This window comes from Perca flavescens, chromosome 15 (assembly GCF_004354835.1).
Source record: "Perca flavescens isolate YP-PL-M2 chromosome 15, PFLA_1.0, whole genome shotgun sequence".
In the NCBI taxonomy this organism is placed as follows: Eukaryota; Metazoa; Chordata; class Actinopteri; order Perciformes; family Percidae; genus Perca; species Perca flavescens.
In genome coordinates this window covers 9,633,334-9,746,404 of record NC_041345.1, presented here as the reverse complement: position 1 = coordinate 9,746,404, position 113,071 = coordinate 9,633,334, and the positions used below count along the sequence as shown (strand labels likewise).

The following is a 113,071-nucleotide window of genomic DNA, read 5'->3' as shown; positions in this document are numbered from 1 at the left end:
ATTATCACATCACATCACATCACTGCACACACACACACACACACACACACACACACACACACACACACACACACTGAGCGCACCGGCGAGGTATTTGGCTCAGTTGCCCTGTGTTTAGATTGAAGAAGACAGTGGCTGCCATCAGGGGAGAATCCCTGGGGGAAAGACCAAGTTTAGTCTTCACCTAAATGGCTCCATGAGTCAACAAACACACAGGAAACACGCAATGTCCACAGCAGACAAAAAGCTCAGGGTTTTTTTAAGCATATGATATGAAATGCCTGCTAATTTTAGCAGGTTTCCCCGATACTGTAAGTTACAGTTTATTCTTTTAGCCAGAAAAGTCAAATTGCCCAATGTATAATCCACAAAGAATGGCGTCTAAGCTTTTGAACTGTCTGTTTTGTAGCCTTATTTGGCAAAGGTGTGGAAAAAGCACAAACACACACTCTGCCACATGGTTTTGATCTGGTTTAATTGCTACTGACACAGTGGTACACTCCCTGCTGTGCCTCTCCTCCCACTCTAGTGTATTCAGTTTTACAGAGAGTCACCCAAATATCAAATGGGCATAGGGGAGAGAAACCTGTGTGTGTAAAATGCCACTTTCATGTCACAGTCCAAAGTTTCACAGTTGCTGTGACAGTACTACATTCCTGTTATATATCAGGCTTGCAGCACTGCGTGCAATTTTCTTAAAGCTAAATTGTGTAAGAATTTCTCAAATCTAGCGGTGAAATTGTATATGACAACCAACTGAATATTACTTTCTAGCCCCTCCCATTCCGAGCATGTTTGAACTCCTACGGTGGCCGTATTATTCCAAGAAGTACGACTTCGTCTGTGAGTGTTCCTTCCAGTGTAATAATAGTAGACGATCCTTTTTCATCATTGACGCGAGGAAAAGTATCCTAGACGGAGTTCTAGCGTTATGTACAACCATGCTATAGTTAGCCAAGCAACTATAAAACTTTTACACATAGGCAGAATTAGAAGAAGAAGAAAAAAGCAGGCAACTTCGGCGTCCCTTTTAAAATCCCTGCTCCTTATGAGCTCTTTCCATCTTGGAAAAGCCACTTCAATATTAACTTTGGTCTTGTTGCTTTGTCTGTCGCATTGTCGTTTTAATTCTCTTTTTAACTTCCTTGGCGACTCGAGAATAGGCGTGATCCTCCATCTTCAACAGGCTTTCAAATCTGCCGGCAGTGAGTCGCGAGTAATCTTCTCTCCGTCCCTGGCATTTGTCACGGTGCCACTGAGTGTAAAAGCTCGGAAGGCGGAGGTATGTCCCTCTTTGGCTAATGTATTTTAAAGATGGAGGTGCAACATGGCGGCCAGCATTCGAGCGACTCGCTTGTATGTATTCTGAATGATTCAAAATGGCAGATTCTACACTTATGAGAATACTTTGATTAGCTGGTGGTAGTAATTACACATGAATGAGCACATATTTGTGAAAGAACAAAGGTTTTTTTTGCTAAGAATAAACTCAAAAAATTACACAATAGAGCTGGTCAAGTGATAATGAATGACAAAGAAAGCATGGGTATCTTGGTTTCAGTATGTTGTGAATATACTGACATACTGCATGAATGTTTAATTTACTGGAACAACTATCTCTTATACATTATTGAAATGGACAGAGTCATCCTGCCTCTCCCCCTGGAAGAGGGAAGAAAAGACACTGTGGGGTGGAGAAGGGCACAGCTCTCAGCTATAATTAACCACACAGGATAACCCACTCCTCCTTCTCTTCTTTGATCCCCTCAATGCTCCTTTCACTAGGAGTTTTATGTGAATAAAGGCTCAACAAACGAGATCTTTTACATTTTATTGTAGCACTTGCAAGCTGGCAACAGTCAACCTTTGGTCAAGTCTCGGGCTGACTGCGCAAAGAACTTATAGTCATACAAGCAGTTTATATTCAGAATATCAAAACACCTCCCTGAATAGTAGACTGTACCTTATTGTTTCTTAATGAGATAACCTGCAGCACTTCCTTTGCTATGATACACAGAGACATACAAGATCTGTCCTTGGAGTTAATAGTCTATGCTTGCCAAAGGATAGTTATATATTTCAATACTGCTTTTCCGTTCATGTACAAACATTGTATTTTCCCACAAATAAAGCCCTCCGAGGCCTGCTGTGGTGTTCCTTAATGGGACTCAGGACGAAACACAATAATTACCAACACATGGCATGGTCATATTCATAGTCATGCAAGTAGAACTTCCAATGTTTACTCTTTCACAAGCAATGGTATACATGTAATGTTATATCGTGAGAAACCCAAACACTGTCTTGTACATAGTGCGCTTGCCAGGATTCCTAATTTATCCCAGCAAGTCTGATTTGCTCCTCTGCATACACAGAAGGGCAATTGTCAAGTTCAGAGAGATTACACAGGAATGTGCACACCATTCGATTGAAGTGTTTTAAAGCTATTTAATTAATTGGCTTGTTTTCCATTACAACGGTTTTACACACCATTTTGTTGACCTTTACATGCTCTTTACCACGGGCTTGGATCTCTGGTCTCAGACTCTGGATGAATCTGTCTCTGAGCCTCACATGGACTCATAGGGATGAGGCCTTGACATACTCATCTCCCCAAACCTCCTTAAAGTTGGACAGACTCTGTGCCACTTCTTTCATGTCATTCACTGTCCATGCCCTGAATACGTGTTGGGTCCTGCCATAGCTATTAGCCACCTTGTGGCTTGGGGATGTATAGCCAGTTGCAGCAGCTGTAGATATGGCAGTTGATGGTGTCAGGTGTGTGCTAGTCTTGCTTTGCCAGACCTTCCTCTACAGCGCTGCGGAGGAGGGTCTGGCAATGTGATATCTGGCTGTTAGAATAATTACATTATCAAGAATAGACAGAAACACTGAAGTTATATCAAAGTTCATTTTTACTTGCGAACACAACAAGGAGCCATTTCAAGCACTACTCATAGTACAGAAATGTCTAACCTAAGCCTCAAACAGTAGCTTATTTATGAGTGAAATACAGTCATAATACAGAGTCGATGTCGTGCATGTTCTGCCCTCATGCTCCACACAAGATAGCCAATGGCTCCATATTATCTTGTGAGCGTGCAATCATTTATAATATGGCATTCTATGCATACCGTTTAAATATTAACAAAAACAGTAGAATGTAAATCATAATTTTTCTAACACCGGTGGAATTTCGGGCGGCATCTGCGTAATCCCGGAAGTAGAACGTCGTAGACATAGACTAGGTGTGTGCTGACTATCTTATCAACGTTGTCAATTTTCTGAGGGAAATTCTGCTCCATCTAACACCATGGCGCATCCAGCTGCCACAGGTCTGCTGCCTATAGGGATAAGGTGACAGAGGTGAATAGCTTGGTGATGGAGGAAATGGTGCTGTTGCTGCTGGAGTAGCAGCTGGTGGTGGTGCCAGGGTTCCTTTTGGTGGAACTGAGTCCAAGTCAGGGTCACCTGTTTATTTGAGACACTGATGGGCACATGTTAAGCTTTTCTGTCCCTGCCTGTTTGTCTGTCTTTTCTTATTACTGGCTTCTTCAAACCAGTTTCTATAGCAGTCTGCTTAAAAGGACACATATTGCTTGTCAGAATAATAAAAAAAAGTAATTTGTAGTAATTTGTCACCTTTAATGAGCCAATGGTTGTCTATATTCCCCCTTTGACACAATTTTTTCACAATGTGTCAATTTTGCATAAAAAAAGACATTTGGGCAGGCAGTCAAGACTGTCCTTAGACTGTCGTCAGGCTGTCCTCAGACTGCCACACATTATTTATATATGTACATCCAGCCCTCTTCCAGGCAACTGTCTCCATGTTATCAGCATGTCTCTGTGCTTCTGCCAAATCAGTGAGAGATGAGAGGAGTATCAGTAAGTAACAATTGCAGCATACTGGTATGAAGCAAGTTTTAATGCTGTACAGCATTTGATCTTGTTGTATCTTTGTCAATGTACTGGAGACACATGAGACAGTATGAGGTGGCATTGTGTGAAATTACAATTAAAATACGGGAGCAGTCAAGACCCTACACTGCTGGCCAACATTCTTCACCATGTTCTCATAGCAATATGCCATTGCTACAAAAACACGCTAAAATGTCTTTTTAATCTACACTCTGTCAATTATCTATTTGGATCTGGTGGTCTGTTTTAGCTGAATAAATGCTGTGTCAGCGTCTTCTGTCCATGTCACATTGATTACTTTTAGAAATTGCGTGACCTAGAAAACTTGCATTTTCCAGGACAAACTGTAGCTTAACCAGGCTATAATCTAAATAATATATATATATATATATATATATATATATATATATATATATAAAATATGTTACCGTGTTGACTTTACAGGCCTCTTTTGTTGATGAACAAATCTCCATTTGTATGTCCTCAATGAATATCGATCTTTACATTGTCTGTATTCTGTTCTAGATGCAATTTAATTTGGTTGCAAGTGCTTAATCAGACCATCATCATATTTGCCTTTAGCGTTGTCAGCTCTGGTGAATCAACTGAACATGGTTGCTGTTTTTCTGTGGAGGCCTTCCGGTTGTTGGTGTAACAACACATCAAATGTTAAATTGCATGGTGTTCTGTATGTTTGCAAAATTTGATTAATATACACCAAAGCGACTTTTCAAGTGATTCCACTGTCACCAACAAATTTACAATATCGGAATGACATCATGAGTCTTGCTTTTTGGGGTGGGTTCCTGTCATCTCAATCGTTTGGTGGGCTGTGGAAAGCCAGTTCAAGTAGATGAGTTTTCAGAGCCTTTAAAGACGGGCAGGGCCAGCAAAACATGCAGAGCCATATCATGCATTGTAAAATAGTACTTCTCAACAGATTCCTGGCAGTTGTGGATGTCTATTGCACAACTGTCTTTTCTCAAACCCTCTATCTGGCTCCTGAAGATGTGTGTGAGTGGTGCAGTATGAATGTGTGTGCACACTGGAGCAGATTTTGATCTATTGCTCTCCTTATCTGCGATCTGCAAATCATACACATAAATTAAAGAAATTGGGTCATATTTAACCATTTTGCACAGGCAACATAATCTCCCATGAAACAGTGACACCCCTGTCTACTTCAATTTTCCTGTCTAATTTCAAAATAACATTTTTCCCTAATTGATGTATGTCAACATGTGTTTGTGTGTTTGTGTCAGTGTTCTTACAGTCCCCCAGGGCTGTTGTCCCTCTCCAGATCCCACCTCCCCGCATAACGCTTCCCTCCCAGTCCCTGGCCGGCTGGGGGGTGGTGCTTTGGCAGAGTTGAGATCCAGATTCGGGAACCTTTGGAGTTTAGAGTACTGGACAGTATTAACATTAGTGGACCCTGCCTTCCATTTACTTTAGCTTTCTTATTCCAACTCCCTTAAAATGGGGAGCAATGCTCTCTTCTTCTATTTTAACTCACTTAATGCTTCTATCTGATTGAGGCTGGGGCTGCTATTTGCTGGAAACCCACATTTCTCCCCTGAACTAGTTCAACATTGAGTGGCACGGTGGCGACAGTCAGTTTCACTTTTTACTTCTGCTTTCATGGTTGTACTCCCTGCTATTAATCATATCATTCCATATCACTTTACCTCGCAAATGTCATTTTAACTTATCACTTACCTCGTAACTTTTTTTAATTGCTCTTGTATAGTTCATTTACTTTTACTGGTTGTATATCTTATTTATTCTTTACCAGTTGTATATACCTCTTATTTTATTTTGTTTATTCTTATTTTTTATTTTGTACTCATCTCTTTTTTACTCATATATCTGTACTCATTTCTGTCTTGTGCTGCTGCAACACCTGACGCTGACCTGCCCTACCAACCCCTCGGCTATACAGAATCCCTTTAATTCCTACCCTGGTCCTTTCCTAGAATCTACCTAATTATTGACTCTAACATTTACAGCAGATTATTTTTTTTTTTATTCCTGTCCTGGTTTTCCACACAATCCAATTCTGAGAATCACAGCAGACTTTTTCCTACCCAAAAGAAACCTCTGAATGGAGTTCCCCAGTTCAGATTCTTCCCAGGAATGGATTCAGTGGGGTTGACAATGCCCCCAGCCCTCAGGTTCTTGATTCTCTACCCTTTTTGTAGGGGGAGGCTTCAGGAGCAGAAGAGATGGTGCATAGCTTTTTCCTTTGAGCCCACTGCCAACCCACGTTGACCGTACCGCCAATGTCACATTGCACTGGGAGTTTTATGTGAATAAAAGGCTCAACAAAAAGGATTGTGTCTTTTAAGTTTTATTGTGACACTTGCAAGCGGACAACAGTCAACCTTCGATCAATTATCAGGCAGTGTGCAAAGAACTTAGTCATACAGGCAGTTTATATTCAGAATATCAAAATGCCTCCCTGAAGGGGAAACTGTACCTTATTGTTTCTTAATGAGACAACCTGCAGCTACTATCTTTGCTATGAGACTCACGAGATCTGTCCTTGGAGTTAATGGTCTGTGCAACCATAACACACCAACAATCAGTTCATATAAGGATATTTGCATTCCACTATTGCTTTTCCGTCACAGACAGTAAACATTGTATTTTCCCACTACAGTCCTTACTCCTCTAACGTGTCGACATTTGCAGGCTGGCAGTAAACACACCGCAAACTGCAAGAGAAAGCTTTCTTGGCTTTTTAATATGAATTTTGAAAACTAGACAAATACAATTTCAGATTGGACTGTGATTGGCTTGTTGTTTTGCTGCAGTGCAACACAGGTGAAAAATAAAGGACATCCTATAATATGTATGTGTTTACACTATAGGTATCCTATTTAAAAATGAAATAGAGAAGAATAACGATTGATTAACACACTGCAGGCTTCTCTTTGCATTAGAGCGTACCAACTTTTAAAGGACAGTGTGGTGCGCTTCTTCACTGTTGACCCTCTTCTACCAAAAACTAGTGATGCCTTTCTCTGTCTTTGTGACCGTCACCTGGCAGGTCGTGGCGGTCTGTCAAGTGTCCACCACAGAGCAGCACCACAAATGTGACTAGAAATAACTCACTCCTTTTGGATTATGTGATTATATGCCCACTGTGTTGTCTCTACATGGCAGACCTTCAAAACCAAAGTCAAAAACTGCCCAGAGCATTAGCAGGCATTTACAGATTTGTGCTGCAGTGTAACTGCTTATTGTTTTCGCAATACAAGCTAATGGGAGGCACAAATCCATGCCATTTCAGCCCAGGTATAATTAGACCATTTTCTTACACAATTCCCAATGGGAGTCAACGAGGGAAATGTATAACAAGTGGGTGTATGTGTGTACTACATTCATTATTTCATTCAGTAACAAAACATGAATGTGTATATTTTCCTTTGATCCAAGTACATGGCAGATTTTTCTCAGAATGACCCGAGAGACAAAACAAATTAGTGTCAGCGTAACGTGCTCTTTTTCTCTGCCTGATAATAATACTGGTTCTTTCACTTGACATTGAGGTCGATGGAACAAAAGCAACATGACCGGAAACACCAAGGTAACCAAGCTGCAGAAGGCCAAGAGAGTGTTTCTACCCCCACAGCCAGCCACAAAAACAGGTTGTCAGTAAACAGACAGAATAAGGGCTAAGAGAGTATGGCATATGTTATAGAAGTACATAGAGGAATGAGGAAGGACAAAGGCGAGTTTAAGGAGCAGCGGCAAAGAGATAGCAGAAGAACAGCAAAGTGTTCATGGGGAGAAGATGATAGATGTTACTAAAGACACATGTGGTACAAAGATGATAGTTAGTTTAATTCCATAGACTGTATTATGAGCTTTATTGAATCAAATCCTGTCAATTATATACTTTATGGTGTAATTTAGTTTATGATAACACATGAGATGTTATGTTATGATGTTAATGTGCATGTTTGAAATCAGTGATCACTGTTAAACACATTTTCCATAACAACTTAAAAGGTGATCATATGTTAATGTTGTGTTCACAACATTCCCCCGAAGTGGCCAAAAAAATCAGGTATTGCAGGTTTAAGAGGTTACAGGGTTAACTTCTTTTCTTTTGTTGAATTGTAAGTGTATTTGTTGTTCTGCACATAAAAAAAATAATACTTTCAACTTATAGCCTACAGTATTATACAAACATCAAATATATCTGGCTGCCTTACAAGAATGTTTTATTAACCGTTTTCTCCTCTTTGTCTTATTACTAGTTATCAGCTGGATGTTTTTCGCACTTTGTGTGCTGTTTATTTTTGGAATCTGAATGCCCAGCAAGTTTAAAGGTTGGCACTTAAAATAAGGTAAGCTTTACAAAACTTTTACAAAACAGCTGATTTGTATCATGCATTTTTTGGACTTGAGAATGCACAGAATGAGGACTGTGGATTTTGTCCCCCATCCTTTACAGTGCAGTTTCATCAGCAAAGGATCACTTCACAACCATGGAGATGGATAGAGATTACAGTGACAAATAACTCTTTCAACATGCTCATGGTGATCTGAAGAGAGACTTCAAAAATCCAAATGTATCCTTTAAACAATTTGTACTCGACACTGTGTTTTTATATGGTGGTCTTTATTAAAGAAAGAATGAAAGGGTTGCTATATCATTAATCTGGGGGAAAAACAAACAAAACCCCACCACTATTAACAAATGTATTGTTTTGGCAAGCCATTGTTCTATAGCCGTATCACATAATACATCAAAATTTGTTCCAGTGACCTAGAAAAAAAATATACTTCTTCTTCTTGTTTAATGCTTTTGCATTATTGAAACTACTTTAACGTCATTTACAAAAAAAAAATGAAACTGAAGTGGTTTATGTTTAGAGACATTAACATTCAAGCGTAAAGCTGCCACCGCTCTGTTTCAACTGAAAATAACGATAAAGTGCTTCAGTCTGAAACATAAACCTGCCATAATATTGATAAATGACAGTGACAATAAACATCAACTGTCTGTTCATGGAATAGATGTACATGTTTGTTTCGTGCAGGTGCATGTCACCAGCCCTACATTGTACTGTGTCTAATTCAGGGTGAACGTGCAAAACAGACTTGTTTGTTAATATTCATGATGGCTTCTTTAACAGAACAACTAAGTTACCATTTTTGTTACGTGTAAAGATGTCATGGAACACAAGACTTCGTATTTAAAATGACCTATTCTTTTTTTTTTTAATTCACAGTGTTTTTAATACACACACAAAAAAAGTCCTGTAAGGTGTCCATGTTTCCACAGGTCCATCTTACTGAGTTGTTATTCAAACGAGCTCAAACTCACCATAAACATTGGTAATGTGGTCTTGCTTGGCTCAAGTCACAACTATGGAGATGCTACAGTGTTGTCCAACAACTTCCAAATAATGCTTGCATCAAATGTCAAAGCTCAAAGTCCAGCAGATAAACAGTGATGTTACTTCCCCATGGCATCCACTCCAGCACATTTTGTTTTAGAAATGTGAGACAGAAGAGCTAAATCCACAATACTTGGCTGAGCTACTTTAAGGCATTTTCAATTTTGTAACATTAAAGTCAAAATGTCACAAAAAGCCCAAACGAACAAGCCCAAAGAAATAATATAATTGCCTTGACTATCAACACTATTTCAACCACCTTTACAAAAAAAACAACATGCTTACTCTAGTTAAAGCAGCGTAAATTAAATACTGGAAATCTTCAAATTAAAGAGAGAACAATGGCTGAGTTTCAAATAAGAGCCTGATACCCAATAAAGGCCTGGTGGGAATATAACATTGAGCAGGGTGAAATTACCTGTATTATCATGGCTCACATGATAAATTCAGCAAAATGTACAAGCACCAATTTTAGAGTTTGTCTTCTTAAAGGAGCAGTTCCACTTTTTGGGAAAAATACTAATTTGCTTTCTGGCTGAGAGTAAGATGAGAAGGTTGACCGTTAAAGTCATCAGTTGTCTTTTAAAGTCACAATGAAAGTTAAAATGTTTTAGTTTCAGTAATGTGATGTTTGCTCTGCTAGTGTGATTTTATATGACAGGCAGGGTTTGCTAGTCGCTCCAAATTCGACATTCAACTGGATACGTTGATTTGAGTCAAAAATATTGTTGCATTTTACATGAAAGAAAAGCAAAGCAAAGCGATTTTGATTGCTTTTGAAACAAATAATACATTTAGAAAATATTTGAAAAAAATTTATTATTTTTATTGTTCAATGCGTTAACTCAAGACTTCCTGCACGTTTGTCTTAGTGTTGTGAACATCATATACTGAATTTATCAAGACAACAGGTAAACACAGATTAATAGCATAAAGCATCAGCAGCAAATATAACAAAAACACATCAGAAAACAAGGTTTCTTACCAGAATATGATCAAAAACTGAAATTAGAGAAAATGACAATGTCCAATATAAGCTTATTGAAAATAAAAGTCTGTTTTTGTAAGGTAAAAAAATGTATTTGAGAATTTAAAGCAGTTTAAGGTTGCATGACTGTATTTGGTATTGTACTGAGATTTTTATATCTTTACAATGCAGCCAACCTAGTTATAGTACAAAGACATGAAGAACAAACAAAAATGTGGGGATCCGTGATGAATGGTTTTCTCTCCTAATTTTGCTCCTCTCAACAAAATTTCCCAGTCAGAGAAGGAGGATCATCAATAAAGACAGGAAATACCAATCAATAAAAGGTCCTTGAGTAAATCGTCCAAGTCCCACGCACTAGTAACGCACTAGCACATGGTGGGTCAGCTTGAAAACTCATAGCGCTGACTGGCCATTCACCTCTGCTTTTGAAGTTAGAGGATCGCTGTCAAGGTCCCCTACCACCTCCATCATGACAGGCTGCTGAAACCACAGACACAGGGATTAGGGATACAATTAAGACAGAATGACAAACTTTGACATAAGCTGTTGCTCTTGTTGTCAGTGAAGGAATCCCCAAAAATGTGAGTGTTGACAGTTATAACCTGGGGTTTAGTTATTTCCCGTCTGTTACATAAAGTGGGCTTCCTCTCTGGATGTGACATTTTCACACAGAGGATAGAAGACATTAAGGAGACTGAGCACTTTGACAGTTGGGGCTGCTGATAGCTGATGGCAAATTTACAACGCAGCTTTGGTTTAGGTTTGGTCCCAAAGTATAAACATAACTATGAAACATGTTAGGAAGTAAGACTTTCAAGAATAAAATGACTATGATACATGTATTTAAAGCACAATTATCATGTCTCCCTCTGTTTTCACCCTTCTTTTCAATATACCTGATGTAAAATGTGATATATGTGCTTTACAATTCAGAGATATATACTGTTTGCACAATACCTGAATGCACTGCATTTTCCCATTCTGTGTGGGATTTCTGGGTAAAACAGGATTGTGGTTTTCCTGGGATGCACTCCGTCCCCCTCCGACCCGGCCTGTGGTGCCATAATCATTTGGTTTGTGGAAGCAGAGCACCTTCTGGAAGCTCTGCTTGAAGTTGTCAGAGAGGAAGCCATAGAGGATTGGGTTGGCGCAAGAGTTGACGTAGGTGAGGATGACCAGGAAGAAGTAGACAGCAGCGGTGGTGTTGTTCTCAGGGATGATATGAATCAGGTTGACAATGTTGGTAATGAAGAAGGGCAGCCAACAAAGTACAAAGACCAACACGATGATCACCACCATGCGTGTCACCTTGCGCTCCGACTTACGCCGCTTAGTCAGGCCTACACGCACACTTGCTGACCTCACCTAAAAGTGAGATGGTTAATTAAAAAGGATTTATGAGATTATGAGAGCAGAACCTTACAGTAAAATACAAGAATGTATTTAGACACCAATAAAAGCCGGAGGCCAATTGTATAATGTATTTAGACACCAATAAAAGCCGGAGGCTAATTGTATCTGGCCAATTACCTTAATGACAATGAGCAGGTAGCAGAGGCAGATGACAACCAGAGGACCAAAGAAGCCCAGGATGGATGTGTAGAGTATGAAGACAATGGACCACAAGTTACGTGGGTCAGGCCAGGTTATGTTGCAGGTATTGAAGTCCTCCTGTACATGTGAGTAGATCGTTACCGGCAGCACAATCAGTAAGGACACAACCCACACCATGCCATTGAAAACCTTGGCCGCCTGTGGCCGCCGCCATTTGGCACTGCGAACAGGATGAACCACAGCCAGGTAGCGATCGATGCTCATCACCGTCAGGCAAAAGGTGGAGGAGAACTGGCTCATGGCATCAGCAGTCATGCAAACCTTGCAAAAGAAATCTCCATACGGCCAGTAGGAAAGCACACTATTGGTGCCAAGGAAGGGAATTCCCAGGATGTAGAGTTCATCTGCCAAGGCTAAATTGAGGATGTACATGTTGGTTACAGTCTTCATCTTGGTGTAGCGAACCACTACATAGATGACCAGTGTGTTGCCCAGAAGACCCACAATGAAGACGATGGTGTAAACGACTGCGGTGACCACACTGAACGGCATTGGTGCGGGCACCTCTGACATATTGTTGTAGGTGTTGTTGGGGTAGGACTGGGAGGAAGACATGTTGACATTCTCAGATATCGGTGTCCAATTGTCATAGCCATCCATGTTGAAGAAAGGAGTGCTGGTGTCTGCTTGGATTACAGTAAGAAAAAAATCATTAGAGAAAAGACTGAGACACAAATTTAAAAGCATTATATGGGATACTTAACAATAACTCACGTGCTAAAAAAAGTTTAGTATTGTGGGTTCTGTGAATATCTGCTTCAGAGAATTATTGTCATGTCTTTTGCACTTCACAACAACACATGGGCAGGAGGTACTCTAGGCAAGATGCCCATATTTACCAGGAGACAAGAGAAACTTTCCATTGAATTGTCTGGGCCAGTGACCAACATGCCATTTCTCTTAATAGGAAGTATCACTTAGGAAGAAGAGGATATTAGGGTTGCACTTTATTTTACAGTACATTAAAAAGACCGTAATCCGTATTTATATATCAAATTAGACCAAATTTAGATATAACATGGTCTTTATTAGACAGAAAATTAACAGTTATATTAATATAAACCTTACTTAGTACCAAATTATACCAAAACTAGAAATAATGTGGACTTTATTAGAGAGTGAAGAAACACAGTTATGCCCAGACACATTTCTGCTAAATTGAAACTGCATGGAATGCTGTATAAGACCCAAAATATAATATACTTTGACCCTATTAAATACAAACTACTGCTAAACCTTCACGTAGTACGATAGCTAAATAATCTGTATTTCGCAAAGTTGCAATGTTTAGTCGATGTTAAGTGTACTCATTGTGCCGTGGCAATGCTGGTAAAGACTCATTTCAGTTACATTAAAAATGCTGCAATGCAAACTAGCCTACTAGCTACCTAGTTAGCCTAGCTAGCTTGCTCTCTATTTACAGTACGTTATTGCTGTGTGAACTGTAAACATTTCATCCAGGGAGAATGCAGATCCCATTTACAGTCATTAAATGATTTGAATAGTGCTGTGACAACTCAATGACTATTCATGTATTTGTATTATTCTGTTTAACCGCTTGTTACACTTACAATCTGCAAGTAAATGGCTTAAATCAATCTGCGTTGCTCTGTGCTCTCTATCCACAGGCAATATTGTTAGACGACACGGAAAGGGTCCCACTGTGAAAGACAAGACACAGCGAATTGCGATTCACAAATGAATAAGTAAATACATTTGTTAAAATACCACCTGTGTGTTTTACCTTTGCCTGTGTACTTATGTGCAAATATGTGCATCAATTAGCCATTTTCGTTGTAATTTGTTACAAATTACCTTGTATAACAGTGGGAAACAAGACGGATCTCACTACAATTTACGGTACAGTTCTATTCTTATGTGTCCCTAATTACCCATTAATAAGTTGCAGCTTCCATAGCCTATATGTGATCGGGTAGTAACAAGGCATTACATGTTCTGATATCTTATGGACCTTTTTCACAGCAGACATTTTGACTTGTCATAGTAGGAAAAGCACAACTTAAATTGATAACCTTAACGATGGCTCAATTCCATCAAGTGTCCCGGTAAGCTATTTCAGTGAGTCAGCACGCACAATACCAGGTCCTCTCCTAAGTGGAATGCAGCCATCATTAATGGTTTTGAATACACCTGCGCTTTCCCTACTATGACATGTCAACATGTCTGCCATGAAAAAGGTCCATTAACTGGTATGGGAGTATAGTGTCAATGAAGCATGTATTAATAGTTTATAATGTGTGTATGTATGTATGTATGTATGTATGTATGTACCACCTACAAACTCCATGGGACTATTTATGATGTCTAAAACTTTGTTTTCTGTCTAATAAAGACAACATAATTGTGAGATTACTTCCTTCACACTCCATTGCAATGTGTCCCAAATTACATTCTAATAAATTCTAATAAGAGTCTAACAGTGGGAAATGATGGTGGCTTTCACTTTACTTACGGTATAGTTCTGTAATTAGTCACAAATGAACCTCTAATAATGTATTATATTAGACCAAAACTAGAAAATAAAGTCTTTATTACGCAGTAAACGATCACAGTTATGACCTTTAATTTTGAAATTGTGAGATTATTTCCTTCGCACTCCAATGCAATGTGTTCCAATTTACATTCTAATAAGAGTCTAACAGTGGGAAATAAAGTTGCAATATCCTGGCAGCTTCTGTCGCATAGTGACATGGCATTAAATGGTCTCTAATGTCTTAACTGTAATTGGAATAGAGCATCGTTGAAGCATGCTAGTCTGATGTGTGTTATATAAATGTGTATACAAACTTCACAGAACTCCGGAGAACATCCAGGCTATGGGGAACAGTGACCCAACATTAGGTGACATTAGGGCGGTACAGTTTTCTTTTAATGAGCAACAAATGGCACTGTAAAAAAAATTTTACTATGCCAATTTGGCATAGTTGAGTTAGTTATAGTAGTTAGTTATTTGGCACACATGAATATATATATATATATAACTCCGCCCCAGGCTGCTAAAACACGCTCTATCTGATTGGGGGGCTTGACCACGATTTACTGTTAAGTGCTATCACCCCAAGTGAATTAGATGTCCATAATATGGGGACAGAAAAAAAAAAAAAAAAAAAACTTGAGCCAAGTGGCAGGTAGCCCACATCCTTGATGAGCTAGAGTGCCACAGTGATAAATAACAGGGTTGAAGTAGGTTTTTGGGCCAAACCTATTCAGCAAAAGTTATTGATTTTGTCAAATAGGTCACTATTTTGTGAAATGCCTACCATGTATAAATATGTATTATTCTTGGTGTTTAATGACATATCGATACCGCAATATCCTTTGTGCGATACAACAATCCATATGCTGGCGCCAGATATTAATATTTTAATTAATAAAATAAGGCTTCTAAATAGAGTCCCCTGCTGCCAGCATCACTAATGGCTCCTTGAGCTGGCGCTCAACACATGAATGAGGGAACTTGAACATAAGTTAACTAGCCGAAGAGGAAGAGGTTTTCAACAAGATGGCGGACAGCAGTTTGAGAAAAATAGCCGATGCCCCAGCCACGTTTAAGTCCAAAGTCAGGGTCCATAGTTGCTCTATAGTTCTGTAATCTTAATTCACAGACTGAAAAACTTGTGCTGCAGAATTGTGCAGAATTCCAAGTTTGGACTTGCAATATATACGGAGAGAAAACATTTTCACGGGCATTTTGTATTCATAGTTCGACGGTTATCATGATGTATCATTATAGGATTGTCTAGCAAATATATTGATTATCACAGAATTGCTGTATCGTGATATTATCACTATTGTGAGCCATGTATCGTATCATATCGTGAGGTACACTGTGATTCCCACCCGTGCTATATTCTAGCATACAAATGGTAACAGGAGATGAGGTACACAAAGCATGACTTTACTGATTGAAAGGATAGATGTTTGCTGATGGATCTTTTACGTAAGTAAAAGTAACAATACCACAGGGCAAAAATACTGGATAATAATAATAATAATAATAATAATAATAATATATAACTGGATTATAATTATTGATGCATTGAAGTATGCTGTACATCACTTTAATGCTGCAGCTGGTTATGGTGGAGCTCATTTTAATTACTTTATATACTGCAGTGCATCTTACATCTACAACAATACATCATAATTCATTAGTTGATGTATATATTGTAAAAAAAAATAATTGAATCCGCACAAAGAACTAGTAACTCTGGCTGTCAAATAAATATAGTGGAGTAGAAGTATAAAGTAACATAAAATGAAAATGATATAGTAGGCTTACAAGTAGGCTACCTTACAATTGAGGTACTATTTTTTTACTTCAGTATAATACATAAGTAAATGTACACATTTACTTTTCACCACTCATTATTATGCAACTGAATGTTGAATGTTGGTAAATGTAAGACACTTATCTGAATGAGGACATCTGAACATTTGTATTTCACGTAAACTTTAAAACAATGAATTGTCTATTAATTAAAGTTATTATTTACATTCTGCACTTCAATCTATGATACACATGTCGTGCGAGCGCACCACACTGTGAACCCTGCATGTTTTATATGGGGTCTTAAGGTTGTGACGGATATCCCTAATAGCCATAAACGTGTAAGCCTGAAATTAGAGCAATGGCCAGTTGGCACCCTAATGATTCAATGCATTCTGCTCCTGCAAGACTGCATATATGCCCTCGCCTGGTGCCTTAGTGGGTGACCTAAAAATAATAATAACCTTATAATAGTTGTCAGACGTTGCAACCCGAGGCTGTGAAAACGTGTTGCACAAATAAATTGGGTGACGCGAAGATTCACTGAACCGCGCTTCAAAACACGGGACTGACGCGCAGCCTGCAGCATGTTGTTTAGAACCAAACACTTGAAGCCCCTGTCCCCTTCCTGAATGCATGGGGCTTGACATTATTGCCCACCAAATTACAATAGCCCTATAGCCCGCAGCCATGAGATGCCTCATTAAATCGGAGTTTGACAATATGAACCTTTAGGCTCATAACAGTTTTCCAAACACAGTGTGCCGTTTCACGTCCTTTGTTGGGCAATCAAGGACTAAAATAAATGATGAGGGTTACACTTAATTCAATTTCATAAACACATTGCTTTCTTTTAAATGCCGTCGACATCCGATGGGATTCAACCTACCTGTGCGCTCCTGTGTGCCACTATCTGGTGGCATCTCCCGAAGTATTCATGCAGCTTTCTTCGAGGTCATCTCTCTCGCTCTTTTGACTCGTCGCTTGAAAGAGAAACCTCCTCACACTTGACTTTTCTTGTTGAGTCATTTTCTTGATGTCAGCACGCTCAGATTTTCATTTACAGAGGCGCAAAATGCAACAATATCTTACAGGACTTATCCTCACAGGTTAGGTCTAGGCTATAGGAACATTCTGTGCAAGGGGAAATACATCCCTAAGCTGGTAAGGAGTCTCTCACTGGATCATTTAGCGCCTCAACTCACTGCGAGTATTTATGTGGAAAACATCACCCCGCCTTTAGATGTGAAAGTCCCACCCATGGGTGGCTGTCACCTCACAGCACAAGACCAGTTGCTGGTGTAGTTGTAGCTCTCTTTTTCTTTTCTTCGCCTGTAGAGCTTCCAGTCAATCATAAAGTGATACTAACTTTTTAACTGTGTGTGAAAGACAACGAGAGAAATGGAGCAATGCCCAGGTGCAGCCTGGGGAATAAATCACTTTGATTTTGGCCTGCGGGCGCCTGAGACGGAGCGCGAGAAATTATGCTGAAATGGAAAAATGGTGGGGGAGGATGAGATTGCGCGTTGAGGGAGAGATTACCTAACTACTTTTAAGACATTAGTTTTGTGTTGCTATCATCCAGGTTAGGATACAGGAGTGCAGCTGTGTGTGTGTGTGTGTGCAATGTGTGTCTGTATGTGCTTGTTTACAATGTGTACACCATTCCTGCATGTTCCATCAGTCTGAAGCATCAAAGTGGGTTCTGAAGAAACATGGGGAAGTAGATGACATCCTATTGTTTATGGGTCCTGTTTAACCGGTCCTAACCAGACCATTGGGGAGATGTATGAGACTTGTGAGTGTATAAACACTGTCAGAGGCTTGTCCTGTGGGGACAGTGTAGCACGATGATGATGATGATATGGCTAATTTACACTGTATTTTCTCCATTGCAGGCAATGCAGCTCTTATTTTTCAGGTTACGACTACATAAACAAGACTTTTGCCAGAAAAGGGTTTATTTCCAAGTAAGTAACACTTAAAGGGAATTTGCCTTGGTGGTTGGTGCAAACACAAACAAACTATTGAATATTAGGCAAATATAAACCTGTTTGTCCAGATACAGTTTCTTTTTGTAGCTGAAGAGGTCAATAAAAACTGTTGACCAAACGTAAAGGTGTTAAACTGGACTAAAGGGTACAGTAAATACAGTAAGCACAAGAGAGCAAGTGAATTATACTCCCAATTTCCGTCTTAATTGTACATATTCCTGCTTATTCTGCCTCTCCGTCCCTTTCTTTAGCAATTTCCTCTTTCACAGGCCCCTTCAGCGTTAATCTTTACCTGTCCACCAAATGCCTTCAGACTTTTCTCCTTTCATTCCAGATCCCGCCACTCCCATCTGCCCTAGAATCAATGTATTCCCTCACCAGCCACTTACTATACCGACCCAGATCCATTGTTCCAATGCCAGGTTGTCTTATCTGTCTGCCTGTTTGGGGCCCTATTGCCTGACCTCTGGATTTTGGATTTCCTTGCCTGCTCCTCGTTGGATTTGTTTACCTTTCTGGTTTTGACCCTTGCCTGCCTAATGGACCTGTACGCATTTGCATCTTATTTTTTCGTTAATAAATCATTAAACTGCACTAGCTCTGCCTCCGCCATCAGCATTTGGGTCCTACTCCTGTTGCCCCGCTCACTTCAGCCGTGACAACCAGTTTATTTAAGGAGAGCTCAAAGTTTACACATTAAAGTCTGTTTACAGGTCTTGGGGAGTTTTACTGCATATGTGGCTCCAGAGAGACAAAAGAACGTTTTGTCCATATATTAGTATGAGGGGCCATTAAGGCCGTATATATAAAATACATGCACACCCCTTTACCACACACACACACACACACACACACACACACACACACACACACACACACACACACATACACACCACTTTCCACTCGCACACACTACTTTTTCTCACAAAAACTTGTCTGTGTGCAAGGTCAAAAGTTGTTTGTGTGCAAGCTAAAATGTCTGTGTGTGAGCAAAAAAGCAATGTGTGCAAGCTGATACATAAGTGGTGGCCCAGATTTAGCTCAGTTGGTAGAGCAGCTGTCTACCAATTGGAAGGTTGGCAGTTCGATCCCTTTTTACCTTGCACACAGACAACGTTTTGTGAGAGAAGAGTGTGCGAGGTGAAAGCAGTGTGTGTGCATGCTTTTTGTGTGTGTAAGGTAAAAGTGGAGAATGTGAATGCATTTTTGATATATGGCCTAAACGGCTCCTCATAGCCTACTCCTCATCTCTGCATAAAGCTAGCAGCTCAAGGCTACATAAGTCTATAGCCTACCCTCGACGTTACACTTCCGGAATTGCCCCGGTGCTGCAGGAAATTCTGCTGGGTGCATGTATTTTCACCGACCGTCCGTTTCCTAACTCTGGTGGATTTATAAGGACTATGGTTAACTGCTCCTCAGATCTCAGCATGGTAAATTGAGACAGCTAGCTAGACTATCTGTCCAATCTGAGTTTTCTCTCGCACGACTAAAACAACTTTTGAACATACACGTTCCACCAAAACAAGTTCCTTCTTGAGGCTATTTTGCAGCAGCTCCGTGCGGAGCTTAGCACCTCCCATGATGATTGTGATTGGTTTAAAGAAATGCCAATAAATGAGAGCACGTTTTTCTCCCATCCCGGAATGTTGTGTGGACTAGCCAGACCCTCCTCTGCAGAGTGTGGAGGATGGTCTGGCAAAGTGAGACTAATGGCGCTGACACACTTAGCCGATTATCGGCCGTGAGACAGTCTGGCGAGGTCAGTGACGCGAATCTGTTCGGTGTGTCCCGTGCCGTCGTCAGTCTGGGGGGCTGTTGGCGTATTTTAGTACAATATGAGATTGTATTCTGAACGTCCGCCATGACAGTTTGGCTTTGAATTTCCGGAGAAAACAAACCCATGTGACACGTTCGTCCAATCAGCTGCCGGTTTTCATTTCCTGGACAACAATACAGATTAGCGCCGCCTGCTGTTATAGAGATGTATTACGTCTCTTCTCGTCTTTTTGATGTGTTCTGTGGCACTTTTTGGACACGGAGAGACTGATCATTTCGACTGGCTTTTCTGTCAACGGTCGGCCGTCGGCTATGTGTGTAAGCGCCTTAAGGCTACATACATACTCTGACTGAACTGGCGGTAGAGTTGCATTGTGGGTAATGTAAGGTTGAAGAAGAATGCGTGGAATGAAAAAGACAACATGTCAATACAGTCTAATACAATAGCTCTGCAATAAAACTTGTTTTAGTCTACTCCCATTGATATAAATGGGGTGGACACAATATGAAGTTCTTTGTCTTGTATTGCTTGTTTCATATTCCGTTAGTGTGTTTAAATTCTTATTAGACTGAATTTTCTGCAGTGATCTAATTTATTTAAAGTTGAAACACCAAATCTTGCCATATATGGGATTGCTCCACTAGCTGAGTGCAAAAATACTGAGCACACATGGAAATACTACAATGCGGAACCAAAAGTATTGCTGGAGATTTGTGTTTGTTTTAAAAGATCTGCAGTTTTAGCTGTAAGTCAGAAAAAAGTATATGTGTACGGCTTTCGTCAATGAGGTCAAAATTTTCTATCATATTCTATTGACAGTTAAATCCAAGGGGAATTCTGATAAACTGAGCAGTAACATGCGTCCCTATAAACTACTGTGCTGTATTGCTTACTACTATTCTACCTGTGAGACCTGTGAGAGAAAAAGTGATCACCAGTAGTTATACATGAAGAATATACAGTATACCGAATGCAGTACTTGTTTTAAACTTTGTTATTGTAAAATTTGGAAAAGAAATGTTGTATTTTGACTTGATTTGACACCATTTTATTGTTATAATGTTACTTCTGGTCTGTGTCTGCTAGTTGTTAAAATATGAGACAGAAAGAATCAGATGGCTGTTGGATTACGTTGAAAATATGAGATGATTCTCCAAACAGTCCTGTTCTTTCTCCTAGCGCTCTGTCACTCTGGCTTTAAGCCCATGCTCTTCCTGCCTTCCTATATCAAGCTACGGGAATGTGCATCGAGATCATATCAGAGTGGTGTCAGTCACCGACTTTGTCCGGCTGATGACAAAAAGCTGGTGGGGATCGACGAGAGAACTCTCAAGCTTACAGGAGTGCAACTTATGTGTGTGGTGTTTATGGCAACCGAGTTCAATCAATTTCAATTCACTTAAATTTTATTTATAGTATCAAATCATAACAACAGCTATCTCGAGACACTTTACAGATAGAGTAGGTCTAGACCACACTCTATAATTTCCAAAGCCCCAACAATTCCAGTAATTCCCTCAAGAGCAAGCATTAGCAGTGGCTATTGCGACAGTGGCGAGGAAAAACTCCCTTTTAATCAATACTCCATCTCTGATCACCAAGATGAGACAGAACGGTGTGTGCGTATTTGTGTGGAGGGCAGGGTTGATTGGAGGACAAAGAAAGAAAGAAATGAATAAGATGATGTCCAGAGTGGCGACTCTGTGGTTGACGCTGTGTGTTGAGGTCAGAAGATGAAATAGAATATGCAAACAATACATCGGTCTCTGTTCGTGTATGTTGTATGTTCAATCTATTTGAGATGTAGATTTGGAAAACCTTGCTGACACACAGAACCCATGGGCGAGTGAGTTCTTAAGGCCTTCATGAGTTTTTCGTCTCCCTGTGATCTGTTTGTACATCTATCTAATATCCTTTTAATGCAGTTTTAATTACATTTTGTAATTTAGGCACTGGGCTGTCGTGGAAGGGAGCTGTCTTCACGGAGCTAACCAACTTATTTGCCTAATGTTGTTTACTTTCTACTTCAGTTGTCAATTAAGAAATAAATTATTAGGTGACATCAGGAAAGTCGTGCAGGTTTGCTTTTGTAGTCAGCAGCCTTTTCCCCCCTGTTCAGTCAGGCCACTAGGATCCTAAGAGAGGACAATGCCCAAGACTGCCACACCCCCAAGCCCAGACCCCCACATTCTGCTTTATGATAAATCATGCATAAGAAGGAGCTGTTGGGATTACATTTTACTGGAATTGTACCTCGTATGATTTATTGTGACAAATAAAAATGATTCATGTAGCTGTTTATCTGCACACAGACTCCAGATGGAGCTGTTGACTGTGGTGGACTCAACATGCGTCCATGTGCTGCTAGTGCCAATTTATCATTTATTTACAGTGCTATCTTGCGCTACATCGTCAAAGTAAAGACAGAAACACTTGTTTGGTCTGTAGCAATAGCTGTCAATCCAGGTAGGCTACAAGGAGGTTTATGTGGATGTGATCGCGTTGAAGTGTAGAGGTTTATTCCTCGACGCAGAAGGTCCAGTGTTCGAGTCCGACCTCTGGCGGTTTCCTGCATGTCTCTCCTTCCTCTTTCATATCTCAGCTGTCCTATCCATTAAAGGCGGAATAAATCTTAAAAAAAAAAAAAAAAATATATATATATATATATATATATATATATATACACATATGTATATATATATATATATATATATATATATATACACACACACACACTACTGGTCAAAAGTTTGGGGTCACTTGAAATTTCCATTCCACTCCATTATAGACAGAATACCAGCTGATCTGAGTGGGTGGCTGATCTTTAATGCAATATCTACATTGCCCATTATCGGCAACCATTAATCCAATGTTCCAAAGGCACATTCTGTTTACTTATCTGATATCATTTTAAAAGGCTAACTGAGAAAACATTGGAGAACCCTTTTGCAATTATGTAAGCACATAATGTAATCTGAAAACTGCTGCCCTGGTTAAAAAAAACAATGCAACTGATCTCAGCTGGTATTCTGTCTACAATGGAGTGGAATGGAAATTTCTAAGTGACCCCAAACTTTTGACCGGTAGTGGAATATATATATCTGGGTCTGTTGAAAGAGAAAGCTCAAATGTCCAAAAGAGAGCAATAGAGCAATTTTTTCCCCACACCAAGCTCTTTTAGTGTTCATCAGTTTCATTTTCACAAAATCCACAACTAAAATTCAAAATAAATTATTAAAACTGAAGGAAACATTTTCCCTAATTTAGAGACTATTAAAAGAAATCCAAACTGAATATCACTCAAACATCAAAGCCATTCTTTTAGGGGCTAAAAATCAACATTTTAAAGGCATTTGAGTGTATATCCATGATTCCTTTTTTATTATGCGAATACATTGCAGTACTTAATATTTCTTCTAACAAAGCCCCTTTGTACTTTCCCCTCAGGGGCAAATCAGAGTAGTTAATTAGGAAGGACCGAAAGGCTATATTTAATTACTTAAGTAAAACAATTTGACAATTTTAATTATAACTTGCAAGGACTGGGTGGATGAGGAAATGATTTTCCAAAAACAGACATATCATTAAGCATTTAGGCAACATTAGGCTTTTACAGAAGTGACAGTGTCAGCCTGTATTTAACACCCATGTCTGCAGAAAGGGAGGATCTGCACAAAGTGGAAGCTCAAAATAACCACTCCAGATGTCAAGTGTGTACATGTTAGAGAAAAAAATAAAATAATTGGCAGCTTAGCCAGAAAATAGAGTAGCTAAGTGATACTGTTGTATCAATTAACACAAACCCTTATCCCCAAAGGTGAGTTAACATTTTGCAAAGCAGGAGGAAAAAATACTGACTGTCCTCAAATCTTTCAGAGAAAGGAATGACCCCACGGTGGGTGTCATGTACTAGCTGGTGGGATGGGAAACAGCAGAAGGGTTCTGACATTGGCCAGGTTCTAGTTTTCAAAGTGCAGAAATTAAAATATGTCAGAATATCATACATATAATCAAACCTAGATTACAAGATTTTGTAAATGTGTTTTTGAGTACAGGACAAGTTTCAACATTCTAAAAGGATGTTTGTGTTGATGAAAGACATAGTTGGCCCTTAGCATTAACACTTTATAAAGCATTGAGTGAGTTTTTGAGGCTTTATTTGAAATAACTTGTTCTTAAATTAAATCTGAGACATCTAATTGGTTGTCATCATTAAAAACAATTGCTGAGACTATCGAAATTATCTGAAATAACTTGTCATATTGGAAAGAAACACATAATAAATCTTGTTAAAAGGTACAACATGTTGACATAAACTAATTCTTGTGTTATTGTGCAGAAGTACAGGGGGGGCAGAGGCGACAGCCACGCAGCAGTAATAGATCTGAACATAACCCTCTGACAATTTGACAAGGAATATGTCACGCAGGAGCTCACATGCATGACATACATGCTTTCCACACGCATAAATTATTAGTATTATTAGATCCACCAGCTGGGCCATGGCCTTTGTAAGTGGATAACTGGGTTAGCTTGATTTGATTGTTGATGGTTTGACATGGGCCTGGATTTTTCGGTTCTTCGAAGCTGGCATGAGATTTACGTGGTGCTACTGTCAGAGCCCCTGAACTACTTTTTACATATATAATATACTGTAAAACAGTTTTTCTCCTGAAGAGAAAGTTATGAAGATGTTTTAAATAATGATGGCAAATAAATGTTCACCTAAAAGAGAAGATACAGTGGCCGAAGGCAAACGCGCTACAACCAGGTCCCAAAAACACTTCCATTGGGAGAAACGTGCTGCAAATAAAGAAAGGATGCATAGTAAAAAACACACAAACCTCAAAAACACATATAACAGAAAAATGCTGCTCATCCAGTCAACACAACAGAAGTTCTTCAGGCCATCCACATTTACAACATGACATGGCAGAAGACGTTGCTGAGAGCTTACATTTATTAAAGACTTGATTTTTCTTTCTGTCCTTTGTAAAACAGAAAATAATCCAGCAAATATACATGGAAAGTACATGTCAAACACATAGAAAGGAAATGCAAAAAAGTCATAAATCAATTACAAAATGTGGCCCGATGCGACTCGGGGGCAGACAAACAACATTAATTGACACTTATAGAGGGCCATATGAGATCAACAATATATTATGGTTGTATAATACCGTATATCCAGCTGCTGCTGAAGCAAAGACATTACTGCAAAAAGTGGATCAAATACAGTATAGAGCATTACGTTTATGTATAACAGCGATTAAGTCAACCCACATTGATGCAGTAGAAGAATAGAAGCTAATAGAAGCAGGAGAGACACAGCTTAAGTTAAGAAGAGACAAACTTGCACTTGCATACCGTTTGTTTTTTTCAATGTTTTTTTTATTTTATATATAAAATACCTATATATAATAAAAAGGGAAAAAAATTCAGCTTCTAGGTCTCTGAAACGTAGTAATCCACTGTTAACAACATTAGCATTACAGCTAAGACCCTTGTTTTTCGATGCTGTCCTCCCTAGAAAACTGCCACCATGAATCGTTTGTATATGCAGCAATTATAAGCCCTATTTACATTTATAGTGGTGGCGCCTTCTAGTGGCCGTAGTAATCATGACGGGAGAAAAGCAGGAAGTATGGTGACGAAGTATAAGCGCAACAAATTCCATGTAAGGAGGAAGGTTAGGGTGGTGGATGGGTCAAACAAACATAGGATCTTACCCAAGAGACCGGGATTCATGTCCTGTTTGAAAATAAAGGAAAGCGTTTTTTTTCCCGTTATGGAACAAACCGAACAAACGTGACAAACAGAGCAACGTCACATTCTGCGCCACGTGCGTAACCGGAAGTGAAGTAACATCACAAATGTACTGATTTGAACCCAAACCAAAATCCTTTTCTAAATTTAACTGAGTAGTTGTAGTGGTTTAGATATGAGGACAGAAAACGTGCCTGTGGGTCTTATTTCCTGCCACCGCTAGGGGCACTAATTTATGAAATGCTCCTGTGGATCGTATCAGAGTGTAGCAATAACCAACCTTTATCTTCACATTGTTAGGAGGACTTGTGTTCTGTACACAGTGTACAGTGCAATCATGCAGGCAGATTCACACACACGCACACACGCGCACACACACACACACACACACACACACACACACACACACACACACACACACACACACACACACACACACAAGCATGCACACATGCACACAAACGCAGGCCCACACATTTTTCAGATGTATTGATTTTTTCCAGTGACACTCTTGAAGTAGTGCCAACTAATTAGTGGTGATTACTTTTCATTGTGTCCTCCTCTGATTACTGCACAGTTGAATCAAATGTCACTAATGAGAGGGGAAGTTTAATACAAGATAATGACCAAAGAAAAGGAACAGAGTAGGTGTGAGTCTCAGTGACACACGCTCTATGGTTATCTCAGTGGATCACAGCATGCGGCTAGACAAGAATGTTGAAACACCGCTTGGATTTCAGGGCCACGTGTCAATAAACTGTGAATTGCCAACATACACATTACATGCAGTATACATGTAGTATACAATGATTTCAGCATAATTAAAAATATGTTGAGAAAAAGCATAGCTCTTGTTTCAGGCGGGTTTCAGCTTGCATGCTCAGTAAGAAATCATTTGGAAAACTGTGAAGACCTTATTACCACACTCTCCATTTAATGCATAATGAATGATAATGCTCACTTTCAGCTACTTTTGCAATCTCTTTTATATCATCCTGATGGGGGTGCTATAATTGAAGGTCAAGGTAATTTTAACTACAAAAGACCATTACTGCACCACAAGCCCAATTTTGCTAGAACATCAGGGGTGATGCATCTTGTCAGTGATTGTCCCAAAGGGCATCCAAATTATTTTCAGAGCATGAGGATGAAATGTTTTTGCTAACAGAAACCTGAGGCAGTAGGCAACTGGAGGTGGAATGCCATCTCCCTTGTTAGCAAATACCCCCCCCCCCCCATTAGCAGAGAGATTGGGCTTGTTTAGGTGAACATGTAAGTCTAGTCGGCCTGACTTTATCCTTTGTCTGACTGAGGATTGTGGGCACAGGATCAAAAGAGTTGTCCCCCCTTCGTAGAAATGATCAAATCAAGGGGACTTTATTAAAACTTAGAATGAGTAACAGGCTGTTATTAATAAGCAGTATCATGTTGCCTACCTGATCTAAAGCGATGTATTATGTTTGTTGCTATAAGTTAAGTAATTTATTCAGTTTTCTTCTTTACATAAAATCAGCCATGTAAATTAACTTTTGGTTGGTATAAATGAACTGAGGAACAATGTTACTTATTGTCCCAGTGGGAGAAATGTAAAACAATGTACAATTTTGACAATCAGAACAAGTTACAGGTAAAACTATATATAGCGTTTATTTAAATACATTGAACTTGGTTTGGATTCAAATATAAAAAAATATACGGCAAAACTTTACTTTAACTTTAAGTCCCCCGAATTTAGCATATAAATAAACATTTTGTAAATTGTTTATAACATACTACAATGTTGTTGTAAGCAGATATAAGTGTTTTTTATTAATTCTTTGTCAATAACGTCTCACGTGGAGGCTGGTATATAAACAGATAAAGAACGACTATATAGTAAAATATGTTTTCAAGGGAGAAATTATTATTGCTGACAAATACTGTACATTAAAAAAACACTTGTCCTTTTAACTGCGTACAACTACATTATTGTGTGTTATAATTGTTTTGTTTTTTTAAATGTTTATATACTATTTATGAATGCTAAATAGGGGGACTTACAGTAAAATGCTACCAAGAAGTTCTTGCACTTCGTGCCAACCAAATCAAAGCAGACTCTGTGTCTGACAGATACAGACGATTGACTTAAACATGCTCTGTCTTTCTGACAGACATGAGAAGAAAAGCTAAATTTCCACGCTTCAATTGCTCCATTTGACTCAAGTTCACTCACACAGATTGGTCTGCCAGGTAGCACAATAGCTACAGGATTACACGTGAGATTTAGGTGATGTCCTTTTAAGTTTCCAATTGGTTAAAAAAAAAGAAGAATGAATTGACGTCATACTTTTTCTAACTTTCTGGCCCTTCCTGCCACATCCCTGAAGAAGAAAAGAAGCTAAATAAGAAAAGAAGCAAAATAACACCTTGCAGCAAGTCCAACTCCATATGCTGCAGCTGCCTTTAGCAGCTGCAGCTGCCAGTTGATTAAAGGATTTTCTTTTTCACTTTTCCCACACATCCTTCCAAAGTCTGGAAATGTCTCACTGTCTCTACGCTCTGTTTGTCAGTGTCCTGCATTCAGTTTACATTGATCTGTTGTTATCTATAGGCAATTACTCATAGGCAGATTTGTTCATGCCACAAGGATTAAAGGAATAGTTTGACATTTTTCTTATTTGCTTTCTTGCTGAGGTTGAGAGAAGACCAATACCACTCCTCTGTCTGAGAGTGGTATCAATCTTCTATCTGCCCACGGTTCACTCTGCAAGAAATCAAAGAAGTATATTACCCAAAATGTCAACCCATTCCTTTGATCAGCAACTTGCTGCACCTATGACAAATGACAAGATGACAAGCATGAAAGTGAAAACAAAAATTGACATGCGGCATCATTTGACTATATGACACAGTGTAATATAGGAAAGTGTAAGCTCAGAATGATTAACTGCACTCTTTGATACCTCTTTGTGTATCAGGATCCAAAGTTCTATCAGATTATTTGCTTTTTTATTTATTTTTATGACAGTGTTACTATAGTTGTAATCATTAACTAACTCTACTCCTTCCCCCCCCCCAACATTTCATTAATGTAATCACTTATTTCTGTCAACACTTAATGAACGATATATTGCATTCAGCATTTGCATTATGTCTAACACAACAACATCTTAATTCAAACCCTGTGCAATTTGTTCTCAGTTCATGTTAGTTAATAAGTTAATGAGCAGCAGCTTCACTGGTTACTGACACAGAACACAAGGCGTATAGAGTAGGCAGTGTCCAAGGTGTAAACAATAACGTTGAAGATTGTCATGAAGGTGACCACCACCAGTTTATCCCAGGCACAGGGGTGGCCACAGATACTGGGTCTCTCATTGTTGCGGAAACTATACAGTGGCCAGATCACCATTGCTGTCAAATACATCACCGCTGCCAAAATGTTGTAGACAATCACAAGCTTGTCAAAAGAAAATGGAAAAAAAGAGGTCAGTTGTGTAATAGTGAGCAGGATTATGAGGATGGCGAAGATGAAGCACAACGAGTACACGGCCACGCACCATTGCAGTCCTGGAGAGTTAAATTGGCTTTTTTCCAGGGATGTGAAGATGAGACAGGCGAGGAACGTCTCCAGCATCTTCATAATGCCGGGCAATGTGGAGAGGAAGCCGCTCACCTGCCCACTCGGACGAAGGCGAGTTAAAGCCACCTCACCTACGTACACCCCGAAACAGAACCAGGACACCACAGAGGCGCCGATCTGGCGGTGGCAGGTCTTACAGGTGAAAAAGGTGGGGTAGATGATGGAGACAGCAAGGCACATGAGGCTCGCCAGCATTGCAAAGGCAGTGGTGAAATCATCCCAGGCGAAAGGTAATTTGGCATTGACGGTTGTGAACTCCAGGATGAGAATAAGAAGGGTGAAGAAGCAGCAGAAGCACCAGGTAAACATGCACCACGCCCAGTAGGGAGATGGGACGTGTCCCACTGTCGCCACCAGGCTAAAACACATACAGGCGAGGATGGTCGCCATTATTCGCATGATGCCCACAGGCTGGGTGAGTGCCCGCAAGTCAACACCGACCATGGCTGGATAGGATGAGTGTGTTTGACCTCAAAATAATGTTGTTTTCAAAGTCAGTTGATTCTACTCAGTGCATCCCTCAGTGCTGCAAGGCCTTGTTTTCCAAACCAGATCCTGTTGAAGAAATCCATGTATAGCCAAGAGCCCCGAGCAGGTGTGTTCTTTGAAACTGAAACTCAAAATGTGATGGTGTATATTCAAATAGATCATTCTGGGCTTATCTGTGCAGTTTATTGCCCCTGTCTCACTCCACGGATTGGATACTAGTTGGGTGTTGTCATCCTCATCTCACGCCACACACACCGGACTCTTGACCTCAGTGCAAGCCTTGTTCAGAAGATAATCTCAAACACAATGGAATGGGTGGTACTGTAGGTCACATCCTACGGAAAACTGCCATTATCCCGTCCTTGAGATCACTTGATTTATTGTTCGGGAGAGTTTGAAGGAGGCATTTTTATGGATAATGATTGTACGTACATACAGGTGCCTTTTCTTTTTTTAAATCTGAAACTATAGCATGATGTTTCAGTGTATTTACTCTACTGTTGTGATTCATTACATCAGTGTTTACATTTCCCGTATCCAAAAGCTAAATGTATGTACTATGACAACTCCCTTTTTTTACATTGAACCAAAGAGGAAAAACTCTTTTAAAAAACCACATATGTTTACAAGATCAACCCAACAGAAGCACTTCAATTCTAAAATAGATTTTATTTTACCGTCTTCTTTTCTTTCCTTCCTCCTCTTGATCATTCTCTCTCTCTCTCTCTCTCTCTCTCTCTCTCTCTCTCTCTCTCTCTCTCTCTCTCTCTCTCTCTCTGTCTTATTTTGTGTTTACAAAATCATTAAAATCTGCCTTCTCCTTTGTCTCCATTTTGACTTTGCAGAGAGCAGCAATGCCTTCGACTGGTCAAGGGTTATACAACTAATCTCCCAAGATATCATAAAGATAAGCAGATTGAGGTGTAGTCCAGACCAGTTACTCACTTGCTTAGGTTATGTTGTTGGAAAAAAAGGCTAAACATACAATTATGTGAACCACCTCTACTCTCTATTTCTTTCCTTTTATCATTTAATGTAGCAGCAAAGTAGAGTGGAGTTGTGAGAATGAAACCAATAGCTGCTGTGTGTTTCAGGATATGCACACATTGACACGCCTTTGCAAACATCATTTGAGAAGGACACGAGTTCCCACTATACCTGTTAACCATTGAACAAAGTATATAACTATTAAGCAGATTACTAATTGTATGAGTTTCATTCAGTCATGATTGTATTTTGTTACTGAGGTGCTGAAATAACCAAATAACAGTTACACCCATTGTGATGTAAGCATGCACAATTAACGCCACACTTTCATGACATTTTATTCATATTTCACACAGTGCGATCAACAAGAGAATGCACTAAATGAATTTGCAACCGAGACTGACATGGTTATAGCTACGCTGTATAAAAATAACATGATTAAGATGATCAAATAAAATTCATGGAAGAAAACAAAGGAAAAGAGAAGAGATTGGGATTACTGAAGTTAAAAAATTGTCCTCAGAGAATGCATCATCATGACAGATAAAAGTCATTCAGACCAAATCCACAACAGTGTGTTGGGTATATTATGAAAACAACAGTGAAATAAAATATGTTTCACAAAAGTTCTACAAGAGATGCTTTACATGCCATTATCCTGCTCAATCTTTGAGTTCTAGTGGACCTCCCACAGCTGAAACATGAGGCCTATTTACAACCTACGTTCTTCTGATGAAGAACACCAGCCTAAAAGAATAAACAGTATCCGCAATGTAAGCAGCAAGGTTGAAACAAGTCATGAAAGAGATGACCAGTAAATTATCCCAATAACATAAACCCACTGGGCAGTAACTGTAGCTCGGCCTGTTGCTATTATTCTTGAAGCTGTACACTGGCCAGACCACTGCAGCTGTGATGTACATCAACACGGCCAACACGTTACAGCCTGTCAGGACTTTGTCAAATGGTGCGGGAAAAAGAGACAGAAGGCGGCAGATGGTAAAAATTATGACAAGGACGGCAAAAATGAAGCAAATGCAGTAGACAGCAACACACCACTGGAGCCCTGGATACTTGGAGAACTGGTTGTAATCCAAGCAGATGAAGATGATGCAGGCCACGAAGGCCTCCAGAACCTTAAGGATGCCCGGGACCGTAGACAGAAATCCACTGATCTCACCAGGTTTAGCCCGGGTCAGCCCGACTTCAACGGCGTACAGGATGAAGGTCAGACAGGAAAGGACAGTGGCTGCAATCTGTTTGCCACAGCTGGAGCAAAACTTAATGAAGAAGATGGGATAGATGATGGATGCTGCCAGCACCTGCATGAGAGAAAGGTAAAAAATAAGGTGTGGAATGATTTCTTCTTTAGGATACTCTCTAGATGTTTATTTGACTCTGTGTAATTATACTGTATAGGAGTATGATTGAGAACTGTACTGTATAAATTTTTTAGCATCAGGAAATAGTACACATGTATATCTACAATAGCCTAATGTCAAAGTCAGTCAAATATGTGATTATCATTATCTGTTTTAGGGAGTTGTGGCTATATAGAAAGATGCTGTTGAAGTGTTTAAACAGGGCTTCTCCTGCTCTGTTATTTCATTGAATTGTAAGGGTGCAAAAAACAACATGAGCCTAATGAAATCTTGCGACTAGCAAACCGTCCCATGAACAACTCTTTTGGTTTATCCTGAACATACAGTATCTGCAGACAAAGACAAATAGCAAGATGGTAAAAAAAAATGGCACACACCATTAAAGTAGCCAACATGGCAAAAGCAGTAGTGAAGTCATCCCAGGAGATGGGCAACTTAGCGCTGAGGCTGGTGAATTCCAGAACGATGATGAGGAAGGTGACGCAGAAGCAGAAGCACCAGGTGAACATGCACCACGTCCAGAAGGAGTTAGTACTGTGTCCCACTGATGCCACCAGGCTGAAGGTTATACAGGTGAAGATCACCTCCAGTATCCGCACAATGCCCACCGGCACCGTTAATGTCCTGAAGTCCAGCGTAACCATGGTGATTGTATGATGATGTATGCTCCTGTGGTCGGTTTACAGTGGATTTGGATAGATAGTTAATGAAATAATCTCTTTTCACCAGCTTGTCTCCTCTATCCTTGTTGATTTAATGTTTTTCTTTGAATAGCTCTTTGGTTATTGTAAGTCCTCGCCCCTTGTTCTGTTAGTGCTGCGTGAATGACGGACACAGAAAGTAAGGTGAATGTGAAACCTTTGCCTTCTAACTTGTCACCGCCCTTGCACACCTTGAAATGGCTTCAAGTTATATGGAGTGTTTGTCTAGCGGGGAAGTATCTGTTGTTCACTTCCATTTTCCTTATCAGTTGTGTTCATAGGCAATAAAATGTTATAATGATAGATGATTTAACATGAACTACACCCTATGACAGCCTCACATTCACATTCGTGTTTGCTCACTTAGCAGCTTCCACACCCATCAATAGTTCAAATCTGTAAATGTGTTACGGTAAGCTTAAGAGGAACTGGGCTGTAGTGCTACAGAAAAATTTGAGATAGACAGTATCGGATGGAAGGATATTAGGAGATATTAGCGATTAGGAGATTTATTGGTCTTTCTTTGGATATGAAGTGTAGGTGTGAGATACTGCAAAAGACACAAGATCCAAGATTTAGTTTCAAAATGTTGCTTTTTTAAGACATGGACTGATTTACAAGGACTATAAATAACTGTTCCAAATTTAAAGCACTTTCTTGCAAACTGTTACACTCTGCTAACTGCTAACACACACACACTTTGATCATGCTATTTAACGTCTAAAGGCGAGTTCTGAATCAGCCTCTTATCGCAGACAGAATACTTATTCTGGGCCAAGGTAAACAATGGAAGACATGCAAATTGAAGTCCCCATTATCGATTTACATTTACCTGCTGACAAAAATATTGACAGTATAGGAGCCGTTTATCCATTTGTTTACCTTTGTGTTTATTTGGATGTAATATGTTTTTTTTTTACACTGGGTGGCAGTCACCTGTAATGGGAAGGCTAATGTGGCCAGGTGTGTTGCAAGTCAGGGAAAGCATACTGTTTTTTGACCGTGATCATGGTGTCTGCAGGTAGCGGTAACTAAATATGGTTAAACTATAAAAACTGTGTGATTAATGATGTACCTGGATTCAAGAAAATATATTTTTAAGCAATAAACAAAACGACAAAAAGCAAAATAAGTAAACATCTTGATATTGTTTGTATGTTAAACAGCTGATGCTTACGGCACAGAGAGTTGTAGTCCGCCGGCATTGCAACACCTAGAGTTACTTAGAGTATTGAAATAGCTTACACTGTAGAAAAGCTTAAGTGTTCTAAAAAAGAAAGAGAATTACATACCTTTTAAACAGTTTGTAATTTCTGATACATTATTGTTTGATTACATGTATGCCATTCATGACTGAATATGGCTGTTTAATGCTTTCTCCATTTAGGAAAAACTTTTGCCAACTTTAATTGTTGAGATGACTCGGCTATGATGTGCTTAACGTTCATGCCAACACTTAAAATGGGGAGTGGATGTGATATTTGTATATAAAGATAATCTCAGTTTGGACGGATCTTCTTTAGATCAGGGCAGGGTGCAATTGTTAACTAACAGGGACTCCCTCCCAATCCCCAGCCCACCAACACTGAGCACCCAAACAAAAGTGAAACTACTTTTCCAATGCCATAGTCACAACCACCAGAGATTTGAGTGTTGGGGAGACATTAGGTGTTTCTCCTCTTTCAGTACAATACTCACTCTTTCTGTAAGTCATCTCGTGCAGTATGTGCAGTGTGTTGCTTTTATGAACAAACACAGCTTATAAAGCTAGCCCATTGTTATACATGTTTGTTAAAACTAGAATAATAGCAAACCCTTTATTTAAGATATTGTTTGATCATTCTGATAATAAAGACTTTCTATAGGCATGGCACTACAGCCACAAAGGGATAAGTTGCTTCCATTGTGATAACACATACCGTAGCAATGGCATGTGACAAGACACTGAGAGCTGAACTTGAAATATGTGAATTTGTGGCATTACAGTTTCGATCAGGTGGAGATGCTCCTACAAAATGAAACTACATTATGTAACTAAAAGTTCTGCCAACTTTTACCTCATCTTTGCAAGCTTGTTATCACTACGGGAGGGCCAGGTCAACAGAGACTCACTCTGAGGTTTCTTCACAACGAGATAGCAGCTCCTACACCTCTTCCCTTCCTCAACTTTTCTGATTCTCTCAGATAATGCATATTTTCTTATGATTTAAAAACACTTGTAGGTTATGCACTGATTGTGTAAAATCCCCAATATCTTTTACCATTAGAGCAGCCTTACCTATGTGGCTAAGTTGTCGTTGGCAATGAAGATCTTAGGCCTCAGGCACCTCCAACAATGCTCATTAAATAACTCAAAATACACGAGTAAAAGCAAAATCTAAATCTAGAAACAAGACAAAAGACAAAAGAAAAACTAAATTGACATTGAATGAACAGGTGTTTTTCAGTTTTTTTTCTTAGCACATAGTCAGTGTTCTCACTGAACAAGTATGCAGTTTTAATCAAAGCTTATGGGAGGCTGCCTTGAAGCTTTTGAAGCTTATCAGTAAAGGCAGTTATGCAACAGTTATGATTTTACATTTAATTGGTCTTGTACTAATACACTCAAGTGTCTAAATACCCTCCCCCTTCACACACATACACATACACACATCTTAATATTTCTGTAAAAAAACGAACTATGGCTTAAGAGTAAAGGTTGGAAAGTTAAAAGTTCCGACAAGCATCTTGGGGTGATCTGGCACTATTACCTCTGCTCTCCTGCTTTGATTGATGGTCCTGCTATTTACATATATACTCAGAAGAACATTTTGTATTTATTCAACCTGTATATGGAATGTACACTGTGAAAAGAAACTGGAATAAAAGATTGAAGAACACAAAGAAACAAATGACAAAGTGGAGAGAGGCAGATCGGCCATCAGGTTTGTGTTGAGAACAGAAGAGGAGAGAAGCTTACAATGGCGATGCTGTAAAAAGATTATTTGTCTGGTTTCCAGAAGAAAGTTCACCGAAAAGCCAGAGAGAAGAGAGCTACAAAAATCTCTGGTTTTGGGTGTGCCTGTCCTTGAAGACATATAGCTGTTGGTCATTGGGCCTGTCTCCTCCAGGGTCAAAATGCTGTGTGAAGTATATATCCTGACCATGCATGTGCCTCGCATCCCATCAAGGATCCATCTATGACGACTGCCACAATGTCCCTCTGGCATGCTCTCTGACCCTAAAACCTTAGTTTATGCCACACTGTACTGCAGCACATCTTGATTTTCTTACTATTGACTTACTGCTTAGATCAATAGTGAAAATTGGAGTACAGTAAGTCTGGGGCCTGTAATTGAATGACCTCTGCAAAGTCATAATTGCACATTGCTAATGGAATTATACTTGACCTTTCCAAAGTATTTTTAAAGTTATCCATCAACACTAGTATTATAAAAAGCAAAACCAGTAGTAGAGAGTATGCATTGGTCGATTACCGGTTTCAAGGTATACTGCAGTTTGAAAAAGTCCCGGTTTCAAAACCACTAACATTTCTGTCATACCATTCTTAAGGTATGAGCTGTTTTTTTTATGAGTCTACAAGGACAGAAAGTGCAGTTTAGAAATCTCTCTCCCTGCCAGTGTGCAGTGTGTTAAAATAATAAAATATGTTGTGTTCAATGGAGAAAACAAAAATTCTTGTTGCAAAGACATTTAAAAAATAATAAAGTTTTAGCTGCCTATGTATACAGTTCACTATTGATGATCCTGTTTCCTGTGATTATTGTTTGTTGTTTCATTGCATCCAATCATAAACCATGAGTCTTGTCAATGAGATAGTGTTGTACGAGTATGAAATAGCAATGTGACTTTAACCAAATCACTATTTTATACTGTTTTATATTCATGCAGACAAAAAACAACAAGAGAAGAAACAGAAAAATTTAGCAATGTGCACTGAAACACAGCTTTCGCCAAGAGTTAAAAAAAGAAGCAAAACATCTGCCTTCAATAACCACGCAAATACCTAGGGCATTCAGAAAAAAATAATAGTAAATGATCCAAAAGTACATATGATTAATCAAAACTTGTCAGCATGTCACATGTTCTCTGTGTGTTCTAGTATTCTTCCCAGCTGCTGAGGTGACCTTAAACTGACCGTACATTCTGCTCTCTCTGTGCAGGAGGGAAGGAAAACAAGTATCAAACATTATAATGTTGCATTCCACTGACCTCTAGTGGCCATATATATACTGTTAATATATATATATATATATATATATATATAAGTGACCCCAAACTTTTGAAAATCATCTTTTGGAAATTGATCTTAATTAAAAAAATGAGGAAAATCCGACCTTTTGAGGACACCAATTTTCTTTGTGAATGAATAATGTATCGTAAATAAATCAATGCTCTTCCTTAAAATACAGGGGGCATAAGTATACATACCCCTATGTTAAATTCCCATAGAGGCAGGCAGATTTTTTATTTTTAAAAGCCAGTTATTTCATGGATCCAGGATACTATGCATCCTGATGAAGTTCCCTTGGCCTTTGGAATTAAAATAACCCCACATCATCACATACCCTTCACCATACCTAGAGATTGGCATGGGCTACTTTCCATAAGATCATCTCTCAATGCAAATCAAACCAGCTATTAGGCTAACTGAAATAAAACTATGCCAATCTCTAGGTATGGTGAAGGGTATGTGATGATTTATTTATTTATTTACGATACATTATTCATTCACAAAGAAATTTGGTGTCCTTAAAAGATCGAATGTTTCCTCATTTTTTTAATTAAGGCATTAAGATCAATTTCCAAAAGATGATTCTTATATTCCTGTTTTTAGTCAAGTTTAGCATGGGTATGTAAACTTATGAGCAGAACTGTATATATATCTACAGTATATTTATATATAACAAATACAGTGTTATTTTCTCTGGATTTCCTTCCCATGACTACTGTAATTATCAGCATGGCTGTAGCACATCACATTCCAGATGTGATGAGTAATGTCCTTGTGATAGTCATGTGACCTCTCAGTATTGTTAGCCCTGTCCTGACAGTCATCTGGCCTTCATGCTTCAAAGTCATGTGTTTAAAGGGTGGATCCTTCACACTCACCTCGTGTGGAAAAGCATTGTACAGGCGCTGTGGAATATAGATATAGTTTTGCGAAAGTAAGTTCCAGAGAAATCCTGCTTGGGTAAAACACTCCCATTTTATATTATACATTCCACTACATCTGCTTGAGGCCCGTCCTTCATGATTCATCCCGTTTTTCAAGACCATGAACATGCGACGTGATGTCAGTGAGTCAATACTAGAGGAAACACTACAACACCATTTTCTGGTGAAACCTATTGTACCTTTACAGAATTTAGCATTTTGTATAACAAGTAATTCAACTAATGCAACTTCCCACTGACCCAACAAGTGTTAAGGTCACCTTTGAAGGCCCTGCATACCTTTTCTTTATTATATTAATATAATAATATTATTACTTATTTTGATTTTGGACCTAGATTTGTTTAATTTATTTATATCCTCCTCACTGTCCTGTTCGCTTTGTTACACCTGTTAGGGTGGCTGTGTGTGAGTCACAGTGGTTTGTACTTTGGTGATGCATGTGTTCTTAACCACAATCTTACCAGGATTGCTGACTGAAACGGTGACTGACCATAAGTGATATGACGCATTATATTAGACCAACAAAGAACGCTTTGTTCTTAGCAAACATCCGTCTCTCTCTCTCTCTCTTTTTGCGAAAGTACCTTTTTCTCTTTTTTAATTCCTGTTTTCATAGCTCTTATTGTCATACTGGTCATTATTTGAACAACATTGAACAAACACTGTAATACTATTTGGTTCATTTTCTGTGGATCCACCCAGTCACATGGAATAGAAGGGAGGGATAGGGAGGGGGAGGAATCAGAGAGTTGTAGGACTAAACAGTCGCTCCATTACAATGTAGCCTAAGAAATACAGGAAATACCTGAAGCATCTGTCTCCGGTCAAAGCTCTCGTTTTGAAAAAAATCTCTCAGTTTTACTGTGTTTCTAATTGCCTCACTCGGTACCAGGCAGCTCCAGGAGAAAGGGTGAGTAACTCTTTTATTTTGATGGAAAGTAACAGGCAGGGAAATAAATTTTTTTGTAGCTATATAATGATCAGCTGCTGTTGCCATTGTGTTGAAGTTATCCGCTTTGTGTTTGTACTGTATATGAATTTGGGTGTTATCTAAACTTAGTTGTTGACCTCACTGCATTTCAGAAGCAGATATTGTACATTTTACTCTACAATGCATTTGGTTAATAGTTATTTTACAGGTTACATGCAACTTACAACTAACTTACAATTAGCTAAAGATACAACAAGTGAAAGCTGCTTCCTCATTAATACATCAGCAACACTAATATCATATTACTGCCTAGTATATAATATAGCACTCACAGGAAAAAAAAAATAAATTGAATAGAATCATTGAATACTTTACTTTGATACTTAACACACACTTTGCCAGTAATACTTTGGTACTTTAATCATGTTCAAAAAAGTATTCTTGTGGTATTGTTACTTTTACTTAAGGCCATAAAAACTATATATTTTTATAAAAAAATGTATCAAGTGACAATGTGAAAGTGGTTGCTCATTGTGATCAGCACCAAACAGCAGACAGATACAGTTAGCAGCTTGTAAACATGATGAGCATTTAGCAGCAAAAGACCCAAATCTTTCTCTCAGCAGTTGGTAGTGCAAATATTGGATTTCCATTTGTCATTGTAGATGTTCACAGTGGTGTGGGTTGTATTGAGGATGTGGAACTTTTGGTTAGAGAGTATATATATATATATATATATACATATCTTCAGGAAATAACAGAACACGAAAGTGTACAGTGCTATACTTCCTCCTGCTGATGTTCAATCAATAAATCTAGTCTCAAGTCTAACCTGATAATTTCTTTAAAACATATTAGAGCTATTAATGGAAATGTTTGTGAGATGTAACTATTTGCTTTTTTTTCTTCTAAAGTTGATGAAATCTTTTTTTCTTTGGCTGCATTTCTAACCAAATCTGCTCCAGTTTGTATTTTTTTTAAAGCATACACTTTCACTATCATTTCCTCATATATTATTATGTAATAAAAACTGTTCAAATGCCATTTGTACTTTTTGTGGCAGTGCTGATTAAGCCCGAAAGCCAGTTGAAAAAATGAATAATACACATTTCTAATATGTAGATAAGATTTCTGAAGATGGAAAAAGGATACCCAGCAGAGGATTCGGCTCCACCATACCCTGGGCCACCTATGAACTACGGGGGTGTCGTGCAGCAGCCAGGGATGTACCCTCAGCCGGGCTTCTCCCCTGCAGCGCCTCCACCTGTTTACCAGGGAGGTCTGTGTCTGCCTGGGCTAAAATATGATACTGTTCAAACAAACAGGACTTTTAGGAATCCAGGGTTTGTGTCTCTTGTGAAACTAAAAGTCAACTATCACTTTTTGAATTTAACCAAGTTTTAAGGACTTTAGTCTGTGACGCATCAACGCCTGTGACATCATGTTACGTCCTCATTTTAGTATTTTTACGTGACTCAATTTAAGCCAATCACTGATGTTTTACTTATCCTATTTAAGTATTTTTGTTCCCCAAACTTAATTAGTTCCATTTCACAACGTTTACTATGTGTTTAAATCATAGATTGTATATGAAGATGGACGACGCATCTCCACTTCCTCTCACTGTACAAAAGTGAAGCCAAAGTATCTCAGATTTGGCTGCCATCTTGTAAGTTTGGAGCAAGAGTCTGCGCAGTAGTGACCGGGATTGGAGCAGCAATATCGAAGTCCCGCCCATACAACCGCCCGACCAATCGCGAGTTAATAACAGCTGTCAATCATAACGTTTCTTCACTTTTTTTTTTATAGCATTAAGTAACTAATTAAAACCAAAAATTACACTTAAAGAATTATTTGACATGTACTTACATTTTTTAGGCTGCCCTTACCATAGACAGTACTGGACCAACGGATCCCGTTGCTCTGGACGGAGACCAGTGAAGGATATTAGAAGCACTTTTCCGGTGAGGGCTGAGCGTTACTGTGCAGCCTCCAACTGAGAGAGACAACGTAAATGTGATGTGAGCAACCTGTCTGAAAGTTGTAAGTCTTCTGGCAGCTGTGTCAAGAGAAATCTCAATCATTCCCAATCTTGCAGAGACAGAGAGCGTAGGTATATGTAAGGAGATAACATGGGCACAGGCTAATTATTGCTAACTAAAATGCTAGTTAACATTAGTAATTGAACTTAAACAGCTAATGTAAGTCAAAACTGCCTGCGAGCTTCTCCTGTACTATACGGTAATTCCTCTACTATGCGACAGTAAGTTGCGTGGTTATGACACAATCGTTATGCTACGGAGCCATAACGTGAGATACAAGGTAATGGAGCCTTTTATACATTGTCGTGTTTCTTTATAAATAAACAATGGACAAAAAAGTATTCAAACGCTTCAGATGTAAAGTTATTCGCTGTCAAAATGACATAAAAATGAATGGCAGTCAATGGAATGCTAACGTCGGGTAATCGTTTGGTAGCATCAAAATGGCGCCACATGAAGTTCGAGTTCTGAAGCGACGCTTACCCCCTTGGCCCTTACCCATTTCCCATTTAACATGGAGGAGGGGGGGGATTTATGACCTATATTACAGTCAGCCCCCAGGGGGCAATCCAGATGTTTCGGCTTCACTCATACAGTCTGTGCATCAACAACTGGTTAAAAGCTGCTGCCATTACGTTAAATTGAACGGTCACATGATTAAAGTTTCCACCGCATTCATTTAAAATGGCAACTGCGTGGCAGTACATACAATGGTCATATATGTTGTTTGGGGAGCCATTGACAATCCACCTATTCTGTCCTTTAGGTATGAGAATGTCTTGTTTGTATCACCTGTGAGAAACATATCCATAAATTATGTCTATATAACCACACTTGCGTGTATTTCATGCAAAGGCAGTAATGTTATGGTAAGTGAGGACCCCCTCGAAAACGAGATGCTTCATCTCAAGGGGTTATCCTCTTAACAATTTCAATAAACAATAAGTGATTCATGGAGATCTTTTCTGAATTGTCCTTTCCTGCTTTGGTAAACTGTGTTTTATCTGGCAGGTGCTCCTTATGCTCCGCCCCCGGCTGCACCTGTCGCAACAGGTGAGATGGCTGAGCCAATACTTTCTCATGTAAAAGACAATACATATGCACCATTTCTCACAACATGTAAACAAACACACATTTACACCCTGCACATGAAAACACATCTGTGAAGACACACCTGTGAGCACACAATTGTGAACACACATCTGTGAACAGATCGTCAATGGGTTTCAGTTCTGTTTGTAAAGTGATAACTGCCTCTGCATGCTGTCAAAAAGGTCAGAGGGGGAAGTCCTCGGTTTCCTACCGAAGGGATCTGAAGAATAGCCCATTTGTAGCTTCTGTCCATAACAAAACGCTATTGTTCCCTTTTTCTTCTTCTGGTGAGCAGTCACATTTCGAGTATTGCTTGTAACAGACGAGTAAGGATTCCTATCCTGAGTAGATTATATTCTTCACATGGTCTCCACATGTGAAAAACACTAAAACACATCATCTGAACTGTGGGCTTCTCACATGGACACTAATTGGTATGTTGTATGTTACACTGTTTGTCTGTCAATGACAGTTTCCCACTATACAATGAGAAAATTCTGAGCCGTCCTTTACTGTGGAACCCTCTATGTTGGGATGCCTTAATAACTTAAATTATAGGATAGGGACCGTAGACAGACAGAAGCAAAACAGAAACTCCTTATTAAATTACAGTTGTTGTACTATTGGCAGCCTCTGCTGGTCTTGTTGAGTCAGTGCAGTCAGTATATTTTTATCCTCAAATCTGGTGGTAAACTACAGAAACAACCAAAATGTCCAACTAGCTGGCCACAACAGTTTTATTAAATAATAATAAAAATAAATTTCTTTATACAATTGGGCCCTTCTTTATAACATGTTTTCCCCTGCAAGAGGTTAGGGATGGGAGTGCTTTAAAGGAACATGCCAACTTATTGGGACTTTAGCTTATACACCATATCCCCCAGAGTTAGATAAGTCCATACATACCCTTCTCATCTCCATGTGTGTTGTAACTCTGTCTGACGCACCCACCGCTAGCCTAGCTTAGCACAGATCCTGGAGGTAACCGGCTCCAACTAGCCTACTGCTCCCAATAAGTGACAAAATAACACCCAACATTTTCCTATTTACATGTTGTGATTTGTATAGTCACAGCGTAAGGTCACATTAGACACTAAGCGTATACATACTGGGAACTAATTCTCAGAAGGCGAAGCACTGCTACTTCTGCTACTTGGGAGGAGTGATTGGCTCACAGCACCTGAGAAGCCCCGTGGTGAGGAGCAGAGAGTTCGTTATTTTGTCACTTATTGGGAGCAGTAGGCTAGATGGAGCCGGTTACCTCTAGGATCTGGGATAAGCTAGGCTAGCGGTGGGTGCATCAGACAGAGTTACAACACGAACAGAGATGAGAAGGGTGTGTATGGACTTGTCTAACTCTAAGTTAGCTAAAGTCCCAATAAGTCGGCGTGTTCCTTTAACACTATCCAAACTATGCACACACTAGCTTATGTCACCTTCTTTAATGTGTCTAGACTAGGATGTTTTCAATTGCAGTGGTTACAAGCAAATACTGACAAAGATTCAAAAATTAATACAGAGACAAAAGAATAAGGAGACAAATCCTTTACTTTTTGTGTTGTGCATTTCTCATCTTCAGTGACTCACATGATAGTAACGCCGGCACTTAATGATGTCCCGGGACAAACTGTGTGTCCCCACTGCCAGCAGACGGTCATCACCAAGACAGAGCACACAGCAGGCCTGATGACCTGGGCCATCTGTGGTGGCCTCGCCCTCTTTGGGTAAAACCAACCCTTTGGATAGAAACTTACTACATGTCTAGTTAATGGTGGCTTCTGTCTTGGATGAAATATGTAATAATAATAATAATAATAATAATAATACATTTTATTTATGGGTGCTTTTCTGGACACTCAAGGTCAACTTACAAGACAATAAAATAGTAATAATAATAGCAAAAACAAACATTAAGTACAGATGAGTGGTGATCATGTTGGATATGCCTATGTGACATTTTTTTTGTAAAAGGGAAAGCAAGTTAATGTTGCGAATGTCTGAAGTGATACAGGACATGGTACACTCTGTCACAAACTATTATAACTTTAGGAACACAACTGGAAAGTTACAATTCTTTGTTTCCTCCCACAGGTGTTTTCTTTGCTGTTGTATCCCGTTCTGTGTTGACTCCTGCCAAGATGTGGAGCATCGCTGTCCTAACTGCAACAATGTCATCTACATATACAAGCGAATGTGAAATTGACTGTGAATGAAGGAGAAGACTTCAATGCTTATCTGTAGCCTTAACTTGCTCTACAACATTTTTTTTATACTGATTAAAATTATATTAAATGCAGCTATACTGACATTGTTGTAATTTTACGTCTCTTTTACGTTATAATTTCAATGCTTATCAAATATATGATGAGGCATCATACTGTGGGTATTACTGTATATTCAGCAAGCATTTGTAGTAAATTAAACATATACATGCCAATAAAAAAAAAAAAGCTGTTTCAGCTGTCTGCAGTATTATTATTACATTACATGTCATTTAGCTGACGCTTTTATCCAAAGCGACTTACAATTGCTACATATGTCAGAGGTCGCACGCCTCTGGAGCAACTATGGGTTAAGTGTCTTGCTCAGGGACACATTGTTTGATGTATCGCAGTGGGAAATGTCCAGTGGTGAATCCAGTTGGTTGCTGGGTGTTTTACATTTTCTGCCGCATAATTTCATGTTTTCTCAGTGCCAAGTATTTTCTTCTGTCTTTTCTCATTGTGCTTCATAGTTTGTAATTCATTGTTTGACCAATTATTCCTGTTTTTCTTTTAAAAGAAAGGCATTTGTTGAATGTTCTGTTGGATCCTCTCTCACAACGAGACAGATTACAGTCATGCTAGCTCCTCTGTGAGGCTGCAAACAGCGGTGCTTGGAGCTAAATGCTCATGTTAGCACATGTGTTCTGTGCATCTGGAATGCATTTATTGACAGCTTACACAACCCACTAAGGATTTGAGGAAAAAAATCATTTTTCACATTTTTCTGATAAAATTTACAGGATGCATACACTAAAATGGCCACAATTTCTTTTCGCGATATTTCTGGTAGAGCACACCCTCCAATTATTGGTTCTTAGGGTCAAAGTTAACAGAAAAAACACAAATAAAAAGTATGGCAGACCATGTCAGGTTCAACCCATTTTTGAGACTTTGGCTCCCCGACTATGTGAACATACAGTGAAAATGCTAACATGTAGGAGATCGGCTATAATAAGGTTTACCATGTTCAACTTTTGAGTTTAGCGTGTTAGCATGCTAACATTAAAGGTGCAGCAGTTAAAACTTATAAAACTAACTTTCTGTCATATTTCATTCATTCTCCCTTGTGGGGAGAGGGGCTTAGGAGACCGTTTGGGCTTTAGCAGAAAGGGGGCTGAGACTGAGAAGAGAAGTTGTTCACACAATCCTACCTAACACTAACACTAAACACAAAATATGGTTACGGAGATGTTTTTGTTTTGAGGTGTTTGGTCATAAACCAAAGTATTGGACAAAAATAACTTTTGACCTGATGGTGCTAAATGAAAGGTTAGGGCACCAAAGTTATCATGATTTATCATCTGGGGATGCTGACCTTCAGGTAATGTCACCAATTATCTGCATGTACACAGTGTATTTTTATTGTAATTTTAAAATAAATTGGACCACAACATGAACATCATGTTGCATTGAAGAAAACTCATTATGAAAATGTTTACTGAAGTAGTCTAATAAATCAAGTGAGAAGTAGGGTCATTTTCTTATAGACTTCTATACAAGCCGGCTCCTTTTGGCAAGCAATGGAGGTGCCCCCTGCTGGAAATTAGATAGAATGCAGGTTTAAGGCACTTCTGCATAGACCTTTTTCACGGCAGACATGTTTACATGTCATAGTAGGAAAAGCAAAGGTGTATTCAAAACCATGAATGATGGCTGCATTCCACTTAGGAGAGGACCTGGTATTGTGCATGCTGACTCACTGAAATAGCTTACTGGGACACTTGATGGAATTGAGCCATCGTTAAGGTTATCAATTTCAGCTGTGCTTTTCCTACTATGACAAGTCAAAATGTCTGCAGTGAAAAAGGTCCATTGGCTTCACTTTTCAGACAATGAAGCTCCGCCCAATATGTTTTTACTGTCTATGGCTGTGTGTTCTCTGTGAATGTGCCTGCACATCCACCAGAGGTCAGCATGTATCCTTCCTTTAATGGAATTAAGTGGTTCAACAATACATTCAATTGATTGCAATGTTTTTTAATAAATTTTTCCTTGGTACAAAATAAAGTGACCATCACCATCAGCCTTCTTCAGTTTGTTTAATCTATAAAATGGATATTATAATGCATTGAATTCTGTAAAGATTTAGATGTAGGCTATATAAGTCCTGCAGAAAAGTCATACATACAGAACAAGGGAAAATGAAACTATTCTGATTGTGGGAGGGAACCTTATTATAGTATGTGTTGCTCTACATCATTCCTTTGATTCGTAAAATATGTTGAGCAGTAATTGCAGCTTTTCACTCTTTCAGTCGTGGCTTACTATACTGTCATTTGGTAGCCCTTTCAGAAATCATTGCAGTAATGCTTTTTTAATCCTTAAATTTCTCACGATTTGAACATTTCAAATAGCTTAAAGTGCCCATATTATGAAAAAAAAATCACTTTTTCTGGGATTTTGGGTGTTATTTTGTGTCTCTGGTGCTTCCACACGCATACAAACTTTGATTGGTTTCTGAATGTGTCCTGCCTCCAGGCTCCGGTTGAGCTGTTCAAAATCTGCACGGCTTTTTACGTCACTAGCCAAAACGAGCTGGCTAACCGCAACTGTTAGCATGCTAGCGTTAGCATGCTAGCGTTAGCATGCTAGCGTTAACGTGCTACAACACACACAAGTTCACCATAATCTACAAAAGAACTACTTACATCTGTGCCCTCGTTTCGAAGTCTCCCAGCTAATCCTGCCTTGTAACTGACCGAAGTTGGAGAAACAACCTTTCTTTTACTGTCTATCGAACTAGCTGACATGATCTTCATCTGAGCTACTGAGCATGTGCGAGTGCAATCAAAGATAGTACAGAAGAAGAAGAAAAGAGGTCTCACTCTGTAGCTAAAACAGAGACAAGGTGAAAAGAGGAGCTGCAGCAGTGAGAGAGAGCTGTGCAGTACAACAAAAATATGGTGTTTTTTGAAATTTAAACTACGTAAACCTATTCTGGTACAACCTTAAAATACAATTATGAACCTGAAAATGAGCATAATATGGGTGCTTTAAAATTTAAAATGGACATGCTTAAAAAAGTGGAAATTTCAGTTTAAGTGTGCACGTGTCAGTCGAAGTGTAAACATTAAAAGAAGTTGAGATGTAAATTGGAGTGTAATCACTAAAACAGACAGACTCTCTGTTAAACAACACAAAATAAAAGCAGGGAAACTGGCATTTGAAGAATGAGATATGAAAAAAAGAATGAGCTGAAGAAAAAAAGGCGTTTGGTGATATAGTGTCATGTGACATATTGACATGTAAGGGATAAAACTGTTTCATTGTCATGGGAAGTGTTAAAAGCATTTTTTTAAACAAAGTAATGAGACAGTTGAATCTCCTGTGAGTGTGACACCCACCTACTCGAGGTTTGAACATTCTGTTCAATTTACGTACTGTATATCATAGAGGGTCTCATAACAACTCCAAAGATGTTGGATTAAGTTATGGGGCCTGAAGAAGTCTGAATGGTGTTTGTACTTCAGCTGTGACTTGCAAACTTCTTTTAGGGGGTTCTGTGTCCTCCCCATCTGACTCGTTCTTCTACTTACTTAGTTCACTACACCTACAGTAAAAAGTAGCACAAGACACTCCAAAACTAAAATGTCTAAGTGAAGCATTGAGCAGGCAAACTCCACAGAAACATGGACATCTGTCTGACACTGCTTTGAGATGGGCTGTTTTATACTGCAGACATTAGGAAGAAGACAGTGGTGTAGTCAAATGTATTGTAGTGGGTATACTCAACTGTATATATATATATATATATATATATATATATATATATATATATATATATATATATATATATATATATGTATAAATATTGGCATATCATAGTGGGGGGGCTGGGTGTCCTCCCCAGGGAAGTTTTGAGCATTAACGACTTCATTTCCTGTATTCAGATACACTTTTATGAACCAATTTATGGTGAAAATACCTTTATTTTGTGTAGAAGAAAACCACAGATGACAATTCAAAAGATACCAAAAATACAATGGAAAATTTGTTGTTGCATGTCATTGGGCATTTTTAAGTGGGTATACTGTGTATACCTGCGTATCACGTAGACTACACCAAGAAGACTGGGGCAGGGTAGAGGTGAAAAACTGGTTCAACATGTTGTCACTTTATGCTCACCTGTGGAATGTTTCCCAAACTCAGTCACTGGGTGGGGCTAGAATACAGTACCTCATTTTCTGTTGTTTTGGAAACTACTGCTCTTTCTTAAGAATAATTGCGCACACCATAATTATATCATGTTGCCACTATAAAAGTAAAACAATCTTTTAGGACACGGTAGATAAAGGTTTCTTAGGATGGAACAATTGAACACAAAACAAAAAAGTACTAGAGTGCACATGAACTAGATTAGTTGTATTTTATGTAATTTATAAACTGTACGTATTTCTAATGTATTTGTTTTCTAGCCCTCTTTCCCTTTCCCTATGTGGCTTTGCAGTTATTTCACCTTTATTTTTACAGGCAAAGCCTTTGCCTGTAAAAATAAAGGTGAAATAAAAAATTTCATAAAATGTGTGTGATGCTTACCTGATACTCTCAAATATTCTGTTAAAATTTGCAATTTAGTGTAAGTTGTCAGCCTCACTAACATGATGGTTATGGGTGTCTGTAACAACAGCAACCACAAAATAGGTGCACCATATGCAAAATTGATTTAAAGAAGTATAAATCTAAAATCTTATAACCTTTTCTTAATTGAACAGAAAAGACTACAAAGAAAAAGACCTACAGTTTGTGAAGGATTATCATCTTAACGATGATGAACAGCTCAGAGTTCTGCTTTATGGACCCAGTGGTTCTGGCAAGTCCAGCTTCTTCAACTTTGTCGACAGTGCTTTACAAGGCAGAATCACTGGTCGAGTTTCGCCAGATGCAATCTCTCGTGAAAGCTTCACCACAAAAGTATTAATTCATTTTAAGTGTGGATTAACTGAGGTCTTGTGTATTTTGGACAATAAAACTTCATGCAATATTGTTTGTGCACCTGCAATGATAACTGCAGTATACAGATCAGTCGAGCAGCAGTGTTGAGCAACTAGTTGTGATGAAACTAACAAGCAAGAGACAAACTGCTGCACGTCGATCAGTCATTAGGTGGCACTATTGTTGTTATAACAGCTCTTTTGTGTTTTACAGTACAGAACTTTTAAATTCCAAAACAGAGGACCAAGAACATTTTACCCCTTTGTCTTCACTGACATCATGGGCATTGAGCAAGGAACCAATAAAGGAGTTGGTGTGGAAGACATCAAACAAGCTTTGAGGGGACACATTACAGATGGTTACAATGTACAACTAAATTCAATAAACTTTGTTGGATTTCAGAAATACAATACAATACAATTTTGCATTAAACATTAAATGTACATACATATACATAAGATTAAGAAACTATTTACAGTACATGCAAAATTAATTATTTGATTTCATTTTACATTGTTTTCCAGTTCAATCCTGTCTGTAAAATATCGGTGGATGATAACAACTACAACAAAACCCCCACTCTAAATGACCGAGTTCATGTTCTGGTTTGTGTAATCGCTGCCGACACAGTAAATATACTGAATGCTGAATCTGTTAGAAAGATGAGGGAAGTCAGACTTGCAGCTAGAGACATGGGTAAGAGTAAGTGTTAGCATTGGGGTTTCAATTGAATTATAAATAATCTGACAAAAAACATTTTGATTGAATCTGCTTTGTATCATCAGGGATTCCCCAACTGGCTATTCTCACCAAAATTGATGAAGCCTACCCAGAGGTCAAAAGAGATATAAAGAATGTCTATAAGAGCAAGTAACTGAAGCAACAGGTAAGTCTTTATTGGTGATTTTATGTAGAGAGTTGCTATCCAAGTTGGAATACAATTTCACTTTGCATTTCAATAATCTAACACAGAAGTCTCCTTTGATCAGCATTTTCATTTTTTAAATGTCAAACTTTTTTAATTTAGATGGAATATTTAAGCGTGGGGCTGGGTATTCCAGTGTACTGCATCTTTGGTGTGAAGAACTACCACTCAGAGCTCGCCACAAATGATGACACTGACACACTGATACTGAGTGCACTGAGACAGATGATCAACCTCGGAAAAAGACTTTCTGGAAAGCATGTAGACCTACATTCTGCTGAGGCAAATCTTGCTTTAGCAGCGTGAAAAGAGCAAGTCTGCAAACAGGAATGACATAAAGTGGGCTTCTGGGTTTTCATTTGCATGCATGTAATGCGTATCTGCTATAAGTCTTACACCTACCTTGCTGAATAAAGTATGAACAGGCTGCATGTGCATCAGCCTGATGCAATTAAAACCTACTCTCACTATGTATTTTGAGTTTTTGTATCTTTAGATATGTATTGATTCAGTTGGTAATTTTGGGTGTTAGTTAATCATGAATCTGGTGATTAGCAGGTCTGAACTCATCTTCATGTCTCAGTCGAAACTGAAATAAATTTGGTGGAACAGTGATTTCTTTTCAAACGACTTGTTACATATCTACAGTTCAAACAGCATTTTCTATTTCAATGTTTGGACCTTATATTTACTGAAACGTTGTGCTCCAGAACTGCTGTACTATAAAAAATAACAAAAATAATTAAAGTTGTCATTATTTTCCTTTTATTTAATTTCTTTTATTCCATACACCTGTCTGTGTATAATGCAAACAGTTAGAAGTGATTCAGGCAGTATTATACAATAGTATACCCTAAAACTAAACAGTGCTTCCTTATGGTGACAAATAAAATAATTGTAGGATCATTTCCATGTCTGTCCCTGGAGAGCGTGGGTCTATAATAAAGCAATATAGTATGTAAGCTTCAGGTAAAGGTGTCCCTTGAGGTTTAAAATAATGACTTATAAAAATGCAAACGAAATGTGAAAATCTTTTTCTGCTCTCTGGAGTTTGCCATTCCTTGACATTCACTCTATTATGTTACGATTCAGTATTTTTTTCTGGTCGAAAATAATTCAGCGCAAATACGTCGTTAGTATGACGTGACGTCATCACGTGATCGGGTCAACAACTCAGCTGTTGTGATGGTAGCTTCAAGGACCGTCGGAAATGCTGCTTTTACAAGACCACTTGGACGAAAACACCAATACGACTGGAAAGCTCGTGATTCTTTTACAACCTGCCAGGTGATGTCATATGCATTCATACTTTGTGTGTAAAAGCATTATTGCGTTCCTAAATATATGAAATACATAAATTAATTCTGTATTTTCGGTGTAGTTACTTCTTCATTATGTCCGTGTAGCACCAAAAAAAGCTATGGACATCACCCTGCTATATAAGATGACTATTCAATGTGTAGATAATATTCTCACAAGATAAAAAATAAATATATATTTCAGGACTTCACGGTCTTTGGACAATTCTGTGTGATATCGGTCTTCTGTGTGATGTCGAAACTGGGAAGATGAAAGCTTTGGAGAAGCATTTGAAGGCAGCACGGGACAAGTGAGGGAAAGAGGAAGGAATCCACGTACCCAATCTTCCATCGCAATAGTCCAGCCGTGTAATGTCCTCAATGTTTAACGCTACGGCTATTTGATTAAACGCTGCTTTCAGTTAAGCGGATAACGGTCTTCATAGTGGCGGGGTGACGCGGAATAACCCACATTGGTCCAGTTTGCTGAACGGGAGAGGACTAAAATGGAGCTGGAAGACGGAGTTGTGTACCAGGACGACCCGGGGACATCAGCGATGATGTCTGAGCGGGTGTCGGGCCTGGCCAACTCCATCTACCGCGAGTTCGAGAAGCTTATTGGGAAATACGACGAGGACGTGGTGAAGGAGCTGATGCCGCTGGTCGTGGCCGTGCTGGAGAACCTGGACTCGGTGTTCGCCGAGAACCAGGAGCACGAAGTGGAGCTGGAGCTACTGAAGGAGGACAACGAGCAGCTCATCACCCAGTACGAGCGGGAGAAAGCGCTGAGGAAACATGCAGAGGAGGTGAGTTGAACGGGACAGGACGCACATACTGACTGGGATGCTCGCATCCTTGTGGGGAGAAATCGATGCTGCCTCAGGTGTTTGGTCCTCCCAGCATCCCTGTGCGATGAATTAACCTGGCTATACACGTGGCGGGGCAGCATCCTGCTCATTAGGGATGTAAACAAGGCATGTCACTGATCATGGCTAACGTCAGGCTGAATGGCCCTCTCTTTGTATTGACTGTTATGTTATAGCAGGATGGTCAGAGTCATAACGCTGCGTGGTCTTTATTACACATCCATGCATGCGCTGTATCTCTAATCCAACAATGGGAGTTCTTATACCCACCACTGCCACCAAATGCATCTTTTTAAACAAGCAAAACATAACCTCTATCAAACCCATCAGCTCGCCTATTGCATCAGATAGTGAAGTCACGTCTGAGTCCTGTGAGACCCTGAGGAAACAGCTGACGTGACTCAGCATTTTGGGCCATAATAATTATATATAACGTTTTAAAAAAAAAACACAGGGAGAAGAAGGTAGGGCATGCGCACAGTAGTAGCCTTCAAAATAGTCATATAGTCACCCACATCATCACTTAATAAGATATGGTAGGCAAAAAACTGCACAGTGTATTCAGGATACTGTCACATATACATGCAAAGCCAGTCACTGTGCATTGAGGATCTTGGTTGGCCTTGGCCCTGGAGACAGAACTTACCAAAACTGCCATATAATCGCTGAAAGCTGTCAAGTCTAAACTTTTTTAAATCCTTTTTTTACCGAATGACATGTTGAATTGGTTGACAGAGCAAATAGATTTCATGCTGTTTATCCAGTGATCACAAACTATGATTTTAAAGTCAGTATCTCTCCCTTGAAGGAGTACTCCAGTAGTGTACTTCCATAAGGTTGTGGGACTTGTTAGAGACAGTTTTTTTTTTAAATGGCCCTAATTGATGCAGCAGATTGTCGATCTTAACTATTAGCCCTTTGTCCAAACTGCAAAACAATGGATCCCATCATGTCCCATAATGCTACATGATAGCGTTTCACATTACAGTCTAATACATTAGACTGGATGCCTAGTAACTGCCCTTTTAAAGTGACTATATGTAACTTTTACATGTTTCTGAAACCGTGTAATGTTCCATCTGATAATCATAAATGACCTGTAACAGCAAACGAGACTAACAGTGAAAAGAACGCTAGTTTTATATAGTTTTTATTAATGCCTCTGCCCGGGTCCGATTTTTGCCGCAAAGTCACAGAATGATTTTCGGCAGGTAGACGGTGCTACAGAGCACACATTCTGATGGGTCACAGATTTAGGCTGAACATCGGAAAAGCCTGTGTTATTTTTTCCAGCCAGGTAAAAGGTAGCAGAAGATTTCTTTATATAGGCCTAATTGTATTTTAATGTTATTTTAGAAGTTATCTGCTGTACTTGTGGTTGATACTGGGGCAGGGCCGTATCACAGAAAAGAAGGAAATTAAAGGAAGAATTACTAAAAGCTATCAGGGAAAGTGAAAGACAACAGGCGAATCCGAGTCACATGATCAGGCTTTAATAGATGGAGATAATTACAGGATTAAATTATGTCCCCTTTCCATTTAGCACAGACTTTTTATTCCTTTTAGTTTGTGTTGGTCTACTATTTTCTTTTCCCGTGTCTGCCCCCCATACTTGTGTAAAGTGTCCGTGGGTTTCATGAAATGCGCTGTGTAAATATAAGTTATTATTACGGTGGTTGCTACAACAAACTCGTAATGCTTTGGAAAGTTATGAACTCAAGTTAGCATTTTGTAGCAAAAGCTGTCACTCTTTACTTCAGACATTAACTAAACAAAGATTGCCAACACCCATGTGTGTGTGTGTGTGTGTGTGTGTGTGTGTGTGTGTGTGTGTGTGTGTGTGTGTGTGTGTGTGTGTGTGTGTGTGTGTGTGTGTGTGTGTGTGTGTGTGTGTGTGTGTGTGTGTGTGTGTGTGTGTGTGTTAGAGATTTTTTGTGTTTGGCTGGGATAATGCCTAAGATGTGTGTGTGATTTAGATGTATAAATTTGTCTCCAGGCCCTGAGCTTTTATTTTGAAGGACAACGTAATGTGACTCAGACCTTCTGTCCCAGCTTGCTTCTTTTGACTCGGGGCATCGGGACAGCAGGGACACTGGCCCAGTAGCATTGGACATGTAGACCCCCTCCGCACAAAGTGACACTGAAGCAGTGTGACAGCCAGGCACACAAACACTCATACACACCGACAGTGCTACTATATCCTTCATTGTTATAGTTGCATATCATGTCAAATATAAATGCGCAGTGTTTATGGGATTGTCCTGGGAAATACTCTTTGTCCACTCTTGGAGTGAGCAGGGGTACGCTGAGCCTGTTGGAGTTATTACTTCCAGGTCGTGTGATCCTTTATCAGAAACACAGAGAAAATGTCCCCCAGCTTGCATTTTGCTCCCCTTCCCTTTCCCTTTTTTTTTTTTTTTTGCCTTCTTGGGTTTAAGTGTCAAATTATGTTGTCACAGAATGACCCACGCCACATTTTCAGAGTAGTAAAGGGTGTCACATTTCTTTTTAGGAGGCTGTCTTCAGATAAGATTAATTGATTTTTCTTTGAGACCTTTTGCTCGCTTGGTTGCTTTTTAACCCATTAACGTAGATTTGACACAGACGAAAAATAGATAGAATAGATTGTAACCCTGTTTTTTTGGGATGGCATTGCTGCTGTTGAGATTTCTTACATATATTCAGCTCTACGTTATTTAATATTTAATTTGAAGTTTAATCCTGAATGAAAACCCTGTAGTGGCTACTTCAGATCTGCAGTAAACAAAATGCTACATATGCATAAGATTCATTTAATCTTGAGATCATTTGTCACTGTTTTTATTTTTCAGTCATTTAGTGCAAAATAACAGACTGCCGAGCTGGCTTCAACATGTCTTTGTACGTCAAACTACAGTAGGACTCTTGCGTCTAGAGGAGGAAGGGCAGCCACATTAGGGCCTTGGCTTGCTCCGCTGGACAGGATGTGGACGCTGACACATGCACACTCTCCAGCTCAGAGGTCCGCCTTGAAGGAAACTGGGAGGAACTGGAATTTCCGTATGAACCATTAAATCAAGATCCTGTCCCTCTAATGCCGATTCAGACATATTTCTTACATCCACCATCATGGTACATGTTGTGAAAAGTTACGCTGTCACCGTGGTACATGTTGTCTGTGCTATTATGTAATACACTGTGTGTGTATAGGGCTGCAACTATTGTTTGAAAAAAATACTCGTCCCAGACTCCAAGGCAACACCTTCAAATGTCTTATTAAGTCCGACCAACAGCCCATCCTCTCGTTCGAGAAGCTGTAACCAAATGTTTGGCATATTTTTAACAATTTTGCCTGAAAAATAACGGAAACAATTAAGTGCCAGTGAGTCTGACCAAGACCTTTGTGTGTGTTTGTGTGTTTGTGTGTCTGCGATCCTGAGTAGAAGTTCATTGAGTTTGAGGACACTCATGAACAGGATAAGAAGGACCTGCAGAACCATGTGGACAGAATGGAGTCCCACTCGCGGCAGCTGGAACTTAAGATCAAGAACTACGCAGACCAGAGTAAGCACAAATACACACACACACACACACACACACACACACACACACACACACACACACACACACACACACACACACACACACACACACACACTCACACTCACACTCACACTCACACACTCTTCCATTCACATGCACACATTATTATATACCATATCAGTCTTCTCATCACTGTTCTCCATTGTGTCATGGAGAAACATCCCATTCATTAATATGAAAATTCAGTTATACCTCAAGTATAATTATTTTTTTTTAAATGAAGTTATGTCTGTTCCAATGTACAAGGCTTTCCCGTTCTCCCCTGTGCTTTTTCATATAAGCTTCCTTACTTGTTTGATGTCTCTCTCATGGCTTGCACACGCACACGCACACACACACACACACACACACACACACACACACACACACACACACACACACACACACACACACACACACTGACTCTTTCTCCCTCTTTGCGGGGGTAACAGTAATGGGATTATAGGATTTCTGTTATTCATGTCCTCCTAATGCGGCAGTGCATTACCGCCCATCTTATTGGTGGATTAAGGAATGAAGGGAAAGTGGTTAGCTCTTACATTCTGTCTGGTTGGAAATAGATTCACACAATGACCGGTATTTAGTAGCAAAGCAACACATTTGGTTAAAAGTGAGCCATTCATTCACCCGAAGCTTCGAGGGGGAAGGAAATGCCAACATGAATTTCTTCCATATCTGACGTTTAGCAAGCATCAACAAAGCAAACATAAGTATCTTAGTGTTTGGTTGATTTTGGAAAATTAAATGTAAATCATTTTTTAATTTACATCATGAACTATTTCCCTTATTTAGGAATACATTCCTTGAGTGTACATGCAACTAGTCAGTGGGTTGAATCAACCCTCTGCTACTCCCAGCCAATAGTAAATCATTCATTCATTACTGTATGTTGCATCACCTGAGCGGATTGCGTCCTGAGACATTTATGACAAAGTCCACAGCTGATGAAGGGCAATGACAGTATAGCTAAGATTTTTGAAGCCATTCTCCTGCTTTGGTCTTGGCTTTATTTTCACTTGACTAACAATGAAGAGCGCTATAATTTATTAGTTTTAGTTTTTCTCTCATTTCTATTCATTCATCTGTGTGTCAGATCAGAGATCCAGGCTGATATGGAGATACCGTATGGGACGCTCCCTTTTGAAAAGAGAATTTGAATCTCAGGGAGGCCCTTTCCTGCTTGAATAAAGTTATATTATGATTGGGTTATATTTGTGTTGGGCTTCAGTATGTTAAACTTGTTGTTTTAAATCCCTCAATGGCCTTGCCCCACCCTACATGTCTGAGCTGCTCCACCCATATACAACAACCCGTTCTCTCAGGTCTGCTGATCAGCTCCTCCTGAGTGTCCCCAAAACAAAGCGTAAGCTCAAAGGGGACTGCGCCTTTGCTGTGGCAGCTCCTAAACTGTGGAACAATCTTCCTCTGCCCATGAGACAGGCCTCTTCGCTGTCTGTTTTTAAATCTCGTCCTAAAACCCACCTCTTCTCGTTGGCCTTTGACACCAGACGTTGAGACATTTTCATTTTCATTTTATTGTTTTACTTTATGGCTGTCTTCTCTTGTTTTTTGTCTCTTAACTTATTTTACATGTATTCTATTTGTATTTTATGCCTGTGTGAGTTATCTCCTTTGTGTCTTCATATATTCTTCTTTACAGCACATCTTTGGTTGTTTTAAAGTGCTCTATAAATAAAGTTTGATTGATTGATTGAAACTGCATTGGTGAAGCAAAAGGCATCCAACAATCTGATGATGAAAGTTATACATAGATACACATCTCACCGTTTTGGCTTCTCAGCAGATTTATGACGTCTATTAAATGGACTGTAATGGGCGATCATGCTAACCTGACTCCGCCACATGGATTGCTTCGCATTTGCTCGGCATATCCATCTGGGAACTTTCCGTTGGAGAACTTTTGGGAAGGGGCGGAATACTGGTTATTTGATTGGATGAACCATCTGTCTATCACCTATGTTGGTGATAGACGGGCCAAATCAACCAATCAGATCCGAAGCGTATGAAAATACAACCGCAAGCCCGCCCCTGCTGCTGCAGGCAAAGCATAGCTCGTTAGCTCAGCATGCAAGCAACATGTCGGTAAAGGATATTTGCCATTTGTGTAACGAGAATTTAGGAATAAAAGGCAACATTTCAGGTTCCCGGACAATATTCCAAAAGAAGGATCCAAGAGAAAAAAAGCATTAGCGAGCGGCTAACAGAATTAGGGCTACCGCTGTCTGAAAATACTGGTTAGCTGATTGGATAAACCATCGGTCTATCACCACCTAACCCACCTCAAAACCAACGCTGATTGGCCCGGTCGTTTGGCTAACGGCTCCAAATTTTCTCTGCCTCAAGATGCCAGACTGATCTGCAAGTGGAAAACTGGAGCTCGCGAGATCAGGACGGTCTCACGAGGCTACGATCACGCAGCTCCCACAGAGATCAGGAAACTGAATCTGTTGCCATTTCTATGGTGTTGTTTTGAGTTACAGAAAGAAATGTCTTTTTTTTAAGTGTTAAAAACAGCTTTTTAGGTAAATAAATGATTAATTAAATCAATATAATTGATTCACATTCCGCTTCTCCGCACATTGATTTGCCAAACTTGCACAGCACTAATACGACTACTCAGGAGGGATTACTTCAGTCTTCAGCTGTCTCCCATGTGTCTAGCCTCTGTATAGCCTTCTCCCTTCACTTAATTAAATGTCTCCATTCCCAGTAATGCCAGAATACACACATAGACAAGACATCATCACCCAACATGCAGAAGCTTGTGCTGCTGTGATTGATGATACCCAGCCTTTATACTGTATATCCGCCAGTAGCTCTCTGTGGGGCTTAGGCTAGACCTGACGCGCTAATAGGGGATTAGGTGTTTTTGTCACTTTATAAATCGGCCCAACATTGATACCCATTTGAGTGAGATTATCCCCTCACTGTCCGCCTGGTATGGCAAAGTTATGCATGTGGCCTAGGCACACTTTCATGTACTTCAATGAGGTACAATGAAGGTCTAAACGTTTTTAAAAGAATAGTTTTACATTTTGTGGGGGAGAGTTGAGAAGATCAGTACCACTCATATCTGTACAGTAAATATGGAGCTACTGCCAGCATCCGTGTAGCTTAGAATAGCATACATATGTGGAAACCAGCAACTCTAAAGCTCTTTATTTAACATGTATAAAAGTTATATCTTGTTTGTTTAATCTGCACTAAAATCAAAGTGTGCAAACAATAATTTGCCTTTTTTTAGCGAGTGTTTTGTGCTGACTGTTGCTTGACTCTGAGCAGTTTCAACCAGCGGTGACTGGAAAGAAAAGTGGGGACATTTTTTTTTCACGCTTTGGTTTTTGTACAAACTTTTATTATCATTTTACAAAAAGTTCATAGACAAAGTATAATCCTTGTCTTGTGCATTGTAAATTGACAACTTTTAGCTGAGCAGTGTTGTATTCTGTTTCAGTTGGCAGGTTAGAAGAACGTGAATTGGAGCTCAAGAAAGAATACAACTCCCTCCATCAGCGACACACAGAGGTAAGGGGGAGACAAAGGATAGAGAGCGGAAAGAAATGTTGTTGAGTTGTAATCATTAACCACATTCATGACTAGTTTCCTGTGGTTCTTTGGTTTGACTTCTGCAGATGATCCATAACTATATGGAGCATGTAGAGAGGATCAAAATGCAACAGATAAGTGAGACTTCAGAGTCCAGCGCGGTCGGCCGAATCAGGTAAGACCATAACAGATACTGTAAGTTTATGTTATTGTGTTGTTCACGTCATATGGATTGAATGGTAAAGATGGGAAAGACTCCCATGTTAAATGAACACGGCAACTTATTGGGACGTTAGCTTATTCACCGTATCCCCCAGAGTTAGATAAGTCCATACATACCCTTCTCATCTCCATTCATGTCATAACGCTGTCTGGCGCTCCCACCGCTAGCCTAGTTTAGCACAGATCCTGTAGGTAACAGGCACCAACTAGCCTACTGCTCCCAATAAGTGACAAAATAACGCCAACATTTTCCTATTGACATGTTGTGATTTTTAGTCGCAGCATGTACAAATAACAAGGTCACATGAGACGCAGCCATCTTCTAACCGTATACAAACTGGGAACTATATTCTCAGAAAGGCGAAGGGGGTAAGCTTCGCTTCAGAACTCGAGCTATCATGGCGCCATTTTGTTGCTAACTGGCCATCACCTCCTGTTAGCATTCCGCTGACCGCCATTTTTTTTTTACGTCACACGACTGCGAATAACTTTACATCTGAAGCGTTTAAAGACTCTATTTGTCCGTTGTTTAGTTCCAAAGAAACACGACAATGTATAAAAGGCTCCATTACCTTGTACCTCACGTTATGGCTCCGTAGCAGACGTTTTTGTAAAAATAGGCTAACGATTGTGTCATAACCAAGTGACTTACTGTCGCATAGTAGAGGAATTACCGTATAGTACAGGAGAAGCTCTTGAGGCAGTTTCGACTTACATGAGATGTTTAGGTTTAATTACTAATGTTAACTAGCATGTTAGTGATCAATAATTAGCCTGTGCCCATGTTATCTCCTTACATACACCTACAGTCTCCGTATCTGTAAGATTGGGAATGATTGAGATTTCTCTTGGCACAGCTACCAGAAGACTTACAACTTTCAGACACGTTGCTCATGTCACATTCTCTCAGTTGGAGGCTGCGCAGTAAAGCTGGCCATCACCAGAAAAGTGCTTCTAATAGCCTTCACTGGTCTCCGTCCAGAGCAACGGGGTCTATTGGTCCATTATATACTGTCTATGTGACCGACTGCTACCTGTTGTGGAATTTTCCTCACATTACTCTGTCCTCTGTGACTGTCTACATCTAGAAACTAAGCTGCACGGTGCAGGCAGGGAACAGCTCTGATTGGCTCATGGAGACATGTGATCAGACAGTGGTTTATGGAGCGCTAGATTGGCTTTGCAAAAACTGTTCTATGAAGGGAATGGCGCATTTTAAATATCGCTCGATCACGCAAATTTGATCGTGGGAAGCCAAAATCGTGATCGTGATTAAAATTTGATTAATTGTGCAGCCCTAATGACTGCATCCATATTTGTTTTGTTTTCAGATACCATATTTGTAAGTGCCACTTCGGATATATAAGAGCTTTTGTTTGTCCACTTTGTCCACAATTGTCCACTTGTAATTAAAACTTGTTGACATGAACGCAATTTACAAGTTGAAAACTTGTCATTACGATAACTCATATATGATATGAACGCTGCAAAAGGGACACATGTGAGGCCCCTCAGGAAGAACCCCATCTTTGATGGCACAAAACACAATGGACAAACCTGTGAAGAAGTTTATGTGAACTTATAGTAGGACTGATTTTTGAGGGCTTTTATTTACCAAGAAGCATTTTGCTGTTTTTCAGCTCTGCTATTGTATCAACTTCAACCAAAAAGGTAATTTATAAGGAGAACAGACACAAGGAAGGCATAGTTTTCACATTACATGGTGTTAACGTTTTTCACTTTCATAATACTTTCAATGCTTATAAGAAGTTAATCAGACACTACCACAGCCAACACTTCGTGGTTAACAAGGGCTCAACTGAGACAAGATGCGTGAACTGCGCCTTTGAGAAAACAAATGTTTTTTTTTTCTTGTCCCCCCACAGGAGAGAGCGGCCTCTTTCTTTGGGGATCTTCCCATCACCTGGTGGAGCGTCTCTGCTAAACCCAGACCCCCAGGCCAGGGCAGAGACACCGGGGACAGAGGGCTGGAGGTTCACCGACCCGACGCGGTCCAACTCTAGCCTCAAGGTAGGTGTGTGGAGAGCGCCTTCATGTGAACGTCAATCACAGTAGGTGGAAAATAATGACTTGTTCCTGTGGGATTTTTTTAATTTAGAGTATAAACTCATGTCTCACTACATGATATCAGCCTGATAACTAAGGTGGGGGTTTTGGAATGAAAATGAGCTTCAGACATGAAGTGCATTATAATGACGGACAAATAATGACATGTCTTTGAAGTCCCGACACAAAAAACAACAATGCAGAATTTTCTTTTCTTCATATTTCTTCCTCATTATCTTTTGGTCCAGAGTGTTAGTTGTGCATTCTATCTGCTGTTAAATTCTGATTGTCCAATCTGAACTGTGATGATCTTAAATGATACATGTTTTCACTTGCTTCAAATGATTTAATACCTGAATATTAAGTGCTACCGTAATGCTCTCACTGTTTTAGCTGTTTAATCAAAATGAGTGTCAAAATGCATAAAAGTATGCAGAATTATCTGATTGCTATAATCCCTTTTTTTGGCTGAGTGTTTCCAGCTCTCCTGCCAGTGCTAGAAGATAGTAGAGAGTAGTTTTGGCTTTAGATCCGTTTAAAAATAGAGAGCCTTTGATAAGGCTCGGGCGTGCTTAAGCGTATTTTAGTAGGCGTCTGACAAGGCGATCTCTGTTTTCAGACTTCCTTCTCTTTAGCCATTGATGAATATGCAAACCTGTCTCTTCTCCTGATGCAGCAGTCACAGGAGATCATTACATTTATCATTATTCTTAATCAGAATAGATAAAATTTTCTATTTGATGCAGGCTTCATCATATGATGTGTATTTTCCATTTATTTCAATTCATGTTAAACTGCTGTAAATACTACTGGGGTCACAAGTCATTCTTCTATTATATACATTATTATGGTTATATTCTCTCTGTTTTCTACTGGTACTCCAAATGTTTTTGGTGTGTTTGTATCTGTGGCAGTTAAAACCTGGAGGGTGACAATGTTAATTCATCCCACTGCTGCGTGCGTCTTTGTTAAAACTGGGACATCAGCTCTGTGGCGCGATGCATGATGGGAGTGATGCCGCTGGATGGCTCGCAGCCAGTCCCAGAAAAAGGCTAGCTGGAATGTGATTAGTTCTTATGCAATCAGTGCTACAGGACGGTTATTGTTGAGCCATGGCCTTTTGAACACGACTTGATTTGATATGCAGACATGCTCTTGGAGTTAAACTGGGAGGTCATGTTTATTCACGGGGGTGGGTGGCGCTTCAAATGAAGAGGAACGACAGGTTAATGAGGTGCGTATGTCCGCATGTCGGCCATGGTCTAATCTCCATCCACAATATGAGTCATTTAAGCAAGACCATCCCATTATCTTTAAAGCTGGCATAATTTTCTAAATCACTGCTTTTTGTTTCATTCAGGGGATCTTTATGAAGCAATGTCACTTAAAGGGGATGTCTTAAGGAGTACTACAACTGCCTGTGTGAAAAAGTTGTATGAAGCCTTTGGTGACTCCAGAGGGAGCTGCACAAAATCTGATAAAACTTCTGAAAAAGAAATCTGGGGCTGTGGAGAAAGAAACTGGCTCACCAAACTGTCTAGCCCGCTTCTCATCTCTGCTGCAGGCTAGCCGCTACTGGCGTCACAAATCCGAATCAATCAAATAATTGTTTTAGATCTACAGTTGTTAGCATTAGTCACATACTGAGCCCAGGGTTTCTGCGGGGTCTTAAAAGTCTAAAATTTAAAAATCTAAATTGTAGGCCTTTCTCAGTCTTAAATTCGCTCAAGTATTGTGTTCTAGGTCTTAAATAATTTTAAATAGGTCTTAATTTTCCTACATCCCTGTAATGCTACCTATAATACTGTTGTTTTAAATGTATTCCGTGGTGTTGTAGTTCTTTCTTTCTAGTCCAAATATAGATTTGCTGTATTACGACTACAAATGAGATCAACCGGCAACTTATATTGCAGCCAAACAGCTTTCGTGTTATTGGTGTGAGTGGCTTTCAGATTGTACCACAGACATAAAACAGATTTTATTCTTCAGCTTTGGGGAAGTACAAGTTTAGCGATACTCTGCTTGATTAAAACTGAATTTAGGGCTTAGTTGATGTATTGATAAAGGTCTTAAATTTCATTCAACATGGTCTTAAAAAAAGTCTTACATCCGACTAAACCTGCAGAAACCCTGTGTTCCATTGACTTCACACAGACATGCACACTTTTTGGTGTATGCATTTCTGCTGAACTGCTTCTGCACATGTGAGCTTTATTTTCACTCTTCCCCCCCCCTAAGCAGTTGGACTTTGTCAACCCCCCAAAGGAAAGGGAGGGTAAGAGTGCGCAGGACTCTACTTGGGGGAATTCACTGGCAGACGACTGCAAGGTAGTTGGATGAGTGGCGGCTGGCGGAAGTGCCATCAGCAGCAGCACGCCTGCATTGGCTGTGGACAGCACACTGTTTGTGTTTGCGTGTGTGTGGGCTTCAGTAGTCTCCCCCCACCATGCTACATCATCATTTCAAAAGCGTCGCCTCTCACTGCGTGCATTTATAGACCCTAACTTCACAGACCACCTGCGCTAGACTGTGCTACATGCAACCATGTCCTGTGTGAAGGCTACATTGGGGGTAAAAAAATCACGAAAACTGACAAAAACAGTCAGATGTGTCATGGGTGGCATTGGTTAATTATCTATCTTTTTAAAATCAATAACAGCGTGGTTGCATCTGGCCTCTAATTTGTTTGTTTATTTCAGTTTAAATGCATGACTTTTGTATTTCACATGCTTCTTTGTATTTTGCTTCATTCATGCAGATCTTCAACTTAACAGTAACATTTCTGATCACTCATTGTACAATAACAGCATCATACATTCAAAGAGTATTCTGTCTTTTAATGCTGTATTTGTGTAACATTAGATCTAATGTGCAGTCTGTTTTTGTAGTCTCTTTTCAGTTTCTTCATTGTAACTGTTTGGTTTGTGTTGTGTACTAGAGGTAGAATGGCACACCCTTTGTGGCCATGTTTAATTTCCGTAATGTTGTGTGAAGCCCCCACCCCCTGCAATCCGTGTAGCTCTGTGTGGACTCCCTTGTCTGTGTTTGTGTGCTAGCTCGCGTTGCTCATGTTTTTCTCTGCATCTAATTGGAAAGCTATCCTATCTTTTTATGTTAATTCATAGTATTTCTGTTAGATTTCCTGATCTTTTCATGAGCTCCAATTTCCCAAAACAAATCCATGTAGCTTAGTATTTTAAAATTGTTGTGTTTAAGGGATTAAAAGGTAGATTTTTACCCTGAGATAATTGTGATGCTCTTGCTCTGCACAATGTAAGAGCTGAGAGAAATTGGACTCCTGTGTCTTCTGTTATACTGTGTAGTGTATGTAGTAAACCTCTAACCTTCTCTAGTTTGTGTTTAGCACTTTCCACCTGTCCATGTTAGCCTGTAACATCTTAAAGTGTGTTGTTATGCTGTTGTTATCTTTGTGGTCCAATTTGTTTCTGTATGTTTTGTCCTGTCATTTTGACTCCTGTCTTTGAATGACTATCTGTAATATCACTGTTATTAAGCTTCTTTTCATTACAGGATGAGCTGTCGGACTTCACTGGCTCGAAGTCGGCCACACCAATGTCCACCACGACCTCGGACATGGAGAGGGAAGAAGGGAACAGTAAGAGCACGGAGGTGCAAGCTGCACCCGGGACCAGATCCATATCAGTGGGTAGGGTCAGCCATCATAAAACACTTACAGAATCACATTCATTAGTGGCCTACATGTCTTTTGTCTTTTTTGTTTTATGCAGTATATGACACCAAAGGTTTGGGCTACAATGTTTATATTATTTTTTTTTTTTTTTTAACATTTTTTTTATGGGCATTTACGCCTTTAATGATAGGACAGCTGAGACATGAAAGGAGAGAGAGAGGGGGGAAGACATGCAGGAAAACCATCACAGGATGGACTCGAACCCTGGACCTTCTGCATCGAGGAATAAACCTCTATATATGTGCGCCTGCTCTACCAACTGAGCTAACCGGCCACGGGCTTTTTTTAAACCATTTTTTTTTTTTTTTTTACGGTAATCTAAAAAACGCCCAAACCTGATGCAAAAGTTTGTAGATTGTTACTCACAAACAGCGGTATCCTTCCTTTTCTTTGGTATTTTTGCATGTGCTGTGTCTTACGCAGGTTTGCCTGAAAATGAGGACAACTCGGATGTGCAGGACATCATTGAGTCCACCCCTGAGCTGGACATGGATCTCATTGGATACAAGCCCTGCAGGTAGTACAAAGAACATGCTGTCAGGCCAGTTTCAAACAAAGTTTCACCAGGTATCATAAAAATCACATCCCATCCTGCTCTTATTACTCTTCTAGTACTCCTACTAAAGGCATTGAGAACATGGCATTTGACCGAAACACAGACTCTCTGTTTGAAGAGCTGTCCTCTGCAGGCACTGGGCTCATAGGGGATGTGGATGAAGGGGCCGACCTGCTGGGTGAGTAAAGGCTTTATCTTCGTTGCAACGATGCAGCACTGAAATGGAATAATGTGGCAGCAGTCCTGTCAGATCCTCTGAATACACTTCATATTTCATTTGCGAGAGTTATACCATGGTCATGGTATAAATACTTGTTTGTAATTTGCTTATCGGTGTCTAATACAATCAATGAATTGTACTAGGTATATAAAAGTAAGAGTTTAAGCGTCGCCAGTTGACTTAGGCCCTCTACCCTAAAAAAAACAACCTCAAAAAACAAAAATGCAAATTGTAACTTATCGCCACCAAAAATGTCCACCTATATATCGGTTGTAGAGGCAGCTGTTGTTGTAAGCTTCCCTCAGGATTTCTAACCGGTGAAAATCGTCTCTTCTTTATCAATAAAAGGTACCTCCCTTTTCAAGGTAAAAATGTGGTTGGTTAGTTTCAATGTCATTCCAGAATGAAGCTTTATTCAGTTTTTTGGCAAAGCCATTGATAAATACAGTTATAGAGGGACCACCAATCACAGAAACTTTTAGATTTTTGGAACCAATTATGCAGGGAAGGAAAAATATATTAAATGAAAAAATTAAACTTTTTGATTTTGATGTAGTATGTATGCTTCCCTGCTGCTACAGGCAACGATGGCACTTTTGCTTAAGATATTTAAACATTTACAAATAGATGATAGCATATTTTTTTTTTAAGTGGCCATGGTATAATACTGTAATACACCTAATAAGTTACTTTGAGGTGTCTTGATATTGAAAATAATAGACTCTGTGGAGCAAACAGGCACTTACTTCATGTTGTGGTGTTTTGTTGAAAAGATTGTCACATCAGTTTCTCAATTGGATAGACTAAAAGTGATTATCTTGTTGTATCAGTTAAATGTATTGCATACAAGCGAACTGCACAATAACCCTGAATATTTCTGAAAAGATGCCCATTAAACTGTTACAATGGCTCTCTACTGCTAGGTTTGGCTAGCAGCTGTTGCTCTACTGATAGTACTAGTTTTAATGATAATAATAATAATAATAATAATAATAATAATAATAATAATAATAATAATAATAATAATAATGTAATTCCAACACCTGCTGTTTGCTGCAATGCTGCTCCACTTGCTTTGGTCCAGCTGTGATACTGAGTGTTATCCATCAACCCATGTTAACATCACCTCTCTCTCTCCCGTATCTCATCCCCTGGCTTTTGTCCATAATCCCAGTGGAGTACTCTGGTGTGTATGACCTCAAACCTTTCCTTAGCTAAACATTCTTCTGCAATGTCCCTTTGACCTCTAGTCATTAGTCACTTTCTGCCATATCTGCCATCGTTACCACTCACAGCTTCTCCTTCGTTATGTTTGATAACAGTAGGCATACAGTTGCACAGTTTACATCTTTTCAGCTGCCTACTTTTGACTGCTTTTTTTACAACGTTTGGTGCATGGATGATGGAGTTCAATGCTTCCTTTGTTGGCCTAACTGTTCTTTTTACAGTTTCAGTTCATTTTGTGGCCCTCGTATTTTCCTGTTTTCCTCTTTCTGTAACGCTGCAATTGTTGTATCTTACTAGCTTTAGAGACCCAACAGCATCTTTGCTTGTGGAGTCAACAGCTACACATTTAGCTCTGGCTCCTTCATCATTTTGGTCATTCCACTGTTTCAAACTATATCCGCATTTCTTTCTCTCTTTCTCTCCCTCTCTTCCGTGTCCTTTCCGCCTGACTTGGATTGCATGGTTTTCTCAGACCTTAGTTTGATTGGTAAGACCCCACCCACTCTATCCATCCTTCTCCTGTCAGTCATGTGCCGTTGATTTGTATGTTTGTGGTAGTGTCTTGTGCTGTGAAACCTACAGTGACAAATATCTCACTAGGAGATATTTCACATCCTACGTAGTGCCTTGGTGGATCTTAACCTGTAGTGCTGCTCCAGCATGTTGTCAGTCTGTTTCCTGTGTAATAAAACTCTAATTTAACCATCAACTCTGTTCAGGTATGGGCCGGGAAGTTGAAAATCTCATTCAGGAGAATTCACAACTGCTCGAGACAAAGTAAGTGCATATTTTTTATGTTTTTTTTTCGTGGCATGACTGATATTGTCTTGATCCTTAGTCCATAGCTACAATTTGCTGTCAGTATTTTACAAGTAGACTAAAATGTCCTTGTTCCCGTCTGTCCAGGAATGCTCTGAACGTGGTGAATAAAGACTTGATATTGAAGGTGGACGAGTTGACCTGCGAGAAGGAGATGTTGCAGGGAGAGATGGAGGCTGTGCTGCAGGCCAAGACCAAGCTGGAGGACAAGAACAGAGAGATGGAGGAGGAACTCAAGAAGTAGGTCAACAGTCATAGCCGGTAGCACTCATCAGTTGAATACTACAAGGCTTGTAGTAGTAATTATATTAAAATAACATAACATGATTTTATCAAACGTCATTTGTTTCTACATGCATATGTCGTGCAAGTGTAATAAATGCTCTTTTCCAGAGTGCGACTGGAGGTGGAGGAAATGAAACACAAAACTAAAGATGAAGAAGATGTGAGTCTTTTGCACTTGTACAACAATGTCTGTGATTGCAGACATATACATGTATTTTTTTGCGTGGTAACGTGTGGGTTTAATTGTGCGTTACCACAGAGTGATGTACCTACAGCCCAGAGGAAGCGCTTCACCAGAGTGGAAATGGCCCGAGTGCTGATGGAAAGGAATCAGTACAAAGAGAGACTGATGGAGCTACAGGAAGCCGTGCGGTGGACAGAGATGATCAGGTATATAATCATGTTTTTGTTTACATCCCGGTTATTATTGGCCGGCACTAATTGTACCAGACAGTGGTAGAGTCTCGCTAACTCGGTTACACACTGGATGCGTCGCGCGAGCGTGGCGTTTCTCCTGCCGCTAGGTACAGGGAGGGCTGATCTCGGGACATAGCGCCGACAGATTCAAACTCAGAAAAATGGGTAAGTGGGCTGTCTGTTTATAACAACTTTGTGTAGCTGTAAAGAGCCTATATTGCCTATCTGATGTTGGACCAGATCACTCAGAACACACACTACGTTGTTATCGTAGCCTGTCCTACCATTTATTTACCAGCCTACTGATCTGATTAAAGCAAGACAACGTCGGCAGTATTGACTACAAAATATGTTACAGAATATTTCGTTCTGTATGACGTGCAATATTTGAAAATCCTTTCTCTGAAATTTTTATATCTACATTGATGTCAAAACCTCGAGACTTTCAAACATCAAGATGTCATTTATTAATATGCATTTGTGTCTAAATGACACATTTATATGATATGTATGTATATATGTATATATATATATATATATATATATAAACACATTTTCCTATTCTATTTTGCCTAGAAACGTTTCAAACACGCTCGCATTTCGCGTGAAAAATAGGCGTCGGTTCTATTTCTAGCAGGCGTCTCACACAGGCAGTGTGTAAGTTCTAACCTGTTAACATGGGAGCTGAAATATAAACGGACACGCCACGCGGCTGACACGCTCGCGCGACGCATCCGGTGTGTAACCGGCCTTAATATTCACACACATACAAACTCCCAGTGTCTCGTTGTTCTGTGAGAATGATGTTTGCCGTCTGTCTCATGACATCCAATATTGTGTTTGTGAAGTAGGTGGTATGCAGTGAAAACATCACTGCTCAGAATGACACAGTGGCCATGTAACAGGAGTATACTTTCTGAATTGATGTAGTTAGATAATGTTGCTGCTGTCGTAAACACTCATGCAACGTGATAAACATGGAGACCATCTGAATCCACACTAACTCCTTACTCCGATTCTCCACCGGGCGCGTCTGTGCTGCGTTCCGGCTGCGCCGCTGTTTTGTTCCGTCCTCCGCCGCGCGCCATACCGCACGGGCGTCTCCGAAGCGGAGCATCTTGCTGCCCTAGTCACAGATTATATTGACTCTACTTTGTACTTTACAGAACAATCGCGTGTCTATTAAGCTAGTATCTACCTCCAGGCACTCCTACAGTTAAACTCCATGCCTTCTCTTTTCTTTTCCTTCTCAGATCTGTGATGTGGTATTATGTTTTTCAACGTCCAAGACAAATCTCTCTTCGTCCGTGGTGTTGTAGTGGAGACCTATACGATATTGGGGGGGAGGGAGGGGGTGTTTTGGTAAATTGACTGGATAGTCTCGCTGTTTCACTGCCCAGCTGACCGAACGGCCCGTGGCTCGCCTTACAATAGATCTGCCGCATGTCTTGAGCGGAGAGCTGCTTAACACACGCTTCTGGGAAATGCGCCGTCGCGCGGCTGGTGGAATATTTAAACAGTAGCCATGTTTTCCTTTCTAATTGTCAAGCGAATTTTAAGCAAACCTTTAAAATGTCGTAAAGGAAGCGTTTCCATCAACCGGTTTAGAGCGAAAACTAGACTACGCAAAGTGCAGTTTCGTCACAAGTTGACGTTACGCGTAAATATTTTTTGCAAATTTGAGTAGTAGTAGAATTTTGCCGTTACCATCAACATTTTCTAATGCGATACTTCAAAATGCGCATGAAATACGTCGATGGAAATATGACTGTTGACTTGAATGGCCCGCGATTGCTCGCGGGGTACACGCCACGCGCCCAGAACGCAACGCAGACTCGCCTGGTGGAAATTAGCGGAGTGTTTCCGTTGGACATCCTCAACCTGTGTGTCTTAAAAAACTGACAACACGTAACATGATATCATCTTGTCCTTTTCCTTTAGGGCCTCAAGAGAAAATCCAACACTCTCAGAAAAAAAGAAATCCAGCATCTGGCAGTTGTAAGTCCTCCCAAATGTACAGTTTCTGTTTGTTTGTTTTTTGCTTTCCTTTTGTCAGGCCTTTAACTTTGACAGCCTCTTGAGATCAACTTCTGTAACATTTACTCTCAACTATTCAAATACATTTTTTATTTTTTCTTGTTTTCCTGGGATGTGCTATTGAATTGGCAGCATTAGGTAAAGATGGTTTAATAAACCTTCACCCAGCCAAACCCCCCTCGTTCCCTCCATTCACACAGAAATGCTCCAACTGGATCCAACATTGATATGTCTTATGTGCATCAGTTGTTGTTATCACAAACTGCTCAGACATGACTCTCCCTCTGCCCTCGGGCTTTCCTGTCTCCTGCCTGCTGTGTGCCTTTTTTGGTGTTTTTTTAACTCTGTCTGCTCATAGGGAGCTAAAGAGGGATGGGGTTCCCTCAGCAGCCTAAATACACGTACAAATTGCTGGATTAGTGTTTATGTGTATTTATTTATTTATTTATTTATTTATTGTAACAATGTTTTCCCTATCTGTTCTGCATTGTATAGATAATAGATATCATAGATATAGATAATATGATTCAAAAACCATTCTGAAATAATGAATTACACATGAAGATATTTTATTTACTTTTCTGGAATGTTTTTATCTGTTTATTCAAATTTTTATCTACACATATTAACTGGTTTAATTAATTCATTAGTGTAAAACCATCTAACTTCACACTTCAGATACCTTTTGATACTTTACAATTTGGTTAGTGCTTAAAAAGTATTGATGTGGAATATACCCAGTCACGGTCAAACATGATAGGAAATGCTCAGCTGTTCCACGGCTCCCAGCATGCTTTACTGCATAATGTAAATGTTGGTGGTAGTTGCTTGGTTGTCTGGTCGATTGGTTGGTGACCCGCCCCTCCCCTTCCTTGCTTTTTCCCCTGCCCTCCTGTCTGCTCTGTTCCCCTCTTTGCTTTCTGTAACCTCTTCACCTGCAGCTTCAGCAGACTGTTTAGCTCCTCCTCCAGTTCGCCGGCTATGAAGAAGGTGGAGTCCCAGTCCAACATGAAGTACAACCCCCCTGGCAGCATGGTGAAGAGGAGTAGCACCTTCTCTCAGTTCCCCACAGAGAAGTCCAAGACTTTCGACTTCCTCAATGAAGAGTGAGTAACAGAGTCAAGTGGCTGTGATTTTAGTGTGTATTGGAGAAGGCACAACATGTGAAACTTATGATAGATTGGTAGAAATATTATTTACACCCAACGGCCTGCAGTAATGTACGTGTATATAATGCATCTGTAAGATGATGACATTCCTCCCTCTTTGCTAATCTCGTAGAAAGGACCAGTGCAGCTCACCATCGCGTAAAGAGCAGAAGAGAGCCCAGTACAGACAGGTCAAGGCCCACATGCAGAAGGAGGATGGACGAGTCACGGCACACGGCTGGAGCCTGCCCAGTAAATACAAGGTAGCAAATGAAGGTTTAAATATGAATCAAGTAGGAGGATTTTTTTCCCCCCATTACATCAATAATTATGATTAAGACTGTTCATTTGGATTTGGATTAGCTGTAAAAAAAACAAAACAAAAACAATTTTTTTTTTTAAATTGTCCACCAGATGGAGCTCAACTTCATGAGATTATTCAATTTCAATTCAATTCAATTCAATTTTATTTATAGTATCAAATCATAACATAAGTTATCTTGAGACACTTTACAGATAGAGTAGGTCTAGACCACACTCTATAATTAAAGGCACTGAAATCAGACCTATGCCCAGTGGTATTGCTAGCTGCTGCAGTTTCCATGTTTTGCAATGGCTGATTCAAATTGATGTTGGCTTTCCAAAGAACATTTTACAACCAAGGTGTTTTCTGTAGAACCTATCGCTACTGCAGATGGTCACCGTGTGCAGTGTTACAGAGAGATGCTGGCTTCAAGCAGATTACTTTTTTTTTCAAACTTTTGGTGCAAATCTGTTTTGAAAGCCCGTGTCCTTTGCATGTGCTGGTTATACCCCAACAGGTGGCAAATGGTGGACAGGTGGAGAACAAGATGAACTTGCCTGTACCAGTGTACTTGAGACCGCTGGATCAGAAAGATGCTTCCATGAAGGTACATATAGCTCTAGATAATACTTAGCTACATGCAGTATACTGTGTGCCTTTTTGTAAATTTCTTTAAATTTAGAATAACATCTGAGATATATATATATATATATATATATATATATATATTTATTTATTTAACATCTTTTTTCTCTGTTCCCTAGCTGTGGTGTGCTGCAGGGGTCAACCTGTCTGGAGGGAAGACATTACCAGAGTTCATGAGGCAGATGAAGGGTTCTCAGAGTAGCCTGGACCAGTTAGAGCAAGAGAGTAAGGTAAGAGTAAGTAATCCAAGGAAGAGGTATTGCACTTTCTAAATTCAGAAAGTTCTGTGGAGCTTGTCGGCTGATTTAGTGTTGTCTGTAAGGATCATGAGAAAGGGGAGCAGGAGAAGGAGCTGGTCCTTCAGGACGAGACATCCAGTAGGGTGTGGGTGTGCACCAGCACCCACTCCTCCACCAAGGTGATGGTGCTGGACGCCAGTCAGCCCTCTGACCTACTCGACTGCTTCTACGCCTGCAACACCCACGTCGTCTGCATTGCCAGCGTGCCAGGTAGGCTGAGTCACATGTTTGTGTGGGATGGATTAGTTGGGTTTTCTTTGTCTTTCATGTCTGCATCATTTCTTTTCTACTCTATCAGCACTGTAAGGTTGTTTGTGTTGTTTTTACAGGCGTGTTGGAGTCTGATTATTTGGCAGGTGAGGAGGTACCCCAAGACCTGGAGGCTAGCCAAGGTGACGGGGTGTCACTGGCCGGCAGCGTGGCCAGCGTGGGCTCAGCAGGCAGCGATGGTGCCATGGCAGCAGAGGGGACCACTGCCATTCCCCAGACGGCCAGCACAGGTGTCACCGACCAGCCGGCTGAGCACAGCGGCATCTCTAGCTCTGGTACACTAGTTATCTTTGAATAATCCACACTTTCTCCAAACAACTGAAGATATTGAAAATGCCAACTATATTTCAAAAGGCCTATGTAACATATTCCCACACCTATTTACAACCTTTGCCTTACTTTTAACTTTTGGATATTATTATTATTTTTTTTAATCTATTTTAGTTGTGGGACTATGTTTTCTACCTCGCTGTAAATCACTTTTTGTAGTTGCAATAATGTAATTTCCCTGCTGTTATTAGTTTCATCTTGTATATTAATTACTCCACTCATGGTTCTAAAGAACATGTGATTTGCTGTAAATAAGTACTCCACTTTTTTCACGTGAACACGCTCATTGCTGGATTGCAAAACCAGTTGATAACTAGCTTTGTGATACTGGTTATCACAAAGCTCCCTCCGTCCCCAAACCTTCCTGTATCATCAATTTAACTGCTAATTAACCCTGTGATCCACGATGACCACAGTTGAGCTGTCCAGAGAGACCAGTCCAGCAGAAGACGGCGTTCCTGCGGCGGAAGAGGCAACGGAAGCAACGGAGGCTAATGCTGGCGTTGGCGAAGAAGAAGAGGAAGACCAGGGAGCGGATCAAAACCAGCCAGGAATCTATACGGAGCATGTGTTCACCGACCCGCTGGGGGTGGGACCCACTGACTCCCCTTCTGCTGATGCACAGAGGTGAGCAGTGATGTTCTAGATTATCACTTCTAAAGTTGTTGGGTGGTTTTAGTAAACACTAAGATGCGGGATAAGGTTCAACGTGCAAATCGCAATGAGGAAAAATAAAGTAATTGTATGCTCGGTACACAGGTCCAGCATTTTAAACACTTAGTACCAACACACTCTTAAAAAAAAGTAAAATTAGCTACAGTTCTTAATAATCAACTGGTCTTTTCAAGTTAGTAGTATCCAATTGTCTTTACATTTTCAACATGTCAACATTTGTCCTTCTAAAAAAAAAACTGATGTGCCTGAACACAAAAAATTGGGTAGAAGTATGTAGTGTTTCCTCCCCTGGTATGCATTACAAAATAAAATAAAGGGTAGGATATTTAGCTTATAGGAATTGTTAATAAGAACAATCCTAGTAACAGTGATACAGTAGACGGGCATTCAGAAAGCGCAGAGCTCCGCCAAGGCATGCCCTATCTCACAATGTTAATGCAGTGTGAATTTTCAGTCAGGAACTCATTTTTCAGATCATCCTGACGCCACATGAACGCGGCACAAACGCCCTATCTTGCAGCGTTAACAAAAGTGAAAAATAACTTCCGCCCTGTGATTTGGATCCGCTCCAAAATGTAATGGGCTCTTCCTTGGCCCGTGATGCTACACCCTTTCACTAAGTTTAATGAAAATCAGGTCTGTAGTTCAGAAGTTTGTAGTTGTCGTAATCCTGCTGACAGACAAACAACCGAACCAAAAACATAACCTCTTTGACAGAGGTAATAATAAATTATATTTAAATAGGTCTGCACAATTTTGTATGAAGGATGCATTTGAAAAACCTGTGACTCTTCTGCCTTCTGTGATCCAGGGGCTGCGGGCACGATGACGAGACTTCCTTTCTAGAAGTCTCCAACCCATCAGACGGGGAAGTTCTGAGGATGAGCAGCGCCCTACCCACCATGTGGCTGGGAGCGCAGAATGGATGGTGAGCAGAACAACAGCCAGTAGAAGGCAGCAGCCCAATATATAAGAGCTGGCACTCGCACAACAAATAGAATGTGCGACTGAAGATCAAGCCTGTTTTAATCCAGTGATTGTTCTATTTTAATTATTGTTTGATCACGCTACCTTTTTATTGTGAGCATATGAATCCATTCAGGTATCACCAGCTCTATTTTTGTAATCTAGTTTGAAATAATCAGCCTTTTTTCATCTCTCCGTCTCTCCCTCTTAAGTCTGTATGTGCACTCGTCTGTGGCTCGATGGAGGAAGTGTCTCCATGCCATCAAGCTGAAAGACTCAATCCTTAGCATAGTGTAAGTACTAAGTCGGTTGTGTAGTTATTCAGGAGCACACACCCCAAATACAGATTTATTACTTCAGGAAGAAATGTGTAAAAACAGTGTTTTTTTTTTTTTTTATCTCTTCTTACAGACATGTTAAAGGGAGAGTCCTGGTAGCTCTGGCTGATGGGACATTAGCAATTTTCCACAGAGGCATTGGTGAGTCTGTGGGTTAGCGTAAGAAACAGGTTTAGGCCTGCAGAAATATAAAAAACAATTATCTTTCAGTTTTTTGCATTTGATTCCGTTTTTTGGTATGAAAAAGCAACACACTGTCAGAGTTAATTTGACCATATTTTTGATATTTGTGAATGTTGTAATATCTAGCAATTAATGAGGAAGCTATAAATATCAGAAGTTATTTCACATATTTTATCGTATTTACACTGCTGGAGGTATTTTTGTATTATTTTCTGATTTTATGCCATGAAGATCAATCATTCTCAAGTCTTTTTGTTTCTCCCAAGCAGATGGTCAGTGGGATTTAACCAACTACCACCTGTTGGATCTGGGTCGGCCCCACCACTCTATCCGCTGTATGACCGTAGTCCATGACAAGGTGTGGTGCGGCTACAGGAACAAGATCTACGTCATCCAGCCTAAGGCCATGAGGATAGAGGTACAGCTGTCAACGTTATGCAATAAACATTCCGTCTGAATGAGGTTTCTGTTCCAATCCTGTCTTTCGACAAAGCCCAGACCAACAGTATAGTGTATAACCTTACCTTTTACCTAAACATGTCTTACAGTGACCAGAAAATCCTTCATTTAACATTTCCAATTTTTTTTTAAATCAATTTTTTATTTTTATATTTTTGAACATACAGAACAGACAAACACAATTGAACAAGAACAAAAATCCTCTCCCACCCTCTGCGGTCTCTAATTCTTGTGATGCTGATGTCATTACGACTGATACTTGTGCTGCTGCGTTTTTCCATAGATCTATAGTCGATGATTTGGAATTGTTAATCCTTGCTGTAGAGAGCTCAAGCATAACTATGTCTAGAAAATACGCAAACTATTTTATACAAAGCGAGTTGGGGGGGGGGGAGCCAGCGCTGAGCTGAGCTATCATTTTCTTGGTTGCAGTTAAGCCGGCTAGCCAAATTTTCTTCTTCGTCTCCCAAGCAGGTGTAATTTTGAGTCGTCGTTAAGTAACAAAACAATCGGGTCAGTAGGAATTCAACATCCTATCACATCAGATATTATTGATGTTGTTTTATTCCAGAACTCATGCACCTGTTCACACTCCCAGACCATGTGCAGGAAAGTTCCAGTTTGTTCAGGTTGGCAGAACGTGCAATAGGGGTTCTTGGAACAATGGAAAATGTCCCAAACTGTCTCCCAATTAATTGCGTTCCCCTCAGGGCTCAGCTCTCGCTCATTTCCACATTATTCTAACGTCACATCATCTTAATCCCTCATGTCTGAGCAGAAGTCGTTTGATGCTCATCCTCGCAAGGAGAGTCAGGTGCGGCAGCTGGCCTGGGTTGGGGACGGCATCTGGGTGTCCATCCGACTGGATTCAACTCTACGCTTGTTTCACGCCCACACCTACCAGCACCTCCAGGACGTGGACATCGAGCCCTACGTCAGCAAGATGTTGGGTACGAATACTTTTCTCTGCCTAGTACCTGCCTAGTCAGTGCTCTCAGAAACCCTTATCTCTTCTCAGACTTTTATCTGACCAGACCATTGTTATTTACATTGTTTACGTTGTTGAGAGCAGCATCTGTATATTGTATTTAGATGCTGAACTCCTTCCTCCAGATGTTTAGCACGTGGATTGAAACCGCAAACAAGTGTGTGTTCTGTGTGTGTTGCAGGTACGGGTAAACTGGGCTTCTCGTTTGTGAGAATCACAGCTCTGATGGTGTCCTGCAGCCGACTCTGGGTGGGGACAGGAAACGGCGTCATCATTTCCATCCCTCTGTCTGAAGGTATCACACACCTGCACAACAGCTACAGCCCGCTCAGGTTTACCCCATACATCTCCTGAACATTCCCTTTTAATTTTACATTTTAATTAACATATTTAACAAAAAAAAAAAATGGAATAAAATAAATATATATTTATTTATTTGTGTTTGTGTGTGTGTGTGTGTGTGTATGTATATATATATACTTCTTACTGTGTATCTGCGTCCTAGATTTCTTCTAAGGCACATTCAGACAATGTAGCAATTGTTATCATTTTCCTTCAGTACTCTGTCTGGGTTTGCAGTATATTCTTAGGTTTTCTCCGGCCAAATATTTGGCGGTCCAATCAGCGAACAGAGGGAGTGGCTGAGAACGATGACGTTGAGGATGTGCGCTAGAAAGATGCGAGCGAAGCCATTCGGTCCATTGTGGCAACACTGCCGAATATCCAGAAGTTAAAGCCCGAGCAAGAACAATCTTTGCTGAGTTGAAAAGTTTGATTTTCCAGCTCGCTCCGTTAGTGGTGAAGGAGTTGGATAAGGCGAACGCTAGCGATGCTAATGCTGAATGTAAGCCGATAGTTGTTGTTGTCGGTCTCCCCTCTTGTTGCACATGCGCGTGACATACGTCCCGACCAAACGTTAGCGATTGGTTATGGCAGATCAGGGTGGCTCTGGGCAGATCCAATAGTTTTAAACTTCAACAGAGTACCCGCCTTCAAGGAAGTTTACACTTGTCAATGGAGAGTGGTCAGACTCTCTGTACAAATGAAATGTACCAGAGTCTGGTAGGACCAGGCTAAATCAGGTTGCCATGGATACAGGTCTCACAGTCACGGTGTAGCTCACACAACACCATTGGGCAGGTTCCTTTTGCACGGCTTTGTTCTCAGTAAAAACTGAGGAGTGCTGCTCTCTTTCAAATATTAAAACTATTTTGAGCTTGTAAACTAGTTTTCTTCCCTTGTCTCCATATTCTTCCTTTTTTTTCTCTTCTGCGCAGTTCACTCGCTTCTTGTTCTCTGTCTTGACCTGCTCCTACCATGGAGTGTGAATTTGTGAGAAAGTGTTGAAGAGCTTGGTCCTCTTTTTGTTTAAACTCTAGCTTCTCTCCAACGGGCTCAGAAGCATGGAGCTCTCTTTTTGCACAGGTGTCTTTTTCTATGCTTTAAAAAAAAAAGAAAAAAGAGAGAGAGCAAACAGACATGAACCCACTAACCGCTCTGCTGTCTGTCTGACAGACTGTTGCTACCTCTGCTCATAACCCTGCTTAGACTTGTTTTACAGATGGGAAATCTGTGTATATGTGTGTGTGTGTGTGTGTGTGTGTGTGTGGCGCGTGTGTGTGCCTCAGTGTACCATTAAGTTCCTGCTCTCACTTCCCTTTTTGTCTTTTGCACGGCCCCCTTGACCCGCAGCTGGCCTTCTTGTGCGAAAAAACAGATAATATTCACATTGTGACATCAATAGTTTTTATTAATTCCTTTCTTATTCTGCAGCCAACAAGACAACGGGAATAGTGCCAAATCGGCCTGGCAGTGCTGTACGGGTTTACGGTGATGACAGTTCAGACTGTGCCATGCAGGGCAGCTTTGTGCCATACTGCTCCATGGCCCACGCCCAGCTGTGTTTCCATGGACATCGAGATGCTGTCAAGTTTTTTGTTGCCGTGCCAGGTAAGCGATGAGCGTCTGTAAAGTGGCAGAAGCGGTGACAAATGCTGCAAAATTATCTTTGGGTTTTGTACTGTTGGTCAGACAAAACAAGGCATTTGAAGACATTACCTGGGATGGGTGTGTTTTAATTATTGTTTTGACTTTTAATAGACAAAACAATTAATAAGCAAAATACTCTGCAGATTAACTGATAATTAACGCAAATGTAAGTTGCAGCCTGGCATTTATGCATCTTCATTATGCACAATTTTGTGAATGCCAATAATTTGAATAGAAGTTTACCGAAAATACATTTCCAACAAAGCTTTGACAATGAAATAATTCTTTGAAAATGGCAGTGGCTTCCTGATGACAGCTTCCCCTAACTGTAAGCAAATGTTTTTTGACTCCTGGTCATTTGACTTGTTGTCACAGGTCAGGCGATGCCCCCTCCAGGCAGTGCAGATTCAGGCTCCGATGACCCTCCATCTGAATCCTCTGACACAGCAACCTCTGAGCCCAAAACATTCCTGGTCATGAGTGGAGGCGAAGGCTACATTGACTTCAGAATGGGTGAGCATGTCCCACCACTGGCACTAGTGACAAAACAGAGATGTAGTGCAAAGTATTCACTTAGGTGGAGCCAACAAGTAGCGTCCATGTTTCCCCTTAGTGAAATCCCAAATATTAAAGGTTGCATTTGAATCCACATGAGAAGTAATATAGCTGTTTAGTATAGTATACTGTCAGACTTTACCCTTGTGTTGTCTTCCCGTCGAACATAAACTTGTTGTCCGTCTGGGTCAAAATTGAAAATGGTGCTTTTTTTTAATGCTTTTTGGCACTTTTTTAACAGTTTTTGTCACTTTTTTTTTTTTTATTCATGGTCAATGAACAAATCGATATCCGAATGCGAATGAACGGACTCCATATGAGGCTCCTTTTTCAACTACAAGGTCAATATTGTTTTTCAATAACGACAAAACAAGAAATAATCCGTGCATTTATATGGAACTAAGCTTTAGGAGCTTTCCATCTTTACTCTCCTCCCTGTTATGTTGCATTCAGAGATCAATTGTTTTTGACTAATAAAATGGCTGTGGTCAGAAACAAGAAGAGCTACGGTGAGTTGTTCAAAACAAAAATACGGTAAATCTTAAAAGTGGCGATTCCGTCCTAAATATGCTTTTAAACGAAATTTTGACTCACAAAAAAGACCCTAGGTTGCATTTTGGCGAGAGTTACGCTTTATGATCAGAGGACGTTGAGTGGATCACAGACTGGTTTATATATCAAAGTTTAGTCAGGATACCGTTTTAAAACTATTTTTTTTTTCTCAAATGCTATAAAGTTGAATAAAACACCCACAATTCAAAGGAAGTAATCATTAACTTTACCTGCGAAGAATGTTGTATGGCGTCGATACAACGTACACCCATGCATCCATGTTATTTTTGGGCAATTTGGTTAAAAGAAACCCATATTTCTGATATAAAAAACTTTGAAAACGGGTCAAATTTGACCCGAGGACAACACAAGGGTTGACGCTGGTTAAATTGGTGCAAAACCAACCCTACATCTCCACGGTGACACACCTGGTATGCTGTTTGTTTGACTCATCGTCGTCCTCCTCAGGCGATGAAGGCGGTGAGTTGGACGGTTTATCAGAACCAACAGCCAGCCAGCAGTCCCCACCTACCAAGGCCGAGCGAAGCCACCTCATCGTCTGGCAGGTCACAACCTCACTTGACTGAAAGAAGAAAGGAAAAAAAAAAAATCAGACTGTTGTGTCAACACCACGGCCGCCCACCAAACCCCCCGCATGACCTCCTCAAAGTTTTTAATTTGGTATCACTGATTGTTCTTAATGCCTGAGTCGTTGACTACTTTGTAAAAAAAAATATTTTTAGTCCATGTTTTGTACAGTTTATTCTTTATGAATTTGAATTAGGTAAGGTGAGGTTTATGTTAACTTAAAGAAAACGTCCAAGGTCCAAGTGTTCCTTTCTGCTGGTCTGCATGTTGGAAAAGCCGGTGCACACTGGAAAAGGCCAAGTTTATGCAACTAAAGTTGTGGGCATTGTTTGATCAGGTAATGTATGGAAGTTGTTGGTCTCCCAAATTTAAAAAAAAGGGTTTAGATGTGAAAGATAAAAGGGAAAAGCGCTTGAAGCAGTTTTGCGGTCATTAAAAAAGGAACAGAAAGTTAAATTGAAGTATAGTTTCTACATTATACACATAAGACTTTTACATTTGTCCGTAAGTATATGAGCATCAGGTGTGTATGCATTCACTGATCATTATTATTATTATTATTATTATTATTATTATTATTATTTTCTTAACCATTAGGGCTGGGTGTCAAAATATGTCTCCTGCAAGTCAAAATGTCTAAAAAATTTTAAAAGGTTAAATTCTTTGAATGTGTTATCTGAGGCTGATTACTCTACTGTACACTCTGATTATTAAAAAAGCAGATTACATTAAATGTGATTTTATTCAGCAAAAGTCGGATAAAACCCTTTTGAGAGGTTGTATTAATATTGAGTGACACCGAGCTCTATTTGCCACAGGTCTACGTTTTATGACATGAGTAATGTCTAAGCAGTTTGGGTACTGCTACTGAATAGAGGAACCAGCTTACTGTACTGTAGGTTAGCGTTAGCCTGCATGGGGAAATTCTGTATCCTCGTCCAAGTGTGTGTTTGCCTGCTCGGACGTTTTAAGCTAAACCCTTGTCTGTCGTGTGAGGGGAAATCTGCCTGTGCCACCAGCTTGGTGCTTCCTGTTTGCTTCAGTTTATTGGCACTTTAAAATGTTAGATGTTAGTTGCTTGAGGTTTGGAAGAACACCCATGGTAATATACACCACACTACTATGTGTTAATTGTGTTAGGGGAAAAAATTTACAAATATGGGTAGCAAGGTGTCACCCAAGTAACCAAAGGACGAAAGAAGAAGCACCGTGAAACTGACTATTTCATTATTTTTATGTTTTGCTACTTAAAACGTCTTGTGATTCTAATAATTTGAGGGTATACATGTGTATTTTCAGGGCGTCATCTTATTGGGAAATGAGTTTGAATAAGGGAATTTGACTAACATTTTTGTGAGGCAACTTCTAATGGACATGGACACAGCACTAAAGGGAGTCTCTGCTGATTGCTTCATCATTCCTTGTTTTCTTAATACATTTGGAGGCCCGGAAGGCAATTATTGTCATAATTTTTTTGGTTGTTATTTTGTTGTTCATGTTTTGTATCATGTGCGAGACACTTTTATTAAGTATTTTGATGATGACTGTAACACGATTGCAGAATACCAATATTAAGCAGGTGTTTGTTTTTTATATCTGAAAAGTTGGGCCAAGATTGGTCTTCAGTCCATTTCAAAATAGTAACTTTCTATTTTGTTTTTGCCATTCCAGTATTTATTTCCTTTGTTATGGAACCTATCTTGGTTCAGAATGTAACTTTCTACGTGAGCAAAATATAATGGGAGGCTATTGTAAACAAAATAGTCCAGTGAGTTACGTGATTGTTGATAATGGTCAAATAAAAGGAATAAATGTAATCATGTAGGAAATTTCTGACAAACCATGAGATCAAAGTGTGCAAACCATAACTTGGTGGTTTTTGAACAACTCATTCATGTACAAAGCTATGCATGTTTTTTTTGTTTTTTTAAAAGAGGACACTGCTATGTTTTCAGCTAAATCTCTGTTTATTGCCACCGTTTTGGGTGGGGTGGATGTCTACATGTGTGTTTGTGTGTACATGTTGGAGTTTGAACGCAGGACACATTTGTCAGTGTGCGTTTGATTTTGCAAATGTGCGGTGTATGTGTGTTCACTGTATGTCCATCTGTAATACCCCAGAGACTGGTCACATTTACTCGTTGCACCGGGCTTCTCTGAACGCCATAACGGCGGTTCCTCCTGGTCAATGTTTGCTAAAACAGCATCATAGCCTTATTTTTAACAATCTATTAAACTCAGTTTCATGGAGACGTTTCTGTTATCATGTGTCTCATTGATAATAAATGTTTTTTTCACTCTGAAAGATGTTGCAAAGTGTGTTAAAGGCCCTGAAAGCCTATTTTCTCAATCAGCTTGTTAAAGGACAATTCCGCCGCAAAACAAACCTAGGGGTTAACAACAGATGTGTACCCACTTGATCGTTCTATGGGACATGTTTTCATGCTAATCAAATGTGTTTGTAGCTTGAAACAAGCTAGCGCGGACCGCTGATTAGCTTACAACGCTAGTATTCGGGGCTCAGGGAAAGTAAAAACAAATCGCGATTTATACCACTTAAAAGGCTCAAAATATCACCACACTTCAACGGTAGCATAACGAAGGTCCCTACATGTTAACCAAAGCATTAAGAACTTTGTAAGTGTACAGACCGTTTATTAAAAAGATAGATTACAAAGACGGTCACGTTCTCGTATACAGGCAGCCGCTGTCTTGGGAGCTACGGTCTTTCTAAACTATGTTTTTAATAAACTGTACGCTTACAATGTTCTTAATGCTTCGGTTAACATTTAGGGACCCTCATTATGCTACCGTTGAAGTGTGGTGATATTTTGAGCATTTTTAGTGGTATAAATAGCGGTTTGATTTTATTTTCCCTGTGCCCCGAATACTAGCGTTGTAAGCTAATCAGCGGTCCGCGTTAGCTTGTTTCAAGCTACAAACACATTTGATTAGCATGAAATCATGTCCCAGAGAACGACATAGTGGGTACACAACTGTTATTAACCCCTAGGTTTGTTTTGCGCCGGAATTGTGGGTCCTACATGAACACAATATGTTAGGACAGCTTCTGTAGAACGCTTGTTTTTTTCAGTGCTATTTACACAGGTTTCAAGTGGGCGGGGCTGCATTGGGAAAAGCTCATGTCATGTACTGTACTTCTGTGCACCAATCAGGATTTGGAAACATTTGAATCGGAATGAAGCAGATTTACTTAGTGTTAAACTCTTAATTAATAATACCCAGAGATGTTTTTGCAACTTTGGTTGTTGCTTTTTTTAATCAGGAATATTAAATGTTATAAAGAAATACTTGAAGATGTGGAGCCAAGTTTTCAGGGTCTTTAAGTGACAAAAAAACGTAATCCTACTCTAGACTGATGACATGTAATTGTGATTGGACAAGTAAAACATTGCCCTCTGCTTTCTTCACTACATCTCCTGTAACTGCATGCACATGTCACTTTACGGTGTGATCGTCTGGAATCTAAAATCCATCCCACTACTTACTGCATCCATTAACAAGGTCGAATGACCAGCTCAGTTTAGAATTTAAGATATTCAAGTTGATCAAGATTGACATTTTATTGGCCGTAATTTAAAAACAAGAAATAATTGAGCCCTATTACCACCAGATGGTGCTGTATGTTTATTTTCCAAAATAGGCTGAGGTCTCCTAAGTGTTTAAAAAATATGAAGGAAATTACTTTTTGTATAATGTCAGAGGCTTCATTGAAGACCACACTCTTATTAATCTGTGCTTTATTCCATCGTCCTGTTTACAGCTCATGTAAACTGCATGTAATTTTTAGGTTGCCGAAACACCGAAGAATTACTATAATGAATAAAAAAATGTTTATCCACTTGGTTTGTTCAGATTATGTCCTCAAGCTCCAGTATTGTGTATATAATTAGCTTCAAGAACAAATGCTTCTTAATGCTTAGGATGAAGAAACAATGCTGCTAAATTTAGGCTTGCAACACAGACATGTTTCCCAGTCATTTGTGCTGTGTTTGTGTATTCTTTTCCTCAGCCAGTAGGAGGATGTGCTGCTCAATGTTTCTGTAGGATGCAGCATCACCACACATAACCATTTCCATTAGATTACATCACAGCTTAAAGCCCACCCTCTGTCTCTCTTTGTCCCTCCATCCCACCTCATCCACTCCTCCTCCTCGTAAGCCATGCGTGGGTTGGCAGCGAGGCCTGCACACACATGCGAGGAGCTTTCTGACGTCACAGAGTGTGTTGCAGCCCACACGGGGGATTCTTGAGACTGTAACATGCCAGGATTGTGCTGCATCACAGCTTGGATGCTGCAGGAAAAAAAACAACTAATCCCAACGTCCTGTATCAGAGCTGTATCCAATGGATGGGGATGGGGGTAAAAAGTACTTTCGGTAGTTTCAGTTACAGATTATACACTGTAAACCCAGATTTACTACTTATTCTTTCATGTTTTGTTAAAAAACATATTCATTACTAAATCACATTAGTTTTTTGTAATAATCAGCTTAAGTATGCAGTGCACAAATCATATTAAAGCTATGGTGCATAGTTTCTGTCTCCCCCATGAGGATTTCACAGTAATGACAACAACACTGTTTGGCGGGAAGCCCCGTTCATTCTAATGAGAGTGCTCAAAAGCGCATGAAGCAATCATGGAGCTTGGATCTTCCGCCTTGACTGGCCCATGACGTCACGATGAACATGCGCACTAGCAACAATTTGTGATGTCGTAGCAACATGCTCGTTCATGAGCTTCTCTCTCGTGTCTCTTACAAGCATAGTTCATTCTCTTAATCCATCATCCGTGGTTTACATGTTTCATTGTCTAAAATAGTCACTTAACGTTAAACATTGTGTTTTCGTTGTTCCTGATCGTTACATGCTTATCTAAATAAACAATGGATGTATTTAGACAACCAAGGAGATGTAATGATTATGTCGCGCTACTACTAGCTAGCTACTAGCTAGCGCTAGCTACTAAGGTTAGCCTACAGCTTCATCTCTCATCCACGTTACAGGCTTTACAGCATACAGCCGTCGGATGTATCATAAGATAATATCATGGATGTATTAATAAAACACATGGTGAATTACAACCATAAGGGTATATCCATTATTACTGTCTATGATTATTACAGCTACAGGACCTCGGGAGAACAGTCATATGAGCGTGCACAGTGCAGGGCGACATGTACGGGCGCAGTCCCGTGGGTCTGCTTGCGTCCGTTATATGTGTTTCATCATGCCTAGTTTAATGTCTGGATTTGGCTACTAGTAATTGTTAAAAATGTTAAAATCGTGACGTTTTAAACAAGGACCCTTTAAGTGTTTGGGCTGGTAAGTTGATGTACCCCGGAAAAAAATATTCGCTGAAATAAAGTTTATTTTGCCATGCAAAGTCTATGGGAAAAGTTTTTTGTTTTTGGTGTCCATTTATAACCTGACTCCGCCAGATGGATTGCTTCGCATTTGCTTGGCATATCCATCTGGATATTCAACTTTCCGTTGGAGAACTTTTGGGAAGGGGCGGAATACTGGTTATTTGATTGGATGAACCATCTGTCTATCACCTATGTTGGTGATAGACAAACCAATCAGATCCACAAAGCGTATGAAAATACAACCACAAGCCCGCCCCTGCTGCTGCAGGCAAAGCATAGCTCGTAAGCTCAGCATGCAAGCAACATGTCGGTAAAGGAGATTTGCCGTTTGTGTAACGAGAATTTAGGAATAAAAGGCAACATTTCAGGTTCACGGACCATATTCCAAAAGAAGGATCCAAGAGAAAAAAAGCATTAGCGAGCAGCTAACAGAATTAGGGCTACCGCAGGCTGATAATACTGGTTAGCTGATTGGATAAACCATCGGTCTATCACCACCTAACCCACCTCAAAACCAACGCTGATTGGCCCGGTCGTTTGGCTAACGGCTCCAAATTTTCTCTGCCTCAAGATGCCAGACTGATCTGCGAGTGGAAAACTGGAGCTCGCGAGATCAGGACGGTCTCACGAGGCTAGTCCATTTATCTGATATTCTCGTTTTTTTTTACATTTATTGTTGCACCATGACTGAGACCAGGGTGGGGAGTGATGGGGTCTGGGCAGTGAAAAACCATTCGGTGGCATATACAAAGTGGTGACTAGTAATGCTGTTACTACCTTAGTAATGCTGAGTGAAATTTTCTACGCAGTACAAGTCATTGGAAAATTTCTGTTTTGTGTGTACTGTCACCTTCTCTTTTTTTCTGGAATAACTGTATTAAATACGTTGTTCCTAAAATTCAGACTGTCATAAAGAAAAAACATGTTTATATTAACTTATTTCTTCAGTAGTGATAAGTAGCCTAATGTTTTATATTTGTTATGTTTCTTAGCATGTTTAAAGCAATAGTGCGTAGTTTCTGTCTCACCCATGAGGAATTCTAAGTAATGACAACAAAACTGTTGGCGCTTCCACATGATGCAAGCCTTCTGTGATCGTGCTCCACCCCCACCCCTCCTACCCACAGTTACTTGTAGCCAAGGAGGACACGGAGGATTAAAAAAACAAACATTATGGACTATTCAGAAGAGGTAATTATCTTCAATCGATTTTCTGCATGCGAAAGTCGCATCACATTTGGCAATGGCTTGTATGTAACGGACGTTCATTAATATCAAAAAGTTATGCACTTAAGCTTTAACTTAAAGCTATACTTCGTAGTTTCTGTCTCCCCCATGAGGAATTCTAAGTAATGACAACAACACTGTTGGCGCATCCACATGATACAGCCTTCCGTGATCGTGCATGCGCCCCCACCCGTCCTCCACGCTGTTGCTAGTATGCAAGGTGGATTAAATAAACGTGATGGACTCTTCGGAAGAGGAAATTATCTTCAAACAAGCTTCTGCGCGGGAAAGTCACCGGACGACACAATCTTCTGAACATAGCCATACTGAGAAATACAGAGAGTTGTGTGGAGCCGATAGTCTTAGCTTTGTATCAACTCATTTGGCAATGGCTTGAATGTAATGGACGTTCATTAATATCAAAAAGTTACGCACTAAAGCTTTAACATTCTAATTTTAGACAACATGACTCCAGAAAAAAATAATGTAATGGCTACTAATGTAAACTTGATTTGTCTACTGCATCAACTTACCGCTCTGTGTTAATACAACTTGACCTGTTAAGTTTCACCTTGTGTAAAAACTTAGATGGTTTGAGGCAACGGGTTTCCATGCAAATTTCTAGTAAAGTCAGCTAATTTGGGATAACAGTGTAGGTAAAAGCAATGCTTAAGAGGTTAGTTTTAAACAGGAGCTTCGAGGCCTTAACTGATATTACTGTCCTCAGATTCATAGGTAGAGAATAACAGTTTAGAAACAACAGTAATAAAGACAAATAAGGCAAAGGGGTTTCAACTATGATGGATGATTTACCTTTATCTAGCAGGGAAAGAATGGGAGATTTAGTATGGAGCTTAACTGAAATATAGATGACAAAAAGAGAAATCCAATATGCCCCAGTATGTGGAAGCAGGGTTCAACTGTTACATCCCCTGGTGCCCTCTGTGTCTCTTTCTGTCCTCATCTGCTTCATGAAAGTCAATCCCCCATCAGAGGTCAAGCCTCATGATGTGCTTTTCTCTCTATTAGTTATCGTGATCACAAAAAATCCATTCATCACCAAAATCTAGAAGGCCCCGTTTTGTTCCTTAGTTTGATGAAACGTGCCGATGTTTTGTTTTTGATGGGAAATCAGAACCTACCGTATGCTAGTCTCAGCTTGGTACACAGCAGTGACAACACAGGCCGCCAGATCAATAGTGTGATCAAGCCCAGAAAAGAACTTCAGAGAGAGGAAGACAGCGGTAGAATATTTTCAGTGGAAGGAAAGGAGGAGAACAAGATGTTTTTCTCATCTGTATACAGTTACAGCTTTAAAACAGGTTGTTTCCTTATGAAATACACACCCTTACGGAAGCTCATAGTTGTGAAAGTTGCATTCAAGGATGCCTGTGGTATGCCAAAATAGCAGTGGAGCAGTGTCTTGATTTATTTAGGAGACGTTTCAAAATTAGAGGCTTCTTGGCTAGTGGTGAAGGGGGCTGGATGAAAGTAAAGTTAGGAAGGTGAGAAATCCAAGAAGTCAGTGAGAGAGAGAGAGAGGGGGCGAGTCAACAGAGAGTGAGGAAAGAGGAGAGGCCCACCAGATGACACTGGAGTGAAACATATGGCGGTGGCGAGTAGAGTGGGGAAGAGATGCATCTGCTACATATTATCAGGGCTTCCCCCCTGCAGGTAGTGCAGCTGAAAGGCTTGGTAAACAAGTAGAGAGGTGAGTGTGTGTCTGTATTAGCACAATTTCTGTGTGTGGGAGTACTTTTTATATTATTACATTTCATAGGCATAATTTACGTAATTTACATAATTACATAAAAACGTTACATAATTTTATGGCCAGTGCAACCCACCCCAAAATTATAACTTCTTTTACATAAATAAAGAGATTTGAGAAAGAAGAAAAAGCACAGATTGTTGCAGGAAAAAAATCACCAGAATGTAGAAAATGAAGTGTTTGACACACACAATTTTAATTTTGCTCATAAGTGGAGATCTCAACCACCCCAATGTTGAACCCACAGTTACGCCCTTGATAGAGCTGGGCAATATTTCAATATTATATCGATATCGTGATATGAGACTAGATATCGGCTTAGATTTTGGATATCGTAATATTGTAATATGGCATAAGTGTTGTCTTTTCCTAGTTTTAAAGGCTGCATTACAGTAAAGTGAACTCATTTTCTGAACTTACCAGACTGTTGTAACTATTCTATTATTTGCCTTTACCCACTTAGTCATTATATCCACATTATTTATCAAAAATTGTAAATATTTTGTGAAAGCACCAATAGTCAACACTACAATATCGTTGCGGTATCGATATTGAGGTATTTGGTCAAAAATATCGTGATATTTGATTTTCTCCATATCGCCCAGCCCTAGCCATTTTAATTACCAGATTCCAAAGCATGATTCTCCCTGCAGCCCTTTGGAGAGAGTATAATATTTGATCATTAGCAGTCAGTGCTTTGGGGTTTCTGTCGGACCTCTGTGAACCCTATTGTCGGGGCTGTGACATCTGCCTGGATCTTGTTTTGTCTGTTAAGCCATCGTGACTCATTTGTCATTTTAACTACAGGATCTTCTTCTGCTCGTTCCAATTAACGCTTGCTCTTTGCAAGAGAAATTCTCCCAGTAGAAACAAACGGGATGAGCCTGTTCTTCCAAAGTTTCATTCAAGGAGTGAAGACCTACAATGCACATAGCCCACCAAAATGCTGCTAAATGCTACTACTAAATACACATACGGTAGTATTTAGACGCTGAACCCCTCACAAATTATTTGACAACAGTAGAGTATTTTTTCTCCTGTGTGTACATTCGCAGGCAGCCCTCCGATGTTTTGTGGATACAGCAGCTCCAGCACCACACAGTCACATTACTGTTCCAGCAACAGAGCAACGCTTTATAATCCAGGACATTATATCAGGCAATACAAATCTTTAATATGTAGACAGAAAATGAGAAGAAGGTTTAAGAGTTTAAAATGGCTCCTAACTCTAATACTGAGCCACAATTGTCCTAGTCTACATCTACGACGTTCCACTTCCGAGATTGCTCCAGTGCCGCTGGAAATTCCACAGGATGTCACTCTTTTTGCCCGGATATCTGTTACCTTCTGCTTTCTTTCTGTTGTAATTTTAAACTCCGGTGGATTTCTGAGGACTATGGTTAACTGCTCCTCAGATCTCTGCAGGGTAAATCCAGACAGCTAGCTAGACTATCTGTCCAAACTGAGTTTTCTGTTGCACGACTAAAACAACTTTTGAAAGTACACATGTTCCACCAGAACAAGTTCCTTCCCGAGGCTATTTTGCAGAAGCACCGTGGCTCCGTCCGGCGCTTACCAACGAACAAGACGATTGTGAATAAAGAAATGCAAATAAACCAGAGCAGGTTTTTCTCCAATCCCAGAATGCTGTGTGGACTAGCCAGACCCTCATCCACAGCGCTGTGGAGGAAGGTCTAGCAATGCGAGACTACAATTGTCCTGAATGCTAGAGGAGCAGTTCATAAGTGTTTGCCTACTCACACATTATTATAAATTGTGTACGTGCCTCTGTCTGCCGTGTCTAAGTGTGTGCACCTATGTTCTGTTTGATTTAAAAGCCTCCCTCAGCCATGGTGAGAGTGCCCGTGGCCTCCCATAGAGGTGCGCAGTATTTCATTGTGATGGGCTGGGCTAAGCATTTTCAGAGCCAATACAGCAAAGCAACACAGCGCTGTGCACACTATCAACACAACACAATCCTGCAGGTGAGGCCTCATCCCAGCTGAAATCTCTTTAGCTGAAAAATAAAAGTAGACAGGCAAATGGGCTGGTGAATGTGGTGTATGTGTGTGTGTGTGTGTGTGTGTGTGTGTGTGTGTGTGTGTGTGTGTATGTATGTATTTATGCCTATTTATAGCAAATGACTAAAGTGCTGAGGGGACTGAACTAGGGTTGAAAGCGGGGACACAGTTTAGTGTGACACCATGTGCTGGCTGGCAGTCAGGCAGAGGTTATTTATGGGTGCAAACCAGTCAGATCCTTGTCCTCTTTCACTCTCTCTCTCCTTCTTTCCTATATTTAGGTAGAGCTTTTGAAGTGTGCGGTTGAACCTTGTTTGTGGAACATGAGGAAACCTTGCTTTTTTTTCACAGAGTGGATGACAGTACAGCCACAGATGCAGGAGAAGAAGAAAAACATAAGTGGGGAGTAATAAGAGTTTACCTTAGGTCATCCAGTGTATGTGAAAGGCAGTTGTTGCCACTGGTTGCATTGCCAGTACTATGAATTACTGCATTGAACAGATAGATATCGATGAGGATTATTTTATTTATGTGTGTATAAATATAAAGTGTTGGGAAAGTTCACTTTCTACATGAACTAGTTCAAAGTTCAGTTAACAAATTTTAAAATAAACTAGTTCAGTTCATAGTTCATACTTCAAAATTTTGAACTAAGTTCACAGTTCCAAAAATGAACTAGTTCATAGTTCTTTTTTTCCATATGTTGCTGCGAGCTATTATTTTTCTAAATTATTGCCACAGCCCATATAGAACCACAGACAGCAATTATTTTATCAGTTTTAACACTGAAACTATGCGTTCGATTTTATCTTCATATCCAATCAGTTCAATGTGCCGTTTCAGGTTTGCTGTGGAGGGGACTGAAGTGCGCATTTTCTTTTTGAAAGCTGGCGGGCAAAGTTTGCACAGAAATGTGATTTTTTGCATCCTCACCGACCTTGTCATAAAGGTGACACACCAAGGAGATTATCGGCCGTTGGACACTCTGGCGAGGTCGGTGACTCGAATCTGTTCGGTGTGTCCCGTGTCGTCGTCAGTCTGGGGGGCTGTCGGCGTTCATTTTGGCCGACCTGACATGTTCAGTCGGCGGCAGGGCACTCACCCGGAAATGGCGAGCGGAATTAGGTGACTAGAGTCTCTCAAAATCTGACGAAAATCTTTTAACTAACTAACTGACCTTTGTTGAGCTGAAATGAAGACAGATTCAGCAACTGCATGGCCTATTTCTCGCTTAAAATGTTTTCAGAAACATGTTCCAGTGAACTATTTTAGTACAATATGAGATCGTATTGGATCTGGCTTTGAATTTCCGGAGAAAACAAACCCATGTGATGCGTTCGTGGTTTGTTCTGTGGCACTTTTTGGACCAACACAGGGAGACTGATCATTTTGACTGGCTTTTCTGTCAACGGTCGGTGTGTTCAATAATTAAGCATCTGCAATATGTGTGAGTGCAATCTCTTTACATAATCTTTGTGTGTTTGTGAGTGACATCACTGCCCACCAGAGCATGACAGGTGGCCACAAGCAGCGGGGAGATGTGGGTATTATTAGCCACACTCCTTGCTCCTTTATTTATCCCCTCTGCCCACATAACTCCATTCTCCGCCCCAAGGGTCTGGCTACTCTTTCATCAATGACGTAGCCATACTGCTGTTATCGCTCTTCTCCTCCTCCTCCTCCCTGTAATTTCTTTTGCACTATTGTGTTTTTTGCATGCAGGCAGCAACTGGATGATTTTAGTTCCTACAGTATGAATCACTCTCCTTTTCTCTTTTAAATTTTATGATTCACTGGCCTGGCAGTGGTTTTCTATCTGAAGAGGCACTTTAAGCTGTCAGGCACTCTGTACTCTTTCTGACAATCCTCCTACTTCTGAGATTCAGCTTTATATCTTCTGTAATCTTGCACACAATGTAAACAAGAGAGCTAAGCCACTGCTACTAGTAAGAAACATCTTGATTAATAAGGCTCTCACAAAATTGTTGAAGTTATTGAAAGAAGTTATTGTCATTTCTAAATGCTACAGTAGGCCATACTTGCTAATTTACCAAACAATGAGTGACTTTGTTAGCATGCTGACGTTAGCATTTCGCTCAAGCAGCCCTGTTCCTATGGACAGATCCCAGAGCCACTAGTAGCATGGCTGTAGACTAGTTTTCTCAAAGGGGATTTCTTTTTTAATTGTTTCTTTGAAAGCTGAAAATTATAGGCATAGATGGCAAAAGTACTCACTTCCCGTACTCAAGTAGAAGTACAGATACTTGTGTTAAAAAATACTGTGGTAAAAGTACAAGTACTGATTTAACTTCTTTACTCAAGTAAAAGTAACAACGTACAGGCTTGGAAATGCACTTAAAGTATAAAACTAAAAGTAGCCTTGCAAATGACAACCATTTTTTATGCAAAGCTACCTGGACCACACAAATGTTACTAGAGTGCAAGCTGAGAAACTTCAGTGGACATGGAAAAAAGGCTCTTTATATGCCATTGCCTACATTTTAAATGGATGTCTGCCAATAGGCCTAAAACATCACACATAATGATTATTGTGACAAAGACTGGGACTCCGGGTTAATAAGATTCTGACTGAGTAGCAAGATATGAATTAAATTGTGATTCTGTGAGAATTCACAGATCCAGTTTCTCTTTTTTAATCTTCCCCTTAACATTTAAAGGAATCTACATGTATGTGTGTGTGCTCAAATATGGCTTCTGGAAAGAAAATGAAGGATAAAATATAAATTACTAAACAGACATTAATTAAGAAGTTCCCCATATGTTTAGAGTTACTAAACTAGTGAAAAGTACTAATGAATGCTGCTGAATCTGTCGAGTCGTCTTGTTGTGGTGCGTCAAGTGCAACGTATATTCCCATCCAATTAAATTGAATTTGGTATTGAATGACGCGAAAAATAATAGCGGTAACACCACTGAAGTTATTTGAAACTAAAGTAATGAGCCAATTTTGTAAAATGTAAGGAGTAGAAAGTACCGATATTCATGTTAAAAATGTAAGGAGTAAAAGTAAAAAGTCGGCACAAAACTAAATAGTAAAGTAAAGTAAATATATCTGAAAAATCTACAGCCAAAGTATTTGTACTTTGTTACTTCCCATCTCTGATTATAGGGCTACTTGTATATACAGTATACGCCTATGCAAACATACATGGAGGCTGGGACAGAACTAAACATGGATGTACAGCAGGACTTCAGTTCTCAACAAGAGTAAATTAATGTATTACCATGATACACAATCTTAGCTATTGCCAAAATTCATTTTAATTATATTTAAAGGAATACATTTTTGAAAAACGCTTATTTTCATTCTTGGCGAGAGTTAGACGAGTAGATCAAAACCCCTCTCATGTCTGAGCGATAAATATGACACTATATCCACTAGTCGGTTAGCTTAGTGTAGCGCAAACACTGAAAAAACTGCTAGAGACTGCTAGCCTAGCTCTGTCCAAAGGTGACAAAATCCACCTACCAGCAAATCTAATGTGTAATACCATAAAATAAAAGAGAGAAATAAAATAATTCCTTTAAGCATGATACCAAAAACGTATGTGCACTGCTTTCGTCATCTTGTTTTATAGCCATGTCATGTAGATCACCTGTCACAGTCTAACTGCATCTCTGTGTGTTAGTGTGCACAAGTTGGTGTAGCTAGCTACACGCACACGTGTCTGAACTTTGGATAATATGGTGTTACACTTTAGTCTACACCCGAATAATTTTCTGTGAAATGGAAATAGCAAGTCAAACACAATTTTCCCAAAAAGGGGGTTTGTGAAGGTTGTTGCGTAGTAAACAAGGCCAGAATAAAGCTGCTGCTGTCATACCGGTTGATTCACAATGTGCCTACCAGTGCAGCCACTTCCTGCTCATATGTATAACATCTATCCTCCCTCGCACACCCCTTCTATTTCAAGCTCTTCCACCACACCCTCCCTTTTTTCACATCTCCCTGTCGTCTCTCCTCAGCCTCCATCTCCTCCACCTCTCAGACCTCCTTGATGCCCCACTGCGAGGTCTTACTAAGCTGCGTCGTAGCTTTTGATCCCTTGGTGTTGTGTCTGATGAGGCTCCACCGGGGCTCTGAGCTGTACTGACCTTTCCAATGGGCCCTCCCATGTCACGCTCATCTAAAGACCCCTGGAGAGAGGCCCGGGGAAATATTGACATTTTCTAATATCAAAAGCAGCTGACATCTTTTTAGTTACAGGATGTGTGTGTGTGTGTGTGTGTGTGTGTGTGTGTGTGTGTAATTGATGGAAATTCACGTGTTCCTTGTTGTCTTGTTTAGTTCTAAATGTGTTTTTGTCTTTGTATATACTACAACTTTTCTTAACAGAAATGTGTGTGTGTGTGTGTGTGTGTGTGTGTGTGTGTGTGTGTGTGTGTGTGTGTGTGTGTGTGTGTGTGTGTGTGTGTGTGTGTGTGTGTGTGTGTGTGTGTGTGTGTGTGTGTGTGTGTGGCGCGCGTGACTGTGAATATGGTGTAAGTGACCTGCACAGCTTACAGATGGAGAGGCCTGTTTTAAAGTCATGCATAGCTGACTTATACTGATTAGTCTAGATCTTACTGAGGTGTTATCCTCCTGGGTCTCATCAGCTTTCTGGGTGAGAGGGCATATTGACTAATATTTGTAACATAAAAGATTTTTCAAGTTAATTAATGGCCTATAACAAGGTTCCTTGCCTCAGCTTGCCTACTCACAAGGATACAACACGCAAAGTCAGTCAATACAAAGTCAGTCACATGTACACCGGAGCTCTATAGAAGGATCAATAAGCAGCGCAAATGTCTGTTCCGTGTTCTCTAGTTAGCAGTGTATTCAAATCTAGTCTAAAAAACTGCATGATCAGATATTGATGGAAATAATTAAGAGAATGTAAAGACCATATAATTCAGTGCTTGAGAGAAAACTGAATACCAAAATATATGAACGCAGACAGACATTTCTACAATATGAACAAAGGCTAAAATTTATAGGTCAGGAGCAGCAAAACAAAATGGCATAATACCATTCACTAGTGCTTTATATGGACCCTATGTGTTTCTGTGAGAAATTAATATTTTTCTAAACGATCTATTTTATGAATCACAGTTATGAGATGACTCATTAAAATGTAAATTAGTTCATTTATAAGAGCAACAAATACAATGTCTGTCCCTCAGTGTGACTTCAGGAATCCTTTCACAGCAGTAAGTTCTGTGGCCGCTATTTTAATTTGAAAATGCAAATGTATTTCAATCAGGAGAGACTTCGTAGCAGATATGCAAAGATTTATTGTATATATGCATTATGAAATGTACAGTCTTTGGAGATTAGACTCCATCGTTATGAAATTATATTTTTTATAGGGGTAGAAGTCCAAAAGATAATCCCCCAATGGAGTCTAGACGCTGATGGTGGTGTGAGGAGCCCGAAGACCAAACCGGGGAGCCTCTGGCAGTGGCCTGCCGGAGGAGGACCCAGGAGCCGTGCCTGAAGAAGAACGGAGGAGCAAGGGGAGGAGGAGGGTTGTGCTCTTTGCCTCAAATGATAAATGAGCAGCAGAGAGAGACAGGTTTAAAACGTCTCTCAGGGATGTCATGCTGTGATTGGCTCGTAAAATTCATGGCCGCTTCTGATTGGTTAAAATTACAGCGAACGCCTCTAACAGCTGATCAGTGAGAAGAGAGAGGAAAGTGATTAAGTTTAGAAGTCTGAAAGAATTTACGCTGTGTTGCATGTCTGAGCAAACTGTAGTTTTAGTAATACTAACAATAATAGAGAGACATGTTGTCAGTCAGGCAACATGTTGATTCTCTCCCCTGCTTGTTGTAGTCCAGTTGGGTGTTTATTCAACCAAAAGGGTTCATGTTGTGTGCAGGAGAGAACAGGCAATCATCTTGACCAGACCACAGAGAGATAAGCAGGACTGATATTGCGAGGTTAGTTACCATAATGTCAAGGTAAGTCAAGGTAACTTAAAGACATAAAAAAGATAACTGAGTGCTTGTAAATTGTAAGGAGAACAGTGCATATGTTTTACTATCTGTTTTCATATAAAAAAAGTCGGTTGTGATTGTATTGTGATTGTGAAATTACTTTCCAGGGGCCATCTTGTCAGCTCATGCTTAGATGTCTTTTTGTGCACACACAATTTGTTACCCAGTAGATTTTGTAAAATGTATCTTTTATCAGATCTTTTATCTGATGATGGATGTTTTATTTAGCATGGACTTGTCAAGACTTTACAACATAGCAAGCATTCATTTAAGAGGCTTTGCAAAAACAATAATCCCATGCATGAATTTAATAATTTTCTTCTCAATGGAATAATATGATAATACATTGAACCATAATCATTTTTGTGTCATTCAGAATGATTTGTGACAGCACTACACAGCAGGCGATGCAACTGGTTAGCTGACAGAACTGAAGGAAAAGTTCCACAGAGAGTTAGATGAGAAGATTGATACCACTCACATGTTTTTATGGTAAGTACAAAGGTACTGCCAGCTAACTTAGCTTAGCATAAAGACTGGAAATGGGGGGGAAACAGCCTGTCTGCACTGTCCAAAGGTAACAAAATCTGCCTACTAGCACACAATTTTTTTTTTATCTGGTGAAAACAACAAATTTGCTGTTTTATGGAAGGTTATGTTACTGAACATTTTCTAGGACTTTTTCTAGGCCAGGAACAGTAACCTCCTGGAATCTCAACCGGTTGCCTGGCAACTGGTCCTGTTTTGTAAAATTGACCTAAAGTGGGGCCATGGTGTTCATGGTCATTGGAAGGTGCATGGATGATTTCTTTAGGAGATGAGTTGCACCCTGATTAGTACAGGCCATCAAACATTTGCTAACACATGATATGGTGGTATTCTGTCAGAAGTCACCACATGATTTATTTAGCAGTTATTTTGGGGTAAAGCACATTGTATCATACCGAAACATACAGTATATCTCTATTAACCTTCAGCCACTCACTGCTATCACATATAGTGATATACTTGTATACTATCTCCCTTTTTATTTTATTTACATCTGCCACCTCCTATATTATAATATTATCTTTACCTGAAGGCTGTAGGCACAGAGAAGCTGCTTTACAGCTCTCTGCTAGTCATGAACTCTGCGATGGCCGAGAAAACTTGATCATGCAGTTTGTATTATAGATGCCTTGGGGACCAAGGCGAGAGCAAACACATTGCGAAGAGAAACCCACATTACAATGTATCCTCTATAGTGTTAGAGAGAGACATACTGTGTTTCGATAAAACTGCCTCGCACGGAGCATTGCTGACTGAATAACTTGTCAAAGGCAGCTGCATGATACCTTCTTCTGGTTTCCATAAATAACACATGGGATTGGAAATGAAGGTGCGCTTATCCTCTTGCATGTATACTTGGATGTGGATGAAAATGTATATTTACATTGCTCAGCCACGCACGCCTACGCAGTACACAACCACCACACACACGCATGAGCAAATGTTTTGCTGTCGTGCACTCTGGTTGTGATTACTGAGCATCTTTGGGTGCACTGGCAGTCTTGTGGTGAGACAGAGTAATAAATCTCTGACAGGGAGACGGACAACCCGACAGATGGGAGCAGAGAGACTGAGTCTGCAATTAATTCACTGTAAGAGCAGCACGTCTTTGATGCTGGGACCATTTGTCATTCCCACTTAGCACAACTTAGCAAAATTGATCTTGGATGTGAACACAAATGTAGCTAAGACATCATGGTACATACTATTGAAGTTAAAACAACCGAGATACAGTAGATTAAGAGTATAAAACTGAAAAGTTAGAATGAGAGTATTAGCATTTTGAGTTCTTTTTCAAACTTGAAGTAACATTTTGGGTTATGCTTTAAGCTTTCTTACTACAGATTAGATGAGAAGGCTGATACCACTCTTGTGTGTGTATGGTAAATATGTAGCTGCATGGCAGCTGGCTAGCTTAGCACAAAGACTGGAAACAGGGGGAACCAGCTTGCCTGGCTCTGCAACAAAACTGCCTACCAGGACCTCTAAAGCTCACTAATTAGTTATACTTTGTTTGTTTAAAGGTACACTGTGCAGGAATTTCTCCCATCTAGCGGTGAAATTGTATTTTGCATTCAAACGAATAGTGCTCTCTAGCGCCTCGCTTTTTCAAATGCGTGTTGCAACTACGGTAGCCGTTATGTACCAAGAAGCTATGACAACATGTCTTCCAATTTTTGCTTTTTTGGCGACGAGGATTCCTTCTCCTGTGGCTCGGCATAGGTTTGATCCTCCATTATGAACTAAAGTGCAGTGCAGGCTTTCAAATTTGCCGGGGCAGTGACAAGCGCCTCTCGCTGATCTCCTTCTCCGTTTCAGCTGGTTTCAGTCACGTGACGCTGGCTCTGAACGAAAATGTGTTGTGGATTAGCTAGACAGCTAGGCTAGTGCTTTATGTCCCTCTCAGCGATGATAGTTTTTCAAAATGGCGGAACGACATGGAAGCCTCCTTGGAAGCCTCCTTGGACTTGCCCGTCCAATGTAAATACAGATAAGAAATTCTTCGCTTACGAGGATGAGTCAGATCATTGGCAGACCTAATTTTACACCAATAAGGACATGTTTATGAATGAAGACATTAATTTTAGCTAATAAAATAATTAAAACACTACACAGTGTACGTTTAATTTGTACAATTTTTCGTTTCACAAGGGGCTATGTGCCAGACTCTTTGCCAGCACCAGTAACTTCCTGGAGTCACCTCTGGTTGCCTGGCAACTTGTCCCAACAGAGAAAATAATAGAAATAATATATTTTGTTACCTTTAGATAGAGCCAGACAAGCTGTTTCCACAAGTTTCCATTCTTTGTTAAGTTAAAGTCATGTAAATTAAAACTCTGTAGGCGGTCACAGACTATGATCATTTGTCAACAGTCCATAATATACAGTATAGACAAATAGACCGCCCAGCCACAGTATCTGGATGCATTCAACTGTCACTCACCGATGCCTCCTGATGATTCCTGTTGCCCCGCCACTCAGCCCTGGTGACACCTGCACTTCCTCTGCCTCCTGAGTAAGTTTCTGTGTTTCTGCTGCAAATGAGGCGAGAAACTGTCAAAGATGTGTTCCCATGACAACCTCTATCCAGCACTACCAACATAAAGTATCAGGCTATATCCAAGTGTGTGCGTGTGTATGTGTGTGTGAAAGAGAGAGAGAGAGAGAGACAGAGAGAGAGAGACAGAGGCTGTGCTCAAACCGCCTACTTGCACACTTCAAGCACTTAGTTTTAAGTATATAGTGTAGATAACGCAAAAAGTCAGTGCACTGAAAGTACCCAGATGACCCCCTAAAAACAGTCAAAAAGTTCAGTGTGGAACGATGGACACTACGCGCACTAAATGGGCACCATCTTGACTATGCAGTGGAAAGGGGAGGGACCATGCAGTTGCTGAATCTGTCTTCATTTCAGATCAACAAAGGTCAGTTTAAGAGATTTTCGTCAGATTTTCAGAGGCGGCGGGGCGAGCCGACCGCTCGTCATTTGCGGTAATTGTTTTAACATAAGTGTTCCGTTTGGGACAACACTAACCATCCAAAGTGGGCACTACGGCAGTAAGTGGTCAGTGCACATTAGCAGTCTACTGACAGAAGTGTGCTGTTTGAGACACAGCCAGAGTTGATGTGGGTGAAACTTGAACATACATGTAAAGTATGTGGGTGAAAGGTGACCCTTCATATGGCCAGTTTTATCAACCAGTTAGCAAACTGGAAATGAATATTATGCACACACATGCTTATACATAAGCTTTAATTTGCATTTTTCTCCATTTGCAACTTCTTTCATATATTTAAAACACTCAAAGGGGGCACCTTCTTTTAATATCCGCGCATGAATGGGTAATAAATCACAGCTGCATTGACATTTATGGGAACATGCACGCAAACACATGCTTGCACGCACCCATTTAGGGTACACCTTGTGAGCAAGATAAAATTGTAGCAGGCTGAGATCCCAGCAGATAGATTGTGCTGGATATGTTGTTATTTGCATCACGTCCAGCTCAGCAGTGGAGGCCTTCTACAAGTGTTGCTATGCCACAAGAATTTCCTCCATGAAAACATTATCAAAAATAGTAAATATAGTTAACATTTTACACAGTGGATGGAGGAAACACTTAACTGATGATGTCAACTTATCTTTTAAGCTATTACCACATCTTGAGATTATTATCTTTAGTTATGAAAAATAGTTCATGGTTAGTGATATTGCCTCTTCTTGTGGAACAAATCATCTTGTGACATGTTTCTGGCGCCTGTCAGCTCATGGCCTGAAGTATTCACTTACAGTGTACTCCTGCACCTCCTGCCTATCTTGTTTGTCATTCTCTCCTTTCTGTAATTGCTTTCAGTCTAACTCTCTACTTTTCCCCTCTCTCTATCTTTTATCTCTCTCATCCAGCATTCTCTCCCTGTTCCTTCTCGTCTTCATACCTCAATTACATGGAAGAGCGAAATCTTTTCCCACATCTGTTGTTGAAGTTCTTTGACATTCAAGGCCAGATGTATTAACACTTTTGCGCCCACTTCAGGCATATTTGTTTCGCAACGTGCGCATAAAAGCATGGCGAGGTATAAAAAACAGGCCACACTGAGGTAAAAACACAGACTGCCTGCTGCTGGAACTGAAAATGTCAAATTGCGCTTTCCTGTGTCATGCATATGCATTCATGGGAGGGTCAAGGGGAAAGTGGGAGATTCCCATACAGAGATTTGAGGGGAAGTGTAAAGTGCGCCTAATTATGTAATCCACGGTATGTACAAAAAACACCTGTGACAGCACGCCTCTATTTTGCGGTGAAAATTCTCCGCATTTTAAAAGCAGGTGTACACCAGCCACAAGCGGGTTTCCTCGCATATGCATCCTGGTGAGATGGCAGCAGTAAACCCGAGCAAGACGACGACATAGGCCAAGGAGACGAGCTGAAAGGATTTTTGCCACAAGGATCACACGTTATAGATTAAGCAGCCATGCAATATTACAGTTAGTGGAAGAAATCAAAGATGACATTGAATCTCTGACTCAGCGTTCACATTCCATTCCAGCAGTTGTTAAACTCCTCGCTACGTTACAAATATTGGCATCAGGATCATTTCAAACAGTCATAGCATCAGCAGTGGGAATATCGCAGCCTGCACTCAGCCGTATCATATCACCAGTACTTAACGCTTTGCTACAGCGCAATTTACGGTATAGTGGGCGGAGAAAGGCGATGATTACCCGATGAACTGCAGGTTTGGTAAATACGACGTAAGCTGAAGTATCACAGCATGCGCTTTCTGCGATTGGCCATGGCGCTGATAACGCTACATTCACAAATGTACGTATATCTGGCCCTCAGTTTCCACAAAAACAACTCCAAGTATTTTTTTAAAAATCTTTTACACACAGCTATTGCAAGACCAAGCACATCTTTGAAGTTGCAATTTCGAGATACAATCTCTGAAACTCCAATTTATAATCCTTCCCCTCAGGGACCTGAACCTGTATTTCATACATGTCAAACTAAATGACTCTCTGCCTCTACCTCTTTCTCTCTCTGACACATGAAATACAGCAGAAGTAGCAACAGCTTCTTGGCTTTTACTGGACGCTACACACACAACTGCACAACTGAAAGACATACAGCAAGGCAGAGGGGAATTACATTTAGTAGTGTATCTGCCAAGGTTGGAATGCTGTGTTGGAACATGGTTGCCTGACCTCTGGGATGCCACGCAAGAACATAAGTCTCTGTCATGACAGGTTGGGGTGAAGAACTGGTACATCTTGGCTGAAGGGGAGAATAGCTTTACAGAACGCCCGCCGGCATCGCTTTTCTTTTATGTGTCATAGTACCTTGGTATTTGCAAGGGTTGAGAGTGCACATACTGTAATAGGATTGCGAGGAACAGATCGGAAATCAGTCCAATATGGTGTCAGATTTGCTGTTAGAGTGTTTGGAGCTGAGAATAGTCAGATTCAGTTTCATGTGTGTAAAACCTAATCATTGGTGAAGATCAGTGATGCGTAACGCGTTACTCTAATCTGAGCACTTTTTTCAGTAACGAGTAATCTAACGCGTTACTATTTCCAAACCAGTAATCAGATTAAAGTTACTTATCCAAGTCACTGTGCGTTACTATTTTTGTCATTTTCCTTAGTAAAAATATATATATTTGCTTTCTTCTTGCGTCTCGGGGAGTGAAGTCATGTATGCGACAAGTCACGTTTTCAGCATGTGGACAGTTCACGTGTACCACGCAGTGACACAAACGTAAACAACAATGGAGGGAGGAGCGAGATACACGCTTTCTAGCTTTAGAGTTTGTGTCAGCTAAAGACGGCAATATTAAGGTTGGTTGTAGGCTGCCTCACAGTAAACCGGTTGTCATTTTTATGTTGAGGTTGTGGGGGTGCTGTCGGCAGTTGCTGAATGTAACTAATAAAGTAACTTGTAATCTAACTTTGTTACTTTTAAAATCAAATAATCTGTAAAGTAACTAAGTTACTTTTTCAAAGTAACTGTGGCAACACTGGTGAAGATAGACTTAAATTGCGTCATATTCAAAATCTGATAGACTGATGCATGTGTTAGTTATATTTCTGCGCAGCCTAGAAACATTTTAGTGTTTGTGTGCAAAATCATGCCAAATGAGTCACTGAGTCACGGCCAGAAAATTAGAGGTTATTAAAGATTATGATGTTTCTAACATTTATTCAGTCTGATCAAATCTCATTTTTATAACCACATTGCAAACCTTAAGTATTTCCAATAAATATGGCAGCCTTCACTGGCCTCCTTTTACATAACTGTTTTGTGGTAGGGACATGGCAGCGTTTTGTCCCTACTTTCTCTTTTTAGGAGTTTGAGTGTTTGCCAATTTCTTCTGTGTCCTGCCTGCATGTTACACATTGCCCTTTTAGTGAAGGAGGTTGGGTGTGAAAATGCCAGTGTTTGTGAAACTTCTTGTGCACTAAGGTGTAGGGGACACACCGCCAACACGGAAGGCACAATTCACACATTTCTAACCCTTTTTGGTGGACAGCTGAACTTCGAATGTGACTGCTCCTCACGATGCTGAAACAGAGATTTTAGTTTTCCAACAGCATTTCTTTCTCTTGTACTTCACAGGAATGGCTCCAAGTTGGTTTTGTGCAATACAGTGCTTCATATCGTGCTCTGTCTCAATGAATGCCACCTTGATTGAGAACCAACGTGATGAATTTTAAGCTAATATCACATTATCATCCAAGCGATGAGGCGTGACCTTTACATATGCCAACGCTGTGTTTTGACCTGCATGTGTGTGTGTGTGTTTGTAATAGTAGTGTTTGTGTGTGCTTGGATTTGTTTCTAGGCAATCGCCGCAGGTTCGTAATGTCACTATGCTTGTTTCTACCACTGCTGTGAGCCTTATCACTGTGTGGTTGTGCAAACGTGTTTGGTTATGGCGCAAAGCTTTCCTGTGAAGCCAGCTAAGAAACAAAATTTCTCAATCCTCATACTGTAATCAAACATACTTCCCAACAGCAGTTAAAGAAGTACTCAGATCCTTTATGTACTGTAAGTCAAAGTACCAATACAGCTATGTAGGAATGCTATGTATAGTAAAAAATAATATATGACTCTAGGCATTATTAGATTCTTTACACTGATGCAACAATGTGCAAGTAGCATTTTATTTTTATAGCTTACAGTACAGTCCAGTCAGTAGGTAGTTTCAGAGCCACTCTGGGTAGTTGAATTCAGCGTTTCCCAACCTAAGGGTCTGGCCCCTTCTAAGGGTCACAAGATAAATCTGAATTGCCATGATAATAGGAACTTAGAAAAAAAACTGCTTAATGAGCTTAATAATGTTAAAAACCTTTGATAAAAAAAAAAAATAGGTTTTGTTCATCACTTGAGGAAATTCTATTATAGTCTTTTTCTGTCTTACTTTGGATCTGTGTGCATACTCACATACTTCCACACCCCAGTTCTCTTCCATGCCTCTTTGGTAGTTTTTGTCATTCTACAGTGTATGTTTCAAAGGACTCAATAGTCTAGTTTTAGAATCTCTTAATTAATTCCCATGGTAAAAGATTGTTTTCAACTGCTCAGACTCAGATGTTGCTGCTGTAAAGTATCAAGAAGGAGAGAGAGGAAGGTTCAGCTATCTGAATACCAGATCTGTGGGTGGAAGTGTTTGTGGAAGAGATGGAGAGAACCACCTCACTCATTGTAAAGGTGCAGGGAAGTGAAAGTGTAATGCTGCTGAAAGTTAACTTTATCTGCTCACGCTGTGGCCACTGACTCGTGATTTTGGTTAGGTTAGTTCATACCTGCCAACATTTGGTTTTCAAAATCTGGGATATTTGTGACCAGGGGGGGTGGGTATTGTTAAGTGTACTGTAAGACCCGCTGTGTTTAATGTGCTGGGTAATGTCATTTTTCCCGCCGTGCTCTACATTAAAATCAATGCCACACACCTTATAAAAAGCGTGGAGATTGTCGATATGACTAGGTAAGATGCATGGAAATTGTTGCGCCCAACATTGTTGAAATTTACAGCTATATTTCGATTTCTTTGTGGGAACACCACCTTCACCTGCCTTTTTTATCGGCTCGCTTTCAGGTCTGAACTTTCTGCGAAGCTTGCGCAGAGATCAACGGCGCAACTGGGTTGCCAGGTTGAGGTGACAAACGGGTTGAAAATTGTATATGGTGTGTGGATTGTGTGAATAGGATGTGTTTCATACAAGATCTGGCAACTGGTCAACATTAGACAAACATATTGGTCCAATTATTTATAAAGGAGTTTGGGCTATGCAAATTACGGGAGTTTCCCGGGAGAAATAACAAACCGGGAGGGGTAGGGAGATAGGGCTAAAAAAACGTGAGAAACCCGGGAAAAACAGGAGTGTTGGCAGGTATGGGTTAGTTTGGTTAGGTTGCACATGATTTGTGCACATGCGTACACACTCGCACACAAACACTTGTCTGACAGAACCATGCTAATCAGCTGCTTAGCTGAGGTAGATTTGCTGTCCAGAGTATTTGACCAGTCACATCCTCGTGAAGCGGCTGAAGAGACAGAGAGGGTAGCTTTGGCTGGTATATGAATAGCAAGGCTAATCACCCCAGGCCATGGGAACCAGCTAGCTGCAAGCTGGATTAGTATCAACAACATTGCACTGCTGTAATTGTTTCTGATGCCTTTGCTTACAGAAACACACAGCAGACCTGTATATAAATAATTTATGTGCAGTGTTCAGCTATGCTGGTTGTGCTCAGTTAGGTCATATTGTCTTTCACAGCTTGTTTTTCAGAATTTGCAGACTAGCTTTTCTCTCACTTAAAGGAAGCCATGTCTGTGTTGTTGCACATTTTAGCCCATTTACTACCAATTGTTTTACATTACTGCTGACTATTTCCCAAAGGATACCCCATTCATTTAGATTTCTGCCCAGTTGTTTACCTTCCTGTCATATGAGAAGCTAATTGCTGAGATTTGAACCTTGCTTCCCAATCCTTCGCAGTGAACACCATGTCCTCTTTTATTTTTGCCAAAGTTGAAAAGAATCATGTTAATTTGAAGGCCTCTTGCAGCAGGTCAAGCTAAAATCTGCAAAAAATATGATCCTTGATGGCCTTCAAACAGAACAGTATCCCTCTTGATAGTACTGCATATCAATACCTGCAGTAAGAAAAGGAACTAAGAACTAACTACTCAGTCACTGTCATTTGTCATTCGCTATTGACTCTCCCTGTCAATATTTCTGATACGTAAAGGCGCAGTTAAAATGAATGAAGGTTTCAGGTGTGTAGGTCACAGAGCAACCGAAATGAGCACCATTCTAATGAACCCTGCAGATATTCTTTGAAATCAGAAGTGCACATGACTTTTGTAGCATAACAACCCAACCCCACAACATTGGGCACCTGGAGCTTCATCAATTTATGTGCAGCAAATTTTGTGAAAAATCAAATGTTGTAAAAGTTTAAACCAGAGGCACCTTTGGGCCAAAATCTGCCTGTTTCTTCTTGTGAGGCTGTGCATGGATATGAGAAATGACCTGAATTGAAATGACGAAGAGGAAAAAAAGAAACTGTGGAGACAGGTAGATCTCCTGCGAGCTTTGCTCTGCTCTGTCTCTAACCCATTCACTTTCTATAATTCATATTCAACTAAGGCATCCTGCAAAATAAAATACACAGAACAAAAATTGCTGCTCCCTACTGCTGCAGAAGATTGCAGAAGAACACTGAAATATTATTATTGCTCATATGATAAGAACTTAAGTGGTCAATTTGTAAGGATAGGATTGCTGGTTGTTGGCCGATAGTTTGATCTGTGAATGTGGCGGGTCACTACATGCACTGGGAGGTGTCAGTAGAGCTATAAACGACGAACTAAGCTACATCCGTCCTCGGATTAGCAGTGTGCCAGGGTGCTTGAGAAATAATCAACAGCAGAGAGAGTGGTGGCTTTCTCTCTGACAGCTGCATCTTCTCTATCTTCTCTTGTCTTCTATATTTTCTTCTCCTTTCCCCGAATCTTCAGCATCCTTTCAGATTTCCATTGCCATTTACCTCAACAGATCTCTTGCTCTTAATTTATCTTCCATTTTTTTTCTCTTTTTAAAATGCATCAAAATCTCATCTTCCTGTTATTCCCTCACTTACTGTTTCCCTTTTCTCGCCTCATACTCTTCTCATTTCCTTTTTTTTCCCCTGCCTTGGCTCTCGAAAAAGCAAATATTCATGCCACGAAAGTGAACTTGTGGAATTCCGAATGATAATGAGAAAACCTTTTACTGAGTAACGCTCTCTCTTTTTCTCTTTATCACAGTTACGCTATAAGGACATCTTTTACTCTTCACAGGTAGCAGTTCTGAGGGATGACGGGGAAATAAGTGGGAATGTTCGGATAATTTTAGCAGCAATAAACACATGTTAAGCAACATGCAAGTGTGAAAGGCAAATGCAATCACATATATCACAGTTGATTAATCATAATAAAAAATGATTTGCTTCTGCAGCTCTGTTTACTTATTTTCTTTCCTGCAAATAGTCTGCAGTTATGTGCTGTGTTGACCAGGTAAACATGAGGGGGCGGCTGGCCCCCGCATCAGTAAATGCCATGCCCAGGTCGCACTCTTAATTCAGTTCATAATAGCTGTAATTATTCCTGCCTATTGGTGCTTAAGAAACTCAACACGGATCCAAAATAAGCCTGCACCTTTCTTCTTGTGAGTAACTTTATGCATTAAATAGCCAAGAGGAAATATATTGGTGTACAGGAACACTGAAGGTGAAAAGCCAACAGGGTTTTTAAAAATCAATTTTATGTCTTTGGGAAAACACTGTGTCCAGAAACGTCTGTGCATTGTTGATATCCAGCAACATAAAAGTTGGGATTTGTTCATGTTTTAACACAGAGAAACAGAGCTATATATATAAAAAACTAATAATGTACAATGTGATGCTATAGCTCTATGTTATATTCAAATGGCATATTTAATATAAGGTTTCACCACTTTTCTGACGCTGTCCCTCCCAATCTAAACCCAGATCGTTTTGTGACGGTCAGCTAAGTGCAAACTCTCCCTCAAACATGTTTGTCTTACATTACTGCTGGTAAGACCTGAAGAGAAACAGAGAATGTCTCATTTACATTAAAGGTGCCCTGCCAAACATATTTCATGACTTTGTGGTAATGTCTGAAGTTCTAACCATGGACTCTGTAACATTCTTTGTGGAAAAAAATGCCTTGGTTACCTTGTTTCAAGCCATTCTAGCGTGGTATAGAAAGCCTGCAGGAAGACTCAGCTCGATTTGTGCCAGTTCTCATTAATATTCAACGAGCTAAGCTGCTTGACTCTGATTGGCTAACTGGGCAAGCTCATGAATAGTAATGAGCTCAGGCAACACCACGTCAGACTGACCAGCTTTTGTAATTGGCCTGATTTCTCCGCTTATTTCTTTTCAGTGGCTAGAGCTGACAAAGGAGACAGCAGTTCATTTTCACATTCACGACATAACAAAAACACATATGGACCTAACATATTTTAAAAAATGCAAGTAAAAATGGTTTTGTGTGGCAGGGCACCTTTAAGCACATTCACTTGTGTATCCTGTCAATTAAGCACATTCACTTGTGTATCCTGTCATACAATAATGTTAAAAAAAGAAAGAAAACAATAAAAGAGGTAGATTAGCCATTATTTTCATTATTTGGACACTATTGAGTGTCTTATACTGCAACATATGATTTTAATTGACATATGCCAGCCAATTATAAGTGAGTGTCTCTGACAGAAGTAAAGTAAAATTAGTCCATTTGTATACAGTATATGTGCATTCACCAGAGGATCCGTTAAGTGTGTCCATTTCAGTGTACATTTTAGCCCATGATGTGATGACGTCAGTGGCTGGAGACTATAAAGCACTGTGAGGGTGAAGCCTGTGTGTAGGTAGAACATAAACATACTGCTCGGGCATGTTTAGATCATTTTATTTTTTTTTACAGCACATCATAACTCTTGCCCCTATACCTCACACACTGGCTTGTCAGACTGAAAGATTGGATGGACACGCCTTAATACCATGAAGGTCACCATGTTGGCTCTGTGTCAATGTGTGCTTTATAGATTTAACTATACTGTTAAAACCAACAGACAACATACAGTAGATTGAACAGTGCCTAAGACTTTAGTTACTGTTGTAGCTCTGAGATAAACCACAGAAAAGAGCCTGTTATTAGCAGTGTAAAAAAATTGATTGTGTTTTAGTGAGCAGTGTTTTTTATTTATTTTCTTCATCTCTGTACTACGGGATTTATGCCACCCCTGTCTAAAAGTGCCCTCGCCCTGTGCTTTATGGCACTAATATGAATCAGAGTTGGAGTGCAGAGAGCATAGTGTGTAATATACGTCAACTGGCTCACCTATCCATTCCATCACTCTGCCCTCTCTGCAGGTTCCTATTAGGGTTTATAGCTGGTAAAAATGTAGGGACTATAGGCCTAGTTACTTTAGACCCTGATAATTTCATATGGCAAATATGATTTCATCTAGAAATGTATAACTTCATAAATGAGAAATCCTATTGAATTGATATAGCTCCATGCAGCAATAAACAACTATTTGCATGTAAAGATATAGTTGAGTAATGGCGTCAATGAGCAGAGAACGAAGTTACACTCATTAGCCGAGTTAGTTGAGTTTAGTTGACTTAGTTTTCACATGCCTGGTGGACAAGTAACCATCCCGTATGCCAATATCATGCTGTTATCCATTGAAGTAAGATACTTCATGTAACAGGTAATAATGCTTTTGCTAAGCAGAAATGTTTTGAAATGTTTTGACTGTGCAGGCATCACTTTATTTTGCATTGTTTTGGTGTTCCGTTATTTATTGTGGTGTTATCAGCCTCAGTGAAACAATGCATTCTGTTTGTGTGGGGTTTAGAGCTGCTGTCATGTCGGTGAATCAAAACAACTCTGTGGTACCGCTGTTGCCAAGTGATCACTGAGAAATGCTGCCCAGAACACCACAGTGATGACCGCATATCACCAAGGATGTCACAAAACTAAAGCAAACAAACCAACAACACACAGACGCACACACACACACACACACACACACACACACACACACACACACACACACACACACACACACACACACACACACACAGACACACACACACACACACACACACACACACACACACACACACACACACACACACACACACACACACACACACACACACACAGACACACACACACACACACACACACACATAAACCTAAGGAAACGTAAATCAAGTTTAAATTTCCTTTCAAACATTACAATGCTTCTGCATGTAGATTTATGGCAGCAAGACAAGTCACTTTTGCCTTTATAAATTGCTGTCATCTCACAGTGAGGGACTGAAGATGCTGCAGAGAGTCCTGCACTGGTTGTGGGTTCTATGCCAATTTTACAGCAAGAAGCTGTATGGTGCAGTCTTTTTAATATTCCAAATATTAAAGAGACTGCACCATACATCTGTGAGACTTTGATGCAAACATATGAGCCTCATCTGAATTGTAGTGCATGTGTGTCCTCAGCAGTGAGGTTAGGCCTCAATCCTCTGCACTCAATTAGTGCTATGCTACCACTTAGGCTTGCATACAGTAGGTGATGCCAAACAGGCTGCACTAAATAAATTCATTATGCAAAACTAAAGTTTGAAAGGCTCTTTTTCGCCACAGATCTTGTTATCTTTTGATCACCCTACAAACGTGGCAAATTGAACCTCTGACAATCCATTCAAAGATGTGAAATCTAAATCCCTTGATGTGCGGCCTGTGTATGTATTTACACCTAAACTAATTTACATTTATATGGCTGATGGGGTAACATAAAAGTGAGGGGCAAGAAACCACTGTAGCGCAACGTTCCTGCTCATATCACCTGAACTGCACATATTAATTGAGACATTAAACTGCCAGGATGTGTCACAGAAATCAGAGACAGGCAATTGTCATTCTGTCTGGTGGTAATCCACACACAGACACACACACACACACACACACACACACACACACACACACACACACACACACACACACACACACACACACACACACACACACACAGTCCATGATGACATCCACTGAATGATTAAGGTAAACAATTGTCTGAACATGATGTGCCCGTTAATTCAACCTTGTGTACTGCACCACCCACTATAGTAGCCTACTCATCAACTAAGCAAACATCAATTATGCACCATATGTCTGACAACATAATACAAACGAACAAAAACACACATTGATTGCATGTCTTATGTTCAGCTTACATATACTGTAGGCTAGATATTATTTTCACTTAAACCAATGCAGTCCCATAAACATCCTCTAACAGGGAGACTTCATTAAGCAAAACAAGCCGGCCAAGACCTCGACCTATTAAAATAGAAGAAACTTTCCTAGATTGAATCATAAAAAATGACAAATGGCATTACAGTTTTTCTTGATTGCTTTGACCTGCTTAAAGGGGTGATAGCATGATTATATAAGGTATTTCACACTGTTCCTTAAGGTCTCCTATGCAACATTGGTTGGGCTGAAAATTGCCCGAGTGCTATTTTATGGGCCCTTAACTACCCTGTGAATAT

General features: G+C 40.0%; 5 protein-coding genes and 1 pseudogene across 13 annotated transcripts; 3 read left to right on the top strand and 3 right to left on the bottom strand.

The window, feature by feature from the left end:
* Positions 1-10,131: 10,131 nt before the first annotated feature.
* On the bottom strand, positions 10,132-17,642 carry LOC114570286 (somatostatin receptor type 5). Of its 3 annotated transcripts, none has more exons than XM_028600533.1 (4): positions 17,118-17,642; positions 11,854-12,563; positions 11,281-11,688; positions 10,132-10,803 (listed from the first exon to the last, which is right to left on the bottom strand). In XM_028600533.1, the coding sequence occupies exons 1-4, from the start codon at positions 17,149-17,151 to the stop codon at positions 10,717-10,719; spliced, it is 1,239 nt and encodes a 412-aa protein (XP_028456334.1). In that variant the 5' UTR covers positions 17,152-17,642; the 3' UTR covers positions 10,132-10,716. The 3 variants fall into 3 exon arrangements, with proteins under 3 accessions (XP_028456334.1, XP_028456336.1, XP_028456335.1); XM_028600535.1 differs by having other exon boundaries at positions 10,132-10,800; positions 17,118-17,640; XM_028600534.1 differs by having other exon boundaries at positions 11,854-12,560; positions 17,118-17,640.
* An 11,340-nt stretch (positions 17,643-28,982) lies between these two features.
* Positions 28,983-29,834, bottom strand: LOC114569407 (myeloid-associated differentiation marker homolog). The gene has a single exon (XM_028599207.1). It carries the CDS (start codon positions 29,832-29,834, stop codon positions 28,983-28,985), a length of 852 nt encoding a protein of 283 aa, XP_028455008.1.
* A 1,751-nt stretch (positions 29,835-31,585) lies between these two features.
* LOC114569406 (myeloid-associated differentiation marker homolog) lies at positions 31,586-32,892 on the bottom strand. The gene is made up of 2 exons (XM_028599206.1): positions 32,626-32,892; positions 31,586-32,188 (listed from the first exon to the last, which is right to left on the bottom strand). Exons 1-2 carry the CDS (start codon positions 32,890-32,892, stop codon positions 31,586-31,588), a joined length of 870 nt encoding a protein of 289 aa, XP_028455007.1.
* Positions 32,893-38,680: 5,788 nt separating this feature from the next.
* On the top strand, positions 38,681-44,649 carry LOC114570364 (cell death-inducing p53-target protein 1 homolog). The gene is made up of 5 exons (XM_028600655.1): positions 38,681-39,037; positions 40,181-40,337; positions 42,112-42,153; positions 43,772-43,916; positions 44,284-44,649. The coding sequence occupies exons 2-5, from the start codon at positions 40,196-40,198 to the stop codon at positions 44,387-44,389; spliced, it is 435 nt and encodes a 144-aa protein (XP_028456456.1). The 5' UTR covers positions 38,681-39,037; positions 40,181-40,195; the 3' UTR covers positions 44,390-44,649.
* A 5,018-nt stretch (positions 44,650-49,667) lies between these two features.
* Positions 49,668-50,619, top strand: LOC114569405 (interferon-induced protein 44-like; annotated as a pseudogene).
* Positions 50,620-51,919: 1,300 nt separating this feature from the next.
* Positions 51,920-83,729, top strand: spag9a (sperm associated antigen 9a). Of its 7 annotated transcripts, none has more exons than XM_028599045.1 (31): positions 51,920-52,417; positions 55,900-56,020; positions 59,535-59,605; positions 59,713-59,801; positions 61,735-61,879; positions 64,157-64,243; positions 65,447-65,582; positions 66,051-66,144; positions 66,240-66,361; positions 67,578-67,589; positions 68,350-68,407; positions 68,537-68,689; positions 68,843-68,894; positions 68,994-69,124; positions 71,093-71,149; positions 72,130-72,294; positions 72,470-72,599; positions 73,158-73,247; positions 73,405-73,515; positions 73,608-73,794; positions 73,914-74,129; positions 74,601-74,811; positions 75,671-75,787; positions 76,038-76,118; positions 76,237-76,304; positions 76,613-76,764; positions 77,584-77,755; positions 77,975-78,088; positions 79,567-79,743; positions 80,158-80,295; positions 81,358-83,729. In XM_028599045.1, the coding sequence occupies exons 1-31, from the start codon at positions 52,118-52,120 to the stop codon at positions 81,474-81,476; spliced, it is 3,876 nt and encodes a 1,291-aa protein (XP_028454846.1). In that variant the 5' UTR covers positions 51,920-52,117; the 3' UTR covers positions 81,477-83,729. The 7 variants fall into 7 exon arrangements, with proteins under 7 accessions (XP_028454846.1, XP_028454845.1, XP_028454844.1 ...); XM_028599044.1 differs by having other exon boundaries at positions 64,154-64,243; positions 76,616-76,764; XM_028599043.1 differs by having other exon boundaries at positions 64,154-64,243.
* The last annotated feature ends 29,342 nt before the right edge of the window (positions 83,730-113,071 follow it).

Bases quoted from the DNA above. Each gene is read 5' to 3' on its own strand.
- LOC114570364 (XM_028600655.1), top strand. From the start codon at position 40,196: ATGGAAAAAGGATACCCAGCAGAGGATTCGGCTCCACCATACCCTGGG. The intron at 42,154-43,771 runs GTGAGATGGCTG...TCTCATCTTCAG, and splicing joins GGCTGCACCTGTCGCAACAG to TGACTCACATGATAGTAACG. The intron at 43,917-44,283 runs GTAAAACCAACC...TTCCTCCCACAG, and splicing joins GGTGGCCTCGCCCTCTTTGG to GTGTTTTCTTTGCTGTTGTA.
- LOC114569407 (XM_028599207.1), bottom strand. From the start codon at position 29,834: ATGGTCGGTGTTGACTTGCGGGCACTCACCCAGCCTGTGGGCATCATG.
- LOC114570286 (XM_028600533.1), bottom strand. From the start codon at position 17,151: ATGCCACCAGATAGTGGCACACAGGAGCGCACAG. The intron at 11,689-11,853 runs GTAATTGGCCAG...TCTCACTTTTAG, and splicing joins ACCTGCTCATTGTCATTAAG to GTGAGGTCAGCAAGTGTGCG. The intron at 10,804-11,280 runs GTATTGTGCAAA...CTGTGGTTTCAG, and splicing joins GGAAAATGCAGTGCATTCAG to CAGCCTGTCATGATGGAGGT.
- LOC114569406 (XM_028599206.1), bottom strand. From the start codon at position 32,892: ATGGTTACGCTGGACTTCAGGACATTAACGGTGCCGGTGGGCATTGTG. The intron at 32,189-32,625 runs GTGTGTGCCATT...TCTCTCATGCAG, and splicing joins CCATGTTGGCTACTTTAATG to GTGCTGGCAGCATCCATCAT.
- spag9a (XM_028599043.1), top strand. From the start codon at position 52,118: ATGGAGCTGGAAGACGGAGTTGTGTACCAGGACGACCCGGGGACATCA. The intron at 59,802-61,734 runs GTAAGACCATAA...GTCCCCCCACAG, and splicing joins AGCGCGGTCGGCCGAATCAG to GAGAGAGCGGCCTCTTTCTT. The intron at 66,145-66,239 runs GTAGTACAAAGA...TTACTCTTCTAG, and splicing joins ATTGGATACAAGCCCTGCAG to TACTCCTACTAAAGGCATTG.